At 40.4% G+C, this 144,179-nt stretch overlaps 7 protein-coding genes across 8 annotated transcripts; 5 read left to right on the top strand and 2 right to left on the bottom strand.

The window, feature by feature from the left end:
* Positions 1-18,192: 18,192 nt before the first annotated feature.
* LOC306960859 (uncharacterized protein) lies at positions 18,193-41,820 on the top strand. The gene is made up of 14 exons (XM_079553447.1): positions 18,193-18,339; positions 26,537-26,582; positions 28,120-28,267; positions 29,193-29,253; positions 29,483-29,564; positions 30,987-31,102; positions 31,450-31,618; positions 36,203-36,333; positions 36,541-36,615; positions 36,702-36,731; positions 37,325-37,393; positions 37,753-37,965; positions 39,661-39,771; positions 41,020-41,820. Exons 2-14 carry the CDS (start codon positions 26,537-26,539, stop codon positions 41,134-41,136), a joined length of 1,368 nt encoding a protein of 455 aa, XP_079409573.1. The 5' UTR covers positions 18,193-18,339; the 3' UTR covers positions 41,137-41,820.
* Positions 41,821-46,863: 5,043 nt separating this feature from the next.
* LOC306961533 (uncharacterized protein) lies at positions 46,864-50,766 on the bottom strand. Its single transcript, XM_079554299.1, has 3 exons — positions 50,424-50,766; positions 49,981-50,083; positions 46,864-48,166 (listed from the first exon to the last, which is right to left on the bottom strand). The coding sequence occupies exons 1-3, from the start codon at positions 50,649-50,651 to the stop codon at positions 47,799-47,801; spliced, it is 699 nt and encodes a 232-aa protein (XP_079410425.1). The 5' UTR covers positions 50,652-50,766; the 3' UTR covers positions 46,864-47,798.
* Positions 50,767-55,444: 4,678 nt separating this feature from the next.
* Positions 55,445-69,830, top strand: LOC306960829 (uncharacterized protein). Of its 2 annotated transcripts, XR_013792715.1 has the most exons (9): positions 55,445-55,924; positions 58,076-58,167; positions 58,261-58,360; positions 60,179-60,336; positions 63,418-63,508; positions 63,821-63,927; positions 68,121-68,382; positions 68,801-69,384; positions 69,415-69,830. XR_013792715.1 is itself a non-coding variant. In XM_079553407.1 (8 exons), exons 1-8 carry the CDS (start codon positions 55,624-55,626, stop codon positions 69,328-69,330), a joined length of 1,641 nt encoding a protein of 546 aa, XP_079409533.1. In that variant the 5' UTR covers positions 55,445-55,623; the 3' UTR covers positions 69,331-69,830. The 2 variants fall into 2 exon arrangements, 1 of the variants encoding a protein (XP_079409533.1); XM_079553407.1 differs by having other exon boundaries at positions 68,801-69,830.
* Positions 69,831-73,878: 4,048 nt separating this feature from the next.
* LOC306960792 (scavenger receptor cysteine-rich type 1 protein M130-like) lies at positions 73,879-85,782 on the top strand. Its single transcript, XM_079553345.1, has 9 exons — positions 73,879-74,153; positions 74,640-74,981; positions 76,426-76,707; positions 76,895-77,182; positions 77,885-78,172; positions 80,513-80,827; positions 82,928-83,221; positions 83,635-83,952; positions 85,333-85,782. Exons 1-9 carry the CDS (start codon positions 74,069-74,071, stop codon positions 85,665-85,667), a joined length of 2,547 nt encoding a protein of 848 aa, XP_079409471.1. The 5' UTR covers positions 73,879-74,068; the 3' UTR covers positions 85,668-85,782.
* A 5,059-nt stretch (positions 85,783-90,841) lies between these two features.
* On the top strand, positions 90,842-102,989 carry LOC306961088 (scavenger receptor cysteine-rich type 1 protein M160-like; the record flags this gene model as incomplete). The annotated part of the gene is made up of 8 exons (XM_079553699.1): positions 90,842-91,031; positions 92,382-92,678; positions 92,879-93,163; positions 94,902-95,189; positions 98,184-98,498; positions 99,126-99,419; positions 99,863-100,180; positions 102,655-102,989. 8 exons carry the CDS (start codon positions 90,842-90,844, stop codon positions 102,987-102,989), a joined length of 2,322 nt encoding a protein of 773 aa, XP_079409825.1.
* A 9,080-nt stretch (positions 102,990-112,069) lies between these two features.
* LOC306961089 (CD5 antigen-like) lies at positions 112,070-115,646 on the top strand (the record flags this gene model as incomplete). Its single annotated transcript, XM_079553700.1, has 5 exons — positions 112,070-112,164; positions 112,909-113,129; positions 114,028-114,321; positions 114,565-114,885; positions 115,296-115,646. 5 exons carry the CDS (start codon positions 112,070-112,072, stop codon positions 115,619-115,621), a joined length of 1,257 nt encoding a protein of 418 aa, XP_079409826.1. The 3' UTR covers positions 115,622-115,646.
* Positions 115,647-117,190: 1,544 nt separating this feature from the next.
* patl1 (PAT1 homolog 1, processing body mRNA decay factor) lies at positions 117,191-130,754 on the bottom strand. Its single transcript, XM_079553812.1, has 20 exons — positions 130,640-130,754; positions 129,464-129,569; positions 128,201-128,404; positions 127,608-127,835; positions 127,441-127,529; positions 127,288-127,365; positions 126,852-127,046; positions 126,379-126,480; positions 125,845-125,922; positions 124,436-124,650; positions 123,441-123,585; positions 122,620-122,737; positions 122,316-122,413; positions 121,626-121,685; positions 121,388-121,533; positions 120,985-121,144; positions 120,740-120,865; positions 120,497-120,588; positions 120,200-120,349; positions 117,191-117,577 (listed from the first exon to the last, which is right to left on the bottom strand). Exons 1-20 carry the CDS (start codon positions 130,652-130,654, stop codon positions 117,556-117,558), a joined length of 2,427 nt encoding a protein of 808 aa, XP_079409938.1. The 5' UTR covers positions 130,655-130,754; the 3' UTR covers positions 117,191-117,555.
* Between the last annotated feature and the right edge of the window lie 13,425 nt (positions 130,755-144,179).

Here is a 144,179-nt window from a genome sequence, read left to right on the forward strand (position 1 = left end):
TGCTACACTTTTATAGTAGAAACAGCTGAATCTGTAGCAATGACTGTCGTTTTGTTCATCATTTCCCCTCTAAATGCAATGTTTATTATTAATTTGAGGGGGGAAATAAAGTAATTTACATGATGTATAAGAAATCGAAGTCTTATTTAGGTCAAGGCTTGGAACCCTATGGCCCTGACAGCATCTGTTGAGAACCACTGGTCTATTGTACATGTTTCAGCTTTATGTACAGCTGTTTTGTTGACAAAATACACCAACACTGAAATAATTGACCTGTTTAATTTGGTTTTGATTTAATCTTGTTTGTAGTCTCTTCTTCTGTCTCATCTGTTTAAGCCCTTAACTCCCACCTGCACCAAGCACATTTTCTGCAGTTTGGCTTTACCCCAATCCAAAAGCTTCTGGAAAAAAGGTGAGAAAACAATGACAGAAATGAGACGAAAACAATGATGAAGATGTGACAAAAAAGTGAGGAAACTTAGACAAAAAATGGACAAAAAATGGACAAAAAATTGACAAAAAAAATGATGAAAAAGTGGCAAAAATGTCACAAAAATGTACTAAAAAATGACAAAAATGTGACAAGAAATTAACAAATCAATTGACAAAAAATGACAGAAAGTGACAAAAAAATTACGAAAAATGTACAAAAAAATGATGAAAAAATGATTTTAAAAAAGTGGCAAAAATGTGATAAAAATTTAACCAAAAAAAAGTGACAAAAAATGTACAAACAATTTGACAAAAAAATTACAAAAAAGTTACAAAAATGAGTTGAAAACCCCCCAAAAAATGATGGGGAAAAATCTGATGACATGAGGAAAAAAGATCCATTCAGATGAGTTTTGTAGATCTTTGCTTTCAAATGAGGCGCTACACTGGCCTACAGGATTTGGGTAAAGCTGAACTGGAGAAAATGCTCTCGGTTCAGGCGGGAGTTAAGAGGTTAACACTGCTCCTCTTATCTCTAAATTAAATGATCAAAGCTTGGAGCATTAACCCATCTACCGCCCACATAGGTGAGTGATAAGCTTCCCTCCACATTCATCATCAGTCTCTTGTTTTTCACCTTTTCAGCCCTCAATTCTGTTTGGATGCAGGCGAGTTTAGCAATATGTGTTTCACTGCCTTACCACTGGTGACTACAATATCATTATTTTTGATGTGAGGGGTATTTCGAAGTGAACACGTGTCTGGTCACTGTCAGAAAACAAGGGTATGACAGTGGTCCAAATTTGCACTCAGAGATACACACATTTATATATAAAAAAAAGGAAACCCCCCTAAGGTTGTAATGTTTTAGGTCATTGAGGAACAAATGTAAATCATAAATGTACTAAATTACCAAAAGGTACGGTCATATATCCCCAAGAGGTGAAGAAACGATACAAACAGACAAGCCAGATTGTGACTGTGTGATCAGACTGTGATACATGTAACCCATTCCATTGTTGTTCCATTCAACTCATTACATCATGCAGATCATAAATGAATGAATATCTTTTTTTTTACTTGTTAAATTGTTTCCTGTCACAGTTCAAAGTAATATTTTTGCAGACTAAAACTAAATTAAAAGTTTTTTTTATGAGACTTAAGCTATGAATAAAACGTCCAGATATTTTCGTCGACTAAAATAAAACTATATAAAAATGAAAAGAAGAGACTAAAATCATCTTCTGAAGAGCCTGATATCATTTAAGTCCACGGCCAAAGGAGCAGCTCTGAGCTTTGTTCATGTGGGAGAAGCTCCATGAAGCAGAGGAACAAGATTAAATATAATTGTAATGAAGATTATAAATGCAAAGTCGACTAAATCCGTCTCACATTTAGTCAACTAAATGTACACGCAATTTTTGTCGACTAAAACTAGGCTACAATTGAAGAGATTATTTTTTTCTAAATCCCGACTAAATTTTTGCATTTAATTAAACAAATTATCACTGGCCTTCATGCACCTCTCTATCCGCACTCTGTATTGCCTCGGATGTGCGCCCAACAGCACCCCCTATCTGCGGCTGTGAGCAAAGAGTCTGGCACATGCACAGATTAAATTCCTATTAAATGCACTTTAACCTCTTAACCTCCGCCACTTCTGCAAAAGATTCTTGAAGAGTCCAGATGGGTCTTTTTCTTTTTCTTTTTCATCCATTTTTAATCGTGTTTTTGTCGCTTGTTTATTGTGTTTTTGTTTAATCATTTAAATAATCACAATCACGTCATCACTTAGAACTCTGAGGTTTCCATGGGCACCGTAGTGTTTTGATGCGTTAATGATAAAAGGACTCGTGGTCCTAGATTCTCTCGGCGGGCGGTGGCCAAGCGGAGAGCGCGCTCCGACGCCACATTCACAACGTCCGCCCAAGTGGAGCCCTGCATACTTCAAGGACGCCGGCACTCCGGCTTCGTGTGCGCGCTCACACGAACCGGTGGTCCTTGGGGGAAAGAGGGTCTCTGCTTCGAATAGCCCAAGAGTGGCTAATGACTTTTAGGATTTTTTTAGGAAACACGCCGACTTCAAGGTCACGGGTTCGAGCCCGGCTGGGTCACAATAACACGAGACTGATTCAATAAAAATATTTGTAACATAGGTCAGGGCGAGGGGCAGGGCTGCACTGGCCATTGGGAGAATCGGGAGTTTTCCCGGTGGGCCGACGTAGGCTAATTTTTGGCCGGTTGGGCCAGTCAGATCGAGATAAGGCCCGTAATACTTTACACCGGCCCACAATTAGAGGGAAAAGCCATTAGAATCTCTATTATTACATGGATGCAATGACACAATTCCTCCAATAGAGGGATGTGAGGCATTTTATACCCTGCTGGTGGCTTCTTGAGTTATTGTTCCCAGATAATCTCCTATAATGAGCAATGGAATTTATGAAAATATGTCAAGGACTTGTATGTACGTCTTGTATGTCCTGTCTTTGTGTTTGTTTGTCTTGTCTTTGTCTTGTCTTAGTCTGGAAGCATCTGTCTGTGAAATGTATTGTGATTTTGGTATTGTTGTGTTATTTATGTTTTTGTTTTATTCAATGTATACTGTGACTGTGTCTATTTCTGAGGTGAATGAATGAATAAAAAAAATAAAAAAAATAAAAAAAAGCAATGGGCCTCTCGGACATCACGCTCATGCCCCTCCAGGACCCACAGAACCTTAGAGCCCTACATTTTACACAAATGTTTGCAAAGAAGTGCATGGGAGTTGTCGGGTGACTTCGTCTTGCCCCTCGTCGTCAGTGCGCGCAGTTTGGAAATCTTCTAGTTTCCATTGGCCTTTTTGGGACTTCTCTTTTCACTCCACACTTCTCTAACTCCGTGGTGAGTTTGACCATTTCATCTTCAAGTGGGATCATTTGGTTGGTTTGGAGTAGACATAGTATTTGTAACATAGGTCAGGGCGAGGGGCAGGGCTGTACTGGCCATTGGGAGAATCGGGAGTTTTCCGATGGGCCACCCTCTTGGACGCCATCTTGAAAATTAGACCTTTCCAGTGGTCAGGTTTTGGTAGACTTTTAGTATGTTAATAAGCACACCTGATACTACAGAAAACCAATGAAAAACCTTTTGTAGCAATTTTTTTGGGGTTAGGTGTTTTTTTTTTCTTCATATATGCAGCCGCCTAGTAACAAATGAGGAGATGAACAATTTTCTGACAGACTTAAAAACTGCAAGTTACCCTGGGGGCAGCATGTGGGAGACCATCTTCCCCTGGCATTATGGTGACTACACCCTTTCCATTGATGAAATAGACTTGTTGAGGCACAAGGTGGGCATTATTTGTCAAAATCTGATGCCAAGTGTGAGTGGTATCGCAGAACCACTCACAACTGAACCTGCCTGAGCTTTACAGTCGCTCAGTGCTGAGGAAGGCCACCCAGATCACGGAAGACCCCTCCCATCCACTCTACAGCTCCTTCACGTTGCTCCCATCAGGCAGGCGTTTTAAAGTCCCCCTGGCCCACAAGGACGTCTATAAAAAGTCATTGTTCCAAAGGCAATCTCCACTTTGAACGATCACAAACCATAGTCCTGCTGTTCATTGCTGTTATATGATTTTAAATGTGCCTGTGTTTTTATGGAAGTGTGTGTGTGCATGTTTGGAGCCTGTCAAAGACGAATTTCTGTCACTTTCGGGGACAGACAATAGAGTTCTTCTTATCTTATCTCGTCTTAACTATGTTCAACACAGGGGGATGAAGCTTGGTTTGCTGAGCGCAGACTTCGGGTAACTGCATCGATCGCCGAATCAGTACTAACAGCTTCGAGTAACAGTGTTAGAGCAAACCTGGTGAAAGCAAAGCTATGGGAACCACCAGTGAAAGCTGCCAGCCTGGAATATGGCCATGCAAATGAGGCTATAGCAAGAGGCTTTGAGGATAATTTCCCTAATTTTACTGTTGGAGAGAGTGGACTGTGGGTGAATTCTGAGTATCCCTACCTTGCAGCCTCTCCAGATGGTCTGTTGTATGATAAAGACTTGGACCGTCATGGGGTGTTAGAAATATAATGCCCCATGTTACTGATAACAATATATCCAAAAGACTTCTCCACAGCACTGACTAAGAGACAACTGGCAGCTTTCTGTTTGAAGGCAGATGGGGATAAGGTGACACTAAGTAAAAAACATGCCTACTATTACCAAGTGCAAATGCAAACGGACATTTTACAGAGAGCGTGGTGTTACTTTGTTGTCTGGAGCCCAAAAGGATTGATTACAATTTGCAAATGAAGTTTGTTTTCGACAAAGACTTCTTTGATGCTATGGTTCCCATCCTGAGAGACTTTCATTGTAATTACCTCTGCCCAGAATATGCTGAAATGAGACTTCCGAGACATCTCCCAATTTTGAGTTTGAAATAATAGATACAGGACTGCAGTAAAGTTGTGAAAAAATGTCTATTATTGGTCAAAGTTATTGTGATGTTAATCATTCTCTTGTCAGGACATGTTTGACTAAATTTAAATTCTTATTTCATTCTGTGGTTCTTTTATACATTGTTATTTTGAAAACCTAAATGCATAATGTGATACATTTCCACGATACCACAGTAAACATTATCAGTAATCTTATTAAATAACCAAAATTTGTATTTGAAATATGTTTTTATTTCGACATTTCATGACCGTTTTTTCAATGTTTCTTATATTCCATGAAAATATTCAAGATGCTTCTATTTAGGCAACAAGTGGTTCTTGGAAGTTAACTAAACAGCCTGCAATGAAAACCATTTGTGAAAATACTGGCTGCAGTAACTTTGCTCAGCAATCTGAATTTCTTTATTCTCTCAATGCATCTTTCAACGTGGATTCTCTTGCAATCTTTTTCGTGTAAATTTCTTCTTCTGGAGTAAGCCTTTTCCTCCCATTAAAAAATGGCGGGATGTTGAGGTTAACCCCCCTTTCTGACAGAATTTCCCTTATAGTGAAAACCCGGTCAGCAACAACAAGATCCCCCGTCTCCATTTCCACCGATGATATGATGTAGAGAGCAAATATAGGTGTCTTTGGTAACATTTTTTTTATTTTATTTTTTTTACAGTAAATCCATCTCGCTTGCAAGCTAGCACCTAACGTTGACATTTCTCAGGGGCAGACTGTCCATTTCCCACTTGCAAGTCACACAATGTGTTGTTTATATCCTGGTTTCTTATGTCAGTGCCCTCTGCTGGACACCTATGGAATTATTTCCTTTTATTCTTTCTTCTTATTAATCAGCACCCTAGTGGCTGGAGTGAGCATAAAGGTAATAAAAAAAAATCATAACTCCGCACAGGAATGGGCTAGAGCAGGGGTGTCCAAACTTTTTTCATGGGGGGCCGCATATTGAAGTGTACACGGGGTGAAGGGCCGTAGATCAGTAGTTAGTGCCGCAAAACCTTGGACTAGCAGAGGTTTAAATTGTGCCCCACCTCTATTTAAGCTTAAAACCTTCATGCCAGCTCTGTCTCACAATAAAATGTTAGTTGTTAGGTTAGAATTGTATAGAATTATTACATTTCAAATAAAAAGGTCCATCTCTGGTGATGTGTACCGATACAGCAAGAGGCCGAGGGCCACCATAAATTGGTCTGAGGGCCGCATTTGGCCCCCGGGCCGCACTTTGGACACCCCTGGGCTAGAGACTTACTTTTTTTTTTTTACATAGTTATGAATTTATGCTCTACAAGTTGTGGGCCGGACTGAATCCTCTTGCGGGCCGGATGTGGCCCGCGGGCCGTATTTTGCCCAGGTCTGCTGTATAAAATAGGCTAAACCTGCATTAAACAATGTATTTTGTAATGTATTCTGTTACTTTGTCCAATGAGAGTACTGGATTCTGAATACTTGTAATACTTTGATTTGCCTGATTTGCTTGAAGTATGTAGCCTAATGCGGCGTATAATTCATCGTGTTAATATGCCATAACATGTTCACTTAAAAGCATGAATTTGTCATATTCCTAACAATCAAAAATGAAACATTTTAAGTCTTTGGGATATTATTTTTAACTGGTAGCCCTTCTCTAAGAAGGTTGGAGACCCCTGGCCCTGACCTATGTTAGAAATATTTTTATTGAATCAGTCTCGTGTTATTGTGACCCTGCCGGGCTCGAACCCGTGACCTTGAAGTCGGCGTGTTTCCTAAAAAAAAAATCCTAAAAATCTTTAGCCACTAGGGCTATTCGAAGCGGAGACCCTCTTCCCCCCAAGGGAACACCGGTTCGTGTGAGCGCGCACCCGAAACCGGAGTGCCGGCTTCCCTTGAAGTATGCAGGGCTCCACCCGGGCGGACGGTTCGCATGTGGTGTCGGAGCGCGCTCTCCGCTTGGCCTCGCCCTGCCGAGAGAATCTAGGACCACGAGTCCTTTTATCATTAACGCATCAAAACACTACGGTGCCCATGGAAACCTCAGAGTTCTAAGTGATGACGTGTCATATCTTTCATTGCCACCTGTAGCTGTCACGAGCAGTGGACTCTTCTCCACATCTGAACGAGGTTTTGAGTGTAAAGATGGAGTCTATTGCAGTGGTTCAGGTGTGTCGGAACAGTGGGTTATGAGCCTTTACATGTCTTTCAATATGCTACACTTTTATAGTAGAAACAGCTGAATCTGTAGCAATGACTGTCGTTTTGTTCATCATTTCCCCTCTAAATGCAATGTTTATTATTAATTTGAGGGGGGAAATAAAGTAATTTACATGATATATAAGAAATCGAAGTCTTATTTAGGTCAAGGCTTGGAACCCTATGGCCCTGACAGCATCTGTTGAGAACCACTGGTCTATTGTACATGTTTCAGCTTTATGTACAGCTGTTTTGTTGACAAAATACACCAACACTGAAATAATTGACCTGTTTAATTTGGTTTTGATTTAATCTTGTTTGTAGTCTCTTCTTCTGTCTCATCTGTTTAACCCCTTAACTCCCACCTGCACCAAGCACATTTTCTGCAGTTTGGCTTTACCCCAATCCAAAAGCTTCTGGAAAAAAGGTGAGAAAACAATGACAGAAATGAGACGAAAACAATGATGAAGATGTGACAAAAAAGTGAGAAAACTTAGACAAAAAATGGACAAAAAATGGACAAAAAATTTACAAAAAAAATGATGAAAAAGTGGCAAAAATGTCACAAAAATGTACTAAAAAATGACAAAAATGTGACAAGAAATTAACAAATCAATTGACAAAAAATGACAGAAAGTGACAAAAAATGACGGAAAAATGTACAAAAAAATGATGAAAAAATGATTTTAAAAAAGTGGCAAAAATGTGATAAAAATTTAACCAAAAAAAAGTGACAAAAAATGTACAAACAATTTGACAAAAAAATTACAAAAAAGTTACAAAAATGAGTTGAAAACCCCCCCAAAAATGATGGGAAAAAATCTGATGACATGAGGAAAAAAGATCCATTCAGATGAGTTTTGTAGATCTTTGCTTTCAAATGAGGCGCTACACTGGCCTACAGGATTTGGGTAAAGCTGAACTGGAGAAAATGCTCTCGGTTCAGGCGGAAGTTAAGAGGTTAACACTGCTCCTCTTATCTCTAAATTAAATGATCAAAGCTTGGAGCATTAACCCATCTACCGCCCACATAGGTGAGTGATAAGCTTCCCTCCACATTCATCATCAGTCTCTTGTTTTTCACCTTTTCAGCCATCAACTCTGTTTGGATGCAGGCGAGTTTAGCAATATGTGTTTCACTGCCTTACCACTGGTGGCTACAATATCATTATTTTTGATGGGAGGGGTATTTCGAAGTGTCTGGTCACTGTCAGAAAACAAGGGTATGACAGTGGTCCAAATTTGCACTCAGAGGTACACACATTTATAAAAAAAAAAAAAAAGGAAACCCCCCAAAGGTTGTAATGTTTTAGGTCATTGAGGAACAAATGTAAATCATAAATGTACTAAATTACCAAAAGGTACGGTCATATATCCCCAAGAGGTGAAGAAACGATACAAACAGACAAGCCAGATTGTGACTGTGTGATCAGACTGTGATACATGTAACCCATTCCATTGTTGTTCCATTCAACTCATTACATCATGCAGATCATAAATGAATGAATATCTTTTTTTTTTACTTGTTAAATTGTTTCCTGTCTCAGTTCAAAGTAATATTTTTGCAGAAGTTTTTTATGAGACTTAAGCTATGACTAAAACGTCCAGATATTTTCGTCGACTAAAATAAAACTATATAAAAATGAAAAGAAGAGACTAAAATCATCTTCTGAAGAGCCTGATATCATTTAAGTCCACGGCCAAAGGAGCAGCTCTGAGCTTTGTTCATGTGGGAGAAGCTCCATGAAGCAGAGGAACAAGATTAAATATAATTGTAATGAAGATTATAAATGCAAAGTCGACTAAATCCGTCTCACATTTAGTCAACTAAATGTACACGCAATTTTAGTCGACTAAAACTAGGCTACAATTGAAGAGATTATTTTTTTCTAAATCCCGACTAAAATTTTGCATTTAATTAAACAAATTATCACTGGTCCTCATGCACCTCTCTATCCGCACTCTGTATTGCCTCGGATGTGCGCCCAACAGCACCCCCTATCTGCGGCTGTGAGCAAAGAGTCTGGCACATGCACAGATTAAATTCCTATTAAATGCACTTTAACCTCTTAACCTCCGCCACTTCTGCAAAAGATTCTTGAAGAGTCCAGATGGGTCTTTTTATTTTGCTTTTTCATCCATTTTTAATCGTGTTTTTGTCGCTTGTTTATTGTGTTTTTGTTTAATCATTTAAATAATCACAATCACGTCATCACTTAGAACTCTGAGGTCTCCATGGGCACCGTAGTGTTTTGATGCGTTAATGATAAATGGACTCGTGGTCCTAGATTCTCTCGGCGGGCGGTGGCCAAGCGGAGAGCGCGCTCCGACGCCACATTCACAACGTCCGCCCAAGTGGAGCCCTGCATACTTCAAGGACGCCGGCACTCCGGCTTCGTGTGCGCGCTCACACGAACCGGTGGTCCTTGGGGGAAAGAGGGTCTCTGCTTCGAATAGCCCAAGAGTGGCTAATGACTTTTAGGATTTTTTTAAGAAACACGCCGACTTCAAGGTCACGGGTTCGAGCCCGGCAGGGTCACAATAACACGAGACTGATTCAATAAAAATATTTGTAACATAGGTCAGGGCGAGGGGCAGGGCTGCACTGGCCATTGGGAGAATCGGGAGTTTTCCCGGTGGGCCGACGTAGGCTAATTTTTGGCCGGTTGGGCCAGTCAGATCGAGATAAGGCCCGTAATACTTTACACCGGCCCACAATTAGAGGGAAAAGCCATTAGAATCTCTATTATTACATGGATGCAATGACACAATTCCTCCAATAGAGGGATGTGAGGCATTTTATACCCTGCTGGTGGCTTCTTGAGTTATTGTTCCCAGATAATCTCCTATAATGAGCAATGGAATTTATGAAAATATGTCAAGGACTTGTATGTACGTCTTGTATGTCCTGTCTTTGTGTTTGTTTGTCTTGTCTTTGTCTTGTCTTAGTCTGGAAGCATCTGTCTGTGAAATGTATTGTGATTTTGGTATTGTTGTGTTATTTATGTTTTTGTTTTATTCAATGTATACTGTGACTGTGTCTATTTCTGAGGTGAATGAATGAATAAAAAAAATAAAAAAAATAAAAAAAAGCAATGGGCCTCTCGGACATCACGCTCATGCCCCTCCAGGACCCACAGAACCTTAGAGCCCTACATTTTACACAAATGTTTGCAAAGAAGTGCATGGGAGTTGTCGGGTGACTTCGTCTTGCCCCTCGTCGTCAGTGCGCGCAGTTTGGAAATCTTCTAGTTTCCATTGGCCTTTTTGGGACTTCTCTTTTCACTCCACACTTCTCTAACTCCGTGGTGAGTTTGACCATTTCATCTTCAATCTACAGTGGGATCATTTGGTTGGTTTGGAGTAGACATAGTATTTGTAACATAGGTCAGGGCGAGGGGCAGGGCTGTACTGGCCATTGGGAGAATCGGGAGTTTTCCGATGGGCCACCCTCTTGGACGCCATCTTGAAAATTAGACCTTTCCAGTGGTCAGGTTTTGGTAGACTTTTAGTATGTTAATAAGCACACCTGATACTACAGAAAACCAATGAAAAACCTTTTGTAGCAATTTTTTTGGGGTTAGGTGTTTTTTTTTTCTTCATATATGCAGCCGCCTAGTAACAAATGAGGAGATGAACAATTTTCTGACAGACTTAAAAACTGCAAGTTACCCTGGGGGCAGCATGTGGGAGACCATCTTCCCCTGGCATTATGGTGACTACACCCTTTCCATTGATGAAATAGACTTGTTGAGGCACAAGGTGGGCATTATTTGTCAAAATCTGATGCCAAGTGTGAGTGGTATCGCAGAACCACTCACAACTGAACCTGCCTGAGCTTTACAGTCGCTCAGTGCTGAGGAAGGCCACCCAGATCACGGAAGACCCCTCCCATCCACTCTACAGCTCCTTCACGTTGCTCCCATCAGGCAGGCGTTTTAAAGTCCCCCTGGCCCACAAGGACGTCTATAAAAAGTCATTGTTCCAAAGGCAATCTCCACTTTGAACGATCACAAACCATAGTCCTGCTGTTCATTACTGTTATATGATTTTAGATGTGCCTGTGTTTTTATGGAAGTGTGTGTGTGCATGTTTTGAGCCTGTCGAATTTCTGTCACTTTCGGGGACAGACAATAAAGTTCTTCTTATCTTATCTCGTCTTAACTATGTTCAACACAGGGGGATGAAGCTTGGTTTGCTGAGCGCAGACTTCGGGTAACTGCATCGATCGCCAAATCAGTACTAACAGCTTCGAGTAACAGTGTTAGAGCAAACCTGGTGAAGGCAAAGCTATGGGAACCACCAGTGAAAGCTGCCAGCCTGGAATATGGCCATGCAAATGAGGCTATAGCAAGACAAGGCTTTGAGGATAATTTCCCTAATTTTACTGTTGGAGAGAGTGGACTGTGGGTGAATTCTGAGTATCCCTACCTTGCAGCCTCTCCAGATGGTCTGTTGTATGATAAAGACTTGGACCGTCATGGGGTGTTAGAAATATAATGCCCCATGTTACTGATAACAATATATCCAAAAGACTTCTCCACAGCACTGACTAAGAGACAACTGGCAGCTTTCTGTTTGAAGGCAGATGAGGATAAGGTGACACTAAGTAAAAAACATGCCTACTATTACCAAGTGCAAATGCAAACGGACATTTTATAGAGAGCGTGGTGTTACTTTGTTGTCTGGAGCCCAAAAGGATTGATTACAATTTGCAAATGAAGTTTGTTTTCGACAAAGACTTCTTTGATGCTATGGTTCCCATTCTGAGAGACTCCATGAAAATATTCAAGATGCTTCTATTTAGGCAACAAGTGGTTCTTGGAAGTTAACTAAACAGCCTGCAATGAAAACCATTTGTGAAAATACTGGCTGCAGTGACAGGATTATAACTTTGCTTAGCAATCTGAATTTCTTTATTCTCTCAATGCATCTTTCAACGTGGATTCTCTTGCAATCTTTTTCGTGTAAATTTCTTCTTCTGGAGAAAGCCTTTTCCTCCCATTCAAAAATGGCGGGATGTTGAGGTTAACCCCCCTTTCTGACAGAATTTCCCTTATAGTGAAAACCCGGTCAGCAACAACAAGATCCCCCGTCTCCATTTCCACCGATGATATGATGTAGAGAGCAAATATAGGTGGTAACATTTGGTATGGTAACATTTTTTTAATTTATTTTTTTACTGTAAATCCATCTCGCTTGCAAGCTAGCACCTAACGTTGACATTTCTCAGGGGCAGACTGTCCATTTCCCACTTGCAAGTCACACAATGTGTTGTTTATATCCTGGTTTCTTATGTCAGTGCCCTCTGCTGGACACCTGTGGAATTATTTCCTTTTATTCTTTCTTCTTTTTAATCAGCACCCTAGTGGCTGGAGTGAGCATAAAGGTAATAAAAAAAAAATCATAACTCCGCACAGGAATGGGCTAGAGCAGGGGTGTCCAAACTTTTTTCATGGGGGGCCGCATATTGAAGTGTACACAGGGTGAAGGGCCGTAGATCAGTAGTTAGTGCCGCAAAACCTTGGACTAGCAGAGGTTTAAATTGTGCCCCACCTCTATTTAAGCTTAAAACCTTCATGCCAGCTCTGTCTCACAATAAAATGTTAGTTGTTAGGTTAGAATTGTATAGAATTATTACATTTCAAATAAAAAGGTCCATCTCTAGTGATGTGTACCGATACAGCAAGAGGCCGAGGGCCACCATAAATTGGTCTGAGGGCCGCATATGGCCCCCGGGCCGCACTTTGGACACCCCTGGGCTAGAGACTTACTTTTTTATGAATTTATGCTCTACAAGTTGTGGGCCGGACTGATTCCTCTTGCGGGCCGGATGTGGCCCGCGGGCCGTATTTTGCCCAGGTCTGCTGTATAAAATAGGCTAAACCTGCATTAAACAATGTATTTTGTAATGTATTCTGTTACTTTGTCCAATGAGAGTACTGGATTCTGAATACTTGTAATACTTTGATTTGCCTGATTTGCTTGAAGTATGTAGCCTAATGCGGCGTATAATTCATCGTGTTAATGTGCCATAACATGTTCACTTAAAAGCATGAATTTGTCATATTCCTAACAATCAAAAATGAAACATTTTAAGTCTTTGGGATATTATTTTTAACTGGTAGCCCTTTTGAAGTAGTCCTACTCTAAGAAGGTTGGAGACCCCTGGCCCTGACCTATGTTAGAAATATTTTAATTGAATCAGTCTCGTGTTATTGTGACCCTGCCGGGCTCGAACCCGCGACCTTGAAGTCGGCGTGTTTCCTAAAAAAAAATCCTAAAAATCTTTAGCCACTCTGGGGCTATTCGAAGCGGAGACCCTCTTCCCCCCAAGGGAACACCGGTTCGTGTGAGCGCGCACCCGAAACCGGAGTGCCGGCTTCCCTTGAAGTATGCAGGGCTCCACCCGGGCGGACGGTTCGCATATGGTGTCGGAGCGCGCTCTCCGCTTGGCCTCGCCCTGCCGAGAGAATCTAGGACCACAAGTCCTTTTATCATTAACGCATCAAAACACTACGGTGCCCATGGAAACCTCAGAGTTCTAAGTGATGACGTGATTGTGATTATTTAAATGATCACACAATATTCAACACATTATACTACCAACTTTTCACTGAAAATAATGAAGGATGATGTTTAGTCCAAGGTTTAAAAGTACTTATAGCCTAATGTGATTGCAATGTTTTGATTGTAGGTTAATAAATACAGTTGATTGAAGTGTAGTTCAAATTTTGTTTTGGCTCTCTTGTAAAGTTTGCACTTGAAGGCTGCCGTACAGCACTCAGATCTTTAGAGACATTATTTTGCAGCATGTACCATACGTGAGAGAAGTGCACTCATTCTGTGACTACCGTAGCCCATACAAAACACGCGCATTTCTTTGTGTGTGCCACTCCTCTCACACTGATCCTAGTCAGACAGGATCTGAGCTGTAAACAAATACAAATGCTCAACAATGGGCTCAAGACGCTTCAGTTTCTCTGTTTGGGCAACAAACTCACCACAGGCATCTGACATGAAATCACTGTAAAGACAGGAACATTTTAACCTCTTAACCCCCGCCTGAACCGAGCACATTTTCTCCATTTTGGCTCTACCCAACTCTTAAAGCTCCTTGAAAAAAAGCATCAAAATCGCGACAAAAACGAGGATGAAAAATAAGCAACAGAAATACAATAAACAAGTGACAAAAAACATGATTAAAACGTGATGAAAAAGCCACAAAAACGCAATAAAGAGTGACAAAGAAGCAACAACAACGTGCCGGAAAGCAACACAAGAAACAATGTGACTAAAAAGTGACAGAAAGCAAGGGAAATAAAGCGATGAAGAAAAACAAAAAGAACTACAAAAACATTACAAAAAAACACGAAATCCAGACTTAAAAGAGCTGCTAACATGACAAAAAACGCATCACTGAGACATGTGCTCAGTTAAGGCGGGGGATAAGAGGTTAAACAATATTAATTTATACAAAAACAGTGTCCCGTGCTTGGAGATGAGAGGAGATTTCAGGTTGGACCACAGTAATGAGCGGCTCACATGCTTCTACAGCCAGGAAATATGTCTATAATAGTCCAGTGCTTCGGTCTCTGCTCTGGACTCCTGCCTCAGAGAAGAGTTTCCCCTTGGTCATGCACCAAGATGTATCTTTGACATGCTAGAGCCATATGAACCACCCCTGCTGATCCCAGAGCCAGGACTAAACATGCAGAGGCTTTGGTTTCTTCATAAGTACCTGTGTGGGTAAATTTGTCTTGCAATTTCGAGAAAAGTCAAACATATAAACAAACAAAGAATAAATAAACATCAAGCAAATGTAAAGAATAAAAGATGGACTGATCTTATTTGCCGTCTTGTAAATGTATAAGGCTGTGTACAAATAGTGCTTTACAATTAATACTATTTCAGATGTTTATTGATTGACTGCGGAATTCTTCCGCAGTCAATTATTGGTTTTCATGTTCTTTATTATTATTCCTCTTCCATCTTTTTCCCGATTTTCTAGAGCTTTCAGCACCTTCATGCTTTGTGCAATTTATGCAAGTTATGCATCAAAATGTTCCGCATGTTGAGGAGAAGGGTGCTGTTACTTTTGGGACTTCTGCAACTTATGTTTTTTCCGCAATCGGCCAAAATGTCGGAGATTTTTCCCATTGACTTATAATGGGGCTGCCGCAAATCCATGCTTTTCTGCACTTTTTTCTGCATTTTATGCAATTTCTGCACTTTGTGCATGTTCAGCTTCTGCAACTTGTGGGTTTTGAGAAAAAATTGGTCTTCTGCAGATTTCCAGTTTTTTTATACGGGAGTTTGAAATTTTTGCATTAGTGTGTATGGGGGAATCCAGCCAATCGGGAGACTCCAGGACTTTCAGCCATTTGTGCAGCTTCTGCCAATCAAGCACTGAGGCCATTTCAACAGTTTGACCAGTTTATGGAATATAAAAAGTTTATGCAATATTAACAATTTATGCAAATTAACCACTTTATGGGATTTAACCACTTTATGCATTTTAAACCGTTTATGCAACTTAAGAGTTTATGCCATTTAGGATTTATGCATTTTAAAGAGTTTATGCAATTTGCATAATTTATGCAAATTAACCCATTCATGCATTTTACCACTTTATGCAGTTTATACAGTTTATGCAACATGACATTTTATGCATTTTACCAGTTTATGCAAATTTGATTATGCAATTTCTGCATTCGCTTCCCGCATTTCCGCAGTCAATCGCAATGGCGCAGCCATTGCATTTCTAGTTTCATTTTATTATTTGAAAGCTTTGAGGATGGAAAAGCAAAACAAATTTGTATAGACCAGCCTGAACATTTAGATTGGTGAACGAAAGGATTGCATTATACATTATAGTGTAGATTATGTTTGAATAGACACCAACCTGTTTTGGGTGGACTATTGTATGCCGAGTATGCAGAGTAATGATATTTATATGCCACCATGGGCGGACTGGCCATTGGTCCATTCTGGAAGTGCACAGAAGGGCCACTGGCTCTGTGGTCACCGGTCTGGCCTCTCAATTTTCTCCTTAACCTCTTGCCCCCCGCCTTAACCGAGCTTTACTCAAATCTAAAAGCTTAAGAAGAACAGAAAAACATCAAAATAGCCACGAAAACGAGGATGAAAATGGAATAAAAATGTGCCAGAAAAGCAACAAAAACACACACAAAAAACGTGGTCGAAGAGTGATGAAAATAGCTAAGAAAAAACAACAAAAACATGACAAAAAATTAACAAAAATGTGACAAAAACGCAATGAAAACAAAACGACAAAGCAATAAAAACAGCAATGAAAAAGCAACAAAAAAAAACATGACAAAAAGGCGGCAACAATGTCACAAAAAGTTACAGTCACCTTTGTAGATCTTAAATTTCAAATGAAGCGTTACACTGTTGCTTTCCAGTTTAGACGCTTTTAGATTTGGGTGAAGCCAAACTAGAGAAAATGCACTCGGTTAAGGCGAGTGGAAAAAGGTTAAAACATGTCTTTGTGGAAGCGTTGCATTTGTGCTAATTTGGGCCAGGCTGGTCACAGTCCAGGGCAGTGTTAATTTCGTCGACTAAAATATTTAGTCTTAATTTTAGTCAAAGTGATATTTTTGACGACTAAAATTGGACTAAAACTAAATTAAAAGTTTCTCATGAGACTAAAACTATGACTAAAATGTCCACATATTTTAGTCGACTAAAATAAGACGGAAAGGGAGAGACTAAAATCATCCAGACTTCTATTGACAGTCTGAAAGAGTTCAGTTCAGTTCAGTTCAGTTTATTCGGTCAAAATTATGACAAAAGATTTACATTCAGTTAAGTTCACTTCTTCATAACATAACATACAAAATGACCGAAAAGGTATAGGCTGAAGCTAATGCTTATTTTGCCAACCCTTGTTTTTTTAAACTTACAGCACATGTTTTTGTTAAACTTTCTAACATAATATCAGACATTCAAAAGGATTTTATTTTATTATTATTGTTTTTTTGTTGTTGTTGTTGTTTTTTTAAAGTAAGTTGACAGTCTTAAACAAACTAGTAAACAGAATTAAGGTATTTTTCATGTATAATGCTTTTATACATACTCTTTAGGTGGAAGAGAGAGGGACATAATTTGAGATCCTCTGTACAGTCATTCCAGAGATCGACCCCTTTAATGGAAATACAAAATCTCATGGTGTTTGTTTGAAATGTTTTCTTTACGAACATCTCCACTCCTCTGAGCTCATAAAAAAAAGAAAGAGCCTCAGATCATTTACAATCACTGCCAAAGGATCAGCTCTGAGCTTTGTTCATGTGGGAGCAGCTCCATGAAACAGAGGAACAAGATTAAACATCATTATAATGAATATTATAAATGCAAAGTCGACTAAATTAGTCTTAATTTTAGTCGACTAAAACTAGACTAAAATTGAAATGTTTTTTTTGGACTAAATCTCGACTAAAATTAAAGGGACTATAGGGAGTTTAAAAATGTTAAAATTATGTATTTTCCTCCCCCTACATGTTCCAGCCATGTCCTAATGTGTAGAATGAGCCCAGACCTGTTCACCACAACTGCCTCTAAAATCCTGGTCACTCAAAAATGTGTCACTTCGGCCCGAATTGCCGTCATGCACGAGCTTAATATAGAAGGTGCAGTTGCACATATGGCCTGAGGTGGCAGTAGTGAGTATAAAATGCCTAACTTGCATCCAGCCCCTTTAAATTACATTTTAGTCAAAAGACTAAGACTAAAACTAAAATAAAATATGTTGTCAAAATTAACTCTGGTCCAGGGCCGTCTTTTAGTCCCAGTCCGCCCCTGTAAATGCTACTTCAATAATCGGAGAACTTCAGAACCCGGATAATAATCTATCTGTGCGCGTGGTACCGTAGTCATTGTTTATGGTTGGACAACTGTTTGGAATGTGAATCACTATTGTTCCTCATGTTTTCCCCCCAAAAATCAAAAACCTAATCAAAAGCACGTGTCACTTTCATTGAGACACGCAGCAGGAACTTGCAGCTTGTAAAATCATGTAGCCTGTATTTCACAGCGCACTGTATTGCCTTTTAAATAAATTGTGTTGGATTGAGGGAATACTGATTGAGGGGGGAATTGAGGATTCTACAGTCTGAGCACTCGTTTATCCCATGCTTCCTGAACACACCCTTTGCTCCCTTCTCTCTCTACTCGGCCGCTGACTTCCATACATCTGAGTCCACTGCACGCGTTTTGGCATAGTAACCCATATCTCCTCTACTCTGTCAGGGAAAGACGGATCACTAACACCCAGAGGTAAGATGGCGGCTGTGTCTTGTTTTCAAACAATAATATTTGTTTCCCCCGCGTGCGAGACACATTCATCTCACTATTACTCGGTTATGAACGTGCCGTGGATGCTTTTCCAACACATCTAGTGCGGACACCTCGCAAAGCATGCATTTTGCTCAGTATGTCTAACAAAAGAGCCGTTTGCGTTATTGTTTATTGGATATATTTTACGTTTAACATTGTGCTTATGCATCTGTGTCTTGTTAAAGTGTCCATGGTGGTCGCAAAAAGAAACGCAAATGTTGTCCTCGTGCGGTGCGACTTGAACTCTGCCTGTAGCTTGATTTTTGTCTAAACATTGATTTTTTTTAAAAGTGAAAGATTGTAGTCAACATCTGCGTGCGTATCTAGTTTCCTTCATTGTATTTTAGATTTTTTTTTTTTTTTTTTTTGCAAATTCCCGCTTACAGCGCCTCTCAGTGGAAAACTTAATTACCGACCGACCATCTTTCATCAATACACACATACAGACGACCAAACATGACGGCCACACCCCTGCTTTGTTTAACCACGGAATATTTGCTACTCTTGCGCTAGAGGAATTGGTCCAGGGCATGCACATTCATTGTAAGGGTTCATTTTTCTTGGGAATGTCTGTGCGTGTGTTGGATGGATGTTCAATGTTTTTCTCGAATGCCATCACGCCCCACCGAAGCAACACTGCCCAAGAGCAATCTCGACCCTGTGGTGCGTTCAAGGGCCGTCAGGATTCAGAGCTGGGGTGCCCAAACTTTTTGTCTCCGGGGGCCAAAATGAAAAAGTGTGCCTGTGAGTCGCGGGCCAAACACATATTACTGCAATAATAAACGTTACTTTATTTTATTTTTCTGTATACATTTGTGTATACTGTATCTATGCAAAGAACATGCTACATTAAAAGAAATGGTAACTATGGCAAAAGCCCAGTTACAAAATCAACAATTGTAGCAATATAGTGCAAAAAGTCACCTTTACCTCATTCATTTGTTAACTCAAAGAAAATGCCACGTTAGATAATTTTGAAAGTTTCAGCTCAACATAACTTTCTTTCAGTCAATTTTTAACATGACCTTTGTTGATGTCAACGACCTTTGCAATAAAAGTTGGAAAACTGGGAAAGTTGATGCTACAACGCTCTGTGATTGATAAACACCAAAACACCACAACAGTGTTTCCTTTCCTTTTAAAGGGGGGGTATTATGCAAAATCGACTTTTTCAAGCTTTACATCATGTTATTATGTCATTCCCTCATTAAAAACATGCCTGAAGTGTTGCCTTGGCAACTCTGATGGCGGCCATTTTAGGGATAGGTTTCCCTGAGTCCTCCTAGGAACGCCCCCACCTCCCGGAGACGCCTCCGAGCTTTCGTCACCAGCCGAGTAACCAACCACTGCTCCTCAGCAGAACCCCCTCCCCACTGATGCCACAGACAGCGTGTGGAGGGGGCGTGTCGGAAAGGGTCAGAGGTTCTTAAAGAGACAGAGGCCTATTTCAAGACATTCACTACAGCCATTTTGAGAGAGCAATTTTATTACTGCATCTACAAACCAACAGAAGGTTTGGTCATCATTATAGTGTGCTATAGACTGGTGCTATGTGATTGAAAAAAGCATAATACCCCCTCTTTAAGAAAGGAGTGAAACAGCGCCCCCAATTTTACGCTAGTGGCCAAAAAGTGTACTGCATCCATATTTACCATTGAGAATGAACGGGAGAGAGTTACTATTAACCATAGCAGTGCAAAAAGTAGGTCGCCCTCTGGCGGGCCAACAGAATCGTTTCGGGCCTCACTCTGGGCACCCCTGATTTAGACAGCCAATCAGAGAGGAAAATATGAATACTTAACCTCTTACCCCCTGCCTTAACCAAGCACATTTTCTCCAGTTTGGCTGTGTCCAAATCTAAAAGCTTAAATGAAAAAAAAAAAAATAGAGCAATGACTAAGCAACATAAAAGCTACAAAAACGTGGCAGCACAAAAAACCTATTCAAAAAAGAACAAAACATAACAAAAAAAGCCAAACTGGAGAAAATGTGCTCGGTTCAGGTGGGGGTTAAGAGGTTTTTGTTTCTTCTTCTGCTGTATACATAGCAATAACTCTTGTACTAGCTCATAGTTGTCCAAGTTTTTAGCAGATAAATATAAAATAATAATAAATAAAATAAAATCAGTTCACAATATAGAATTCTATTTCAATTGTGTCAATACAAGTCTGCGGGAGAGAAACAGTTTTTGAAAGAAATGTCCAGAAAGGCCAAATGTTTTCCCTGATCATTATTTGGTAGTGATTGGTTTCACACTTTTTTATGGCTACAAGTCCTTTCTACTGGCCAACGTCACGCACTTGTTTTTGGACGCCTTTATTAGGGAATTATTTGTGTTCATAGTTCATATGTCCTGGAAGAGAGGACTTTGACCTTTGTGACATTTTTTGTTTCATGTGAATTGGCCCAGGAATTACAGAGAAACTACTAGAGATCTGTATTTTGACAGTTACCATAGTTACCGCCATGCAGTTTTCAGCTGCCGTCCACCTCAATACGTTTGGTAAGTGATGTCATTGCTCCACTTCCGGGTCTAGCGGAGTTTTAGCCCTATTCACTATAATTGTCATTTCAATCTGTTGCCCCCAGTCTGTGGAACGCCCTGCCCTCATCTGAAGATGGGTTTTATTTAACCCCTTAACTCCCGCCTGAACCAAGCACATTTTCTCCAACTTTACCCCAATCCAAAAGCTTCTGGAAAAAAGGTGTGAAAATAGCAACAAAACTGAGATGAAAACAAGGATGAAAATGTGAAAAAATTGAAGAAAAAGTGACAAAAAATTGACAAAAAATTTACCAAAAAATGACAAAAACGGGCAAAAATTTGACAAAAAAGTGAGAAAAATTTGACGAAAAATGGAGAAAAAATGGACGAAAAAGTGACAAAAAATGGACAAAAAAGTGATAAGAATTTGACAAAAAAATGCTAATAATTTGACGAAGAAGTGACACAAAAGTCGCGAAAATTTGACAAAAATGAGATGACTGCCCAACAAAAAAAGTGATGAAAAAAAATCTGATGATGTGAGGAAAAAGATCAATTTAGTTTTGTAGGTCTTAGCTTTCAAATGAGGTGTTACACTGGCCTACAGGATTTGGGTAAAGCTGAACTGGAGAAAATGCTCTCGGTTCAGGCGGGAGTTAAGAGGTTAATAAAGCTTTTGGTTGGTTTTCACTAGGGTCACTTTAATCTTGCGTGTGTATATACATTTTTATATTATTTGTTTTACCTATTCTCTGTACAGCACTGTGTGATTTTATCTGTGAAAAGCGCTTTATAAATAAACTTTACTTACTTACTATAATAGGATTTTGCTGATTTGAAACTGCATTTACTCTGGATTTTCTTTAGTAAGTCTTTTCTGACATTAAGGGGAGACACTACAGGCAAAACTCAATTTTTTCAGTTTTCAGGTTTTGGGCCAAATTAGTCTCTGAACATACAAGCTTTCACCCGGAAACCAAAAATATACCTAATCTTCACAATAACATGTTTAAATATTGCGCTGATTCAATGTTCCCCCATAGACTTATATGGGACAATGCAATTTCAAGGGCCTTTTTCTCAAAACACATTTTTCTGTCATTGTGGCGACACTACGTCCACGTCAGTCGGACCTAAAGACTTCAAATTTTCCAGCCTTGGACTGAACAATATTTGGAAGATTTTTTCAGAGGGATTTTTTATTATTTAATCCCTAGCCCCATTTATTGAGTTTTGAATGTCAAAAAATAAGGCGAAAATTAATTTTTACACATTTTCCACTAAAAAACAGCTTATTTTAAAACTAAATAAGAAATCCTAAATCCCCTCTGAAAAACTAATTTATCAATAAAATTAAACCATAAATTTGAATGTAGCTCTATCCATTATTCCGATTTCGTCGCCGAAAAGATGGGAAATTTGGGGCATTGTTAGGCATAAAACACCTTGTTCTTATCTGAAAAGATAAAATAACAGAAAGAGATTTTTTTCTCACATTTATGCCAGTGATCTACAGCAAAAGTTTCAAATTGATATCTGTAAATATAAATTTTTTCCCTATTTACCTGCAGTGTCTCGCCTTAATTGTCAAATATCTTTTTCCATGCACAATGACGGCTTATTTTAAATACAAAAACATCTTAATTTGGCTTGGAGAAATGGTGAGCTATATGGCCTTCTATCGGTTGTTATTTTCAGCAGGAGATTCCGATAAAGTTTTTTTGCTGTGCTTATATCTATGGAGCTCTCAACAGTTTGGACCCGGAAATGGCTAATTATTGTGTATTTCAAACTATTGGCTCTTTAGAATGTTGTGATGTCACGCGAACGCAACATATTTGGAGATATCAGAATGTATTGCTTGTCTGTTTTCACACTCGCCTCGTCTATTGGCTCACCTTTTCACCAATCACGATGAAGTGTGAACATTCAGAGGCAGCAGATGGCCCTTAAACGCCACATAAGTGAATGTTAATTGTGATAAAGCCATTACTGTGAGCGAGACTCGTAAGAAAATCTCTTTTAGGGGCATGTCCTATCATTGAAAGGTGATTTTTGCTCCAGATTATAAAAACAAACAACATGAACCGGTCTTTCCGTTCTGTGACTTCTATAACTAACAATTACGTGATTCTGTCAAGAGCATAAAAGCCTCTTTGTAGACGCAATTATCTGTATCTGTCAACAGAATTGTGCATTCAACCCACGCACTGCAAACTACCCACTTCCTATGAAGCCATATCAGGACAGTAGCAGGACAAGATCAATATGATTTAAATAAAACTTCCAGGAAATGCCAAACTCCCTGCCCTCAGCAATGTCACTCACTCAAAATATATTTTCAGAAGGATTTAATTTGCCTTTCCTGTTTTGTTTGCATCCAGGACCCACAGAAAAAGTCTGAAAGTCTAAACTGCATTTTGATTAGGGCTGAACCTTTTTGGAAAAATATCTAATGGACAAGTCTTGGGATTGGGATTAGATTTGCAATTTATGTCTTTTACATTTTCAGTTCAGTTTGCAAAACAATCATGCATTTTAAAGGTTTTGAAGAGGTCTAGGTTTAACATAATAAGCACCCTTGGAGAGAGAATATTTTGATGATTACAAACACTCCCTAAGAACTATGTAGACTTTGCAATTTGCACATTGCAACCATTCAGATTTGAATGAAATGATGATTGATTTATTTTAATGAGAAAGCAAACTACGTCTAAGATTAATCAATGGTCTCATTTAGAAAACTGCAAAGGCTTCATTTATTTAGAGTGTGTGATGCCCTTTGTCAGTGCAGAAAATCGTGTTCTTTTTAAAGGGACTATACAGAGTTTAAAATTTAGAAAAAAATAAGTATTTTCCTCCCCCTACATGTTCCATCAATGTCTTAATGTGTAGAATGAGCTCAGACCTGTTCACCACAACTGCCTCTAAAATCCTGTCACTCATAAAGTTGTTACTTCGGGTCCGAAGTGCCGTCATGCACAAGCTTAATATAGAAGCTGCAGTTACGCGTAAGACCTGAGGTGGCAGTAGTGAGTATATAAATGACTAACTTGCATCTAGTCCCTTTAAATGTAATTCAACCCTTCAGACCTCAGTCACATGCTCTGAAATGCATGTGATTCTTATGTTGGTGTAGGTTCTCAGTCATCCAGGAATTAGCCATTGCAGTAGAGTTTTTTCAAGTCGACTGGACAGGGTTGATTTAGTTGAGGACTTCAAGTCCCAGTGTCTTTACTAGTCTTACGCTCAGATATTTTTCTTTTTGACTTTCAGTTTCAACTAATGTTATCTTTTTGAATGACCAATTAACCGCGTAAACGTTTGACCTCTGCTCGTCAGGGCCAGGGATCAGGTCATGGATCAATAAACTACTGTGTGCAAACAAAGATAACACTCTAGAGCTGCCATAAGCCAAAGTGGTGCCTGCACTATATTGTCAGTAGTGTTTGAAGTATGTCAGTGTTCTTTTACCACTACTAAATATTTATTTTGCCTGATAACGAATATTCCCTCTTTCTGCTTTGATAGATAGTAGACTGTTACCATGAGGCCTCTGTTTCTGCATTGGACTGAATGATGTTTGGGGAAAAAAAGTGATTGCGATTATTCTGGCACATAGTGTGATTTACGATCAGATTTGTGAATCATGTTTTTAAATCAGCATTCAGCTCACAGTGCGCCTTTCACCTTTGTACCGTAGGTTCTCGTGGGTGCCGCCATGAATTGTTCCCGCCCTTTCACTCTTATTGGTTGACATAGGGCCACAGACGTCAAGAGAGAATCAGTTACTACACAGACCCAGAGAAACAGTGTAGACTTGTTGGTGAAAATGAACATTGATCAATGGCTGGGACGACGTGCACATCCAAAAATTTGGGCAAAGTCGAAAGTTGCAAATGAAAAAAATGGAGATGACTCTGCATAGCTTGAGCTCACAGTTATCTTCTTTCTTACGGCGCACGATGTGACATTTCGGCCGTGTTGGCCTTTCATCAGACATAACTGGGAGCTCAAGCTGTGCAGTCATCTCCATTTTTGAAAATGAACATCAGACATTTTATACTAGACCAATCTACTGTACATCATATTTAACGGCAAACATTTTCGTTCACCACTTTGTGAACAGACTTAAGTTAACTTAAGGTTAAAGGGATATTTCATTTCCTAGTTATCCAGAGTGTTGCTGTTACCTGTAGATATTTTTTTTGTAATTCAAACAGTTCTTATATTTGTAGAGTTTTGTGGAGTTAGGATAATGCAAGGCTAGTGCATTTCTATGGTATCAGCTAGCCTGCATTAAAAACAGTCTGACCCGCTCCACAGAGCACCTGAGGCAAATCACTTATAACGCCAGACTAACCATATAAATGTCTGTGTCGATAGAATAATTTTAACCATTTTGCATTTAAAATACCTTATATTTGAGCAGCATCTGCTTCGTGTTTGTATAAGCTACACAGCGGTGGAGTGATCTGCTAGAAAGTAGTCCCCCAAAATTAGATCATTCATGTGATGCAAGGTCAGTTATATTCCAAAAATGATTCTATCGACACAAACATTTATATAGTTAGTCTGGCAGAGCGGGTCAGACTGTTTTTAATGCAGGCTAGCTGATACCATAGAAATGCGCTAGCCTTGCACTAGCCTAGCGCCACGAAGCTCTTCAAATATAAGAACTGCATGAACTACAAAAAAAAAAATCTCCAGAAATCAGCTACACTCTGGATAACTAGGAAATGAGGCCCTATGTCAAAAATCCTGAAATATCCCTTTAAATTGAGTTCCCTGTAAGGAAATTCGTTCTCTGAGTTACCATACATACTGACAAAAAAAAATCCAAAAGAATTGCTGAATATGTATTTATTTCAACAAGACACAGCTAACTCTCCACGGGAATAAAACAGACCCTAGAAAGTTAGTTAGTTAGTTAGCATCATGTTGCTGAGGTTGTGATTTTACGACTGAATTTACATAATCCCTCATATCTGTTTAACAAGTGTCCATCAAACATTAAATGTGAAAGTCACCTCTTAAATGGAGTTCTTCAGTGTTCAGACCACAATGTACCATTAACCGTCCCCCACTTATTAAGTCGTGCGCTCTAGTCACTTAAAAACCACAGTTTCCTCTTGGTCTGCTGTCATGTAAGAGTGCCGGTAAATTAGCTGACAGACTAATGTTGCCACATCAGAAATGTCTGCACTGAGGAAATGGCTGTATGGTGAAAGGAAGACGAGAGATGTGGTGATGTTTGGATGATTGATAGTTGCTGACGGGTCTTCCAGGTTTGAATGGAATAGAAGAAGCTTATTTGTATATTTCACAAGACACAAGTCACCCTAGGCGCTTCACACAGCTGATTCAGCTCAAGCTATGTGCTAAAAATGTGCTCTGGTAACCCAGTCCTTGTTCTAAAATATGAATCATCAAGTTGCAATACTTGTGCAAAAAAAATAACAACTGCTTGGATATTGTCCTCACTCCTGTAGCCGATCTCTTTCCTGGATAAAATTAAATAAAAAACAAAATAATTACTTTAATGTAAATAATGCATGTATATATTTGAAAGTTGTTTATTCTTCCGTGGTGTGTTACATTTCTAAACAGTTTTCAGTAGCAATAACCAGTCCTCTCGGTCTTGTTTTTCAGATGTTGTGGGCAGTAGTGGGCCTCCTGGTGACTGCGCTCACTGCGGGTAAGTCAATCAATTACCTCATAGAAATGCTACCTCTACAAACTTGTATCTGTGGAATTAGGTTGCACAAAAATAATACCAAATTATCGTTATTACAATTTTAGAAGACATGAGAAGCCACCATACAGGTGAAACCTAACCTGGCTAACGCCATGCTGCTGTGTGCGCTCGAATTATTTCGAACTGCACAACAGCCTGGGGACCATGGCCCACATTTTCCGGTGGATTTGGGAACCAATTACAGAGCGAGGAGAGACGCAAGACGATGACGCGCTATTCGATATACGGAAGCTTGTAGTTTATTTACGGATAAAAAAAAAAAAAGTTTATTTACGGATCCAACATGACAGCAGCAGACACGATGGTATTTTTCGATCAAGCTTTAGACCTTGTTCTAAATAATTTAGCTCAAAAGTTTACAGCGGGTACGTCATACGTCATCTCATACGATGATACGATTGGCCATGGCTACGTGCAGACGCATGATAGACTTTTTTTTTTTTTCGTATCGCCCAATAAACGACTATGGACGATCATAAACCACACCTCTCCTACGAGAAAATGAATTGGTGGTCCCCAGACTAAATATCACTTGTGATTTTAGTCTGGTGTTAGCCAGGCTAGGTGAAACCTGGAAAATTGGAATATCATGCAAAAGTTCATTTAAAAGTTCAACTTAAAATGTGAAACTAATTTGTGCCCTTGTAGCCGCAAGGGCCTCGCATCTCAGTCAAATTATGGTGTTGTTTCGCAAATTTATGCATCGTCACACACTCATTTAAACCCTCTTGTTGTTTCGAGTAGAGTATCAGACTAGTAGTTCAGTGAAAAGGAGAGAAAAAAAGCCATTGTACTTGTTTCAAATGGGAGGTGAATCCACAACTGGAGTTACTTTCAGTAGAGTTACTTTCCGTTACGTTTAGTAACTCTAGTTCTCGGAATGTGCTTGTTCTAAAACTAATTACTGTCATGCTTATTCTCAGTGGTAAGATAAAAATATAACCGTCAGGTGTAGGTTTCAGTTAGTTTTATGTCAGTGGCTCCCAAACTGGGTCAGGAACCAGAGGTGAGAGGATGTGATCATTTACCATTTTAACAAATGGGGGGAAATTAGACTAGTGTCGTCCTAAACCCCAGTCTGACAGTGGCTCAGTGGTTAGTTGATCTCACACAGTGGGGCAGGCCGGGCCCAAATTGAGGTTATGTTCCACTTCTGCCCTACACTGTGCAGCAGTGCAGGGCAGCACTGTGTTTGACCGTAAATGGGTCAAAAATAGCCTTGGGATGCGAACCGGAGGGCCCCGGAGTGGATCTTTGCTCGGGGCCCCAGAAGGGCCAGCACCGGCTCTGTAATAATGTTTTTTTAATGACAGTTTTGGATTTAGCAGTTTTTGTCATATTGTGCATTAAACTATAGAAGTACAATTAAGATCAATTTGCTGATTCTATCCATCCACGTCATGAACCCAGAAAAATCACCGCTGCTCCGGTCTGTACAACACAAATTTAAGTAGACTTGTCATTTTTCTTTCCTCAGAATCCTACATCGTTCGGGACCAGCATGAACGCTTGCAGCATGGAAAACAATTGAAAATCTATTTGCCCAAAAGCACAGAGAAGCTTGAGTTTACCCCGGCGGACGACCCTCGGCAGACTCTGGTTTACTGGGACAAACACAGATCAAGGTAAATGTACTTTCATTCATACTGTATATTACTACGACGACTACTATAACTGCTGCTGCCACTGCTGTTGCTGCACTTAAACGCTGCAACATAGAAGTTTTGAAATTGTTGTAGTGCTGCCAATATCACAGACCCATGTGAAGATCATCATTTTCCCCTCAGGTTCTCTGGTCAGATAGAAGCTTCATCAAAGAGGACTATACCTGGAAAACAACACCAAAATGTGTGAAAGCATAAAACATATTTTAAATAGTTGCACACTGTCCTCAAAAAGAGAACTGTGCTCCTTGTTCTGTGTAGTTTACTCACAATACCTGATATTGTAAAATGCCTCATATCGGCTCGATATATCGGTCGGACCCTAGATACAATCGTACTGTCCCTCTGTCCAGCTAGCCTTTTGCTTAATGGCTGCTAAAGTTTACTGGCTATAGAAAGGATTCAACTGTAGATAGATTGATTGATATATTTCTATGATTGAAACCTTTACTAGTATAATACATGTTTAACTACAAACCATGAGAGATAAAAAAAGAAATATATTATTATTTATATCGGACCCAAAAATCCATATCGGTCGGGCCCTATCCAGATCCAGTCTGAATTGTATTATTTTGGCCCCTATGGCAGATTCCTTTACTCCACACTAATGCTTTGACATATATTAGGCACAGTAAGAAACAAATTGGTTTAGTCCTGCTTACACATCACAAAAAGGTATTGAGAAAAACTATGAGTAAAATTATCTTGAAACGAGAATAGTTGACCTGAAAAATCATCTGCCATAAGGCTATTTGCTTAAAAGATTGTCAAACATTTTTTAAATCTAGAAATGTCAGACGTTAACTGAGAGAATGTTAACAGAGCCTATCAGGGCATCACTTTTTGAGCTTAAACATGATATGTATTTGTTTCTTTATAGCAGTAGTATGCGGAGAGGTTCTGTGTCTGGTTCAGGCAGCGATCGGCGCTGGTACATCCAGCAGGTGAGTTCTCAAATTTCAATGCTCTACACTAGTTTTAAATGTGTGATACTAAACTGTAATTGCGAAAATGTCAAAGCTCTCGTTTGGTTAGATTAATTCAGAAGTAAACACCACTAGTGTCCTAGTTCTGGTTTAGTGTAGTTTCAGAGGTTACATTAAATAACTGAGAATTCTCCGTCATTTATTTGTAACATTAGTAACATTAGTTTGCTGTTTGTTTTCTGAACAGGTGACTTATGACGACCAGGGAACTTACACCCAGAAAGATTATTGGGACAAAGAAATGTCTACGGTCAAAGTGGCTGTGTCCGGTGAGTTTAAGGACAACAAAACTATTTCTTGTCGTGTTTTCTTGTGTGTTCAAACAGAAAATTTACCAATATCTTGGACAGTTATATGATATTTCTAAACAAATGGCATTTTTTAAGCTGCCTTCAGTAATGAGTCTGTAGTTTGATTTGCTTTCATGATGGGAAAGATTGCAATAATCGATGGCTGTCTTAAGTATTTTGAATTAGTCTGGACTGGCCCATGAAGGGGGTGTCAAATTGTGCTTTAATTGTTTAACTCAGTGGTTCCCAAAGTGGAGTCCGGGGCCCCCTGGGGGGCCTCAGAGGCGCTACAGGGGGGCCCCCAAAGCTTGTCTGCAAAACATGTACAATGAAAAAAGTTCATTTTGACTGTCTGACTACTGTCATTACTAGATGTTTTTTACGATAACGATATAATTGACAATGGACAAATTACTTCAAAATCCCAGCCTAACGCCTATTGGGAAGATTAATTCAGTGACATTTTATTCTTTTTTTTAAATTTTTTACAGAATACTATTTTTCTCACAAATCTACTTAAGCAGTTTACATCCTTTGTTTCATTTTACTTTTTGAGCACCTGTCCCCTTGTTCTACAGTCAGTGTTTCTGCTGCTCTGATGGAACTGAGTTTTTTTTTTTTATTGATAAACTTTATTGTCCTCAATGAGGAAATTTGTCTTGGGCTCATTGCACGCAGCTGTCAAACATACAGTACAACCATTCATATAAAACAATTCAGTTAGTCAGTGCAGCCAGTACATAACAATAAAGCAATTCAGTTCATCTTAGTTTTGACGCCTCTTTACCTGCTCTGCTTCACCTGAGTGTAAGAAAAAATATATGTATGTCCACAACGATATAAAAAACAATGTAAAAAAATCATGATAACGATATGCGATACGATATGGCCCACCCCTAGTTACGATTCATAAATAAAAATAATGACATAACATTAACAACATTCAACTTTTCCATCTCCAGAGTGTGTCCAAATAGAGGAATAATGAATACAAAATCTAAGAATAGTCTGGCCTGCCAGACTACATGCCAGACTACATACTACATACATGCCAGACTACATACATGCTTTTTCAGAGATATGTAGTCTGGGAGTGTGTGTTATCTTAGCGATTTCCTTGTCGGCGTGATTGACAGACGGGATCAACGTATTAGAAAAACGCTGGCTATAACGCAGGAACAAGCGGCCTTTTCTCGGGACGGCATTAGCGATTTTATATTTGCCAAATGATTTAAAACAGACGAAAAAGACAGACAACAGACTATCATTAGCCGCGCACGCCATCTTTAATGTTTTGTAAGAGTGTGGTGACAACTCCCTCTCGGTCCGTGAGTGGGAGTGATTGGGACGGGCAAATCATGCTGCATGATTGATAATCTTATGACAAAAACTCTTTTGCAGCAAAGTCCAACTACATCAAGCGCGTGCCGGGCGAGAGCCTGTCCATCTCGTTAGAAGGGATCAGAGAGGATGAAGCCTCGCTCACCTTCTCTGGGGAGAACGGCAACTTCACTCTGGTGAGAATCAGCACAAGAGGATATTATTCTTGTAAATGTCTCACTTACCTATTTCATGTACGCTGACCTTCCTCTTTATGTTAATATAATTCATAAATGTCTCGCCAATCAAACACAACACGAGAGATTTCTTATAATACTGTCTTGAAGTGTTGCTCATCAGTCGTCATTGTTGATTTGTATTTGTATGAAATATTAATAAACGATCTGTTTACAGTAACACCCATTAGTTTTACCCCAAGGATCAATTATTTGCCATTTTGAACATTTGAAATCCCTCTCGAGCACTCAGAAACTGAATAGCGCAATCTTCCACCATTTTAAAGGGATGTTTTCTCGTTTTTCAGGTTCGACAAGGCGCCCGCGTGTCCCAGGACCTGCCCGATTACTTCGACAGAGTTCGGACCCATTCCAAAAGCATTGAGATCCTCGGGGTGAACGTGAGCGATGTGGGACGTTACAGACTCACAGACAGAAAGGACCGGCTGGTGTCAGTGACCAGGATGGACCTCACTGGTGAGTGTGTCATTCGGCATTGAAGTGTGTAATATGAAGGTTAATATCACATTTTGATTATGTCCAGAAGCAGGATATTTGAGAGTAGACTGAAATATGAGCTGCTAAACTATTACCAGAACCATGTGCTTTTCAGAAGATTTTTAAAGCGGTATAATAAGCTTCAGAGAGACGCCATAGAGACGCTCTTCTGTTCTCTGGAGGGGACAAGATGACACAATGTAAGTGTCGGTCGAGTGACTTTTCGACAGAGGCGCTGCTTTCTGTGCGAGAGATTGAGCTGAACACTTTGGCCTTTATTGCCGCTTGTGGCTTTAGATTGTGATTTCGGTTTGATTGTTGTTCATTTTTCTGCTCGTGTGGGAAACCACTCAACTTGATGATGTACATCAAGTTGAGTGTTTTGCTACAGCTCTAGTGTTGCTCAAGCTGTGGAACGTGGACCACTTGGGCTTCTTCAGGTGATACTGGAGTTCATCTGCAATTGTCAACTTTATTTATTTTGATGAGAGATCGTTTAATTTATGGGTTATTACTGCATTAAGCTATGTATTTTTCTGGTTTAGACATGGTTCACACACAGTTTAGACATCATTTAGAGTATGTGAGTGGTCGAATATGCAAACTATTGAACCACAGCAGTTAAAAGGACGGGAAGTAGAGCAAGTGGACTCAATTTTGGACAATTCTTTCACATTTTCAAGAAAGCACTGCTAAAGCTTTTCCTGCTATATCAGCTGAGAGATTTTGAAGTCAGTGACCACATCTTACCAAGGGTTTATCAGTCCTTATTAGGGCTGTCACAATAATTACTATATCGACTTATCGTTCAATAAATAACAGCTAAACAATATATTTTGGGCTCGATGTTGATCGTTGATGCATTTATTAGCATTTCCCCCATGTTTTTTCTTTGTAAACCTTCTTTCCAACTGAAGCAAATCGAGATACATAATATTTCATGTTTATTGCAGCTTGTGTGGTATTTTCAGATATGATGATGCACTTTTAGAAAAAAAGGTTTACTGTCCTTCATACGCCTGAGAGTTGACAGTATCTCGTATTGTAATAATATCGTTTTATCGCAATACTTTCCTGCCTCAATATATCGAACTTCAAATTTGTTATTGTGACAGGCCTAGTCCTTATACCATGGTCTGGGTGAATACTCAATTCTGATTGGCAAACTGGCGTGCGTTAAAACTGTATAACACACAGCCCGATAACAGTGAAATTATGTTATATATCACTCCACTGCAGCTGTTTCCATAGTAACGACAAACATTTGAGTGGGAACTAGCTTCAGGTAAAACATCTTGTGAAAAAAGTAACTCCCGCACATTGTGATCTTGCAGAAAGTGAGGTTTATGGGCAACGTTTTGGCTCTAGGTCTCCTACAGGCAAATTGTAAAACATCTTAAAACATAAAAAAACCCTCCTGCCCCGGACTTAAAAAAAAAAAAGCCAATAGGCCTCAATGAGCAGTTTCAGTTTGTGTGACCATGGTATAGAGTTCGGGAAAGTCCATAGTTACCATAGAGATCCGCCATCTTTGCAGCTGTTAGCATACATTTCCATTGACTAACATTAGCTAAAAGCAGTATAAAAAGCGGAGAAAAACGCCGTGGAACAACTCCGTTACTGCTGGTAAATACATCTAACTCACTGTGGTGTCCAAGTATTTACAATAACTCCAGTATTTTAAGTTTTAAAATCTCCATTAGTTTACAATAGATACAGACGGCATCTCGTCATAGAAGGGGGCGTGGCCTCGCCGAGGGGGAAAATAGAATCTTTTGGGAAACACAGTTTTTCTCTCTTTTTAGCCATTTTCTGGTGGAATATGATCTTATTTATCACATACAAATAAAGTCAAGTGTAAATCGCGTCCATATGGATATTTTCTCACAGCGGATTGCTCTGTAGAAGTGAAAAAACGGCAGTTGTAGCTAGCACTAGCTAACTGTTAGCATTAGCCCGATGCTAACATATAGCATCATGTTAGCATTCTCCGTTTTTTTTTATGTATTTATGAACTGTTGAACCACTTTGCGCCTCTCCATGTCTTTGTATCTTCATTTAGTAGAAAACTATATTTATATTTCAGCGTTTGTTAAAGTAGTTTTTGAATAATTAGAGAAAGTTTAGATTTTTTCAAAGTTGTTTTCCCCCTTAACTGTTTTCAAACATGACCATATATGGCTGATTCCAGAGATGCCGTCTGTATCTATTGCTGCTAATCCCATAATGCTTAGCGATATGACATCACATTCCCGAACTCTATAAGCACATTAAACAACTGGGAGCCGTGCATTATACAGTTTTAATGCCTCCACGTTGTGCATTAAAACCGTATAATGCACACCTCCTCGCTGTTTAATCCTTACTTAATCGAGAGTGTACCGATATTTAACACAGTCTATCGCTTTGGCCACTTAACTGTCAGAAACAAAGCTAAACTTGGCAGAGTTTTAAACAAGCTAGTTTGTATCAGCATCACAGTAAAGCAATGTATCGTCTCAGATGACAGATAGCCATCCACTGTCGCACTACTTTGGGCTCCTTTATACCATACCTCCTTTATACTTTATGATGTGGTACTTTCTTTGTATCATTGTTCTTTAATGAAACGTTATACTGCGTGGAGCATTGACAGTGGCGTGGAGTCATTTCCAACGCATGAAACATGACTGTTTTCTCTGGGGGAAACGTGTTGATTGGCAGGTGACATGTGCTTGACCTTGATAGAGCTTCACAGTTATTTTTAAACCCCAGATCCTCTGACCCCATTTCTTCTCACACATATGCTCAATTCCGCTGCGAGAGAGTGTATGACACGCCAGCTCTAAAAGAAATCTCATGTTACCAAAGTTTGCAGAGTGGTGTATATTCATCTATTCAAATTCTTTCTCTATGAACCTTTTTTGAGTGTAAAAATGTAATTAAAGATAAAACAAACAATGATGATTGCTGAACCAAAAAACAGGACTAAAACAGAAGTTGTGTTTATATAAGTGTCAAATAGATCAAAACTACACACATTTAAAGGGGCTAGATGACTGAAAACCTACACCAACATAAGAATCACGTGCATTTCAGAGCATGTGATAGAGGTTTGAAGGGTTGAATTACATTTAAAAAGGGACTAGACTGCACCTTCTATATTAAGCTTGTGCATGACGGCACTTCGGACCCGAAGTAGCAACTTTTTGAGTGACAGTTCAGGATTTTAGAGGCAGTTGTGGTGAATAGGTCTGGGCTCATTCTACACATGGCTGGAACATGTAGGGCAGGGCTAGGCAACGTCAGGCCCGGGGGCCAAATCCGGCCCTCCTCACAGAACCTCTGGCCCCCCAAGATGATTTTGAGAAATATTTTTATGCAAATATGAGATCAAGTTCTAAAAATGCGAGAAATAGTGTCAGTATTTTAAAGATTTCCTGGCAGAGCTCCCCACTTACTCATATATAATGTAAAACATGATTCTCAACGTGTGGGTTGGGACCAGAAAGTGTATTGCGGAACCATTTTCTGTGGGGTGCGAGCCTATTGGAAATGTTGTAAATTTGTTAAGTTGTAAACTACATGGAATCAGTTAAAATTAATGTTACTGGGCTATTTTTTTAGACAATATGGCAATTTACAGTTTTATTTGGGTTGCAGCTCATCACCCTTGGGTAATGGTGGGTCCCAAAGCCATGACACTTGAGAATCACTAATGTAAAACATTGGCATTTGCAGAAAAAAGTTCTTTACTTTAGGATAAAATGGTGAGGTTTGGCCCTTGATGTTTTGGCAATGATTAAAGTTGCCCCTCCACAACGCAAACATGCCTATCCCTGATGTAGGGGGAGAAAAAGTATCATCTTATCTTATCTTTTCTGAAAATGCATAATTTTACATTAATAGTATAGTCCCTTTTTAATGGTCACAAATCCCAAAGACTGCAATTATTTAATGTCTCTGTAAGAATTTATCATGAAATCTACCCTTTTACCCAAGATACATTTGTTTAGCAGTTCATATTTCTGTCTTCTCTCAAATGTTAATGCCCCTGGACTTAATTAAAATGAGCATCTTTATATTAAGACAGAAACTGCAGATCGAATCGCAATATTTGAGAAATTATTTTTTTTATTCTGAAAAATCTAAGCTAATGGACCAAGGTTAGATCCAGATCAGGTTTTTGTGAAGAAAAGTCCTAAAGCCAGTGAGATTTCTCAATTCTTTGGTTCCACTTCAAATTGAGCTGCTTTTTATTCTTGAAAGGAGGAACAAGATTTGAAGCTAAACTACGATGTGCTCAGTTTTGTTGCATTAAACCTGGTCTAAACACTGTATAAAGCAGAAATAGAGAGTAAAAACTAGCTCTCGATTTTTACTGTTCCCCTCGTATCTTGCTGTTGGTCTGTTGTGCATGTTTCTGATTGATATGGGGGGTTTATTTTTATAGTTTTTGGAATTAACTAATTGCAACTGCCCAAAGAAAGAAAGAAAGAATTCAAACTCCTGCTTCTGAGATTAGATTAGATTAGATTAGAGAGCTACAGTATCTACCTCACAGTTCACTTTCATTGTGTGCAGACCATCATGACTCTGTGGATGGGAACCCGCTGCTGGCCCTGCTGCTGCTCCTGGGGATACCGGCCGGGATCTGCTGCTGCTGCCGCAAGAAGATCTTCAAGAGCAAAGCCTCCACCGCACAAACGATACAGGTTCCAACAAATATATGATTACAGTGCAAGGAGATTCTAGACAGTATTAAGTGCAGACAAGTAACAACACGTTATATAGACACATACTCCGTTCATTTAGAGTGGTATTAAGGGAGGGCTAAACCAGCGCAGAGCCAAGCCAAGATTGAAGTTGGAGGTCTAGGAGTCTAATTCTAAGCCATGTCTTTTGTTCGCTTTTTGATTTAGACCACTCCAGGTACAGTAGTGATTGCTGGACCGACCGGACCCTGCCCTCCCTACAACCAGCCTCAACCCGGAGGAGTAAGCATCATTAAACTATTCATTTACAGCCAAAGCATTTAAGATATGTCCCTATTTTTTATACCGTTGTGTTATTATTTTAACAGGGATATTACCCACAACAGGGAACCGACTTGGTAAGAGTAATTTTGCAAACTTCTTTTGCTTTGATTCACTGTCAGTTATTTCTCTCAAGACTTAGGTATTTTAAGCCCTGTATGTTGATAAAAGCAATTGTTTGAATTTCAAAATAATTGTAGGAGTGCGTGTTCCTAAAATGTTCTAGTCTGTTCAATAACATGCAAATGAAAGGGGCTACTTTCTTCTAGAGCAGTGGTTCAGGACCTGCGGGGACAACAGAGATTGCAGGAGAACTTTTTTTTTATTTCATTTGAACAAATTCAAGTACAAAATCACAAAGATGATTGAAAAAGAAGCACAAGTACAGAAAACACACACATTTCACATCACGTTTATTTCAATTAGGTAAATAACTTTTGGGAATCGTTTTTTATGCATATGTGGGGGCTGTAGCTTTGGACTGTCTCCAGCACGATCAAGGGGCTTAAAGGAAAAAAGGTTCTAGAGCCACAGTTGCCTTAAGCCTTAACTTTACATTAACCATCCTACATACTAGAAGGAAATTTAATGTTTTGAGGCTCTGTGGGTCAAGTCTGGGAAATATTAACACATAGTCACACTTGGCCTGTTTTTTTGTTTTTTTTTGCAGGGACCTGCCATCCACCCTCCTCCTGCCGCCCCTGGCCCAGGACACTGGAACGGCCCTCCTCCTTCTCCGGTCAGTGTCCAAATACTATGATACAACATACTTTGAGCATTGAACAATTGCGCTAATATTTGCAAATGCCTTAGATCGGCTTTCGTCCTGTGTTTAGACTTTCTTCAGAACTAGTAAGGTTCATGTGTACTTTTATAATCTACTTATGGTTTAGTCCTGGTTTAGCCCTGATAAAGCCATACCTTTTCTTCAGTGATACTAGGGTTAAAGCAACTAAAAAAATACTTCAACAATCACTTATTTCGGACTAAAATAAGGCTAAAATAGAACAAAATTTGGAAATTATGAAAGGTCTAGCTGGTGCTTATGCAAAAATATTGTACTGTAATGACTCTCCCCTCTTTCCTTTCACTTCGCAGGGCTTTAACCCGGCCTATCCTGCTCCAAACCCGGCCTATCCAGCCCCAAACCCGGCTTATCCTGCTCCAAACCCAGCCTATCCTGCTTCAAACCCAGCCTATCCTCCTTCAAACCCGGTCTACCCGCCTGCAGGAGCGCCACAATGGAATGGCCCACCCCCGGCAGCGGGACCTTACCCTGGCGCATACCCCCCTGGACCTACAGCCCCGATGGTATGGCCTTACCAAAGGAATGTTGGACCATTTTAACACAGGCACTAATGACCTTTCGGGACGAACTTAGCTTTACAACCAGCGACAGGAGGACGGGGGACAATGCTGGGACGAGGCTGGTTACTTGGGTTAGAGAGAAAACATTTCCTACAAAGTGTTATTAGTTGAACAAAATAAAATATGTACAGTATTAAATAAAATCACTACCACTGAAACTTCAAGACATTACAAATAAACACTGCTCCTGATAATGCTCTGCAAGTGTTAATCTGGTCCGGACCACATTGAGAATCACCAACAGGAGGCGCTGTGGGGCTATGATCATGCCTAGTTAATGTAAAGTGAGAACTACTGGGGGCAAAATGAAGCCCCATGAACCAATGGGGCTTCACAGCTTTCTAAGTGGGAAAATAGTTCACAACTGAAGCCTCGCTCTATACTGCCATCTGCTGATGATTTGAATGTATTACATTTAATTAAGCTTTTTTGCTAAATACCGTATGTGCAAGAGATTCGATGTTTTTAAGTTTTAGGCCCATAATCCATATTTTCCCTAAATGGAGGCTTCGGTCACATGATCACCTAGTTCATGAAACACAAAGGTTCACCAAGTTTTTTGTATTAATTTCACCTTTCTGTCCCACTGTACTTAACTCACAATGCAATGCAATGGATTTAACTAGTGCTAGATGCTTTCCAAATGCTTTCCAAGATGCATCGTTTTATTCTCTAAACGAGTGCCAACAGCTGATTTTAACAAGCTAGCTTTGCTTTGCTAAATATTGTTGCTCAACATTAAGTAACCAGCATCCAACGCTGATCGCCAAAACAGGTAAGCGCTTGGTTAAATATGACCAGTGTATGTGTATTTATGCTTTTAGACTTTAGACTATTTCCTAGAGTGTGCATTCTCCCTTATCTAGTCTTGGCGTAGCTCCTCTTACCTCTCACACTGGTCCAAAAGCAAAGCACCCCAGACCCCAAGGCAAAAGGAGGCAACTAAACTAAACGGTTCAATTCTGGCTGTGGAAACACGTCAAAACACTCTGGCCTGTCCTTTTCTGCCCCTATTGGGTGTCGATATGTCCTTTTTAAAGCCACACTGCCTAACATTTCACCTAATAAATGCAATACACAGTAACACTAGCATTTTTGGGTACTCTTCGGACAAAGCTGTTAAATTCAGCTGTTTCTTCTTCTATGCTGTCAGCGCCTCGATTTTGAGACATTCTGTGCTTGAAATGTGTTAATCACCCTCTGCTGGAGATGCTAACCACGCCGTACGTCCAACCGTGAAGTCAGTTTTTAAGAAAATTATTCCTATAGCTGCCAGCAGGAGGAGCCCCAGCCAAGATTTTCTCCAGCTCTTTCGCCTGCATTTCATTATTATTAACATTTCATTCTTACAGAGAGATATTGAAAACCTGGTTAAGTAATAGTTCACTTTGTAATTTGACCTTCTTTGTCGGGACTAGCTTAGCCTTAGCTTGGCAGACATGGTTTTATTTTTCAGGGTTTTACGACAGTTTACATTCTATACCCTGAAAAGATCCTAAGTATGGCTTTGTGCTTTTACCCCTTACATGCTGGTACTTTTAGTCTAGTACGACAGTGAACTACTACAACCCTATGCTACAAGGACATATTAAGTATGAATGAACTTTTCAAGCCATAGTAATTTGTTTTGGTTTCCAGGGTTACACTCCAGCTCCGGCGATGTACAGTGAACCACCTCCAAAAGAAGAAATCAAAATGGAGAACATGGCCTCTGGTCCCACTGACCCCCTGCTGACCCAACCCCCACAGGTCTGAATGCGTTACCTTCATAGATGTGTGCAGGCTCATTTTTGTTTAGAGATACAGACGGCATCTCTGGGAATCAGAATCACCCATAGTGACATTTGATGCTGCCAGAAGGGGGAAAAGAAAGGAAATGGACTACTCTTTCAGTTAACGTACATAATTACTTTAATAAATGCTGTATTATGGATGTATTTCCTACCAAATGAAGATATTGAAACATAACATGATATAATTAACGGATAATACAACACACGGTCATAGACATAGAAAGGGGAAGCAGCGTTTGATCCTAACGCATGCGAACAGTTAAAAAGTAGGCTAGTTCAGGAAACTTTTCAGCGTCCGCGCTAGCCTGTTCAATGTATTTTACCTATAGCCGTTAGCATTTAGCCATCAGAGATTACAAATTATGAAAGATCGAGATGTTTTCAGCTGTTGTCAACCCATCGACCACATTTAAGAGAAGTCAAAGCCAAGTTAAAATCATTAATGAGTGCACAGACCTTTTTTTACTTAAAGGGATATTTCAAGAATTTTGACATGGGGCCTCAGCAATTTTCGAAATATAACTGACCTTGCATCACATGAATTACCGCATTTTTAGGGACTATTTTCTAGCAGATCACTCCGCCGCTGCGTAGCTTGCAACACCGAAGCTGATGCTGCTCAAATATAAGTTGTTGTTTTATGGTGTTATAAGTGATTTGCCTCAGGTGCACTGTGGAGCGTGTCAGACTGTTTTTAATGCAGGCTTGCTGTTACCGTAGAAATGCGCTAGCCTAGCACTGGCCTAGTGCCACTAAACTCTTCAAATATAAGGACTTCATGAATTTAAAAAAAATATATATATATACTGTATATGTATATATATATATCTCCAGAAATCAACAACACTCTGGATAACTAGGAAATGAGGCCTATGTCAAAAATCCTGAAATATCCCTTTAAGCTACAAATTAGACCTTTGAGCTAAATGCAAATTTCTGCTGGGGTCGGAAAAGCATCCTATGGCTAAGCTTCATCTTATAATATGTTAATGATGGAGCAACTACAGAAATTATATAAATGCCATACATCGCCAGACTGTAATAAAGGGACTGCCTTCAACATTCATTTGTATGGGGAGTGAACGATCATTAAAAAAGTACATACAGAAGTACGCATTTGCAGGAACAGTCTCAAATAGATGAAGGCGTTTCTATTATTTCTATGTCTTATTAACTACTCTTTTTTTTTTTTTTTCTCGTTTAGACGTCTCCAGATGCATCGTCAGGTCCTCCCGTCCCTCCCGCCAACAAAGACACGCTCAACTCGGCTGACGGTGCGGCTACATTCAGTATCGACAAAAACTCCACCAACTTCCTGTAAAATCCTCTCCGTTCTTCTGTTGCCGACCGGAGTTTGGGCCTTTTCATCCTGGAGCCATCTGTCCTGGAGCCATCTGTCCAAGTTTTGCTTTTAATTCTTATTTTTTTTATTTGAGGAAGGTATTAAGAAGCTCCACAATCACCATTCATTTGGTTCTGGACATGAATTTCGTTTTCCCAAAGACTCAAAAAGCTGTGCATTCGGAGCTAAATTTTTGTAGCATCTGTTTAATTGGAGACCGCACTTTTTTTTCACTCAAAATGTACTAAAAGCGTTTATTTGAAATGAACCGAAAAAGGAACACAAGGGTCAAACCAAAGTTATTTTTCTGGTGTTCATTTTACATTTTTCCCTTTCCAGATAGTCGATAAATAGACCATGTTAATGTTTATTTGCAATTCATATCAGTTCAGATATTACTCACTTTGCATTATTCACCTATTTTTTTACTTTACGTGCATGAAACCACTGTTTTAGGAAATGTTACATAAACTTTAGTTTCTTTAGCTTAGAAACAGAGCTGTTGCTGATAGTATTGTTTTTATCTTAAACTCCACACATATGTTGCCTTTTCAGACAAAGAAAAAACAAATATATCTATTTTTTATGTTTTTATTGTATGAGTTAATATATTGAAAGGGTCACTACAGGCCAAGCTGTTTTGTTCAAAATAATCTAAGTGGATGTTTTGGACATAGAATGAGAGAATGCCCTGTATATGGTCACAATGAGGGAAAATATAAAGTCACTAAAATACAGTGTGTCAGATTTGAATGTTTGAGGATGAAATTAACACAAAAAGTGAAGTGAGTAGAGGGCAGCATAGATGATTATACTATGTTTTATCAACCATTTATAGATTTTAATAAGTTATAATCAAAAACATATCAGGAGTACTTTCGTTTAATCCACTCATGTTTCACTCCCATCTTCTGCAGCCAAAACGCCAGCCCACGCTCCGGTGTAGTTCACTTCTATGACGCTCCTCTTTCACCAAACTTGCCCCGATCTTTTTCCGTGCTTGAACTCTCCTCACGGCGCTAAGTAGCCTAACCTACATATCATTCTTGTAGCTTTAGTTTTTGCACTGCTGCCCCATCACCGCTGTAGTAAAAGGGGGAAGTCCGCTCTCTGTTGCCGTTTATGTATCATCAAACAAATCTTACAATGACTAAGGGATATACATTAGCTGTAAAAGCCTGGATACAGCACAGGACCTTTTTAAACAATCCGATGAGGCTTCGCATGCATCCGTCATCAAAAATCTGCAAAATTATTGGTGCATTGACTATGAAAAAATGCTCAATTTAGTGTCAATGCTTTTTAACGTGTAGCTTTGTATTTGTCTAACTCTAGTCAAAAATATTTCTTTACTAACAGCTTGGATGCACTCATTATTAAGTGTAGTACATGCATACATTAACCACTCTAACACAAAATGATCTAAATATGAATGATTTTATGTTTTCTCCTTGTTAAAAGCGTGTTGTTACTTTGTCCGTCCATGTCCTTTTGAACAATGTAAAAACTTGAATTGTCCAAGTGTTTTTTTTTTTCCCCAGAGGCTTTTTTTTCCCAGGTTACATTATGCAATATATCAAACCAGGTCCACAATTTGACTAATTTTGTGCCTTTTTAGTCTCTTTTTTTCTTTTAATACTGACAAATAAAATGTATTTGGAGTCATAATATGCTGCAACAGACCGTGATACTGGATATTTTACAATGTATTTTGTTTCATTTTCGTGGTATTTTTATTTTCCCGCTAACTGCTACGTTGTACATGTAACTGGACACATGAAGATCGTTGGTGAAAGTACTATTGCCTTGTGAATAGACACGTGTAGTAGTTGTAAAAGTTTAAGTATTCAGGTTGTAATGGGAGTTGTTGACACCAAAATGAATCTGTGTTTGTGAATGTATGTGCTACACGCTATATAAAGATGATGATGTACACTGCCCGGGCAAAAGAATAAAGTCGCCACCTGGATTTTAACTAAGCAAATAGGTATGAACCACCTTTTTTTAATAATTACTGCATTTTTACTGAACAAACTACCACTTCGAGTGAAACATCTAGTAGTCGTGGAAAAGAGGTTAGCAGAAAACATCTTAGGAGAAGGCAACAATCATCATTCGAGATCTCGGTGGAAAAACGAATGCAACACTGGACGGAAATTAATCTTGTGACATTGCAGAAGCCTATATATCGATACAGTGCAGTGTCTGTAATTTAAGCTAAAGGCGTCCCAGCGAAATATTAGACATATTATTGGTGGCGACTTCAGTTTTTGGCCTGGCAGTGGCGGAACCGGATATAAGCTCCTACCTCTCATTTTATACAACGCATAAAATAAATCTTGAAATCCTTTTGGTTATTAAAGCTTGATGCGTTCACACTGGGGAGAAACAAAAGCTTAAACAAATCAAAAAAAAATTCCCCCCACACTTGTAGCAGTTTCCTAGCTTTTTCTTACTGGAATTCGTGATGTAAAGCCTTTACTGCCAAATGAGGTTTGAGAATATTTGACTTAATCTTCTATGCAGAGCTGGAGCAACAGTCCAGACACCCCTCTCCAGATCTTGTGCCAAGGTCTTGATTAAGGATTTGTGGAAAAGGCCAATCTAAGGACTTCTGACCAACGATCCTTAGCTCAAGATCTGGGGCAGGGGCACTGGATAAAATACAGAATAGTCATCAATACTTGTTACTTTTTTATACCAGTGTGGATGCATCTTTGTCAAAAATCACTATATCCTGTAAACAGCCTTTCTGGAAACAACTGCCTCAAACCTGACGGTCTGACCTTTTATAGACTTTTACAATTGCAGTAAACACAATGATGTTCAACGCCAGAAGTGTCTGTCATTGTTGATGTCGATGGAGGTGAATTTATGCTTTTGCCAGCCTGGTTACAAAATAGAAACAAGCCCGTGTTTTATTTTAGCCAGTTGCAAGATGAATGGGGAAAGTGCCTTGAGGAAAGTAGATATGGTTAAATAAACTTGCATGGGGTGATGGCCAAGTGGGTTGCATTCCTACTTCATAGCAAGTAGGACCTCGTGTTCAGTTCCTGGACTGGGACATGTCCTCCCTCTATCTGTGTGGGTTTTTCTCCGGGTGCTTCAGTTTCAATGTTTTTAATGCAATTTGAATACCTAAATACTGTGTTTTTAATGCCACAAACAAAACAAATCCTTGCATTTACTCTTTCTAAAGTTTTGCAAGCACAAACTTGAACAGAAATGACGGAGAATGTTGATGTTTTAAATGAATACAGACACAAGGAGCAACCTCGGAGCAAAAAAACTGCAAACCCTGCAAGCACGTGTCCTTCTCAGTCCACTCCCCACGTTTATACCATTTGGGGTTTGGTTAAATTCAGAATTAGACTTTGTTTTGTCTTGGATTAGTTACATTGTTTCTCAAACTTTTCACACCAGGTAGCGCCTCAACAATGTATTTGACCTATGGAGTACTACCAGAAATCAAAACAAGACTGAACCGGATCAAAAAATGTCAGAAATAGGGTTCTGACTAAATTATGTCTAAACTAGGGCTGTCACGATTTCTATATCGATTTATCGTTCAATAAATAACAGATATACGATACATTTTGGGCTCGATATTTATCGTCTGTACATTTATTAGTATTTACCCCTTATTTTATCTTGTAAAACTTAGATTTCTAACTGAAGCAAATTGAGTTACATTATATTTAATGTTTATTGCAGCTTGTGTGGTATTTTAGGATATGATTATGCATTTTTAGAACAAAGGTTTACTGTGATTTATATGCCTATGAGTTGACAGTATCTAGTATCGTTAGAATCAATATCGTTTATCGCGATACTTTACTGCTTCAATATATCGGACTTCAAATTTGTTATCGTGACAGGCCTGGTCTATACTGGGTGTAAAAGAATATACTCTATATTTGCAGATGAGTATTCTTGGGCTTCAGGGTACTTGACTCTTGACCAAAATCCCAAAATGAAGCGTCACTTAACTTCCACGGAAGCAGCTCACTTTTAATAAAGACAGATCGAGTAAAAACATGTTCTTATTCATAGACAATCCACAATCTCATGAAGTGGGTGAGGCTCAACGCAAAGGTACCGTAGGGTTAGGAACATGCGTGTGCTCGAATGACCTTTTTGTTGCACAATACAGTAAATATCACCCACGCAAGTCACTTCAGGGCACTGCTGAGACTTATTTCGGAATATTGTTTTGCTGTTTTGATAAGCTCCCGAGGCTAATGTGGGTATGGCTTCCTTCCTGCTGGTGCATTACTTGAGTGAATCGATGCTTACTCGATTGCTCACAGCAGTGAAAGTGACTGCAAATGTAATGAGAAGAGATGGCAGAAAAGGAAAGAGGATCTCAAACTTTTTTAACACCTATTTGACCTCACAAGCACCACAAGGCTCAACTTTACACATAGTCACAGGTTAAGAAAGCCTTTTATTTTTATTATTTAAAACACACCCAGATACAGTTTGTGCACGTCTTTGGGTTTTGTGACATTCTGTTAATATCTTAAGAAAGAGCTGCTTGGAAAAAATGCATAGAAAAATGGTCATAATAGACAAAATATTTCACACACCGCAAGATCGAAGTAAAGTGCAGAAAATGAACAGGACTCGATGGACGGAAAGACAAGAAAACATTAAAATGTCATGCTAAAAAAAGATTTCAAGTTTATAAAGAGAACTTTGTCAGCAAGATTAAGGCGACACAGTTGTTCCAGCATTTCGGAGATTTGTTGGCGTTTATCCAACACATGAATCACAAAGAAACAGTGACGCTAGATTTCGAAAGGCATTACAGGTCCTGAGGTGTTTGGAGAGGAGTGCATGTAATTCTGTGGAAATTGTAATGAAGTGTTGCAAGTCGGCCGGTGTTCTCCTCAGTCGTCACACTTGGACCATTAGGGAGATGTGAATTAGACCTTTTTTATTATCTAGGTTTAGTTCTGAGGATTGTAGAAAGAAGAAGTGTATTATATAACATTGGAGATGGAAGCAGGAGTCAGTATCCCTGTATATTTGTATATTAAAATCAGGTGGCAGCAAGTCCAATTGAATTCTTTTTAACCTTCTAACCAAGTGCGTCTTCTCCAGTTCAGGTTTACCCAAATCTAAACGCTTACAGCCTATTCACCTTATTCCGGAGGCTCGCGTGGGCGCCGCCATTAACTGTGCCCGCCCCTTTTCTCCTATCTGTTAACATGGGACTGGAGAAGTCCAAAAAAAAATCAGTTACTACACGAAAACAAAGCCGTTTTTCGGCCGTGCTGAGAAACGGTGCAGTGTCGACAGGTTGGTGCAAATGAAGAACATTGGACATTTTACACAAATCAATCGACTAAACATCAGATTCGAGCGGAGAATATTTTCCCTCGTTCTCCGTTTAAATGAACAGGCTTTGCGCTCGACCGGAAGTGTCTGTACAACGGAAGTGCCGAGACAAAGCAAAAAGTGGCAAAAGTGGGCGGGGCGGAATAAGGTGAATAGGCCAGTGTAACGCCTCATTTGAAGCTAAGACCTAAAAAACTCACCTAATCGAATAATTTTCCTTGGGTTGTTGTCACTATTTTGACATTTATTTCCATTGCTTTTTTGTGCTTTCGACACACATTTTTGTCAGTTTTTGTTGCATTTTTATAGTCGTTGGAGTAAGTGTGCTCGGTTCAGGTTGGGGTTAAGAGGTTAATGCCACAAATGCAAAACATTGTGGCATATTTTATTTTGTAAGATTTGTTAACATTCCATCACACAAAAGAATGAGGGGAAATTTTGATATCAAAAACCAAATTGGACACAACGGGAAACTTTTGAGCAAAAGATTTTGTGAAATTTAGATTTAGTGCCAGTTTGAATCCAACTCAATGCTTTTTAATGACTTTCACGGCCTTCTTTAAAAACAATCAAATATCTAACAAGAGCTCGGGAAGTGTTTATCATATAATTGCTCCGTGATTGAAAATGAGCCTCCAGAAACTTATGAAAGAAAAGAAGGCTGGTTTTGTGATAAATTAGCAGCTAGCACTCAACGTTTAAAGGTTTTACATTAACTTGCGCTTTCAAATAGAGGCCAGTTTAGAAAATAGAGAGATTTCTTTTTCTTTCATATGCAACTAATGGTACAAGATGCAAAAAGTAATGTAAAAGTCAATGTTTCCTCTTATTTTTAAACTATGGAGCAGAAAATCAGAGAAGCTGAAGGAACCACAGTAAACCTCTATTCATGGGAAACTTGAATGAATTGAATTTTAGTAAAATTGTCACTAAATCTATGGTCAGTCTCCGTTACCAGCGACGGGTCCACAGCCTCCTGTATCATTGTTTGGTGTTGAGTTTGGTCTTTGATAAATATCTACACTGCCTGATCAAAATAAAAAAAAAAACACTGAAATTAACAAACTGTTATGGTCTAGGTCTTGGTTCAGCAACATAGTTCATTTGTGGTTTAAGATGGGATTTATTTTGAAAGATCAATCTCATCTTTAGTTTCTTTTCCATTGTAGTTTCTAAATTTAAATTGAATATAAAGGTCAATCATTTTGCTTCTTGCCCATCACGTTTTCCTTTCATGCACTTTAAGACTTTTCACCACGCAATAGATTATGGGTTGATGAATTCTGAATTGTTTGCACCTAGTCCGTCCTCGTCCACCTCTCCATTTCCTGCAGCCGCCTTTGCAGAATCCTAACCTGCTCCTCCAGATGGGCCGCTTTATCCTCGGCGCCGGACCCCCCGGAGGAGCCCACGCCCAGGAGCACGCAAACCAGCACCAGCACAGTCATCCGGATGGCCATGGTCTCCGTGCCCACACCGTAGTCCCGCAAAATGAGCACGAAGAAGAACAGGGCGATGGAGATTTTGAGCAGCCAGAATGCACGCCTCAGAGTGGAGGAGATGAGCTGGTAGGTGAGACAGATGATCCAGTACGTGAGGACCGCAACGAGGATCCACTGCACCACGAAAACCACTCCGGATGGGGTCACACGTGTGGGTAACGTCACTGTGATGATAATAACAGCATAGTCATGAGAATAAGGATAAAGATGATGATTTAATGAACCGATTAGACACAGCAACTTTCATTAATAAAGAAAAATCAAACTAAAGCAGAGGTACACAAACTGCACTGCCTGTCGCCACCTGGATCTAACAAAATGTTCTGATCTGGGGTTGAGGCAGTTGATCAGGTCTAGGTTCATCAACACTATGGGCCCAAAGAATGAGATCAGCTGATGACCTGAACATGAACATGACCTTCTTCCCCAATGGCACGGGCATATTCCAAAATGTCTTCACACCATTTGGATTTTTGGGATGTGCTGGAGAACAAGGCTCATCAATAGAGGAGCTGTAGAGGAGCTGAGCAGCTCTTTCAGTTGCAGACTGACGCACCCTCAGTGCAAGAAGGAGTGCCACCGCAAGTCCTTCATCCCCACTGCTGTCAGACTGTACAACAAGACTGTAAAGTAACATGTGCAACAACCCCTTTGCAAAACTACGTGACATAGTCTCTATATTTACATCAAATATCTGCATCACTTTATCAACCACTTGCACTATGACTGTAAACCTGCACCGCTAATACCGACATTTTTTTTGTTATAGTCCGTTTATTCTATTATCTACTACAGTTTACACTTTTTGTTCACACAAAATCCCAGCTCCTGCAGTTGCATTCATTATTCATTCATTATATTCATTATAATCATATTCAATCTTGTTCCTCTGTTTCATGGAGCTGCTCCCACATGAACAAAGCTCAGCTCTGTTCCTTTGGCAGTGATTGTAAATGATCTGAGGCTCTTTCTCTTTTTATGAGCTCAGAAAATTTCAAACAAACACCATGAGATTTTGTATTTCCATTAAAGGGGTCGATCTCTGGAATGACTGTACAGAGGATCTCAAATTATGTCCCTCTCTCTTCCACCTAAAGAGAATGTATAAAAGTATTATACTTGAAAAATACCTTAATTCTGTTTACTAGTTTGTTTAAGACTGTCAACTTACTTTTTAAAAAAACACAAAAACAAAAAAAACAATAATAATAATAAAATAAAATCCTTTTGAATGTCTGATATTATGTTAGACTAAAAACACATGCTGTAAGTTTAAAAAAACAAGGGTAGGCAAAATAAGCATTAGCTTCAGCCTATACCTTTTCGGTCATTTTGTATGTTATGTTATGAAGAAGTATACTTAACTGAATGTAAATCTTTTGTCATAATTTTGACCGAATAAACTGAACTGAACTGAACTCTTTCAGACTGTCAATAGAAGTCTGGATGATTTTAGTCTCTCCTTTTCATTTTTAGTCTTATTTTAGTCGACTAAAATATCTGGACATTTTTGTCATGGTTTAAGTCTCATGAACTTTGAATTTAGTTTTAGTCCAATGTTTGTCATCAAAAATATCACTTTGACTAAAATGAAGACTAAATATTATAGTTGACGAAATTAACCCTTGAGACTATTGATAGTGAACTCAAAGCACAAATCAATAACCGTAAATATAAGAAAACATATTGAGAGCTAAATCAAAACCCTTGGGAGACCAATTTTGCGCGGTTTAAACAGTCGCATCACAATGGGAAGAATGACAGCTCATGTTCACTGTTTTGAAGATAACGTTTCCAGATTGATATAGTTTGGAAATGTAGGCAACAGTGAAAATGTGGGTATAAAACTGCTGAAGTTGGAGAAGGAGACTCATGTGTGGTTGTAGTGAAAGAGAGAGGAATTCAAAGTGTCACACAACTGTAAACATTGGGCAATAGGAACAAGAATAACAAAGGGCTCGACACAAAAACAACTCACCATTGATTCCTGCACTTTCAAACAAGTGCGAAACGTACTGAAGAATCACACTGACTCCACTGGCCACATTTTCAGCCATCACTTTAAAAACATTGGAGAAAGCCTGCAAAAAGAAGGATGATTCTTACACCAATTGATTGTAAAGTTTAACTCTTAAGGGAGCAAAACAGGCCAAGTAATGTTTGCACTTCAAATTCAAACAAGTGAAACCAGGAAGTGGAGATGCCCCTGTGGTTTTACACGAGCATGAGGAGGCACAAGTTAGATGTTGAGTAAGATTAGTAAATTACTGCCTTGAAACAAAAGACTATTGAGGCTTACTTTCATTTTGCAAACCTTGAACGCCATTAATCTTGAAACATAATCTTGTACAATATAAAAATGTCAAAATCAGTGTGGTTTTCTGATGCATCCATGTGTAGCTTGTACTGCATGTGATGTACCTTTTGAACCGACAGCACCGTCTGTTCCCCTGCCAGCCTGCCCAGGTAGGACCTCCCCTCCCCGGCTAGGTCTCCCAGAGCGGCCCGCAAGTCCTGGAACAACCCAAAGCCTGAGGAGGAGGAGGGGGAGGACTGTGTCTCTCCCGAAACGCAGAGCAGCGTGGAGCACAGTCCGATCAAGATCACAACTCCTCCGAAAGAGCGCCGGTGTTTGGCAATTAAAGTCATCGTGGCTGAATAAAGCGTCAATAACACGCGTAAAAGTTCAGTTTAATTGGAGGGATTGAGCGCGCAGGTAGCGAGTCAAAAAAGGGGGAGGGTGCACGGCCAACTTTTTCCAACACCACCCTCCTCACAGGATGTGGAAAAACTGAGCGGAATGAATGAAAAACAAGACGCCTGCCATCTAGAGGACGAAAGATCGTTCAAGTTCAGTTACATTTTATATCGGACCACCGAAGGAAATAAGGTGACCAACTCGAATAGCAGAGAAAGTGGGGCATGCAAGGGCGTAGGGTTGGTGTTACTATTGGTGGGGACACTTTACCCCCCCTCAAAAAAATAAAATAAATAAACCAATAAATAAAAAAAATAAAAAAGCTTTTTTTTCACTAAGATAATGCCTCTAGACTTGTCAAACATCGTCACATAGGCATATTAATATGACTCTCTGTTGTAGTTTTGTTTTTATTAGTGAAAATCAGTCTCTAAACTCCCCGTGTTGTTGCCACTTGTGTGAAGTTAGCCCATCCATAGTGTCAGATTTGCTTCAAAATAGTGTCATTCGTTTGTGCCCGTTTGTGCACATAAAATTAGCGTTTGTGCGCACTTCGTTTTTGAGGTATTGATCATTGATTGGTAATTGATCAGCCCCCCCATAGTGTCCGATTCACTCCAAATTAGTGTCATTGTTTAGCATTTCGTTTGTGCACGTCTTGGTCTGGTCTTGGTTCGGTCTGGTCTTGGTCTGGTCTTTGCTCGGGTCTTAGTCCTGATCTGATCTTTGTTCAGGTCTTGGTCTGGTCTTGGTCTTGTTCTTAGTCTTGGTCTTGTCTTGGTTTGGGTCTTGGTTTGGTCTTGGTTTGGTCTTGGTTTGGGTCTTGGCCTGGTCTTGTCTTGGTCTGGTCTTGGTCTGGTTCTTAGTCTTGGTCTTGTCTTGGTTTGGGTCTTGGTTTGGTCTTGGTTTGGTCTTGGTTTGGGTCTTGGCCTGGTCTTGTCTTGGTCAGGTCTTGGTCTGGTCTTGTCTTGGTCAGGTCTGGTCTTTGTTCGGGTCTTGGCTCGGGTCTTTGTCTGGTCAAAAACGAAGTGCGCACAAATGCTAATTTTATGTGCACAAACGCAGCACAAACGAATGACACTATTTTGAAGCAAATCTGACACTATGGGGGGGCTAACTTCACACAAGTCGTGTTGCCCCTCCCCTCACTGCTGCGCTCAGAGAACATGGCACAGACTCCTCTCCCACTCAACTTGTTAATAACATAAGTTATGGAACGGGCATACCGACCATTTTCTGATCGTTGTTGAGTGAAACATCCGACATAAATAAACTAGAAACATTGCGTGTTTCCGTCGGACACGTAAATGCGTCTCACGTAAGGCTTCATAAAGAGACAGAAGCTCCGTTGCGACCCGAAAATATGCATTTCTCCGCGAATATTTGACCAATCAACGCGGAACAAAAAGTGTTGTGATGGCGATCGTCCTCTCCCAAGACTAAAGTGCCACATCTGAGTCAAGTCTTTGTGAAAGATCACACAATGTGAAAGAAGTTGGTGGGGACAACTTGGCCATCCTGAAATATTGATGGGGACATGTCCACACCAGTCCTTCAGGAAGTTACGCCCTTGGGGACATGGAGGGACAGACAAGAGAAATTCAAAGTTAGATTACACGAAGATCAACATTGAAGCGTTTCCTTTGTTATTTTATTGGCTAATCATATATGGTGACTTTATAATCGTTATACATGTTTTGTGTGTGTGAAACTTTACTGTAATAGGTTAACCTGGCTAACACCAGGCTGCTGTGTGCGCTCGAATTATTTCGAACTGCACAACAGCCTGGGGACCATGGCCGAATTTTTCCGGTGGATTTGGGAACCAATCACAGAGCGAGGAGGGACGCAAGATGATGACGCGCTATTCGATATACGGAAGCTTGTAGTTTATTTACGGATTAAAAAAAAAAGTTTATTTACGGATCCAACATGACAGCAGCAGACACGATGGTATTTTTCGATCAAGCTTTAGACCTTGTTCTAAATAATTTGGCTCAAAAGTTTACTGCGGGTAGCCTACGTCATACGTCATCTCATACGATGATACGATTGGCCATGGCTACGTGCAGACGCATGATAGACTTTTTTTTTTTTCCGTATAGCCCAATAAACGACTATGGACGATCGTAAACCACACCTCTCCTACGAGAAAATGAATTGGTGATCCCCAGACTAAATATCACCTGTGATTTTAGTCTGGTGTTAGCCAGGCTAGTAATAGGTTGTGACCGGGGCTCAACTAGCCAATGTCTCTGATTTTATTAATAACATGTTTTCCCCAATAAATACAAATAACTAAAAGCATTTATTTTACCAAACCCCGAAAGTGTGCAAACAAAATGAGTAACAACTTGGATTAGGTTTGTGTATTCAAGTAGTAGGCCTAGCAAAATGTGTTAAAGCAGTACTAAGTAACGTGTTTACCTTAATAAATCCTTTCCGTAGTCCCTGTGGGGGTAATACAAGTGTTAATGGGATGATTGGAGGGTCTTTCATCTCCCCCTGGTGTCTCTGGACAGAAAACCATGTTTACAACTTGACTGCCACCGGTCCGGAGAAAGCAATACACACTAATGGAATCACGAAGAAGAAGCTAACATGCTAACAGGCAAAGCTAACTGCGGGCTAACGTCACTTTAAAGTTTGAGCGGAAAAAAATATTTCCATTGTGTAATTTGATGCACAGTAACCCTCTCTCCCTTCGCCTTTCCTGTCAGCGTCGTATTTACTCTCCAAGACAATTGATAAGTTAAAAAATCGTAACTTGCTACGACACCTGCAGTTGCGCTTATGGCCTCTAGGGGGAAGAGTTACTTAGTACTGCTTTAAGTTTATTTCATTGTCATGATTCTCTCGTTCCCAAATGCTGTGATAAAGAGGTTGCGAATATAAAGTCAGAATTAATTTCTTCCGCGGACGGCTATGTGCACCTTTAGGGACAGAGTGGAGCTCCGAGTAGAGCTGCTCCTCCATGTCTCTGAGTTGAATGAGCTGAGGTGATTCTTCCTGGGGATGTGTTTGCACCAGCACTCCTCTGGAGGCGCTGGAGTAAGTGTGAGTGGAAAAGAATGGCATCTCTGCAAAGGCTGCACTTCTAATAGCCACATTTGGGCATCACTGACTTAGAGGGTGCAAATAGACAGGAAAAATATAAAGCTGAATGATTCAAAGACCAAGGAGTTAGTGGTGGATTTTAGGAGGGAGAGGACACCCCTCAACCCAGTGAACACCAAGGGTACGGACGTGGACACTGTGGACTCGTACAAATATCTGAGAGTCCACATAAACCATAAACTGGATTGGTCCAAAAACATGAACGCGCTGTTCAATAAAGGGCAGAGCAGACTGTCTGTTAAGGCGACTCAATGCTACTGATCTTTTACCATTCCATAGTTGCAAGTGCTTTTTTGGAGTGGTTATTGAGTCAGTGGGTTTATTTGCACCCCCTGAGTCAGTGATGCCCATAAATGTGGTCCTCAGATGTGGCTTTAAGGTTCCAAGCCTATAAATAAAGCTGTGGGAACATTTTCAACCGCTCTTAAATGCGTCCCAGTTGTATGTTCGACTGCACTGACCACCGATCTGTGACCCTCCAAAACATATTACTGGGTTTCAGGTGACATCACAGCATTCTAAAGGCCTATAATATAATATAGAGGTTAAAAAAATAATAAAAAAATTTGAGGACATTTTTGGTCTTGTACATAGATCATGGGCAAGTGACGGATATTAATGATCATTTTTGTAATTCATACAATTTATTTTTAGATACGACTTGTGAAAGTGTAATGCAGGACAAACTGGCTCCTGCCCTAAAACTGGGTACTATGACATCATCACAATCTAGAACCTTTAAACAACCAATGCACTTCAATGTGCGGCCCCAATGTGTATATAATTCTATGGCGGCCCCCGAGGAAAAACGTTTGGACACCCCTGCTCAGTGTTTCTTAAGAGCTGATGAAGTGAATGTCTCCATTGTGAGATCAATAAAGTCCTTATCATATCAACACTGTGAGTTTGTATAGATCTATGAGTTGGTTTGTCTAAAAATACAAATAATCCTAATCCTAACCCTAATCCTTAAAGTTAACCCCTTAACTCCCACCTGAACCGAGCACATTTTCTCCAGTTTGACTTTACCCCAGTCCAAAAGCTTCTGGAAAAAAGCTGTGAAAATAGCAATAAAACAATGATGGAAATGTGACAAAAAAGTGAGAAAACATTGACAAAAAAGTGACGAAAAATGTATGAAAAAGTGGCAAAAATGTCACAAGAAATTGACAAAAAATGGATAAAAAATTGACAAAAAAATGTCAAAAATGTGACAAAAAATTGATTAAAAATTGACAAAAAAATTACAAAAATGTGATAAAAAATGACAAAAAAAGTGATAAAAATGTGACAAAAAATTGATTAAAAATTGACGAAAAAATTGATGAAAAAAGTGACAAAAATGTGATAAAAAATTACAAAAAAGTTACAAAAATGAGTTGAATACCCAACAAAAAAATGTTGGAAAAAAAATCTGATGACGTGAGGAAAAAGATCCTCTCGGTTCATGCGGGAGTTAAGAGGTTAACAATTTCTCTGGCCCTAACCTTAATTTGTGTCACCATATCTCACGTTTTCACAGCAGACTGTCCCTCCGGAGCATACGATCTAGCACTAACCTTTATCAAATTTCTGGTCAAGAATCGACCTTGAAGCCACGCCCCTTTCCGTGACAGGAAGTGACGTTTATCCAGCCGTTGGGCCATGGGAGCAGGAGCTAACGATTGTGTGGCTCGCTTGTGTTTACACTAGAAACACGCCGCAAACAGGAATATTTGGCCGTCACGCATCCAATGTTTGCCTTAAATCGGACTTCTTGAACGTGTTGGTTTTCTACGGACGTGGGGAAGGAGCGCAGGAAGAGCCATGTCGAGCCGCTTGGCCTTCCAGACCCAGCTCGCGTCCATCATGGAGGTCTTGGCGAACGCAGCGGTGGCCGAGATCTGCAAACTGGTCGACGATGACTACGCCGTGGTGAGCCTGCAGATGTCCCAGTGCCAGAGGGAGAACAAGGCCCTGAAGAGAAAGCTGCACCTGCTGGAGCTCAAGATGGCCCGGGGAACAGCCGAGAGGAGGCTGCGGGAGAGCGCCTTCAACAGCGGCCGCCTGAGAGTGCAGATCGGCGGCGGCAGCAGCGACAGGTTCCGAGACACGTCCCCGTCCGCAGGTAAATAAAGGAACCTCCAGCTAATCTGTCTCCATGTAGGTTTGTTATGTGTAACCTTGTTTACAGACTTCTGCTAAGGTGTTTTAATGCACTCATTCTTTTGTTTGTTTGTTGGTAATTTAGTTTTAATTTGTTCTGAAGGAATTGCCCCATGTGGGATAAATAAAGTTGGCTGAATCTGAATAATCTTTTAGTTTTGCGCTCAAAATGCTTCTGGACGTGTTTTAAATGTGCATTGCTCAATTTTACTCAATTTTGGTGGATAGTAGTCAGTTACATTTACTCAAGTACTCAAGTCACTTTGGAAGTAATTGGGCTTTTTTTGGGAAAGTTTTTACTTCTACTTGAGTAATATTAAAATGTAATATCTGGACTCTTACTTGAGTAAAAAAAGATACTCAAGTGAGAGGGTTTTTTACCTTGAGTGACAAAACTTGACTTAAAAAAAAGCTGTTGAGTTCGGGAAAATCCACAGTGACCATGGAGATCCGCCATCTTTGCAGCTGTTAGCATACATTTCCATTCGCTAGCATTTGCTAAAAACAGTGTAAAAAGGGGAAGAAAAAAGCCGGGGAACAACTCCATTAGCTAACTGTGGTGTCCAAGTGTGTGAACAATAACTCCAGTATTTTAACGTTTACAATCTCCATTAGTTTACAATTGCTGCCAATCCCATAATGCTTAGCGATATGACTTCACATTCCCGAGCTCTATTATTCGCATTTGTATTTTCTCAAAGTACCTTTTCTTACTTAAGGGATTATTTGAGCCACCACGTTTTACTTCTACTTGAGTAAATTTGTTTCAAAGTGACGTTACTCTTACTTATATGGTAAATGGTCTCAACTTATATAGCGCTTTTCCACCTACATTAGGCACTCAAAGCGCTTTGCAGCGAGGATCCACTCATCCATTCATACTCTCATTCATACACCAATGTACGCAGACACTGGGTATGTGGGTGAAGTGTCTTGCCCAAGGACACAACGACAGCGTGCACCTTCTGGAGGTGGGATTCGAACCACGGACCTTTCGATCATGAGACGACCCACTCTACCATCTGCGCCACTGTCGCCCCCAAATATGTTGGCTCTACCCACCTCTGCTTAAAACCTTTGTCTAATACTTCATAAAATTGCTATTGGTTTATCCATCTCATAATTGTGCAACACTGATTAATTTTATATTGGCCTTATTTGCATTTTGCTGCTGACTGTTCACTAGGAAATTGCATTGATTATTACGGCTGAAACGACTAATCGATTAATCGACGACTAATCGATTATTGAAATAGTCGACAACTATTTTGGTAATCGATTAATCGTTTTCTGGTTCACACAGACTAAAATGGAGCAAAAATGACATAAAAAATGTAGTATTTTTGATGAAAACCTACTTTGATTTTATATTTAGGGTCTGTCGTGTTTTGTACATTGTAAATTTCATTAATAGAGCCTTCAAAAAACATTTCCCTTTAGTTCACTCCATCAACACATCCTCAAACAGCGCCACTTAAGCTATAATGTGATAAAAAAAATAGAACAAATAAAATGTTCCTACACCATTCACAGCCAAGCGATTAATCGTAAAAATAATCGATAGATTAACAAAATAATCGTTAGTTGCAGCCCTATTGATTATAGTCTTTTCTCTTTTAGATGTACAGTATGTCAGAACCAGAATAGACTTTATTGACAGTGAAAGGATTGACATTAGAAATCTTTATTGCAACATAAACTAGTAATGGTGATATCTGATAGGACTATAAAGCTATAAGGGCATGCAATAAAAATGAATTAATATGAAAAATAGAACAAGATGTAGTAAAATGATTTGCAATATGATAAATATACATACTGGCAAAACAAGCGTGGATTTACAAATGTGCCTGACTTTAGACGTCACCCCATCTGTCCCATTTACCTTTTGGTGGGAAAATTCTGATGATGTTGTATTGATTGTCACTTTAGTCCTTGATTTTGCTTTGATTTGTCCTGGTGAACGCTTGGTTTGTGCCAGATGAGATTCTGGTTCCGTCCTAGTTTTGATCTTTTCTAGTAGACATTGAGTTCACGCATTCAGCTTAAAAAAGCAGTTTGTATGTTGTAGGTTATTGGCAAATATTTTAAAATGTTGACTCTGCTTTTTTAGATGGCGCATTTGAGCAGCAGGCGGTGTCTTTGTGGCCGAACAGAGCCCTCACCGCCAGCATCACAGAGCAGTCTGAACATCCTCAGAGTAAAGTAAGTTGTTTTGATTTATGGTTAAAAGACAGCTGAGCCTTTTTTTAAACGCATTATTATAATAAATATTCATATTTGTTTGTTTGGATAAAGTCTCCAGATGTGCAGTTTGTGGAGCCTGAGCTGGTGATTGTGAAGGAGGAAACAAAAACGGAAACAAAAGAAGAAGAGATCCATGTTATTGAAGATAATGGTGAGTTCAAACGTGCAGTTCACTGTTCGAAAATTGCAATTTCAATGGGACAGTTGTTATCTTTCTCTTCACAAATATAAACCAGGCTCTATCATTTCTTGTTCACAGAAAAATATCTATACACATCGACTAAATGCCTCATTTTGATGTAAAAACAAGAAATAAAAATACTTCCCATATTGCACTGTAGTACAGCGGTTAGCGCTCGTGCTTCACAGCTAGAAGGTCTGGGTTCGATTCCCACCAGGGCCTTTCTTTGTGGAGTTTGCATCTTCTCCCCGTGTCTGCATAGGTTTCCTCCGGGTACTCCGGTTTCCCCTACCCCTAAAAATATGTACAATAGGCCAGGATGTTTGAGAGTGCGCATGGGGGACGACGGATGGAAATTAGCCCAAGGCTACAATCCGGTGGGGCTTGTTCATTAACATGCTGTGTCCCTACCAAATAAACCAATGAACAAATTCACCCTGCTCTTTCACGTAATGTATTTTCTCAAAAGCTAAGGACAATACGCACACAAAACAACGCCTAAATGCCTGGATATTACCAACTGTTATGATCCGGGGTTGCTGCAGTTGGTCGGGTGTAGGTTCAGCAACACTATGTGCCCAAAGAATGAGATCAATGGACCTCTTCTTCTCTGATGACACCGGCATATTCCAAGATTATGCCAGGAATCATCGGAATCTTATTGAAACAATGCCGCAGCGAATGCAGGCTGTAATCAAAGCTAAGGGCGGTCCAACCAAAGAGAACTAGCTGTAACTAGCCTCCGCTAGTCTCCACATTTGATGTTCTGAGAGTATGAGTTATTACAAAAAACAAAATCCACCCTCTAACCCATCACTCACTACATAGATCCGCACTAGAGACCAGTGGTTCCCAACTTTTTTCCTTGAAGCCCCCCCTGCACATGCTGTTGTCTCTGAGCCTCTGCAATCCCAGGCGCCCCCCAGGTTAGGAACCACTGTAATGGACTATATAGTCAAGTGCAAAGTTGCCTACTCGCTGCGGCGTGCAGAAAGGAGTGAGCCCGTTGTCCAGAACGCCAGCAGAATGAGCGACTACATCTACAATATGTTGGCTAAACTCAGGGAATAAAATTCGAGAGACGGTGGAATATTTATGGATAAATATTAGAGGTTCAGCTCTAACGGTTCTTTTCACGGTGCTGGACCTGCGGTTTGGTGCATCACGGTGCAAGTATTCTTAGGCTACAATATAAAAAATAATAAGTTGGTTTTGATATTTAAACAATTTAAATGTTCATCATTAGAGAGTGTTTATAATCTCAGAATAACATTGTCAGTGCTTTGAAAGCTGCTTTATAATGTACCTATGGGCTCACATACAATACAAAATAGAAAACAAATTGTAGCACTCTACACTTTTAAGGCGGATTATGGCCAGGATTGGATCTTACGTATTTGTCTGCACCTCTGACATTACGCGCAGGATCTATAGACTAAGTTACCACAGCCTAGACATCCACACCTGTGTGCCTTCAGTTTAGTGGTAAGTGATGACACACATCGCCCTGTTTGGATGCGCATGGCAACCAGATCAGTTTTATTTCACATGTATTTAACATGAATGGATTATTGCCTTTTTTGCCTTAGAGAGGAGGTTATTGATCGTTTAACAATAAATAACAGCTTAAGCCAAGCATCTAACGTTGGACCTCCTTTTTCGCACGGAAGACCTGGATGTTTCTGTCAAGTTGTGTATTTTGTACCTATAGATAGAAATATAGATAGATTTACATCCTCTACAATAATGTAACTAAAAATTTACCATTGACTGTGTAATTTGTTGCAGGCGACATGGAGTGCTCCCCCCATGTGGCTGAACGACTCAAACACCACCTCGAAATCCCTCCTTCGACCTCCAGCCAAGTCCAGACCTGCACAAAGACCCCGGCCCTGACCACAGCGAGAACCCAGCGACGAAACAGCGCCACCAACAGGAGAGTGGAGGTCAGTGACTCCTCTCCTCAAACTTCTACTACTAAAAAAACTCTGAATAACAGTGACTTACCGTTCGATTTAATGAGCAACAACAAAAGCCCTATGGCGCTAGTTGAGGACCTGTTGAATAAGACTTCGGCCGTCGATGCGGAAAAGCCGACTTGTTCGTACTCGTTGGCCGCGGCCGATTTTTCACCAACTTCTTCAAATCTCATTCTCAATGGACCTTCCCCCTACATCCTGGAATACCCGCTGGCGCCGAATTTGCCCGATAGCGGAAAACCGTGGACACAGCCGCTGCCAAAGCAGAGACTGTTTGTGTGCAGCTTCTGCGGTAAGACGTTCAATCGTCCGAAGAAAGTGGAGATTCACCAGCGGATCCACACGGGAGAAAAGCCGTTCAAGTGCCCGACGTGTGGCAAGAGTTTTTCAGAGGCGGGGAACTTAAAGAAACACCAGAGGGTCCACACGGGCGAGAAACCATACAACTGCGATATCTGCGGGGCGACATTTGCCTGGATCCGAAATGTCAAAAACCACAAGCTCAAGTGTCATCCCGACGTCTACCAGGAAGAGCAAGAGACTTAGAGAATTTGTGTCGAGCATTAACTAGAGGTTAAAAGAGTTTCCACTACAGTCATTTTAAGATGCTACATGTTTTTTTTAATTTTTTACAGCTTTTAACCACGTTATAATGCTTTTCCCTAATCAAGAACAGAGTTGTGTTTAGGATTTTGTTTGCTCTATAACGTTCACACTCCCATTCGTGCTTAAAATGCTGTCACTACTTGTCAGGAGTCTAGGAACTATCAGTAGCTCTCCAGCCCTTTACAAGGTTGTTCTTTTCCTATTAGAAATGTCTTGGACTTGATTGAAGAATCATATTTCTCCTAAAGATCACGTCATGAACAGCGAGTTGCTGGTAGATGATCACTTACTGCATGTTAAGAGCTTGATGTAGGTTGTAAATATTTCACCGGAGGAGGGTCGGCAAGATTGTCTTGAAGCTAAAGGCTCGCATTAATTGGATCAGTTCTAAAAATTTAAAATGTCCTGCAATGGTCCTGAATAGGGCTGGGTACCATTTCAATACTGGTACCTTGACAATACTCACAATAATGATACCTTTAGTTATTTATTTTGATGTAACCATCGATTGCATGTACCTTCAGCTTCAAGACAAACTTGCCGACCTTTCTAAATGCAGACGTCTCCTATGCTGAAGTGTTGACATCGTACATTATGATTTTAGCGCATAGGAAGCGATCATCTACGTAATCTTTAGGAAATCTGATTATTCGAACAGTTCAAAGATAATTTCCATAAGAAATGAATAGGACGTGAAGTACTGGCGCTCAGAATGTCAGGTTTGTGGAACTAACACAGCCGTATATCACAACTCTGAATAAATAACGTAGCCTCTTATTTCCATCTTAGTGGAAAAAAATATGCATCAAATGATTGAGTGAAATGATCAACATTTTGGTAAGTATAGTAGTGTAGTAAGTATAGTCTCAACTGCTGCGGGATCATTTTCAGGATGTTTGGCCAAAGATTACTGTTTGAGTTTTTCATGTTCAACCTTAGGATCAATGCTTCAATGCTTGAATCAACTGAACTCTGCAAAGAAATGCTTTATTTTGATGTTGAATTCCCAAACAAGGCTCAGCTGTACTCCGTTTTTATCACAAGTTGAAGACGGTGTTTTTATTTGCAGCTGGTCACGACACTCCATAGCTACACCAACTGAGAACCACTAGTCTTGGACGTGCACTTGCTAAAACCTCAAGTGTTAATGCCTAAACATAGTTCACAGGGTAAAAAATAGGATGGAGACACAGGATTTTGTTGCATGAAATGAGACGCCCTAAACCTGTACTGTAAACTAAAGTGTTCATGACAGGTTCTTATTTTAGTACTGCTGTTAGTTTTCCCATCAAAAATCTATCTGCATCGAGTGGAAACACAAGTTGAAAATGTATAATTCTCTGTTCATTAGAGGATAAATGTAAAGCAATGTGTGTTTTTAAATGTGTGTAAAAGGGGTTTATTATACGAACAAGACTAAAACTTTTTCTTTAACACATTCCTGAACTCATTATCTATTTTTTCTACTTTGTGACGATCTCAAACTGATAGAAATAAATAAATTGAAGTTGAATGAAGTTTGAATGTTTTGTTGTTCAAGTGTTTTTATGAAAATGAATAAAGCATGATGATCAAATACTTTGGGCTTGTTGTTTTCTTGATGTTAGACTTGGTTTAGAACAGATGATACTTCCAAAACCAAATGTTGATATGCTGCTTTATAAATGTGATTTGTATCCCATATAATTACCAAAGGTAGCACTTGTGAGGTTTCGTTGACGTATCAGCTTAAGTAAATACTAGTGCTTGGGTTAGTGTCATGAATCACAATACAATATAGGTAATTCATCGACAAACTGCAAAACTTTAACCTGAATGAATTTAAAAATAAAGCACAAGTTGAGATGGTAGAGCGGGTGGTCTCATGATCGGAAGGTCGAGGGTTCGAATCCTGGCTGAGAGTGTGAATGGTGAGTGGTTCCTTGCTGTATGGCACTTTGAGCTATACAAGTTGAAACCATTTCCCATTAAATATAGGTCCGTCTCTGACACTTGAGTAAAATATTTTGACTTGATCAACACCAAAGCTATCTTTAAAATACCAATTTAAACTCAAATACATATTTTTTTTCTTGGAGTGAGTTCGGTATCAAAGCATCGTGATACATGCCTTCCGATACGACACGTGTATCACAACAAAGACGTATTGCGATATTTTGCTAAATGATATTTTGTCCCAGACCTAGTAAATACAACGGTAGCACTGATCAGTTGAGTTGTTACTAACGGGACAATGCCATATGAATTACACTTGTACTTGTGTCAAACACAGCGCAACAAAGCAGGCAAAGTTTCGTTGTAGCTATCTTGGCTTTTATTCCAGCCAGAGCGCAGCTACAAACATTACCTTTCAATCAATAATCGTTTCAGATTAATTGCTATAAATGTACAAAATATGCATCCAAAAGTCATATTCTTTTTTGTTTGTGTTTCTGTCGTCAGGAGGAAGAACCCGATGTGGTGTTGGTGAAAGTGGAGGAGCCAGAGGAACTGAAGCCGAAACCCAACACGCCCAGTCTCAGCATCCAAGAAGGTCCACACTCTCTAACTATATTTCACTTTTGCCGTTCTGTTTCATTACTATCATTGCTTATTCCCTGCTTTATGCAGCACATGCTCAATTTTGAGGATCTAAGACTGGTGTTTGTGCTGAAGGCAAACCAGTTCTGCCTTTAGCACAAGTTGTTATTATTATTATTATTATCATTATCATTATTTATTGAAACAGGGACAATGTACGGAACCATTAGTCGAGTGAAGGCAGATGTGTACTCCCTAGTGCTACATGATGTGCGAACTTGAAGGAATTTATCTAAATAAACCTTTCTATATTTTTTATTTGTAGGTCTCGTTGAGTCCAGCACAGATGACATCAAAGCCGTGCTCCCGTTCATCGAAGCCTCACAGATTTCAGCCAATCAGCTTCAAGAATCCACTCAGGGCATATCAGAGGTCAGCTTTGGCTCTGCGTCACTTTGGACTCAAAATCATTTAAATAATTTCCCCGACGACCCAAACCTCCCCGGCCCTTCGTCACTTTACAACAGCCCAACAAATCTCCCGTCCTTCTCTTTACAAACCCCTGGGCACATTTTAACGGGCCACCTCCCGCCCGAGTTCCTAGAGCCACTGTCAGGAGGTAGTTTCAAGAAGAGAAGGGCAAAAACGGTGCGTAAAAAGAACTGCGCGTGTGATTTTTGCGATAAAAAGTTCAGCTCGCCGGCGAATCTGGAGTCCCACCTCCGGACGCACACGGGAGAAAAGCCGTTTGCGTGTAACATTTGTGGGAAGTTGTTTTCACAGTTTTGGAACATGAAGATCCACAAGCACATTCACACGGGAGAGCGGCCGTACCAGTGCTCTGTCTGCAAAGAGAAGTTCTCAGACCCGAGCAACCTCAAGAAACACGAAAAAAGACACTTTGCTCCGACCAATAACACATAGCTAACCTTACAGTACTGGGTAGTTGTAAAGTACCTCGTTACTCCTCTGGAAAAGTTAGTCGTTATATAACTGTGCTACTTTTTGATGCAAGTAATGCATTAAAGCAGTGGTTCCCAACCTTTTTTCCTTGAAGCCCCCCCCCCCCCCCCCCCAGCATCTGCTGTAGTCGTGCTGCACCCCACCAGTCCAAAACTGGCCCCACAAATGTATCAAAACAACAAAATAACTTTTTTTTTTCAAACAATTGAACGGAAATTGGAGTGTTTAATGCACCTGTCGTCTTTTCTCAGTCATATAATCAGTCAAATAATATCATTTATGACCTGACCCTTTGACCAGGCAAAACTCTGGGCCCCGCTGCAATCCCTGGGGAGACCCGTCCCCCATGTTGGGAACCCCTGCATTAGAGTTCATGCGTTACCAATACTAAACATATTTATATACACTGCCTGACCGAAACAAAAAGTCATGCTCTCTAATACTTCGTTGGACTGCCTTTAGTTTCGATCACAGCGCACATTCACTGTGGCATTTTCCCAGTAAGCTTCTGAAATATCAAAAGAGCTAGTCTTGCAGTAATTTTTCACCAAGATCTTGTGTTGATAATGGGAGAGTGTGACCACTGTTCAAAGCCTTCTCCAGCACAGATTCTTAACGGGGTTAAGATCTGGCCTCTCTGGTGGCCAATCCAAGTTTGAAAACAATGTCTCATGCTCCGTGAACCGCCCAACTGCATGCAGCAACCCCAGATCATAGCAGTTAGTTAAATCCAGACGGCAACTTTGTTTTGGTCATGCAGTATACAGAGCCTTTATTTGCCGATTATATTTTGAAAGCTCCATTTTACAAACAAAGCCCCTGCACAGTAAATATATAAATAATAGTATGAAAAAAAAATGAAATATGAAATGAATATGAAATTTGTATGGATTTATACTGACAAACTACAGCGACAGTCTGAAGTAAGTGATCAGTGTGTAGCATTAAAAAGCAATGACACAGTAGCTCGCGGTAGATGAACACATTGTCTTTGGAGAGAGTTTGTCTGAGTAGCTCCTATGAAGAAAAAATATAAACTAGACCAGTGGTTCTCAAGTGGTTTGGTTTCAGGACCCACCATTACCCTAGGATGACAAGCCGCAACTTAAATAAAAATGTAATTTGTCATTTATCGTATAAATATTGTATTTGCCAAACATGTTTTTATTGAGCAAGCAGTACATATGCCTTTAATGGCTGGTGTACTTGTCTTATAAGATTTTTAGATGTCACATTGCAAGACTTAGGGATTGTAAAATCGTGAGTCTGCACTCGTCTCCACTGAGCAAAAGAGAGAATCGTGTTTATTTAGGTGTAAGGAAAGTCCTGTAAAATGTGGAGTCGGACCCGCCTCTGTTACTTGTGACTCTGGCGGCGTGCGGTGTTGACCGGACACTGACAGAGATCCTCTCTGCAGCGAGAGGAGGCTCACTCTCTGACTATCGTTCCAAAATATTAGACACTGCCTGATGTCGGTCGCAGCTCGTCTTTGGTTGTACGACGGTTCTATTTTAAATCTTTGTCCTTGTCTCCCTGTAAGATTTTCCCCACGACGAGTGATCGTCTTCTCAACTGGTGATCAGGGACCCAAAAGTGGGTTGTGGTTTTAAGTAGGTCTTCAGCTCTTCTTAGGGCACTTTCCTTTCAGTATTCATCTACAGAAAATGTACGAAAACACTACATGTTCAAATGACTGATGCCGAGTGTTTTTGATCATTGTTTCAGCTTTAAAGGTTTATTCAATGCTTAAAATAACAGTAATCCTTTATTTGTCATCTAAGGGTGATGGTGAGTCTCAATACTATACTGGAAGAGAATCACTGATGTAAAGCACACAGATTACAAGCAAAAATAAGGAATACCTTACTTTTACAACGTAAACTTGCTCAGCCAAACCTCTGACGCTGTAAAGTTGAACAACAGCTTCTCATTGCTCTGCGGCCGCTCTGGGAGCAGGAAAATGCTGCGGCTCAGCGGACATGACCTAAAGTAACCCGGGACTTTGTTAAAAAGTTCTGGATTACTTGAGCACACAAAACTATTGCGTTACTCATTATCTTGTACAAAAGCAATCTGAGTACTCCACAACGTGCTGCTTGTTAACACCAGCATTGGAAGTACCGTAGATGATTATGTTTAAATGTACAGATGATTTCTTGTAGTTTAATTATATGAATTCACACTAAACTGTTAAACTATTTGATTTCAGAAAAGACGGAGTTCTGTGTTTGATGAGGCCGCTTGATTGAACAGAGCAATATTTACAAATACCGCTTGTCTTTACATTCCCTGTTCGTCGGGTCCTATTTTATATTTTTAAGGTTTGGTCTTAGTATAATATTTTTTACTGTGGATGTTTTTTTTTTTTTTACTTAATACACTGTGTGGATGTTAAAAATAATGCAATGTTTTTGGACTGTAGGACTTGTAGGACTGTTCTGGATTGTGTCACAGTTTTGTACATTTTGAACTGCATTTTCATAATTAAAAGTTAAAAATCAAACGTGTCTGTGCATTGTTTTGCTGTCAGTTCTGTTTTATAGGTGCTTCTCTCAGAGCAGTAACGGGTCAAAAATGTGACACAATTGCAGATGTCCTACACAATGAATGTGAACACAAACACTGCAACAGAAGCTACATCTGATCTCAGATGATGAGTTTACAATTCGCATAAGTAGAAAACTTTCAGACAAGTGTATAAAATATCTAAACTGTAAGAAGCATTATCAGACTATGGAAACCAATTGGTGAAACTGGTGGGTCTGGACCCAAAAGTGGGGCACGGCACCGTTTTCCGTGGGTCGTGGGCCTTTCCCAGAAAACATTTCTTTTAATTTCTATGTACAGAAAACGTATAGAATCATGACTTGCCTCTGTTAAAATGACTGACTGTTATTGGATTGTTTTTTACCATATTTGTTTTCTTATTTTATGCTTATTCATTTTTTGAGGAAGAGACAAAATTTAACATTATATTTAAAAGCATCCAAAGGGGATTGTGGGTCCCGACACCATACCAGTTGAGAACCACTGCTCTAGGATCAATTGCTTTAGGGTTTCTGGTTTCCTGGAAGGAATGTATGCATCAGCAATGAAAATCTACCAGAAACCCTAAAAATAATTGGTCCTGGAGCGTACTGAAGGCCGTTGTGATGGAAAATAAAGGCGCCATGCTAAGAACCCAAAATGCTACTGAGTCACTGAAAGGTCAAATATGCAAATGCATATTTTTTCCCCACATAAAATGTTCCATGATGCATCTTTAATGCAGACACAGACAAATGCTGTCTACTTTCGTCTGTCATGCTCTGAGTGAGTGACAGTGACTGTATAACCAATCACAGTGGAAACATGAAAGAGCAGCCTAAGCAATGAGTTCCCAAACATTTCGGGCCTTGACCCCCAAAATCACCACACCAATAATTCGAGACACCACACTGTAAAATATAATTAGTATTTATACACAACATTTAAAATATAGTTTATTAATGTTTGTTTGATAGTAAAATATACTGCTTTCAATGGGTAACTTAATAGGTCAGGTTGCCCCAGGTGACCACTATAGGTTGTCCCAGTGGCATTGAGGGTCATTGGTTCAAAGCAGGGTACACAATTCCTGATGACAATAAACTAACCTATTTTGAACTTCTTCTCTTCCACAGTTGGAGTCCAGTGATGTTCGGTTGAAGATTCCTGTCCCCACACAGTCTGCAGCTGGATCTGATTTTCCTTTGTTTGAGTTTGAGCCGTTTTTCACTCGCTGGGACCCAGACAGGGACTCTACAGCTCCCCCTGGTTCTCCGTCCAGTGCAAATGCTTCAGCTGAGAGTGGAAAGAATAATGTTCTTGTTGTGGACAACAACAAAGACAGGTTTATGAGTGTGACTGGAGACCACACACACCTACAACCCAGTATTTCCCAAGGTAAAGATCTGTCTGAAATGGGGTGGTTTGAACAGGTTCTTTGTGAGGCGGCTGCAGTTGTGGTATGAGATTACAGAAAAGTAGATTGAAAAATTCAGATGATGGGTAAAGGGAGATTAGATGGAATGCCCTTAGCACTCCCCAAATTACCCTTTGGGGAGTCTCTCACCTTAAACCAATAAACTCTTGCAGTTAAACATGTGTCCTATTTAGGGTGGAAAAGGATCAAGGCAAGGCAAGGCAAGACATGTTTATTTATACCGCGAATTACATACACAAGGTAACTCAATGCACCATTTTCTTAGAAGTTAATTATATTATATTTCAAACATTACCTGCTTACAGTTCCTAAGAGCTTTCAGTATGAAGCAAAATCTAAGCACTATTGTTTGCTCAGAACTCTCTTCTCTTTCCACAGTTCTGCCTTCAGTGTCACCATTGTCCTCAATACAGATACAGTCGGTTCACTCCCAATGGGCTCCTGCTCTGTTACAAAAACCACACTTGCTGCATAATGTTCAATCTCAACAAACGACGAAACCCAATATTGCCAATTCCCTTCAATTCCCTTCAACCATAAATGCCTCCTCTTCAGCCGCACCATCTTCCAGAGCCAACCCACTGCACCACAGAAATCAGAAGCACACTTCCCAGAAGACGGGCAGCAAGTTCATTTGCAAAACGTGCGGCAAAGCGTTTCCCGCCTGGTCAAACTTCGAGGTTCACCAAAGAGTGCACACGGGGGAGAGACCGTTCAAATGTGACACGTGCGAGAAACGTTTCTCTGAGGCGGGAAACCTGAAGAAACACCAGCGGGTCCACACCGGGGAGAAGCCGTACAGCTGCGACAAATGCGGCAAGAAATTCGCTTGGATCTGCAATCTCAAGACGCACCAGCAGACGGCCACGGGCTGCGTGCAACACCATGCCTGGAGAGCCATGGAGTGAGAGCGCAAGGATGTGAAAGTTTAGGTTGTTAAAGCAACGCTGTGGAACATTTTAGTTTATGCTGTCAGAGCTGTGAACAGGGAGGGTCACTATTCTTAACTCATTGACTGCCAATGACGTCTATAGACGTCAATTAGGTTTTCCAGTAGGAGTGGGTGCAGTAAAGCGTAATGCAGCTTTCATGTAAAGATCTTACTTGTAGACATTATTGAGGCAGCAGGTGGCAGCAGTGGTCTGATTCGATCACAGGCAGAAGTAGTAACCGCAGCTACTTGTTTTGATATACTCTACCGTGATCTCAGACGAGGGAAGGACTATGGCAACGAGAGTAGGAGATCCAGTGAAAAAGGGAAAATACAGCCAACTTACACTTGAACAGGTTTTGGTTAGCGGTGGTTCTCGTAGTAAGGGTGTTGGATCAAGTTGGAGGAGGAGGATCAAGTAAGCAGAAAGACCTAAAAAGCCGCTGACAAGCATTCTAAAAATGCTAACCCTGAGCCCGCATCTGGACATAGTGTCCGGCGGTGCCTTTCATCACAGCGCACACGAGAGAGAAGCACTTTAATTTGCTGAGTGTGCTTGTGTTTTATAGAAGGAAACCACTGTTCAGATGGTTGAGGTGTCACTAAAGCAAAACATATTAGCGTCAAAGGAAATGTTCTGTTTGATTACAAAAAGAAAACAGCATTTTGGGTGATTTCACCAATTTTCTATGGACGATTACTAAAGAATGGAAAGAGGTACAAACACATTTTTTTTAAAATGAAAGTAGAGAGTCTAATCTTTATTTTGGTTGATTTGGTGTTGACAGTCAAAATCATGAAAAACCTCTGGCAGTGGGGAGCTCTCTGATTTCAAAATGGCTGGCAGTCAATGAGTTAAGGGTTGACATACTAACATGTGTATCACAGTAGAGAAAGTTTTTTCATCAAAACTTGTGTACATGCACATTTTATCCAGTTTGGCATTACCCAAATCTAAAAGCTTACAAAAAAGCATCAAAATAGTGACAAAGTGAAAATGTGACTCAAAAGCGCGGCGATGTGCCAAAAATGAAACACAAAAAGTAACGAAAAATGCTGCAAAAAGCGACAAAAAAGTGACAAAAACACGACAGAAACGCAATGGGAAAAAAAAGCAATGGAAAAGCAACAAAAACGACAAAACACGATAACAAAGCTACAAAATAGAGACAAAAACATGACAAAAACGCTTTAAAAATGACACAAATGCGGCAACACGCAATAAAAAAGTTAGAAATCAGTTTTGTAGGACTTAGCTTTCAAATGAGGCATTGCACTGTTGTTATCCAGTCAAACTTTTAGACCTGGGTAATGCCGAACTGGGGAAAATGCGCTCGGTTAAGGCTTGGGACATCCATGTTTTTTGTGTGACTGAAAATGGTGATAAATGAAAGTTCTTCGTGTGAAAACAGCCGACTCACAGTTGACAACCAAACGTTTAAAAAGTTGGTGTGTTGAGTTTTTTTTATCTGGTTTTACTCACCTGTCAGGCAGCTGTTTTCTTCTGCATCCATCAAGAGTTAGTGACATCACACTCTATGACCACGACCTCCCAGTTTTTGGTTTCTCTTATTAGCTCTAAAACGCTGCTAGACCCATCCCTCCCCATGACCCAACGCACCCCGCCCTCCACTACTTGATGAAGAGTGACGCTGTTTTACGATTACGTTTTACTGAAGTAGAAGTAAATATTTGTGACCCAAAAAGCTTAAGAGTGTGAAAATATTGAAAGTGGTTGAGTGATAGTATAGACAAAACATAAAACAATATAAAAAATTCCAATATATACAAAGAAAAAAATGGATTTATGAAACTATTCTTAAGATAATACCAGAGATGGTTAGTAACAAAGTAAATTTACTTAAGTACTTAACATACGTTTTTGAGGATCTGTACTTACACGAGTGGTGTTTTTGTTGGGAACTTTTGATTTTTACTCCACTAATATGTGATAAGTACAAAACTTTCTACTCCACTACATTTCAGTAAAGACTCCAAAGTAAAAAAGTGCCTATGTATGAAGAGCCTAATGTTGCACTCTCTATGAACAGTAGGTGGTGCTTATTCAAACTGATTTGTACTTTCTACTTTTGAATGAAGTATTTTCTACAATCTACCACAAATGTCTCAGTACTTTCAATGAGCAAGTGTTACTTATGTTGGAGTAACAGTCGACCAGGACTTTTACTAAAGAAATAATAATATAGTAGACAATTGACTCTGTGCATAACTTAAAATCATAATAACGCCGCCCAAGAAGTGACTTCCTGTTTTAATCCAGCACACCAAAATAAAAGCACACAGCTCGTCTTATTGATTAGTTCAGCAGGTACTTGCACCATCACAAGTATATAATTAAATACACACATTTTAAGTGTTTTGTCTGTTAATAGTTAGGCAGAAAGAAAGTTGAACTAGTGAACTGCTGAACTAATGAATAAGATGGTGCTTTTATTTTGGTGTGCTGTATCGGAACAGGAAGTCACTTCTTGGGTGGCGTTGTTATGACTTGAAGCTATGCACAGAGTCAATTGATTACACTTTGATCATGAAGCTTTTGTCACATTCAGATTTACTCAAAATGGAAAAGTGTGAGTGTTCAAAATGATATTATTCAGGTAAAAGTAAAAAGCACAGTGTGATCATCAAATTACTCAAGAAGTACGAGTAGTCTAGTAAATGTAACCGAGTATTACCTGTCTCTGAATACTGTATATCACTCTGTCACAAGAGTTAAACTGTTGTAAAACGCCGACGATACCGAACATGCTCCTAAGTTAATTCCTCAAACTTCTAAATATATTTTGTATTAGGTATTACATTCCTAAAGCATTTCTTTTTGTTCTTATAGTAATGCGTTTTAAATTCCAAATAATTGTGTGAGGACTTTACACTGTTTCTTAAATATTACTCAGAGCTAAATGTTGTTTATTATTTAACACAAATGCTTAAATATCAAGTCCACAAACTGTTATTACTACAATTACTGTCTAGATCTAATTTTCATAACGACACAGACAACCCTTAATATTAATTCACTTCAAGGTTTAAAATTGTATTTATTTACCTATTTATTTTTTCACATGTATCAGGCGACTCTGTGGTTTCAGAGCATCTACAGTTTCTACAGTTTTCTATTTTTCTATAGTTTTATACAACATTTGGAAATAAAGAGTTTGCCGTGACCGTGTGAGTTTGCATTATTTATTTGAGTTTTACAGAATAAAGCAGAGCAAATATAATAGATTTAAAAAAAATATATATATATGTATAACTGAATATATATAAAATAAATGAAATTCCATTAATAGAAAGCTGTGATGAAGGCTGTTTTTTTTTTTACTTTATTAAAATAAATAAAATACACAGTTAACATTTTATTGAATTTGCTAACTTTAACCTCGACCTCGACCCAGTTGTTTGTATATTTTTTGTATGTGGCCCTCAGTGAAAAAAGTTTGGACACCCCTGCCATACAATATCAAATCAAGCCACAAGCGGCGATACAGGCCCTCGTCCCGGCACAACACTCACAAATCACACTGGCATTCAGAGACCAGAAAGTTTCTCTGGCTGCACCCACATAATTCCAAATATGATACACTCTAGTTGTTACATATTTTTTGTCTGGTGTTTAGGGGGGAATGTGTGTGTCAAAATACATGCATTTCATAGAAAAAAAGAAGCCATTTCGGGCAGGCAAGGTAGGGGGCACTTGCAAGCGGTGCACATTTACTGAGCTCTATCCATTTAGGTTTTTGGTTTGTTTATGTGAGTCAGATGTGAATGAGATTGGGCCTAAGATGTTGTTTGATTGTAACACCAGCAAAGGCCTAATCTGGCCAGAGAGAGAGAGTGATAACTATGACAGTGAAAATATTGTTGAACTCACAAATAAAAAAAACTTCACTACTTGCATCCAGGTCCACCTTAAAGGGACTATACGGAGTTTAAAAATGTTAAAACTAAGTATTTTCCTCCACCTACATGTTCCAGCCATGTCCTAATGTGTAGAATGAGCTAAGACTTGTTCACCACAACTGCCTCTAAAATCCTGCACTGTCACTCAAAAAGTTGTTGATTCGGTCCGAAGTGCCGTCATGCACAAGCTTGATATAGAAGCTACAGTTACGCATTAGACCTGAGGTGGCAGTAGTGAGCATAAAATGACCAACTTGCATCTAGTCTCTTTAATGTAACCATAGGCTGCGGGGCTTGAACAGAGTTGTGGGCACCTCCCTCAGCGCAAACATTAACCCTAACCTTAACTCTAACCTATAACCCCAACCCTGCTACTCCTACATGGATCCCTCTGGGCCAGGTAGGGCGGGCCTACTCCAGGTACACACTTAGTCACACATTATTTTTTTCCTTAATTCTGATAGGCCCTTAACTATAGTAGGCCCCTGGGCTCCAGCCCCTATAGCCCATTGGATAAGGTGTTACATCCCTCATTTATTGAAAACCAAGAAAAAAACAGAAACAAAAAAAACAGAAAGAAAATAACTCCCATGTGTGACCCTCCCCCATTGTTTTGCCAAAGTCAAAATCCCATGAGTCAGTCGAAGCAGGTCAGAACCAGAACAAGTAACTTACTGGACCAGGTTGCAAAAACACAACTGGATTCATCTTACGAGCTATATCCTTTGTTACTGTAGGTTTGCCCTTTGCCTTTTCCTTAAGTTGTGCGTGTTTTTCTTCATGAGCAGAGCTCAATGGAGCGACATCTGTTGTTAATCTGGAGTTTGTTGTTGATGTCCAGAGCAAACGTGACGGAGCCACAGACAACTTCATCAAGCGGTGGGTGTTTTGTTGCACTCCAATCTTTTGTGGTTTTGTATAAAACAAATCGTTTTATACCAAGGGTTTTAATACTCAATACTTGTAGCTAGTACTTTTGAATCTGATTGAATGTGCCATGTGGTCTTCTGAATAGATGGTCTGTGTTTTCCCCATAATGATGACTGAAAAGACTGTATTAAAGACATGTAAATGTGGCACAAAACCTTTTGCCACATTATTTAACTTAAATATTTCTGATACTGATGCCTCTTTGGTTAAAATACTCTACACAATTTCCTTAATGTGGAACAAATTAAGTGGATCTTAATGGTACTGTAAATATTGTGTGTGTAATATGGTACTGTAAATATTGTAGTGTGAGGGCGCTGCCCTCACACTACAAAAGTAATATGATCTTAGCAGTCCACAATATTAGACCTTTGACATCACAATTCCGAAATATCTTTCATCCCCATAATGTAAGTCGTCTACTTCTGTTTATAGGTGGTGTTGATGCCCGTCTTGTAAATGGAGACCGCCTCTGCTCAGGACATTTGGAGATGAAGCACCAGGGGCAGTGGAGGACCCTGAAGTTAAGTCGCAGTGTTTGGTCTTCTGGAGCAGGTTTTGCTAAGATCGCGTGTCAACAGATGGGCTGTGGGTCTTTGGTTTCCTTTAAACTCCACATTAACACAACGGCGCCAAAACCTGCCTGGGAGGTGAACTTCCGCTGCCGTGGTACTGAGCAAACCATCGGAGAGTGCATACTGCCGAAATCACCAAGATCGCTCAAGAAGGTGGAGGACCTTGAGTCAACAGTGTCAAGCACATTTGTGGAGTGTTCAGGTCGGCCCTTTATGCCTTTTTGTCCTCAATACCCTTTGAGTATTTTATCATTCTCTCCCAAGGTGATATCTTATAGAAATTGGGCAACTAAAACATCTGTGTAATAGTAGACTTAAAGTATAATGACAAATCTCAGTACACTGTTTGACCCCATTGAGAGTCTTTGGGATGTGCTGGTGAAGGCTTTGTGCAGAGGTCAAAGCTAAAGCCGGTAAAACAAACTATTGGTGCGTGTAACCTTTTTTTTTTTGGTCAGGCAGTTTTATATTTCTCTTGATGATGTAAATGTTCAGAATCAAAAGATGACATGGTTTAAGTAAACAAACAGATAGCTTATGAGCTAATGACATTTGAGACCTTCACATTTCTGAAACACTGAAGAGGCACCAAGAGCCCCCGACACCTGCAGCACAGTGGAGGCGTCATAAGACGCACCACAGGAAACAAAAAAGAGACAAAGGAGGAGAAGATGGTGAAAGACTGTTGTGGAGCGGAGGAAGCTGCAAGAGGAAGGAGGCGGTAGAGGAACTGACCAGTGCAGGACAACATGCTCTGAAACAGGGACAAACCCAAGAGGCGGTGCACCGTTTCAGAGGATCAGAGGAGCACTGAAGGCCGCCAACCAGGTTTCCTCCAGGTGCTACAGTTTCTCTGACCTCCAAAAATATGCTGGTCAGGTGGACCCACAGTGACGGCGCGGCTCAGTCGCAGTGGCTCAGGACTAACACCTGAACACAATTTCGTTGTACGGTTGTACAATGACAAATAAAGCACTTACTTACTTATGATCATAACAAGACTGCTAATTCTCTTATACAATAGTATAATTCATTTCCAAGTACCCCCTGCTTAGCGCTCGTGATAGGAATGTTTATGTTTATCCGGTCAACTACGTAATGAGTTAAGAGGCCTTTGCTCGGTTATTACAAGGTTTACAACACCTGTGGGTGAATCCTCCAGCCGAGAGATACTGCTGTGGCTCCAAATCTGGAGATGGGTCTCTGGGCGCTGCACCCTTACGGGTCTCCCCCGTGGCATCGAAGGATGGGTCCAGCTCAATGAAAGCAAATTAAAACAGCTGCTTTATACACAGTATGCTCACACAGTGTGTCACAGGCCTACGGGTTAATAGAAAATTAAAAACACGCACTGGAGAGTTGAGGTTCTATGATTTTAGACTTTATTTTGAATAAGACATTTCATTGTGTGATTTCATTTAGATATTTTGAACCCGATTCAGACATAGTTTTCACCAATGTTAAACATATTTAATCCAGTTTCAGTCTATTTTTGTCCTGGTTAAGTCCTGATTTGATCTTGATCTTGGCCTGGTACTTGCAATGTAAAATATTTTGTCAGGTGGTACTTGAGGTAAAAATAATTACTGCCCTATGCTAATGTACGGAACATAAACATAAAAGATTTGGATTTGTCCTTTTTGCAGAATCTCTGAGAACTCCATCCTCCAGTGATTGCTCAGGGGTAGTTATGGTGAAGTCTGGCCAAAATTGGGTCCATGTTTGTGAATCGGAGGGGGACGCATTGGCGGTGAAAATGATGTGTGCGGAGCTTGGCTGTGGACACTTTAGGAATGTCGAACATAGCTCTGTTGCAACGGCCGTCGAATCCAGGATTATCCAGTGTCATGGCAACGAGACGCGGGTTGACCAATGTCCCTCTTCAGCTCACAGCGGCTGCAAAAGCGTCCTCAACATCGTCTGTGAAGGTAAGCTTTATTCAAGTTTTGTTGCAATAGTCAGTGGCAAGGGTTCACAAGCTTCAATTGATACTTTGCTTGGTGGCATCATGCAAACGTAAAACATAAAAATGAAGAATTAGCTCATGTAGCACAATATTGTATGTTTAATTTACACGTTTTCATGCATATTTTGTGATATTTTCCCCCCTCCTAGTTCCGTGCAGTGTGCGGCTGGTTGGAGAGCGCCGCTGCAGGGGAGTTCTTGAGGGAAAGAATAACATGGAGTGGAGGCCGTTAACTTGCCCTTGGTCTAGTCGCACTAGAGAAAACCAGTTAGTGGACCTGTGCAAAGACGCGGGCTGCGGGACTATTATTTCATCCACAAACCTGCATCGCGATCAAAGGGCGCCGACTTGGGAGACGGACTTCAAAGAGGGGGCCTCCAAGTGTGGAGCATGGATAGACCGTGACACACAGAGTATGGAGAAAGTGGTCTGCTCAGGTAAAAGCCACACCGGGGTAATAAGGGTGAATCTCAGCTCCCGCAAAATGCACAAGACACTTCAAGACAAGGCATGACACTTCACCCTGCTTCCAGCCTCCAGTGTCTGCGTACATTGGTGAATGAATGAGAGTGTGAATGGGTGACTGATTCTTTACTGTGAAGCGCTTTGGGCCTGGCAGAAAAGCAAGTCTAAATACAATGTAGCATTTATTGTCGCTTGTCAACATTTCCATTCAGTGTGTGTGTGTGTGTGTGTGTGTGCGTGTACTTGTAAAGACTTGCAAAGTGAGGACATCAACGAGTTTTAGACCAACAGACTGAGGACATTGTGGGTGGTCCTCACTTCTTCTGAAGGATTGTTTGAGGGTCAAGATGTGGTTTTAGGGTTAGGGTTAGAATTGGGTTAAGATTAAGGTTAGGGACTTAGGGTTCATGGTTAGGGTCTGGGTAATACATTATGTCTATGACTGTCCTCACTCAGATAGAGTTACAAGATTGTGTGTGTGTGTGTGTGTGTGTGTGTACGTACATCCGTATCCATACATATGACGTTTATAAACCTTTCAGATTAAGTATATACATACATACATACATGCATACATACACTCAGTCACTCAGTCACTCAACATTTATTAATTGTCAGCCCATTGTGTGTCCATGATTAGTTTTGTGTATTTCTAACATGTTTCTGTGATACAGAGGATGTGAGGTTGGCGAATGGTCCTAACAAATGCTCTGGCCAAGTGGAGGTGAAGCATGAAGGCACCTGGCATGGTTTGTGCCGCGAAAGCTTCACTCTTCGACACGCTTTCGTCGGCTGCAGAGACTTGGGCTGTGGTTTTCCCCATGAAGCCCCATCAGACACCAGATCCTACAAAGTGCTCGACACTCTGAGCCTGAACTGTAGCGGTCATGAAGAGCACCTTACAGACTGTCCAGCAGAGGGCGCCGATGTTAGATGCAATATTGCTTTTCTTAATTGTAAAAGTAAGTATAGTTTTAATTTGTAAAATGAATTATCTACTCTCACTTTTTGAGTAATGAGACTGGAGACAATGTAATTTATTTGCTCCCTCCTTCATTGTTTGTAAACAAAACAAAAATCAGTTACAGGGCCTTTAAATGTATATGCACAGATCACTCATTTTGCATTTTGTCATGTTGATGTCAAAGCAGAATTAAGTAACTCATGCCCCTAGAGGCCATAAGCGCCGCTGCAGGTGTCGTAGCATGTTGTGTTTTTTGACTCAGTAATTATCCGTGACAGTAAATACTACGCTGACAGAAAAGACAAAGGAAGAGAGGGACATTGTGCATCCAATTACACAATGGAGATCATTTTTTTCACTCAAACTTGGCTGTAAATACTGTTTAAGTGGCACTAGCCATACCCGTCGCTATGGGCGGGCCATAGGGGGCCGTGCCCGTCCCCCAAGATGCTTGTGCCCCCCCAGACACAGATGTGGTGATACGCAGGTATACGCCGTATAACCACGAGAAGCCACTACAAATTGGGCAAAGATAGGCTACGTATCACTCATTTGCGCAGTGTTACTTTTGCGCTTTCTGTCCGATTAGACCAGCCCAAACTCCATAACAAGTAACTATTTCCTCCCCTGACACCGAGAGAGGGAACCGGCGGCATTTCATCCCTCTCTCTCTTCCTCTAAGCTGCGCTCTGCTCCCGTGTTGTCTGGGCACAAAATAAAATATAGCTGATATGATAGAGGCGTATTAACGATCATCCTCCACTCTGAGAGTCCACGATGTCGGCCTCTTTATGCTCATTTCCTCGTCCCGGCTCGTGAGAGGCAAAGGCAGTGACAGGTGCTCGTGTGTATTTTACTACAAAGCGCTGAAGTCCACCGAAAAGACCCCGCGTTCCAAGTGTGCGTTTTACACTCAGACACTGGAGCTTTCAGTGAAGGCTTGAGAGAGACTGAAAAGTGGACGCGGCCACAGCACTGACCGAGCCATATTCATGGTCCAAAAACGGTGGCGGGAGTGTGGGGGTGTGTGTGGGGGAAAGTGTGGGGGTGCAGGCGCTCGTTCTACAGCCCCAGAGTCCGGTCGTTTTCCACACTCAGAAACGTGTTTTCGTTGCATCGGCGCAATATTCTGCACAGACGCAAGGCCCAGCTCATTCAGCTGCTTTTGAAAAGATAGTTCAGAAAGTTACAGCTGTAGTTGGTCTGATCATATTTGTTGTTGATTATGTTTAATGTAATGATCAGTGTGCGCCAGGGCTACGTGAATAGCATATGAAAAATATGTATTTAATAGTAAATGTGCCCCCCCGGGGATTTCATATGCCCCCCTTAAGACTGACGTCTGGCGACGGGACTGGCGCTAGCCCACAGTTAGCTTTGCCCGTTAGCCTGTTAGCTTCCTTTTTGTAATTCCATTAGTGTGTATTGGTGACACCGACCCGGTGGCAGTGAAGTTGCAATTGTAGTTTTCTGGTCAGAGACACCAGGGGGAGATGAAAGACCCCCCAATCATCCCATCAACACTTGAATTACCCCCAGAGGGACTACGGAAAGGATTTATTAATGTAAACAAGTTACTTAGTACTGCTTTAAGCTAAAATGTCTCCAAACAAGACTCTCTTTTCATTCTATCGCTTGCTTGTGTTGGTTTTGTTGTGGACATGGAGGGAGCAGCTGCAGCACTTGCAGAATATTTAAAATTGACCCACCTGGGTCGAAATTTCAGTATTTCCGTAATGACCGGCCCATCCATAGAATCAACTACCCATTTCACTAGAATTTAGCTACATAGTGATATTTCAAATTTTGATAAACTTTAATGCTTTCTTTTTTTTTCATTTACCTCCTCATGGGGCACAGGATATGACATAAGAAGAGGTATTCCATTAAAGTTGTCAGATGCTGTTTATAAGGGCCATGAGCAAGAGAATGTTCTATCTTAAACACATTGAAAAATTAAACTTTATCTTTTACGTCTCATGAAATTGACATTCAAGAAATTGAAACACGGACCAGTCAGATGCACTTGAAGACTCTCATCCGCCTATAAAATTTTTATTGGTTGAAAATTACACAGTGTAGCTTTGACTATACACACTACTGTCTACTGACTAACATAAACATCTTCTCTATGAGCACCTTGTTGTAAAGTAGTGACAATATTTAAAAACGCGTGCTTCATATCAGCCAAAAGATGAACATGGCAGGTTTAGAGACTGAATCATCACAAATAACAACGCTTTTCCATTTGGAGTTTTCATTCAAAAAACGTCCCCCCAGCCTGACGTTGCCTTTGCTCTACAAGGTCTGAAATTGTTTATTTTTCTTCTTTCTGCAGTGGCTCCTGTTGCGCCGGAAATCAGCATGTTTTCCAGGCTGGCGCGGGTTGAACCAACAGTGATAGCTGCATATGTTGGCCATCGCGTCCTCTTCACCTGCAGCATTGACTCTCCCTCTCAAGTCAAGTCCTTTTTCCTGAAGTTTCCTGCTCCTGGGAATGAGCGGTTGATCCAGTCTGCTGTGGACAATGCTGCTCAGTTTGTGATAGATCTCACTGAACTGAACCAGAAAGGGAATTATTTCTGCAGCTACGACTACGAGATTGACCCTGAAATGTTCTCTGAACGAGCAAACTTTTATCTTGATCTTAAAGGTAAAATAATATGGACATAGTTGTATACAGTGCCTCTCGTGAGTATTCATACACCTTGAACTTTTGCACATTTTGTCATGTTTACAAGCCTAAACATAAAGATTTTATTTTGATTTTTTTACTGAATGTTCACACACAAGTAACCGACAACTGTGAAGTGAAAGCAAAATGATACATGATTCTGTTATTTTTCAAAAAATAGAAAAGTGAAAAGTGGGGCTTGCATAAGTATTCATACAGCATGAATGAATACTTTGTGGTACCCCCTTTTACTGCAATAACAGCACAATTCTTTTGGGGTTTGACTCTACAAGATTTGCACATGTAGAGACTGACATTTTAGCCCATTCCTCTTTACAAAACAACTCAAGCTCTGTCACATTAGAAGGAGAGCATTTGTGAACAGCAGTTTTCACATTATTCCACAGATTTTCAATAGGATTTCGGTCAGGACTTTGACTGGGCCATTCTAACACATTAATATGTTTTTATTGAACCATTCCATTGTAGATTTATCTTTGTGTTTAGCGTCATTGTCCTGCTGAAGGTGAATCTCCGCCCCAGCCTCAGTTCTCTTTCTGACTCCAGCAGGTTTTCCTCTAAAATGTCTCTGTATTTGGCTCCATCCATCATCACAACTATTCTTACAATCTCCTCAGTCCCCGCTGAGGAAAAGCAGCCCCACATCATGATGCCCCCCCGTATATCTGACACTGGGGATGGTGCACTCAGGACGATGAGCAGTGTCAGATTTGCTCCATACATAACGTTTTGCATTTGGGCCAAAAAGTTCAATTTTTGTCTCATCTGACCAAACCTTCTTCCACATGGAGCTGTGTCCTCCATATGACTTCTAGCAAACTTCAAACAGGATTTCTTATGGCCTCCTTTCAATAATGGCTTTCTTCTTCCACTAGTCCATGAAGGCCAGATTTGTGTAGAGTAAGACTTATAGTTGTCCCATGTACAGATTCCCCCAGCTCAGCGGCAGGACTTCACAGTTCCTCCAGAGTTATCTTGGGGCACTTGGTTGCATTTCTCACCAGTGCTCTCCTTGTTCGGTCTGTTAGTTTACGTGAAAGGCCGTGTCTTGGTAAGTCTGCAGTGGTGCTTTACTCTTTCCATTTCTGAATGATGGATTGAACAGTTGCTCCGGGAGATGTTTAAATCTTGGGAAATCTTTGTATAACTTAATGCTGCTTTAAACTTCTCCACAACTTTATCCCTGACCTCTCTGGTGCTCCTTGACCTTCATGATATTGTTTAGTGACCAATACACTCCGACCACAGCTCTGAGGCCCTCACAGAACAGCTGTAATTAAACTGAGAGTAGATTACACACAGGTGGCCTCTATTTAACCGTTAGGCCAAGAAGTGAACATTCTGGAGTCATTAGAAATGTTTTAAAGGTAATTTAATGCACTCAGAAAATGCTGTATGAATACTTATGCAAGCCCCACTTTTCACTTTTCTGTTTTTTGAAAAATAACGGAATCATGTATCATTTTGCTTTCACTTCAAAGTTGTCGGTTACTTGTGTGGGAACGTTCAGTAAAAAAATCAACATAAAATCTTTATGTTTAGGGTTGTAAACATGACAAAATGTGCAAAAGTTCAAGGTGTATGAATACTTTCGAGAGGCACTGTATTGTGTTGCATTTATTGTGAGGTACCATTCAGTGGGTTTAATACATTTTCAGACCCTTTTTAAATATTTCATTTTCATTCTGTTTGTCATGCATTATTTCATGCCTTAATGATAATTTTACTGTACTTTTACCACTAAATGCTCGAGTATTCATCATTATGATTATTATTATGATCAAGATCTGGCCATTGAACCAAAGCGCACTGTGTGCACACTGTCATTGTGCCCCTGGGCAAGACACAGAGTCCAATGGAAGTGGAAAAGGGGAAATTTTGTTGTGCATTGCTAATATTCATGCTGTTAGATGCAGATGCTGTGCAGACATGTGTTTCTTACTCCTGGGTTTAAATTTACTGCCACTACACTTTTAATATTCAGAATTTACAAATTCACTTGTTAAAAGGGTTGAAATTGCTCTGGCAAAACGAACATGTGTGTCTGGTTCATTTCAGAGGCCTCATATGTGCGTCTGGAGGGAGGAGAGAGCCGCTGCCTGGGCAGCCTGGAGCTGAAGCATGAGGAGGAGTGGAGGGCCGTGAACCAGCAGCTCTGGGGGCTGAAGGAGGCAGCTGTGATCTGTAGACAACTGGGCTGTGGTTCTGTGATCAGCACGGACACACAGAACAGAGAGCTGCAGACTGTGTGGAGGTTCTTCTCTGACTGTGATGGCTCTGAGAGGGCTCTGCTGGACTGTGGCAGCGTCAGGGAGTGGCTGTCCTCCACCACTGTGCGTGTGCTCTGCTCAGGTAATGACACATAAGTTAATCTTCTAATCAGGTCACAGGATCAAAGATATACATTCATGGCTTTACAGCAGTGGTTCTCAACTGGTGGATCAGGACCAAAGAGTAGGTTACGAGCCTTTCCTGGGAAACAACTTTTTCAATATCTATTTGCTGAAAAATCTCAAAAGGTGAGGTGTACCCGATACAGGAGATATGTGACATTGTCTTGCCAAAGGTCACAACAAAAGTATGCATTGTTAGATGTGGGAATTTAAGGCTGCACTTCATGAAATAAAAGATACATTGATTATACTGTATATTAATCAGCTCTAGTGGTAATTAAACCTTCTGATTGATTCCCCACATGGCTTCATTGATTGAGCTAAATGTCCTAAAATCACTGCTACCTTTACATTTACCTCATGTTTTCACAGACCTTGTGGCTCCACCGAACATCATCATTGTGGCCAACAGACGTTACCCTGAAAACACGAAGTATGTCGTTGTCCACGAAGGCCACAGTTTCTTCGTGAACTGTTCAGTGGAGCCTCGATTTCCTGGCGGCCGCTTTTCTCTCGTTTTCTCCGGCTCCAAAAAACTCACCCTGAGCAAAGAGGCGAACTACTCGGCCATTTTCGAACTCAAAAAAGTTGACAAAGGCGACAGTGGGAACTACACCTGCTTCTACTACAATACGGTTTCTCAACATGACTTCACTTTTGAGAGCATGACAGTCACCGTTACAGTAAAAGGTAATTGTAGCGGCCTCTTCACGGTTTCCTTTATATTTTCTGTGTACTTACTACTAAGTGCTGTTGTGCAACCCCACGGAAAAGAAACTACTAAAAGTATGTGCACAAAAAAGAGAAAAATCCGAGGCACTTCGATACCTGGTGAAATGTCCTTCATTAGATGGCCATGCCATGCTTAGGTCCCGTTCGACCTTCTACAGAGCCTACAATTTAAAAATGGAGATAATTTTTTTCACTCAAACTTGGCTGTAAATATTGTTTAAGTGGCGCTAGCCCACTGTCAGCTTTGCCCGTTAGCCTGTTAGCTTCTTCTTTTTCGTGATTCTATACGTTTGTGAAGTGGTGACGTCACAGCTCTACTTCCGGGTCCGCAGATGTGCGACAAACTGCAAAAAAAACTCATTAATACCACAATCAATATTTCTGAAATTCAACAGAGTTACTGAACATACTTATTTATCAGGCCCATTAGCCAAAAATGCTGTAGGCTACCTACTGCTATAAGAGTAATATTTACCATGATGGGTACTTCCGGTTTACTGGAGAAAAATGCTAACGGCGCAGAAGCTCCACTAGCCCCGGAAGTAGTGACTTTAGTAAATAATGCTTTTTTAGCACTAGGTGCAGCATTTTTGGCTAATGATTCAGAGAAATAAGTAGGTTCAGTAGCTCTCCATTGAGTTTCAGAAATGTTGATGGTTGACTTTTTTAGGTTTTGGCCAGTCTGCTAATACCCGGAAGTGGAAGCCGTGACGTCACACTTAACAAACGTATTAGTGTGCATTGGTGGCAGTGAAGTTGCAAGTGTGGTTTTCTGGCCAGAGACACCAGGGGGAGATGAAAGACCCCCAATCATTCCATTAACACTTATATTTTCAGACGGCTCATAGTTCCACTTCGATCAGTGGGCTCCATCACACGAGGAGCTGCTAATGGAAATGTGAAAGTACCCGTTAGGAAAAAGACCTTTGGACAGTCGGCTTTTACCGTCCAGGGTGCTAAACTTTGGAACTCTTTGCCTCCTGAGCTGAAACAGGACTTAGATCTGGGGGCTTTTAAAAATGAACTAAAACATATTTTAAAAAGAGATCAAGTATGCAATAATTTTTAGTCTGCACTCAATGCACTTCCTTTGTGTAATGTCAGAATTAATTAATTAATGTTACTGTAAATGTATTTTTTGTACTTTCTGTGTGAATTTGAAAAGCCCTTCTAGGGACGGACATTGCAAATTAGCCTTGGCTATAAATGTTGTAGTGTGCTACATGTTTATTGTTCACACATGTCCCTATCAAATAAATAAATAAATAAATATTACCCCCAGAGGAACACAAAAAGGATTTATTGCTTGCAAATGAAATGATTTTCTTTGCTTACCAGAGTCTGGTGTTATGATGCTGGACGACGGACTACAGCGAGACGACGGCAGCAAAGCCTGCTCCGGGACACTGCTCATGACAAACGGGATGTCCCAATCGAAGACGGTCACGGTAGAGACCTCAGGCTGGGACATGAGACACGCCTCTATCGTGTGCAAACAACTGAGCTGTGGCGATGCCGTTTCTACCTCTAAGATCGAGCTCAGAACCTTCAAGTCCATGTGGCGTTTCTTCTCAGACTGTGACGGGTCCGAGGCGGCGCTGCTCGACTGTGGACACATCGATGAGTGGTTTTCTTCCACGGCCATTCAGGTGGTCTGTGCCGGACGCAGCTGAAGCCAGATACAGACAGGATATGCACATACACATTGGAACTTCTTACCCCCACCTGAATCGAGCACATTTTCTCCTGTTTGGCTTTACCCAAATCTAAAAGCTTCTTGCAAAGAAACAGCATCAAAACAACGATAAAAACGATGCAAAAATGTGAGGCAAACCCAACAAACAACGCAACAATAACTTGACATAACTGCGATGGAAAGGTGACAAAAGAGCAACAAAAACATGACAAGAAAGCAACAAAAATTGTACAAAAAAGTGATAAAAAAAAATCTATTTGGTCAGTTTGTAGCTTTCAAATGAGACTTTACACTAGCATATAGGTTGTAAGCTTGTGAAAATGTGCTCGGTTAAGACGGGGGTTAAGAGGTTAAATAAACTTGTAGGTCAATTATTTTTTGTTTGGTTATACTTTATTTTACATTTATTTTTTATTGTGATACATTGTACCTACCAAATTCAGTAGAATATTATTGGGCTTTGCATCAATCTTTAATTACTTGTACTTTGTGTTACGATGGAACAATGTGTATTAGTAGTTTTGTGGTAAGGCATAAAATTATGTTACAACAACTAAAATAACTTATTAAACCCCATTTTAAATTTTTTTTAACCTCGATGTGAGTTCAAATGCTAATACTGTGGAGCAGTGATATGCACACATTTGTGCAATTGTTGCTCGGGCAACAGCCCTAAAAAAATCAGAATAATATATTAAATAAAAGTAAAAATAACTCATTTTAACTTCTTTGCTTGGATTCCACGCCCCTCATGTCCACGAGAAGATGAGCAGGTGCAGACGACAAACTATAAGGGAGAGGAGAGCGATTCATTTGCATCTATTATCAAATCCTCATTAATAAAGGAATAGGCCACCGTTTTTACATACTGAGATATGTTCTTATCTTAGCTTTGACAAGTTCTTTAGGACCTGTCTGGTCTTCACCCGTGCCTTCAATCACGTAAACACAGCACAGACGGCGTTAGCATTTAGCCTCTCCCCCTCTCCTCTATAGCTCCAAAACTGGTCAAGATAGAAGCTACCAAGCTCTTCCACGTTTTCCCTATTTAAATATGGTTACGTGAAGTGTTACACTACAAAGTATAATTACACAAAATTAAACAATGTGGATTTTCTAAGCCGATAAAAGGGGGAACTATATTGTAAGGCGTAATAATACCAGGAGTAGTTTGGCATCCGCACAGTAAAGTGAAGATTACTGTGCAGTAAAGTGAAGATTACTGCGCTGATTTCGAACTACTCCTGGTATTATTACGCCTTACATTATAGTTCCCCCTTTTATCCGCTTAGAAAATCCACATTGTTTAATTTTGTGTATTATACTTTGTAGTGTAACACTTCATGTAACCATATTTAAATAGGGAAAACGTGGAAGAGCTTGGTAGCTTCTATCTTGACCTGTTTTGGAGCTATAGAGGAGAGGGGGAGAGGCTAAATGCTAACGCCGTCTGCGCTGTGTTTACGTGATTGAAGGCACGGGGGAAGATCAGACAGGTCCTATAGAACTTGTCAAAGCTATGGTAAGAACATATCTCAGTATGTAAAAACGGTGGCCTATTCCTTTAATAGCCAATACAAAGCAAAACTGTAACCTATTATTAATTGATATTTGAAAAAGGGCTAAAAATGAATAAACGTAGACGTGTCACATGTTTCGGTTGGGAATCGACGATGTGGAAGGCGGCATTTTAGTCGCTGCGTTATGAACAAGTGCCCTTCACACCAACTGAGCAATAGCCGTGACAAACACCTGTCACTGCTGTGGGGTCCCCAGTCAATCTCTCTCTCTTTGGTAGTTGTGACCTGAAAACTGGCCTTAAATCAATGAGACCTTTTCCATACAAATATATTCCTTTCTCCCTTTTCAGTCCTAGTTTGAATCTTGTTTTATGTTTTGCTGTTCACCAAAAGTGGGAGAATTACTGAGACCTCTGATTGTTTACACGTGTCAACATGAACTTTGTATCTGCTGATGACAGTAGGCTGCTGTGGTCCGTCTAGTAAACAAAATACTGCTAATTCTGCTAAATTCAGGTCAGAAAAATCAAAGGACTAGATTTCCTTTGGGGATGTTGTTATGCTGCTTCATTCTGCGGACAAAAGCTGCACCGAGCTCTTTTAGTGGTGAGTAACAAGTCTCTCAAATTAATTCTCATATTATTGACTTTGTGGGATTCCAAAAATCATTAAGTAGACTAGTGATGTGTAAACTAATATGAGTCAGCCGGGCACAATTCATTGTGGCCCCCGCGTGAACTTCTGGAATAAGGTGAATAGGGATTAAAGAAAGACCCATGTATGATCTTATATTTAAACCCCATGAAACAATAAGTGATGCTGAAGACAATATCTACTGTTAGTTTTCTTGTAGCCCCCCAGGTGTATTTGAGAGAATAAAGAAACTTCAAAAAGACACAAAAAGATAAATTTTTCGTTATTCATTTTCATTTTATTATGTCTCTAGGTGCCACAGACATTTATATATTAAGATAAAGTTAATTGTTTAAAATGTAAATGTATATATATATTTGTCTATGTAAGATCTTTTTTTCATCCAGGTAACTAAATGCTTCAAAATTAAATATTGATATTGATTTGAAATGTTTCAACAGTCATCCAACTTCAGTCATCATCATATATATTCACTGTTGTCTATTGCTGTAGCCAAGTCTTCCACTAGAGCCATGATTGCAGTTTTGTTCACTTAACAAAATTGTCTTGCCAAATTTTAAAATCTTGGGGAATTGCGGCAGAAGCGAGAAAGGTTTATAGTTGTCAAATATATGTTTATTTCAATTTTTATGAATTGGAACTACTTTTGCAGTTTTCATTTCTCTTGGGAAGGTGCCTGTGAGAAAGGACTGATTGCAAATGAATGTAAATGTTTTTTCCACAAAATTAATCATTTCTTTTACTATCATTATATCAGTGTTAAAACCATCAGTTGACCTTTTATTCTCAATTTCATTTTCCTCAATCTGTTTTATGAAAAGTGATTTTGTGTTGAACTGTTACAACTGAATCTGTGTGTGTCTTTAGGTTCTAAAATGTTGTTATAGCTAAATGCAGGTCCAACATTAGTGAAGAAAATATTTAGTGCATTTGCAATTTCCTTCTCATTTTATATGATTTGATTGTGTTTTTTGTATCTAGTTCTAATCTTGGGACCACATGCACAGTCAAGAGGTTAGGCAATAGGTGAGTACATATGGACTCCAGCAAATGTATACCAGATTAGAGAGTCAACAGGACCTTTGTAATCAAACTTTGCAAACGCTGAGGCTTTGGAGACCAGTTCTGAACAGCACACTTGCAACACTGTCTTTCTTTACAGATCGAATCGTTGTTTTGGAGAAATTATGTTGCATACTTTTGCTGACAAATGAGGTTCAGTGCCAGTGAGGTTCAAGTTAATCTACGTCCAGAAACCCTGAAGTAACGACGCCAACGGGTAAGTGACATTACTGACAATGTAACTAAAACAATGGGGACAAGCTACAAATGAACTGAAGCAGCTTATTGAACAGTTTTGCAGGAAACTGTTCGGCCGCATTTTGTAATAACTGTTCAAAATGTAATACAATTTTAAATTCATCATGTAATTAAACCGCATTTTGTAATAAACTCGATCAACTCATTTTGTAATAAAACTGATCACTGCACACAATCAAACAGTTAGTAATGCATTGATGCATTGTTGAATACGTTTATATATATATATATTTTTTTTTTTTTAGGTAATGACTTTGCTTTGTGCTTTAGTATATTCTAAATTCAAACATTTGTGAGAAAAAACACTGTGTCTCTAATTATAAAGCATAAACACTTTTATGAACTTGAAGGCTCGTTTTCTCACATTTCTGTGAAAGTGACCCTGAAAAGTGTCACGGTGCAAACTTGTCTTGAAGAATTTTGATGCTATAAATCATCATTTTAAATTTGTGGCTTTCATTGTTTGTGATTATATGTATGGGTCCTTTAAGGTTAGGGACAGGTCAGAATAGTCAAGTCTAGGAAAACTGTTTGGGAATGTTTGATGTTGCATATAATTGAGTTTAAACTTATTCATCACAATTTAGCTCCTTATAAATGTGTAACAACTGACAAGGAAAGCTTTGTGAATGTTCTAGAAATGAATAAATTAGTATTTACAAACACTTGAGACACTGATAGTGCACAGTCGTCATAAAGTGTTAGCACACTTTCCCCCGCTGCGGCACGGTAGCGGTATGTGGAGTGCATGTTCTCCCTGTGTCTGCGTAGGTTTCCTCCGGGTACTCCGGTTTCACCTACTACTAAAAACATGTACAATAGGCCATGATGGATGAGAGTGTGTTTGAGAGTGAAACTGGAACAGCGAATGCATAATAGCCTCAGGTCACAATCCGGTGTGCTGTGTGTATTAACATGCACTGTCCCTATAAAATAAACCATTAAATATAATAAATATTGCATTATATAATTGGTTAATGTAAAATTTTGAAATAATTACAAAATGCAGTTTTATTACACAAAGAAATGAAAGTTGTTTAACATTTCATAATCCCTTTATTGTCATTGTACAATGCACAATAAATAATCATATAACAAATTCATCATTCATCCACTTATCATAGTGTGGCCCAGGTTGCAAATCCACATTCACCCTCATCTTTGCCCTTTGCTTTTCCTTAAGTTGTGCGTGTTTTTCTTCTTGAGCAGAGCTCAATGGAGCGACATCTGTTGTTAATCTGGAGTTTGTTGTTGATGTCCAGAGCAAACGCGACGGAGCCACAGACAACTTCATCAAGCGGTGGGTGTTTTGTAGCACTCCAATCTTTTGTGGTTTAGCCAACAGCCTTAACATTCTGAAATTGTATTACCCAGGGTTTTAATACTCAATACTTGTAGCTAGTACTTTTGCATCTGATTGAATGTATCATGTGGTCTTCTGAATAGATGGTCTGTGTTATTCCGAAATATCCTTCATCACCAAAATGTAAGTCGTCTACTTCTGTTTTTAGGTAGTGTTGATGCCCGTCTTGTAAATGGAGACCGCCTCTGCTCAGGACATTTGGAGATGAAGCACCAGGGGCAGTGGAGGACCCTGAAGTTAAGTCGCTACATTCGGTCTTCTGGAGCAGGTTTTGCTAAGATCGCGTGTCAACAGATGGGCTGTGGGTCTTTGGTCTCCTTTAAACTCCACGCCAACACAACGGTGCCAAAACCTGCCTGGGAGGTGAACTTCCACTGCCGTGGTACTGAGCAAACCATCCGAGAGTGCAAACTAGAAGCGTCATCGCGCAAGAAGGTGGAGGACGTTGAGTCAACAGTGACAAGCACATTTGTGGAGTGTTCAGGTTGGTCCCCTTTTTGTCCTGAATACCCCTAAAGTATTTTCTCTCCCAGTTACCCCTTGACTCGAGTGTTTGGTGATATATATATATTTTTTCATAATTTTCACACATGGATTGGCCATCACAGAGTCCAGATCTTCACCCCATTGAGAGTCTTTGGGATGTGCTGGAGAAGGCTTTGCACAGAGGTCACTCTCTGCCATCATTAAAACAAGATATTGTTAAAAAATGAATGTGTACCGTGATCAAAGCTAAAGCCGGTTAAGGCGTTAAGGCAAGTTTATTTGTAGAGCACAATTCTTACACAAGGCAATTCAAAGTGATTCCCAGTTTCATAAAATAACAATCAATACAGCATCAACATAAAAATTGCTGTTAAAATACTTTGTTATCATATGCACGAGTAAAAACTTTGTCAGTTGAGGCCTGTCTCACATCCTCATGAAGATATATTAAACAAAATATTGGTGCGTGCAACTTTTGTTTTGTTTTGTCAGGCAGTTTTATACTTATCTTAACCCCTTAAAGCAGGGGTGCCCAAACTTTTTGTCTCCGAGGGCCAAAATTAAAAAGTGCCTGTGAGTCGCAGACCAAACACGGCGATGTCATGCATGAAAAACACATAACTGCAAATTATAAAGTTACTTTTTTCATTTCCTTTTTTTTAGATAGCCTACATCTGCATTTGATTGTATCTATACAAATAACATGCTATATTAAAACACATGGTAACTATGGCAAAAGCCTAATTTTAGTAAAACAAAATCAACAATTGTAGCAATTTAATGCAAAAAAACAACAACACCTGCATCTACAGCACCTACAGTAACTTTACCTCATTCCTCATTCGTTAACTCAAAGAAAAGGCCACATTAGATTATTTTGAAAGTGTCAGTTCAGCATCAATTCTTTTATAACTCAATTTAACATGTACTGTTGTTGATGTCAACAGCCTTTGCAATAAAAGTTGGAAAACTGTGAAAGTTGTTGCCACAACGCTCTGTTATAGATAAATACACCACAACAGTGTTTCCTTAACTTTGCGAAAGGAGGGAAACAGCGCCCCCAATTTGACCCTGGTGGTCAAAAGGTGTACTGCATCCATATTTACCATTGAGAATGAATGGAAGAGTTTTAACTACACTCAGCGCAAAAGTAGGTCACTCTGGCGGGCCAACAGAATTGTTTCGCGGGCCAAATTTGGGCCGCGGGCCCCACTTTGGGCACCCCTGCCTTACAGCTTGTTTACCCTTTATTAATCAGGTGGTGCTTGGAGTAAAAAGAATGACTGCCCTATGCTAATGTGCAAAACATAAACCAGATTTTGATTTGTATGATTTGGTCTTTTTTCAGAATCTCTGAAATTGCCATCCTTGAGCCCTTGCTCAGGGACAGTTATGGTAAAATCTGGCCAAAATTGGGTCCATGTTTGCAAATCAGAGGGAGACAAAAATAAAGAACTGATGGTGAAAATGATGTGCGCGGAGCTCGGCTGTGGACGCTTTAATGACGCTGTACGCAGAGGAAGCTTGGTTGAAACGGCCGTCGAGTCCAGGATTATCCAGTGTCATGGCAACGAGACGCAGATTGACCAGTGTCCCTCTTCAGCTCACAGTGGCTGCAAAAGTGTCCACAACTTCGTCTGTGAAGGTAAAGTTTATTCAAGTTTTGTTGTAATCGTCAGTGGCAAGGGTTCACAAACTTCAATTGACAATTGTAACTTTTCTTCGGTGGCATCATGCAAACATGGAACATAGATTAACAATAATAAAGCATCAGCTCATTTAGCACAATATTGTCCTTTTAATTGACACGTGTTCATGCATATTTTGTGATATTTTTATTCCTAGTTCCGTGCAGTGTGCGGCTGGTTGGAGAGAGCCGCTGCAGGGGAGTTCTTGAGGGAAACAATAACATGGAGTGGAGGCCGTTAGTTTTCCCTTGGTATCATAAAAGAGAAAACCAGTTAATGGACCTGTGCAAAGACGCGGGCTGCGGGACTATAATTTCATTCAAACACATGTATCTCAACGAAGAGCAGCCGATTTGGAGGATGGATTCAGAAGAGAGGATCTCCAAGTGTAGAGAATGGAGAGACCGTGACGCACAGAGTATAGTGAATATGATCTGCACAGGTAAAAGCCACACCGGGGAAACAAGGGTGGACCATTGTGTGTGTGATTGAGGGAAATCACCATTTTCCCCTGGTCTATGAAGGCTTAGTTCTCATAATCTCAAATGAATTGGGCTTCAAAAGTGCATTCCCTAAAGTGGTAACTCCCCCGCATGGTCACACTGTCCAGACCTTTATTATATTGTTAGTTATCTATTCATTTCAGTTCATGTGTGACTATTAGATCATTAGTGTCTAGAAGTCTTTTATATAACATTATTTTTCTTGTTTTTGACTCATATTTTAACCCAAAGATGTTTCTTTTATTTGAACATCTGGATTACAGTGACAGAACAGAAGTGACAGAACTTTACGTTACAAAAAACAAATTGCAAGACCTTTTTTTTAGTCATATATATCTTAAGTTGTTTATCACTTGTAATCTTTAGATAACCATAAAGAATAGGCGGATTTGTTATTTTCAAGATTTTCAACCATCTTAACCCCCACCTACACAAGCATATTTTCTCCCGTTATTATCAAAGGTGTCCAGGCTTTACCGGAATCTAAAAGCTTCTAAAAATCTAAAAGAGCAAAAAAAAAAAACGTGACAAAAAAGTGATGACAGGGCGGGAACAACGAATGGAAGCACGATGAAAAATCTTAGATCAGTTTTGTTGGTCTTAGCTTTCAAATGAGGCATTACACTGGCCTGCAGACTGTAAGACGTTTTTAGATTTCGGTAAAGCCGAAATGGAGAAAATGGGCTCGATTAGGGATGGGCGATATGGACCAAAAGTCACATCCCGATATATTTTGGTTGAATATCGATATACGATATATATCCCAATATTTTTTCCACAGAGTGAGAGCTGTGAAATGAAATGTTCAGTCAAATTCAAAGCCAAATACGAGTAGTTTTATTGAAAACTCACTATAAAATGTAGCATATACTGTATAATAAAGCTCTGTAAGGTGCACATATAAATAAAAAAAGTATCTTAAATAAAAATAGCCTTGAAAATAAAATAGGCAGTGTTTATATATAAAGAGATAACAAAATAAAGTGCTCATTTTAAGATAAACTTTTTGAAATTACCTGTTTCTTTTTGGTAACTTAATTTGAATTTGAAATATCCAGATATACACGATATGGTCTTATTCCATGTCTCATTTAACAATATATCGATACATCTCAAATATCGATATATCGCCCAGCCCTAGGCTTGATTAAAGCGGGGGTTAAGAGGTTGAAGGAGCTATACCTGATTTTACTTATAGAAATAGAATGAAATTTATTTTACCCTCCTTTAGTATATTAATAACTCATACATTTGTGGCGAAAACACTGTGCATGAGATTATATTTGTATCAATTTTATAAACTTTCAGGCTACTTTTCTAGCATTTTTGTGAACGTGACCCTGCAAGTTGTGAAATGTGCCGATAAACTTGGATGCTACAAATATATATGGCTTCCCCTTTCATTGTTTGCAATAAAAAAAAAAAATCAGGTACAGGCCCTTAAAGTATCTACAAACAAGGAACAAAGTATTTACAAACACAAGTTAGTTATGAACTTGTAACGAATGGGCTTATGATAAACCAAAGCTTTACAGATATGCCCGTTCATAAAAGTTTACAAATGACTTACAATTTGAAACATATATTAGTCACTTCTTGCTTAACATTTATTAATTGTCAGCCCATTGTGTGTCCATGATTAGTTTTGTGTATTTCTAACATGTTTCTTTGATACAGAGGATGTGAGGTTGGCGCATGGTCCTACCAGATGCTCTGGCCAAGTGGAGGTGAAGCATGAAGGCACCTGGCACCGTTTGTGCCGCGAAAACTTCACTCTTCGAAACGCTTTTGTCGGCTGCAGAGACTTGGGCTGTGGTTTTCCCCATGAAGCCCCATCAGTCACCAGATCCTACAAAGTACTCGACACTCTGAGCCTGAACTGTAGCGGTCATGAAGAGCACCTTGCAGACTGTCCAGCAGAGGGCGCCGATGTTAGATGCAACAATGCTGCTCTCAATTGTAAAAGTGAGTATAGTTTTTATTTGTAAAATGACTGATCTATTCTCACTTGTTGCAAATGATCCAGCGTTTCATCAATTTGGGCCCCATTTCCGCATGATCTCTAAAGTACAGCTACAGCAAGCGCCCGACAACGACTAGAGGTCTTATTGTGACAAATGTACGTGGCATAAAAGTCTTCTGCTCTTAAAAACTTTTAAAGAATCAGACTCCCTACTTATCCAAATCAGTCAACATATCAAATTGGACACTTAAAGGCCCTTATGCATTTTTATATTATTGAAACCAAATTCATATTTTCCTCCTTCAGGATACATGCGTTTCCAATGACATCATGCATACTTCTGGCGGCCGGTTTGAATACAGAAGTAGAATTATGCAGTACTACAACACGTATCAATATCTCTACTCAGGATGAAAATGAAAGACAACTAATTGACAGTGGCGTTTTATGTATGTTGTGGCGCATTTTAAACGTTGGAAGAACGCGTGCTGGCTATGTGCAGGTGATTAAGTTTGGGTAATTTGATTAACACACAGCACACGCACGGTCAAAACCATTGGCCTCCATTACACCACACCTGGTGCTGGATTGGCGCACCCTTTAACCTTTTTGGGGTTAGAGCCTCCCAGAGCGCCCTCTACCTGAATTGGCTCCACCAATGTACTTGTGGCAACTGAGGGGTTAACAGACTACAATTTAATGATAGTCTTAAAACAGTATAGATTTTCCAACAACGCCACCCCAGACTTCCTGGGGAAAAGAGAGTACTACAGCTTAGAGGCTCGCAAGTAAGTGTATTGAAGCAAAGGCACTGGTTCCATTTAGTTTACAGACTTTATTTTGCATTAATAGAAAACATTCAATTTCATTTCAGTTGTGTTCAATGTATTTACAATCTCGTAATAAAATACCCTTTGTTTAAAAGGAGCTCACATTTTTCAAATAAAAAGAGATTCAGGCATTTAAAACCTCCTGCCTACCTGGCAAACAGAACCCAGGGCATAGGCAGTGGACGCACTTTAGCGGTCTGGAGTGCGGTGCCAACCTCCAGGCACACCAGAGACCTCCGCAGGACGTGTCCACTTTACCAGTGCGTAATGCGCGAACAAGCGCACAACGGAGCAGAACAAATCAAAAACAAAACACAGAAAAGAAACAGCAAAGAAACAGCGGAGGCAACGTGCCAGTGCCACTGCAGACCACTGAGGACACCTACAAAAAATGAATTTGGATTACTAAACTAAACCTAAGTGGAAACAGGAGCTACAAAAACAACTAAAGGAAAAACATACCGCTGAGGATGCGTGGATGCGCACGGACCACGGCTGGTGGACGTGGAGAGCAGCGTGCCAAGCCGTCGGCTGGGCCTCCAGCGTGGCTATGACCAAAGCGCTGGTTAGTAGTGACTTAAGACTGTTTGAAGTCCGCATGGACGAGTGAACGGGCAGAGGTGATAGTTACCTGCACGAAGGCGTCACGCTGCGCGCACAGAAACGGTGCCAAGCGATAGAGCGCAGCTCACGGCCAACAGCGGCACTACAGCTACAGCAGGATTTACTAAAGATCTGCTTCACTCCTCAGACTACATAAGCTCATCAAAGAGGAAACAGAAAACCTTTCTCTGTGATTTTTTACAGTGTGTCATGTCAACAGAGTCTCAGTCTGAGTCGGTGTTTAAGCTGTTCAAGACGTTAGCATGCTAGTGGTTAGCAACTGTCATCAATCAACTGTCAATGGCTTCAACACGATAAACACATGTGTGGCTCACATCAATGAACACTGAGGAAATACTACAGTAACAGCTCAGCTCTGACCTCTGTCACATGTTGTATCCAAGGTTTGGAGTGTGGTTCAGGGCTGGTCAGAGGTCAGAGCTGAGCTGTTGAAGCTAAATGCTAACTGGTAGCATGCTAGCATCTTAAACACTGACTCACTGGTTTCTTCACATAAACATGAGTCTCTGGGGCCGTGTTTTTACTGTTTTCTTCTTGAGCAATGATTACGAGTATCTTAAAAGGTCACTGTCAATCAGTTGTCTTTCTTTTATATCCTGAGTAAAGATTGTTACATGTTGTACTACTGCATAATTTTACTCTATTCAAAATGGCCACCATAACAACAAAAGTTACATGCATGTATGCGTAAACTCATACATTTGCAGAAAAAGTAGTTATTTATAAGGCATTTATATCCATTTTATTGAACTTGCAGGTTTGTTTGTTAGAACATTTCTGTAACAGAGACCCTGAAAAGTGACCCTGCAAGTGAGGAAAAGTGCTTATAAAGTCATCTGAGACTCCAAACAAGTTTCATTATCCTTGTGTGGAATGACAAATAAAGCATTCTATTCTATTCTATTCTATTCTATTCTATTCTATTCTATCCCTAGGAAGAAGTTAAGAAGGTGTTAGGAATTAGATTGGAGACAACTAACAATGTAACTTACAGTATTCGCTCCCTCCTTCATTGTTTGTAAACAAAACAAAAATCCGGTACAGGGCCTTTAAATGTATATGCACAGATCACACAATCTGCACCTTGTCATGTTAAAATGTCTCCAACAAAGATAAGATAAGATAGCCTTTATTGATTAATGAAGTGAGAAATTCACTTGTTACATTCAGCTGTCAGAAACACTCAGGGTGTGCAGAATAGACACAGTTAAAAAGTAAATGGAGGTATCTTATATACAATGACTACCAAAAGCTTAAAGGGGGCAAAAAGCATAAATAGTAAAAAATAAAATATTTATTCAGTGAAACATTACACATTGTGGCTTTGGCTATACTATCTACTGACTAACAAAAACATCTTCTATGAGCACCAGTCCAATTATTTTGTTGTAAAGATGTCCAAAAGTGGTGACAATATTTCAAAATGTGTGCTTCATATCGACGCTTTTCCATTTGGAGTTTTCCTTCAAAAACTGTCCCCCCAGCCTGACGTTGCCTCTGCGCTACACGGTCTGAAATTGTTTCTTTTTCTTCTTTCTGCAGTGGCTCCTGCTGCGCCTGAAATGAGCATGTTTTCGAGGCTGGCGCGGGTTGAACCAACAGTGATAGCTGCATATGTTGGCCATCGCGTCCTCTTCACCTGCAGCATTGACTCTCCCTCTCGAGTCAAGTCCTTTTTCCTGAAGTTTCCTGCTCCTGGGAATGAGCTGAGGAACCAGTCTGCTTTGGACAATGCTGCTCAGTTTGTGATAGAAGTCACTGAACTGAACCAGAAAGGGAATTATTTCTGCAGCTACGTCTTCGAGTTTCTCCCTGATGTCTTTTCTGAACGAGCAATGCTTCATCTTGATCTCAAAGGTAAAAAAAAAAAAAGATGTGAGGTTACCATACAGTGGACTGAATACATTTTCAGACCCTATTAATTAATTATCATTTTAGTTATAGTGAAATTACAAGTTTTCAGACCTTTTGGCAATTACGGAGGTCTGAAAACTAATTGAACATCTCTACCAATCACCAGGTGTAGTGAAAATCAGGCAAGAGGTTGAATTTGATCTCAAATTAGTTAATAGTGAAGAGAAACAGATCATTATTTTATTTCCATCATTAGCAAAGTGCATTCATTTTACTGTACTTTTACCACTAAAGGGTAGAGTATTCATCATTATGATCAAGATGTGGCCATTGAACCAAAGCGCGCTGTGTGCACACTGTCATTGTGCCCCTGGGCAAGACACTTGCCTCAGTGTCTATGTACACTGGTGATGAGTGTGAAAGGCTGAGAGGTGCTTTTAGATTCTAGTGGAAGTGTGCATTGCTGATTTTCATGCTGTTAGATACAGATGCTGTGCAGACATGTGTTTCTTACTCCTGGGTTTAAATTTACTGCCACTACACTTTTAATATTCAGAATTTACAAATTCACTTGTTAAAAGGGTTGAAATTGCTCTGGCAAAACGAACATGTGTGTCTGGTTCATTTCAGAGGCCTCATATGTGCGTCTGGAGGGAGGAGAGAGCCGCTGCCTGGGCAGCCTGGAGCTGAAGCATGAGGAGGAGTGGAGGGCCGTGAACCAGCAGCTCTGGGGGCTGAAGGAGGCAGCTGTGATCTGTAGACAACTGGGCTGTGGTTCTGTGATCAGCACGGACACACAGAACAGAGAGCTGCAGACTGTGTGGAGGTTCTTCTCTGACTGTGATGGCTCTGAGAGGGCTCTGCTGGACTGTGGCAGCGTCAGGGAGTGGCTGTCCTCCACCACTGTGCGTGTGCTCTGCTCAGGTAATGACACATAAGTTAATCTTCTGATCAGGTCACAGGATCAAATCCCAATGGAGATATACATTCATTTGCTTTACAGCAGTGGTTCTCAACTGGTGGATCGGGACCCAAGAGTAGGTTATGAGCCTTTCCCTGGTTTCCCCTACCACTGAAAACATGTATAATAGGCCCCGATGAATGAGAGTGTGTTTGCGAATGTGCATGAGGGACGACGGATGGAAATAAGCCCGTGGCTACAATCCGGTGTGGCGTGTATCAAAACAAAAGTATGCATTGTCAGTTAAGGCTGCACTTCATGAAATAAAAGATACATTGATTATACTGTATATTAATCAGCTCTAGTGGTAATTAAACCTTCTGATTGATTCCCCACATGGCTTCATTGATTAAGCTAAATGTCCTAAAATCACTGCTACCTTTACATTTACCTCATGTTTTCACAGACCTTGTGGCTCCACCGAACATCATCATTGTGGCCAACAGACGTTACCCTGAAAACACGAAGTATGTCGTTGTCCACGAAGGCCACAGTTTCTTCGTGAACTGTTCAGTGGAGCCTCGATTTCCTGGCGGCCGCTTTTCTCTCGTTTTCTCCGGCTCCAAAAAACTCACCCTGAGCAAAGAGGCGAACTACTCGGCCATTTTCGAACTCAAAAAAGTTGACAAAGGTGACAGTGGGAACTACACCTGCTTCTACTACAACACGGTTTCTCAACGTGACTTCACTTTTGAGAGCATGACAGTCACCGTTACAGTAAAAGGTAATTGTAGCGGCCTCTTACTTTTACTATGTCTTAACACTTTAAGTGCTGTTGTGCAACACAATGGAAAAAACTACCAAAAGTGTGTGTTGTTCTTTTAATGACACACCCTTCAGTCTCTAACAGTCTACAACTAATGATTGCTTATCGTATTTTGTGATGTTTCTAAACTGCTGACAATACTGACTGCAGGTGGAAATTAGCACAAGTGCTATAACCTGGTACAATGCATCTCTCCCTTTGAGGTTAATGTATATTGTACACTGTCCCTGTTCAAATAAATAAATAAACTAAACTAAAACTAAACTACTAACTGCTCATCTATCCTGCCTTATTCACTCCTTTTGACTGTCACAGAAGAGCAACAGGAATTACTACACTTACTGCACAAAATACAGCGACATCTGAAAGATTAAAAATAGTCATATTACGATATTGTTTTGCCTGCGAATGATTAGCAACTGTGTTTGAAACATTCAGTGTGTATTTGGTATTGTAATTTCAAACTGTTAGAGATATTGATCCATCTCTGTGCATTTTGTGTGTGTTTGTCATCCCCTGGCACGGTGCTGCTGACTGTCCTGCGTTGCCATGGAGATCAGCTGTGATAGGTCAGTTTTCTAAAACCGATTATGATCATTATTTTCAGGAGTTTATAAAATATCTCTCCGAACAGAAACAGCAAACATAAAGCCCTGTAACTTTTAGTAAAGGTAACTTTATATGTTAAATTATTTTTGCTAAATACAAGAACATATCTGGTATTCCAAACCTCCCTTGTACCCTTGAAACTTACTTTTCTTTTTTCTCAATTTTTTTTTACCTTGCCTTTATTGCTCTCCATAGGAAAGTTGATATAGATATAGATATATTAACATAATTTAACCATTTCTGTGGTATTTTCAAAGGAAAAGAGAAAAGAAAGACATGGCAATATGTTCATTTTCACACTATCGCCTCCTTCCCATATAAAAAAAGGCAAATTTGACCACCTTTCAAAATCTTATTTTAATGTTGTGAACAGCTTTGGCAATAATGTTTATAGTGATACCCAAGTATTTGATCCCAATGGCTTCCATATAATTTATGTGTTTTTTTTTAATATTTTTATATTAGAATAGATTCAGAGGGACTGCCTCACTTTTAGACCAGTTAATATTGTACCCAGAGAGGTTTGCAACATCACTAATGAGTTAAGTAGGTGAGGGATTAATTCAAATAGATGAGGGATTGAAACCTTAATATAAAGCACTTTTATGAACTTGCAGGCTAATGGTTTTTAACATTGCTGTGACAGAAAGTATTCCTTAGCTGCATTCCATAGTATTCCTTAGAGAATTGGGAGACATAAACTCATCCCTGTGGAGAACTGTAAAATGCGTTAGGAAAGCTATACGTTTTTATCACTCATTACCAAACGTTATATGCTCATTCTCACTTTGTTTGTAAATCAGGTATAGATATACAGACAGCATCTCTGGAATCATGGTCATGTTTGAAAACAGTTAAGGGGGAAAACAATTTGGAGAAAAATCAAAACTTTCATTAATTATTCAGAAACTACTTTAACAAATGCTATGAATATAGTTTTCTACTAAATAAAGATGAGAGGAGCAAACTGATTCAACAGCCCATAAATACACAAATAACGGAGAATGCTAACATGATGCTTCAAGTTTGAATCGTGCTAATGCTAACGCTAGCAAGCACTAGCTACGACTGCCGTTTTTTCACTTCTACTGAACAATCTGCTGCGGTCAAACATCCATATGGACCCGATTTAGACTTGACTTGATTTGTATGTGATAAATAAGTTTGTATTTCACCAAATGGCTAAAAAAGAGTGGAAAATTGTGTTTCAAAGAAGATTCTATTTTCCCCCTCGGCGAAGCCACACCCCTTCTTTAACCTTCTATCCCCCGCCTTAGCCAAGATCATTTTCTTCAGTTCAGCTTTATCCAAATCTAAAAGCCTCTCAACTGGAGCTTACGCTTTATAGGCCACTGTCATTTGAAAGCTAAGACCTACAAAACTGATTTTTCCTTGTGTTGTTGTTGCTTTTTCATAATGTTCATAAGGTGTTTTTGGTGCTGATTTGTCGCGTTTTTGTGGCTTTTTTGTCAACTGTTTTTTGTTTATTTTTCATCACTTTTTTGTTGCCTGTTTTGCTGCATTTTCGTTGAATTTTTCTGTGCTTTTTGCAGCGTTTTCATCCTCATTTACGTCTCGCTTTGTCACTGTTTTGACGCTTTTCTAAAGAAGCTTTTAGATTTGGTTAGTCAAACTGGAGATGCAATTTAATTCATAAAAACCTATAGAAAAATAAAAAGGTTGTCTGTAAGAGCAGTATAGATAATTTGAGGCTGTACTTAATGTCAGATTTACTGAGTAAGACGTATTTAAAAGTATTTTTTGTGAAATTTTGCTACCTACTGTTGTTTGCAAATGAATTGATTGTCTTTGCTTCTTGCCAGAGTCTGGTGTTATGATACTGGACGACGGACTACAGCGAGACGACGGCAGCAAAGCCTGCTCCGGGACACTGCTCATGACAAACGGGGCGTCCCAATCGAAGATGGTCACGGCAGAGACCTCAGGCTGGGACATGAGACACGCCTCTATCGTGTGCAAACAACTGAGCTGTGGCGATGCCGTTTCTACCTCTAAGATCGAGCTCACAACCTTCAAGTCCATGTGGCGTTTCTTCTCAGACTGTGACGGGTCCGAGGCGGCGCTGCTCGACTGTGGACACATCGATGAGTGGTTTTCTTCCACGGCCATTCAGGTGGTCTGTGCCGGACGCAGCTGAAGGACATGCACATATACATTTTCAATAAACTTTAAGGTCAATTACCGGTATTTTTGTTTGGTCACACTTTATTTTACATTTATTTTTGGATTTTTTTTGATACATTGTACCTACCAAATTCAATACAATATTAATTTGCTTTGTTGCAATCTGTTGTGATGGTAGCTATGAGTTGCAATGGAACAATGTGCATTAGTAGCTTTGAGGTACATAATGTAATAAGGCATGAAATAATGTTAACAACTAAAATAAGAGTTCTTAAACCCCATTTTGGTAAATGGTCTCAACTTATATAATGCTTTTCCACCTACATTAGGCACTCAAAGCACTTTACAGCAAGGAAACCACTCACCCATTCACACTCTTATTCAGTGTACACAGACACTAGAGGCAAGGACTGTGAAGTGTCTTGCCCAAGGAGCACTTTCAGGAGGCGGGATTCAAACCCCATACCTTCCGATCATGAGACGACCCGCTCTGCCAACTGCGCCACTGCACAAATGTTTTTACCCTTGATATGAGTTCAAATGCTAATACTAATATGCTAATATCAAAAATCGCAATTAAAAAATAAATAATTGATTTTAACTTTGTCGTTGTTGTTGTAGATGAGCAGGTGCAGACGACAAACTGAAGACAACATGTGCGTGGGAGGAGGAGAGGCGAGCGATTCATTTGGATCTATTATCAAATCAAATAAAAAAAGGTCTAAAAATGAATAAACGTAGACATGTCACATCCTCCAGTCCGGAATCAAAATCCTACCGATGGACGATGTGGAAGGTATGCTATGCTCAGCTGTATAAAACGCCTGTGCCCGAGACCTGAAAAGTTTGGTAACCCCAGACCCTTTAGTCAATGAAACCTTTTCCATACAAATAAAGTCATGTCTTCCTTTTCAGTCCTAGTTTGAATCTTATTTTATGTTTTGCCGTTCACCAAAAGTGGGAGAATTACTGAGAGCTCTGATTGTTTACACGTGTCAACATGAACTTTGTATCTGCTGATGACAGTAGGTTTCTGTGGTCCGTCTAGTAAACAAAATGCTGCTAATTCTGCTAAATTCAGGTCAGAAAAATCAAAGGACTAGATTTCCTTTGGCGATGTTATTATGCTGCTTCATTCTGCGGACCAAAGCTGCACCGAGCTCTTTTAGTGGTGAGTAACAAGTCTCTCAAATTAATTCAAATAAAGTCCTTCCTAATTCTCATATTATTTGTTTTGTGGGATTCCAACAATCCTTAAGTAGATTAGTGATTTATTATTCTGCATTAAGAATCTTTGATTAAAGAAATATAGAAATGGGATCGAGTTGGAGGAGAAAGGATAAGATAAACATGAAGTACTGTCCAGTAAAGCAAGAATATTAGTTTTACTTTGTTAATATCCACATTTATATTATCATATTATTTTATTTATTTAGATTGATTAATCCAGTCACTCCTTTGATTACCTTTTCCCTAAAGCAATCTAATTACTATTTACTTTTAAAAGATGAAACCAGGCTGTTCAACTCTGCTCGTCTTAGTTTTTAGCAGTTAAGAACGTCTTGTTTCCACAAAACACAACAATAGACCACAAATTTCTTCTCGACACAATGTCTGTGTTTCCTGCCAGACTTTGGAGTCTCCAGTTGTTTTTTTCATATTTCTGACATTTTCTGGGTAATAAGTAGGGCCAGGACTTTGTTCTATTAATTACAATTAACTAATTACATAAGGTTTAATGTGATTAAATTAATCACACTTTACTTTAGCGCCACAGACGCTTTTCCAGCAACATGGCACTTAGGGACAAAGCCAAAAACAATTTCACTGTCAAACTTGTTCATACAAAATAAATCAAACTGCCATTGACTTTGAAGTAGTTGCAGTGATCCCACAGGCTTCACATCTCACAACTTAGAATAAGTTAAAATGTAGGAAAACACAAAGAAGCATCTATAATATGCCTCTGAAAAATAAATGCAACCCCATTTTCATCGAGTCCCACCACGAGGTATAAGATGTTTTCAGCTGTCAAAATATTACAGGAAGTTATTAATAATTACTTGATTACTCATTACATTACACTGCATACATGGCTGTACATGATACGTTCAGATTAATCAATATCAATCATGTGTACTGTAGTAGAGGAGTCAAAAATACTACTCAAATGATATTCTCTCCCCCCAATTGATGTAAAGATAAACATAGAGTACACTAAACCTTCCTGTCCCTTTAGGGGGGCCACCAGCGCCCCCCGTCTCTCCATCTTCTTCCCGGGGACTATGCTGTGTATAATTGCCAGTGTTTTAAGGTCATCTGTTTGTGGTTGAGTTTATCATAGCACCTCATTGATTGGAAGTGATCAATGCTTTTGGGTTTTATGGGTTCCTTGGTCTCAAAAGTTTGACAACCCCCGAGTATAAGGTCCATCATTATGTCAATTGGACCCAACACAGATGCAAAGGCAGCGATGGAGAGGTCTTATTTACATGATCGTTCTGTTTGCCTTTCTTTTGTTGTTGACAAAGTTGAGCTAATATTGCTTCATCTTCTGTTGTTGCAGACATCCTTCCCCAGCCCACAGTCAGTCTTGTTGCCGCAAACCAATTTCGACAAGAGGATCCCGTGGTCGTCTACAGCTCACACAGTTTCTATATAAACTGCTCCGTGCTGCCCCAGTTTCCCGGAGGTCATTTTAGCCTGGTCTTACCCGAAGTCAAACACTCGCTCACCCTGAACCAAACTGCTGCGAATCACTCAGCCGTTTTCGCCTTTGACTCGGCTGAAAAGGCCCACTCCGGGAAATACAGCTGCATCTACCACAACACTGTGTCTGGCCTCATCTTTTCGTCTCAAAGCGAGGAGATTGCTATTGCTGTAGAAGGTAAAGCAGACAGCACTCCTTACAATTGGATTTGGGACCTGAACAAAAGCAAGAATCATTACTGTATAAAAAATAATAAGAGGAGCACATTTTGCACACAGAGTAATTCAAAGTGCTTTATAGAACAAGAGTAGCCTATAAAAAATACATATAAAAGTCAATCTGATATGAATAATCAATGAATAATTCAAAAAGTGAAAAGCACACAGGTAAAATACCTTCGCTTGTCATATGCAGAGCTTAATGACAGTAGGCCTCCTTTAGATCCTTGTGGCTGTATATGCCCTCCACAATCACAAGGGAGTGAATGCCTTTTGTCACTGTGTTTTGGCTTTAAAGGAATAGGCCACCGTTTTTACATACTGTGATATGCTCTTACCTCACTTTAGTCGTGTTAATATATCCCCGTCTGGTCTTTGTCCGTGCGCTCTGCCAGGCAAACGGAGCACATACGCAGCCTCTCCCAGTTGTCACATAGCTCCAAAAAAGCTCACGATAGAAGCTACCAAGCTCTTCCACGTGTTCCCTATTTAAATAAAGTTACGTGAAGTGTTTTCATGCGAAGTATATTTACACAGAAATGTAACGTGTCGATTTTATAAGCAAATAAAAAGGGGGACTATATTGTGAGGCGTAATGATACGAGGAGTAAAACGTCCGCGCAGTAACTCCTAAAGGTTATTGACGGAAGTGAGCGGGGGAAGTCTTTAGGAGTTACTGCGCGGACGTTTTACTCCTCGTATCATTACGCCTCACAATATAGTCCCCCTTTTTATTTGCTTATAAAATCGACATGCTACATTTCTGGGTAAATATACTTCGCATGAAAACACTTCACGTAACTTTATTTAAATAGGGAACACGTGGAAGAGCTTGGTAGCTTCTATCGTGAGCTTTTTTGGAGCTATGTGACATGTGGGAGAGGCTGCGTATGTGCTCCGTTTGCCTGGCAGAGCGCACGGACAAAGACCAGACGGGGATATATTAACACGACTAAAGTGAGGTAAGAGCATATCACAGTATGTAAAAACGGTGGCCTATTCCTTTAATAGATTTATAGATATTTTAGTCATGGGGCCAGTTAGGCAGCATCAAACCCACTGTGTGAAGTCCTTTCTTTTTTCTTGTGGTAGAGACACTGTCCGAGGTGAAGGAGTGCGTCTTCTCTGACCACCCACAGCATCGCAGGGCAGGGTCACAGAGAACAGCCAATCATCCGCGAGGAGAGGGGCGGGACAACAGCACAGTGCGCTGCAGCAGCGCTACTGCCTGCTTCATGCTGTGGGAGCAAAGACCTGGAGGAGAGATGCTCCTGCTCAAGCAAGGTGAGAGCAACCAGCAGTCTCCGATGATTATGCATCATTAAAGTGATAGTCTGTAAGATTGCAAAATGAGGAGAGAGATCCTCCCCCTCTCTGCTCTTGAACGGCCGGATCACACCAAAGCTCGTCTCATTGGTCAAAGTGATTATTTGAAATCTATCAAATTTATAAAACATCACTATCACTTAAATATGGTAGAGCACACAGGCCGAGTAGAACTGTCACCAGATGGCGGTCCACTGTGTGTTCACTACTGTCTGTCCACTCCTCTCTCCTCTCTGTGTGCCCAGGATGTTGGGTGTCCCAGAATGCCTCTGACTGCCTCTCAGACCACTGCCTGGCCGCTGCTCCTCCGGCTCACAAGAAGAAGAAAGACAGCTACAGGTTCTGCTGCTGCAGCCGTGACCTGTGTAACGCTCACTTTAAATAGGCTCCGCCCACCACACCCACCCGACCTGAACACAGACTACCGGGTGAGGCGGGGTCTGTCACGGACTGCTCCCTTTAGTGTGGACATGTGCAGCTGTGGTTTTCTTCCAAAGCCATTGAAGTGGTCTGTAAAGGCTAACGAATGGATGTCATCTTTAATTCTCAAATCATGCTGCAAAAGGGTTTATGAGAGTAAAAGAATATGTAAATAAAATGTAAAATCTACTGGCCGAACCCCCCAAAAAAGTTGTCCCCGGGCTCTGGAGTTGTTCAGCAGCCAAACAATGAGGCCAGTGGTTAACCAGAGTTTCCTGAAAGTGCACTGACATAAGTTAGGAGAAACGTTATTGTCATTATACAACTGTACACCAAAATTGCATAGATCAGATGTTGAGTTAGTCCTGGGCCGCTGCGACCAACATGTGGGCCAACCTGACCCGCATGTTTTTGGAGGTAGGGGAAACCAGAGTACCTATTATTGAACCCGGGACCTTCTAGCTCTAAGGCAAGAGCGCTAACCACTCAGCCACATGCTTCCAGTTTAATTTATCCACATAACCCCCCGCCCACTTCTTGCCTCTTTTTGCACTTTGGCACATCCGTTGTATTGATTCTCCCTGTAGAGCGCGAAGTCCGTTCACTAAGTGGAGAAAGAGGGGAAATGTTTGCCACTAAAATATGATGCAAAGTAGATTTATTTGTGTACAATGTCCAATGTTCATTCGCACCAACAAGTCAACACTGCACTGTTTCTGTGGGTGGCCTGAAAACCGCTATGTGTCCGTGTAGTTACTGATTTTCCCATGACATCTGCAGTTCGATGTAAACTAATACAAGTGAAGGGGCGGGCACGGTTCATGGTGGCCTTCATGGGAACTTCCGAAATAAAGTGAATAGGGATTAAAGAAATGTTCATATTTAAACCCCATAAAACAAGTGATGATCTTAAAGACAATATGCAGAGAATCTACTGAGAAGAAGAGATTATCTTTTATTTGTTAGTTTTATTTGTAGCCCCCCAGGTGTTTTTGAGAGAATAAAGAAACGTCAAAAGCACTCAAAAAGATTTTTCTCAAATTAATTAAATGATTGTTTGAAATGTATATATTTTTTGGAGAACATATTTTCAACAATCTGTCTAATGAAATATTAAAATTACATTTGTTTACAGCATTCTCTTCTGCTGTTTACTGGGGTGCCAATAGTTCAATATGTGCCCAAACTTTTCAGACCGTGACCCCCAGAATTACCTTGCAAACAATCTCAATAAAAAGAAACGAATAATATAGATAAAATCAAGCAAACAATTAAAATCTGGTCTTGTAGTATGTATCTTCATTGTTTGCTTTGTTGCTTGACTTCATTTCACAATTCTTTGCTGTTTTCTATTCAGATTGATGCTAAATACATTCAGTTTTTGTCTCTTGCTATAATCTTGGGACCACATGCTCAGTCCTCACGTCACCTGGAATGTGGACACATGAGTAAAGAGGTTAGGCTAGAGGTGAGTACATCTGTACGGACTCTTCAGCAAATGTATGCCAGACTAGAGAGTCAACAGGACCTTTGTAATCAAACTTTGCAAACGCTGAGGCTTTGGAGACCAGTTCTGAGCAGCACACTTGCAACAATGTCTTTCCTCCCAGATCGGATTGTTGTTTTGGGGATATTATGTTGCATATTTTTGCTGACAAAGGAGGTTCAGTGCAAGCGACGTTCATCTTCATCTTTTTCTACTTCCAGAAATACTGTAACTACGTCAACGGGTAAGAGACATTACTGACAATGTAATTTAAACAATGGGGACAAGCTACAAATGAACTGAAGCAGCTTATTGAACAGCTTTGCAGGAAACTGTTAAGCCGCATATTGTAATAACATCGCATTACGTAATAACTGCTCAAAATGTAATACAATTCATTGTGTAATAAAACCGGGAAAACTCAACTCATTTTGTAACACTGCACAGTTAGTAATGCATTGTTGAATACTGCATTCATCCTTTATAACACATTTACACACTTTACTAACCATTGTTAACATGAATAAGCTTCTGAACAGATCGAGACAGAGACAATGTGCTTCATCCGTGAGTCTGGTTCAGGTTAGGGACAGGTCAGAAATGGTAAAGTTCAGGAGAACAGTTTGGGCATGTTGTATAATTGAGTGTAAAGTGGTTTGATGACTATATCTCAGTCATCAAACCAGTCATGCATTAAAAGGGTGCTAAAAATCCTCAACATGAAACTCTTTTCTTTCCCCCACTGTTTGTTTATTTGTTTATTTACTTAGATCCCCATTAGCTACTAAATTAAGCAAAACACAACACATGCTGAACATTAGGGCTGCAACTAATTGAGTCGATATTGATATGTTGATATTTACACAACTAATCGATTGGCTGTGAATAGTGTATTGAAATGGTGAATGTTTTCTTTCCCTTTTTTTCTCCTTTTTCCACCTTTTTTTTTCTTTCTTTTTCCCTTTAATGAAACATATATATATAAATAAATAAATAATTAAAAAACCTGCAATCCTACAAAATCTCTCTCCCCAAAGAAGAAAGTTCCCTAAGGAGAAAAATTCCAAGAATCCTTGATAAATACAATCTACAAAGTGTTATCTTCTTGCTTTACAAAGTTTTACATGGTTCGGCCCCTCCAGCAATGAAAGTGAGTTCATCGAGCAGAAATCTGACAGTGGCTCTGCTTATGTGACTCGAGCCACGGTCAGAGGAGATTGTAAACTCCCACTCAAACGAACAGCCTTCTTATCTCGCAAAACGTCCGGCCAGTTCAGGGCGCAAAGATCTGGAACAGAATAACCCTGTCAGTGAGGGAATGCACTCTCAAGCCTCCCCCACATTTAGGAATCAGTTAAAAGGGCAATACATGCACACGAACCACGTACGTTCCATCAGTGCAAAAGTGATCAGTGCAATAGGGATCAGTGCAATAGGGATGGGTGCAATAGGGATCAGTGCAATAGGGATCAGTGCAGTAGGGATGGGTGCAATAGGGATCAGTGCAATAGGGATGGGTGCAATTGGGATCAGTGCAGTAGGGATGGGTGCAATAGGGATCAGTGCAATAGGAATGGGTGCAATAGGGATCAGTGCAGTAGGGATGGGTGCAATAGGGATCAGTGCAGTAGGGATGGGTGCAGTAGGGATCAGTGCAATAGGGATGGGTGCAATAGGGATCAGTGCAATAGGGATGGGTGCAATAGGGATCAGTGCAAAAGTTCTAAGACTAAAAGTGGGACTCTGTGCAATAGGAGGTTGTGCAATACATTGTCTCAATCTATTCCGACCCACATGTTTATCGTCTGTGTTCAGCTGTCTGTGTATATAGTCTGTGTTTTTGTATATTCACTGTTTCTATGTTGTCTGTAAACATCAACCTGCCAGAGTGTTTGCAGATGGAAATTAGCCCAAAGCATATTTACATTTGTTAAATGTTCATTAATATATATTGAGCCCCCTTTATCCTAAAATATTGAATAAATAATAAGGTAATCACGATTTAGCTCCTTATAAATGAGTAACAAATGACAAGGAACGCTTTGTGAATATTTAGAAATGATAAAATGATAAATTAGTTAAATTAATATATAAATTATAGATTAACATTACATCATATATTAGTTACTGCAAAATGAGGAAATGATTACAAAATGCTGCTTTATTGCACAAAGAAATGAATGTTGTATTACATTTTGAACTGTTTTTACACAATGCAGTGTTATTACAAAATGCGTCTCTACCAAAGTACTGGATTTAAACTGAATTGTGCTTGTTTTTCCCCTTGTTCCAGAGACAGTGCGGCTGGTGGAGGATAACAAACATTGCAGAGGTCTTTTACAAGTCAAATCCGGCGACTCCTGGCATTATGTTTGTTCGAGGAGTTTCACTGCACAGAACGCTTTAGTCACTTGTAGAGACTTTGAGTGTGAAATTCCCATTACATTTTATGGTCATCGAGATCCTGTATATCCAAATCTACGTTATTCAAATGCTGGTAATCAAGATGTTTCCTGGAGTGCCGTATTTAACTGTAGTGGCCAGGAACAGCACCTGGTGGACTGCCCCAACGCAACTCTGGAATCAGACCCTGAATGCAGAGCCTCTTTTCTGGATTGTTCTGGTGAGTCCGGTTTCTTTGATCATCGGTAGAGCTTTTTTCCATGGGTCCAAATTATGCTGGTTGGACCACATTTTGATAATAATAATAATAATAATAATAATAAATGTATTTTGTAACGCACTTTTCATTCAGAGAATCTCAGAGTGCAACAAGACAACACACACATTAAAAACATCAACAATTATAAGCTTTCTTAAAAAGGAAAGTTTTCAATTTAGCTTTAAAAAAGTCCAGGTTTTTTGTTTCCCTCAACTCCACGGGGAGGCTGTTCCAAAGCCTTGGTGCAGCAGAACAAAAGGCTCTGTCCCCCATGGTTCGGCGTTTAGTTGAAGGAACATGGAGGTGGAGGCAACTGGATGACCTGAGGGTGCGGGTGGAGGGTTTCCGTGATATGAGTTCTTGCAGGTATTGTGGAGCGTGACCAGTGATACATTTATGGGTGAATAGCAGGATTTTGTAGTCGATCCGGGCAGAAACTGGGAGCCAGTGCAGTGAAAACAGAACGGGTGTGATGTGCTCGTACTTCCTGGCTCGCACAAGTATTCTCGCTGCACTGTTCTGTATAAACTGGAGTCTCTGGATGTCTTTGGCAGGGAGCCCAATAAAAAGTCCGTTACAGTAGTCCAGCCTTGAGGAAACAAAGGCATGGATTTTAGATCTCATTCACCCCATGGTTTGATCTTGTTGAAATGACAGCATTGCAAAGTGATTTCCATTGAGAAACCTGAAATATCCTGGTTATTATCCACCCACTGCACGGGACTGTAGAAGAGCTCAGCAGCTCTCTCAGTGGCAGACTGAGACACCCTCAGTGCAGGACAGAGCGCTACCGCAAAGCCTTCATCCCCACTGCTGTCAGACTGTACAATAAGACTGTGAAGTAACGCCGACTGTAACAAGTGAATTTCTCCTTTGTGAGATCAATAAAGGTTTATCTTATCTTATATTCATTAAGGGTTTTCTCTTTTTCTTAAATAAATTTGGGTGGAGGGGATGGAAATTTGACACACAAAAAACAAAAATCTAATCGAAAAATATGTTTTCTTCCACAGATGAGCCAAAATCCCCAGACATCAATGTATATTCCACGCAAAGATCTGACGAGGTTTACGATGTGTATGCAGGCCATTCCTATGTGATCATCTGCAGAACCAATTCGCCGTTTAAAGTTCACTCCTTTGTCCTTGAGGTTCCTTTGAGTAATAACATCTCGAAGTGGACCCAACCTGCTGTGGACAATGAAGCGCGCTTCTTCACCCCAATCCGGCCTCCCATCAAGCACAATGGATTCTCTTACTCATGCCAATACAACTTTGAATTTAAGCCAGAGACTTTCTCCAAAAAGGGATTGAACGTCCTCACTTTCATCGGTAAATATGTTCAGCCCAAGGTTTGTACGGGAAAAACAAAACAAGCAAATAACTGTAGGCTGCACAATCTACAAAAATAGTTAAAATACTAAAGTAGCACATTCATGTCACAACTTGGCTCATGGCCAGGGTGACCAGATTTTCCAACTAAAAAACTGGGACAATATTCGGGAATGGGCCGCAGGGGTTCCAAATCTATACCGTCTTTACCCACGATGAATGGTAAAACTGTCAGGGACTTATGACATGCACCAACCCGCATCCTGAATTGAGATTATGAATTGGTTTACAATTGCCAAGTCCCATGGGCCAAAGACTTTTAAAAAAAAAAGTGAAATAGCCTATGCTATTTCGGGGACTACATTGGCCAAAACCGGGACAACTGGGACAGATTATGAATAAAACTGGGACAAATCAATGTTTTTGTCTATTGGGACGTGGGACAAAGGACTCAAACTGGGACTGTCCTGGGTGAACTGGGACATCTGGTCACCTTACTCATGGCACTTACTGAAAACATTTGCACTGCAAATATAGCCAAAAACAATATAGTGAGTTTCAAGAGCTCAATGGGGAAACAGGTGAAATATACTTAAATAAACACGTGTGGGGCATTTCTGTGTGGAGTTTGGATGATCTTTTCTCAGGGTGCTCTCATTTTCCCATCAACCTAATACAATGAAGCTAAAGCTCCAGCTCAGCATCCCTGGTGCTGTACTGTGGTCGCACATTGGGTACAAGTGAAATGAAATGATGGTTCAAATTTACTTAGACAAAAACGTTCCTTAAACATTATAACCACCTGTGACCATATAAAGCCATACTGGTTTGTGAATGTCATAAAAGAATTTTCGCTCCAATGAATTCATTATTTATCAGCCATGTCTGTATCTTTCAGAGCCGTCCTACGCGCGGTTGGTGGGAGGAGAAAGTCGTTGCATGGGCAGCCTGGAGCTGGAGCATGAGGGAGAGTGGAGAGCCGTGAGCCAGAAGCTTTGGGGACAAACTGAGGCAGCTGTGGTGTGCAGACAGCTGGACTGTGGCCCTGTGATCAGCACTGACACACAGCGCAGCGAGCTGCAGCCCGTGTGGAGGTTCTTCTCAGACTGTGATGGCTCTGAGACAGCTCTGTTGAGCTGTGGCAGCGTCAGGAAGGGGAAGTCTGCATCTAATGTCCATGTCCTCTGCTCAGGTGGGGACAACAGCAGGTGATGCACGACACAGACTGTATAATGTTACTGTTTTCATCAAAGCCATGACTAGGGCACATTTTGGAACGTGGCATAACAGAAAAGTTTGATGACTGAATGAGAGGATTCGATATCTGTAATCCATAGTGGCGTCATGCACATGTCTAAAGAAATTCTTACTGACCACTAACCACACAATTTCTTTCCCTATATCACAACTGCCTGTGATGCATGTTTCTTGACAGATTTACTGCATCCAGCCAACATCAGTGTTGCAGCGGAGAAAACATCCACAGGAGTGAATCCCACAGTCGTCTACAGCCCGTACAGTTTCTATATAATCTGCTCTGTGCTGCCCCAGTTTTCTGGAGGTCATTTTAGTCTGGTCTTCACTGGAGTCAAAAACTCAGGCACCCTGAAGCAAATTGCTGCAAATCACTCAGCGGTTTTCACCTTTACTTCGGCTGAAAAGAGCCACTCTGGGAACTACAGCTGCATCTACCACAACTCTGTGCATGGACACAGCTTCTCGTCTCACAGCAAAGAGATCTCTATTGCTGTAGAAGGTACAGTTATAATAATAAGAATTGTCTTTTGAGCTGTGCCATCATGAACCAGTTTTTAAATTGGACGCTGAAGCAGTGTGGGGGAGGTGTGTTACCCTTAAGTAAATAACACTGACACTCAAATTTGCATTGCATTTTTGCATGTTATTCATTCACACCATTCTTGTGATGGAAAGCTACCTTTACCCACATCTGTCATAATTTAATCCAATCTAGCTCTATTTTAGTAGCCTGGCATAAAACCAGACTGACTTTATTTATGTATTTATAATACACTTACTTAATACTTAATACTTAAAGTGGACCAAATGTGAACACGGTCTTTTACAAACTGTCGCACTGTGAAAGTCATCATCCTTGCTCTTATACTTTTAAAGTGAAATGCATTTTCTGATCCTATTTGTTGTTAGATGCTGAGGATGTGCTGCTGGATGATGGAGTAGCCCGAGATTCCGACAGCACTGTTTGCTCCGGGACGCTGCTCGTGAAGGACCAGTCCCAAACGATGATGGTGACCGCGCAGAAAAAGAACTGGGACATGAGTCGCGCCGCTGTCGTGTGCAGGCAACTGGGCTGTGGCTCTGCCGTCTCCACCTCCATCGTCCAAATCCCCACAGTCAGGCCTATGTGGAGGTTTTTCTCTGACTGCGACGGGTCCGAGGCTGCGCTGCTCCAGTGTGGACACGTGCAGAAGTGGTTTGCTTCCGATGTCATTAAAGTGGTCTGTGAGGGCTAACATGAACACAACAACATCACGCTCTCAACTCTCAATGTGTGAAATAAAAAGTGAGTAAGTAAGTGCTGCATTTGTCATTGTACAATCAGATGTTGGGCTAGTCCAGAGTCACTGCCACTGGTGGGCCAACCTGGAGGTAGGGGAAACCGGAGTACTACCTTCAGTGCTCCTCTGAAACAGTGCAGTACGTCCTGGGTTTGTCCCTGTTTCAGAGCGTGGTGTCCCGCACTGATCTGCTCCTCTTCGGCTTCCTCTTTCTCCTGCACAGCTCCCTCTGCTCGGCCTCCTCTCGCTCCTTCTCATCTTCTTCTTTGTTCTCCTCCCCTGGCTCTGACGCCATTTGTCACCTGAGGGTCTCCTGTGGAACTCCGGCTTACAGTTAAGCCAGGACTCAGTGAATATAAAAACACAACAGTCTTTCAGCATCTTCTGGGAAGAGCGTAGCAGACGAATAAAATCCGGTTTATTCTCCAGGGAACGTACACCAGCCAGAAGAGCAGGGAGAGAGGACTTGACTTATTTTTTAAAACCTTCATTTAACCAGAAAGACCAAAGAAAACTTCTACAAAGTCACAAGATGAACGAGGAATTGACCTGCGGTGTCGATAACATGAATGCTCGATTTCATTTATTGTTTTATTGTCATGTTTTTGTCCATTTTTCATCTCATTTTTGGCACTTTATTTCTATTTCTATTTCATTTCTTCTTACGTTCTTTTGTGGCTTTCTTGTTGCTTTTTCATCACTCTTTAGTCGTGTGTTTTTGTAGCTTTTTTTTATTGCGTTATTGTTGCTTTTCCAGCATGTTTATGGCTCTCTTTTGCCACCTTTTTGCTTTCAGATTTGGGTAAAGCCAAACTGGAGAAAATGTGCTCGGTTTATGTGAGGGTTAAGAGGTTAATTTATGGTAGTTAATGTTGGGCGCAGTTATGTTTCTGATGCTCCAAAGTTATTTTTCATAACCCTCATTTGAAGCCAGTAACTTGTTTACCTTAAATCCTTTTCATAGTCCCTAGTACAAGTTATAATGGTGTCTTTGGCCAGAAAACCACAATTGCAACTTTGCTGCCACCGGGTCAGAGTCAGCAATACACACTAATGGAATCACAAAGAAGAAGCTAACAGGCTAACGGGCAAAGCTAACTGTGGGCGAGCGCCACTTTCACAGTATTTACAGCCAAGTTTGAGTGAAAAAAAAATCTCTATGTAATTGGATGTACAATATCCATCTCTCCCTTTGTCTTTTCTGTCAGTGTAGTATTTACTTTCACGGACAATAAAGTAAAAAATAAACAGAAAAACGCAACATGCTACAACATCTGCTTAGAGGCGTTAAATGGCCTCTTGGGGCACAAGTTACTTAGTTAAAACTAATCAATACTTTCTACTTCAAATACTTGAATACGTCCACTTGATTTGACTGGGCAACTTTCAAGTCCAAGTCCTAGTATAAGTCATGCCTTATACTGGAGGAACTTTGAGCAGTGAAAAATAATGCAAACAATATTACACATGGTTGAAAAGGGACCATGACAAGATAAAAAAAAAAAAAATCACCTTTAAGCCGTGTAGCCTGTATTTGTTTTAAAAAGCTTTATTGGTGCTAGCAGTGTGAAATCGAAACAACTTATGTACACATTCAAAATAAAGAAACAGTACATTTTATATAATAGAAATACTTTTTTTTAATTTGAAGGTCATCACAGGCATGATCGTAAACAAGATATTTTTTTAAAATGCAGATTTCATTTCATTGTCATTCACACGGTCCTTCGCTCAATTAACATGTTCGTCACACATTCAAAACACCGACCAAACACAAAGTACATGTCCATAGGTTCTGCGGATTTAAAATGACAGACACAGTCGCCAATCGCTCAAAAAAAACAAAAACATCTGCATTTGGGGGAAGGTGACCACGACTGCAGTAACTTCTACCTGGACAGAGCCGATATCCTGCAAATACCAGAAACGGAACAATTAATATTGATTATGTTTTAATGAAGGCTCAAGAAAATCTGATTAAAGCCACTCAAATTGCTGAACTTGGGAATACATACGTTGATTTGAGTTTTGTACACTTCTGGCAAATGAGCTCACCTCAAGAACATTTTTATTCATTTCTATATTACTTATGCACTGAAAAGGGTTCCCTTATTAAACATTTCACTTTATGTGTCGTTAATAATGAATAAAGTGAGATATTATGGATCAGTGAACAATTACCATCTACATGCGACAATGTGTAAAAAGTAGAGGTGGGCATAGATTAATTTTTTTAATCTAGATTAATCTAGATTAATTTTGAAATTAATCTTGATTAATATAGATTAAAATGGCTCGCTTGAATTCTGCCGAAGCCATTCAGAATATGTGTGCAACCCAATAAAGACTTAAAGTAAGTCTTTGAGAACGAGTTTCTCAAGTCAGGTGGTGCGTTAGACCAGGGGCTCATCTCCTGTTTCCAAAATGCATCACAAACTGCATGAGAACTTTCTACTATGATAATTGGTGATGAAAATAATTCATGTTCAATAAAATGCACTCGTGTTTACTAACTGTTTATTCAGTTAAACATGAATTTTGAGCTGTAGGCCGACATTAGAGGTCCTGATGAACTGTTTACAGTCACTCAGGCTGACCAGCTTGTCCACATTTTCTGGTGACAAACTAGATCTCCTCTACTGCACAATATGACCTGCTAAAGAAAAAAGTCTCTCACAAGGGACAGTTGTGGCAGGAGTCCCCAAGTATTTATTTACGGGCAGATCATTATTTATATTTTTTTTATTAACCAGATCAGAAAATAGGCCTCTGTTTGTGAGTGTGGGAGACATGTGCGCGTCTCCTGATTGGTCAACACTGTCAACAGTGTCACGTGATCACAACACAACAACGCAGCTCATGCTGCTGCAGCTAATGCTACTACTTGGCGATAGTTCTGTCAAAATGGAGATAAACGGCGACAACACGAAGATGCGGGACGTATTTCTTTGGATTTAATAAGAAAAGGAAACGGACATGAGGCGGAGGAGACACCGGGGAGCGGAAAAAGAGAAGCTAACGGAGAAAAGTAGCTGGAAAGTCCGTCTCCAAACTCCGTAAGTGCTGCGGTTAAACTCTGCTCGCGGTTGAAATGTAGCTGGAAAAGGCTCTCGTGAACTTTTGGTGATAAAGTTGCGCTGTTTCGTGTGGGGCTGTGGCCATGAAATGAGTTGTTTATGTCGCTGTTTTGAAAGAGAAGTGAACACGGAGGCGCTGCGGTGTTTTTCTGTCTATTTTCACTCTGTCTTTGGCCGCTGCTTCTGTGTGTCGCTTTGGAGACGCTATATTCACTCACGTTTCTCCTGTGCGTCCAAATTTGGGCATAAAAGTTGTGTAATGTGTGCTGACCTTAAAATATCACAGTGAAAGTCATCATAGCTTGCAGAGTATAGACCCAGCTCCCAACCCAGCTTTGAGAATAGATTAACGGCGATATTTTGTTTATCGCCCAATAAGAGTCTTGCGTTAACGCAGCACGTTAACGCCGTTAACGCAGCACGTTAACGCCGTTAACGGCCCACCACTAGTAAAAAGATTTTATGAATTGTAGGTTTTGGAGAGAGATGAGGCTACTTTTAGACCTATAAGTATGAAAATTAATATTTTTAAATTTTATTTATTTTTATGTATCCAGAATAAAAACTCACTTTGATTAAAAATGTCTTTTTCAAGAGTGTCCTGGCCAAGATGCAGGGGACACTGGATATTTTTTTGCTTGTTTTAAATGCTTTCCCCTCAATGGTTTATCAGCTTAAAACTACCGTAAATCCCGGACTATTGAGCACACCTGAATATAAGCTGAGCTAAATTCAAAAAGATGAAGTAGGCTTACAAATAAAGGCTGCACTTGTCTATAAGCTGCAGGTGTCTGTTGTAACATGAGAGCACACACACTCGGCACCAGGGCCGAGAGATGAGCGCGGTTTCGTTCTCATCACCTTTCACTTCGCTGCATTTTCCATATTTTTACCAACTAAATGGACACCAAACTCCTTTTTTTAGCCCACTGTGAGTTGCAGCTGTTCTGGGATAAAAAGCATAAAGCGATGGTCTGGGTGTAGTGCTGGTATAAAATCGCTGGCCTCTCCATACTTTAGAAACATGACCAATACACTCAGCATGTGTACTCTCCCTTCAGCACCCCCTCCCCGCCCCCTCCTACCAGACTGGTAGCGGTTGTAGGAAAAGGGGCTGAACTACGGGACAACGCCTCCATGATATCTCGGCCCGAAATTCTGGTTGGGCTTGGGCATAAGATCTAAACACTACGCTATTTGTGTGTAAAAATGTGCATCGTTGTACAGGCCGCATGGTTCAGAGCATGTGAAAAAGGTAGTTAAAATGCCTTTATTTCTATGGCATGTCTATAAGCCCCAACGTGTTTCAGCCCAAATGGCCTTGAAACATCTCAATTAAATTAACTTGAGAATAATCTAATGCATTTCCAAGTATATATCATGTAATAAGGCTTCACGGTTTCACATTCTTCTACTGAAATCTCACACTTAAACAGCACTAGAACAATGAACTTACTGTAGCTTGTCTTGTAACAACTCCAGTCTTTGCCGGTCGACGTAGCGGGAGAAAAGCGAGAGCAGGTTTGGGGGCGTGAACAGCGGCGCAGACAGAGACGAGGAGGGGACGGACAGCAGCTCCCGCGTCACAGAGAACACCAGCTCAGTCCTGGAGCAGAGGAACAACAGCAAATAAGTTAGGTTTTAGTTGAACTTCAAAAGACCGGGAGAAATAAGCTACAGTTTCCCCCCCCCAAATAATACATGCCTATAGTTTGTAAGCCAATGAAAACCCATGAAAAGCCAAAAGCCTCACCATCGATTGTCATCCATGAGCTGACAGTTGGGGTCAGAGCTCTGCATCCGCTCTCCCTCACTCAGGATCAAGTACAGCAGCGTCACTCCGAACTACACAGGTGCAAACAGATGGATAAGTGAAGTAGACCAGACCAATCACGATGGGGACTTTTAAGGACCAAGCTCAAGGTCAGAGGAGGACTGGGCAACAGAGACCACCAAACTGAAGACGTAGAATGGTTTAATGTGACGTGTTGTGTACCTTGTTGTGCAGGACTGAAGCCAGCTGCCCCTCATTGCTCTGAAGCTCCTGCAGTAGATCTGTGAGCGCAGAGCTGGACAAGGACTGGACCAGAGCAGAGACGGGCTCCACCAGCCAACACAAAACCTACAGGGAATAAAAACAGAAATCGGTATTAACGAAAACTTGAGAGAATGTTTTGCTGAGGAAAAGGCTATGACGCTGTTTGCCGTCTGAAGTTTCTAAATAAACGGAGCCGTCCTCACCTGGTCCTGTTTGTCTTTCTTGGCCAGCGCGGGCAGGTTGCGGGCGATCGCCATGAGAACGGCGGTTGACTGGACAGCCGGCAGGAAGGGGAGGAGCCTGGAGATGAGCCGCTTCCCCTTCCTCACTGACATGATCATCACCAGCTGCTCATCACTCACCCTGGAGGACGGGAGGAGAAATGTCAGGCAAAAATATGAAAGCCTGGTCACCAACTGCAAAAATCATCATAATAATTGCTCATTTTATAACTCATACATTTAGAAAAGCTTTCCAGCAATTATTTCACATTGTTACTTCAAATTATATCTGAACTTTGAAGGCCATGCAGTGACATTTGGAACGCTTTAATGCTATTCTGAACTTAATAGGTTGACCTTTTGAATGTGAAAACACAGCCCTTACTTGTCCTCCCACTCCTTCTCACTGAGCGAGTTGCAAAGCTGGACCGTGTTAGTTTTGTGTTGTTCGAGCAGAGCCTCTCTCTCTTCCTCCGGAGTCAGGACGAACCTCTTCTCGAAGTCCTGCACCTCCAGCAGCAAACTGTACATCTGCAAGGTATAAAAAACAACAACATTTTATCTGTGTTTAGGACCAAAGTGCTAATGTCGTGGTGTTTTCAGTTCAGTGTGTCCCTCCTCACCTTCTCCACTGTGTAGAGGATCTGACGCCTCTTATTCCACACCTGCTTCTCTCGCTTTTCCTGCAAATAAAAACAAAATATGAAGCAACTGATGAAGGAATTTTGTTGGAGAGCATTATAGATTCCTAGATGTAATGTACAGATTTAAACAGGGATGTATCAGTATTGTGATTTGGCCATATCTCATTCTAATATCCTGGAATGTCAAAAAGCAGGTTGAATGTGTCCTTTTGTTGCATCAGCTAAAACAAGCAGTGGGACCTACATTCAGTGCAGCCGACGTGAACAAACTCCTGCTTTTAATCATTTAACAGACTATCACTATTTTGAAATTACTTTACCACTGACCCACATTTGCACATACAACTTGTTTTGCACGTGGACAAACGTTTGGTCAATGACCCCGTAGTATCTTTGTAATGCCTGTGTTTCCTGAAGATTCACACCGTGAAAGCTTAAATCACCCTGTCACTCACTCAGATCAGCAAAAGCAGGTATATTACAATAAATACTGTATCACAATGTGAAATTAACTTGAAATAGCAGCTATAACTGAATCTGCAAGCCTCAACATGAAAGTTATTCCCTACAGCAGACGGCGCGTGGTACATCCCTCTTTGTTTGTATTGCATCATTCACGGAGCCTTTGAACGTGGCTTTGTTCTTGTTTGTCTAGATTTTGAGACACACCTCGTCGTCAGAGCGAGTCGTCACCACGGCGTCGATCATCTTTCGAGGATTGTTGACGCTGGAGACGGTCAGTTTACCCAGAGACCCCGCGAACTGCACTGTGGACAGAAGCAGCAGAGGAAATGTAAACACAAGCTCTGTGTTCGTATTGACAGTAAACAGCTGGACATAGACTTCAAAAGAGACAAGAATTACTATATCTAAGTCTCAGTATCAATGAGTTTTTTGCTTGAGTTTGAATGATTTTTGTCTCTACTTTTGGTGATGGGTTGTCAGCTTGTAAACTGAACAGGTGTGTCCTCACCTGGTCTGTAGGTGTGTTCCACCTTGGCCACCTGTGGAGTGATGAGTTTGGTGGTGTGCTCCTTTTTGCTGCTGTCCCGCTCCTTTTCTTGACGCTTCTCCATCTTCTCATAGTAGTTCTGAGAGAATGAGCAGACGGACAATCATAATATGAACAAGTCTGAAACCAATGTTCGCTTTAAATACAGAGAGAGAAAAAAGATTCCTGAAGAATCCTGATGATCTAATAATTATTTTACAATTTTTAAATGCTAATGTAGCCAACATGTCTGTCCAATTCATTATATCAGGTTCTAGTTTCTAGAGGTCGACTGATATGGGTTTTTCTAAAGCTGATGCTTGTGGATTTTTAATGGCCGAGTTTTGCCTGATTTTTCCAAATGTTTCATCTTTAATCCTGTGTATGATGCTCCTAAACTGTAAAATGTGTCAGTGCTGAGCTGTGACAGCAGGGGGCGCTTAATTAGGAGCAGAGGGCTGATTTATTCAAGACATTCCTGTTTAGTAGGTACTTCAAAGAGAGCTCAGTTTAAAGATAAAAAAAACAGCAAATTCCCAAACAAAAAAGTAGGTCTCCATCTCTTATGGTTCCAAAATGATAAGCAAAAGTCTGCAACATAAAACATATAAAATACAATCAAACCCTCCAACGTGAGGGGTGGGGCTCAATTTAAAGCTCTGAGCTCTTTCTCATAAAAACGGCAAGTCTTCATCCAGGGATAAATGCCTTTTATTGGGATTATATTGGCCGATATTTTAAAAGACATTGGGGTCGACCCCTGGTAGTTTCATTAGGTAACTTGTGCAATACCATGAACCGACCTGGTAATAGTAGTCGTCCAGATAGGGGTCAGTGCTCTGTAGCTGCATCATCTGGATCTTAGTGACCCACTCCTTCTCCTTCTGCGTCATCAAGTTACTGTAGGGGTCTCTGCTGCGCCGGTCCATGCCAGGTCTGCACCGGTCCCTACAACAAGGTCAAACAGTTAACTACTAGCTCGCCGTCTTGCTTTGGGCCTCCCCCTTGTGGGATGTGCCAGTACAGCTCCCCAGGGAGACGGGAGACCTCCAGTGGCATCTGACAGAGATGCCAGAGGAACAGACAAACACGGAGGGAGTGCAGCATTTGTAAGAAGAAAGGGAGAGCAGAGGAGAGGCAGAACAGACACAAAGATACAAAGACAGAGACAAATGACAACAAAACATCCATTTGTAAATCTTGTTTATCTCTTTGATTTATACAGACTGAATAACACTATTCTACGGGGATGTATGCAGACTTTTAACCAAAATGCCTTGGATCTGTTGCTCCGATTTCTTTTTTAGTCAATAAGGTGAATATATCATTTACAAGATAATGTCAAAATTGGCATCCGGAAGACATGCAAATTTACAATATCAAGTGCATCTATCATGGCAAGAAATGTGGAAAAAAGTTTGAATTTTTGTCAATATCGCCCTGCCCTAGTTAGAGGGCCGTCACATTTTCATTTCTCTTTCTTCATCCTGAGCGATAAGGCTGTATAATGGATGATGTGTGGAAGTAGGGAGAGTTGTGCTATAGTTGCTTTTATCATTGCATTGTTCTATTTATTCGTTGTCTTTCACGTTTTGCTAAGTGACTTCTGTAATATGTTGCTTTGATGAGAGACTAATGTGAGCAGCGGACAAACAGAATTTCCTTCAGGTTGAATGAGAATGACCAAATCATATTGAAGAGCACATTTAATCCAGCCACTCATTCCCACTTTTAAACCTCAATGTTAGCTTCATAATACGATACCACCACGCTTGAGTTAGTGAAGATCTGCTCTTACCCTCCGCGGCTCTGCATGCGCTGGGTGAGCATCCTGCGGTGCTGTGGGTGCAGGTGGGTGGTGTTATGGCGGATGGGCGGCGTATGGTTGTGGTGTAGATGGGGCGGGGGTGGGCCCATCCTGTGCCCGTGCGGAGGAGGGGGACCACCGAAGAACGGCCTGAACCCGCCGCCGGGCATCATGGGAGGAGGGCCACCGCGAGGGAATCCTGCCACCTGTGCAGACGACAGAGGAAAGGGCTGAAACTTACACAAAATTAAAAAGATGTAGGTTTTTATGCTTTAATTCATTGAGAATGTATTTGCAATTCATTAAAAATCGAGCAACAGTTACGTAAACTTTAATTATAGTTAAAGTTATAGTCATTTTAAACAGAGCCAGGAAATGCAAAGCGCTAAAATATTAGACTCACCACATGCATTTCAGAACATGTTTGGGTCTAAACTACAGAGTGAGCAGGTTTTGTTCACAATAAGACATCATGGAGGCAGGTCATTTAGTTCTCTACGAAGGAAATTACTTGAATAAATGCAGCTTTTCTGATTTCAACTCAGCCGTTCAATGAGGACAGCTCTTTTCAAGGAGTTTTATAAAAGGCATACACTGCAAAAAGTATTTAACTAGATCAGTAAAAACATCTCAATTTGAGCATAATAATCCAAATTTTAGTTGTTTTGACTAGTTAAGAAGTTCTTGGGCATTTGTCCTAGATTATTTCACTTGTTCTGAGCTGTTTCTGACTCGTTTCGATACATTTCGTCCTTATTTCAGGTCATTTTCTTTGCCAATGGGGTAAGAAAATTGGTCTTATCTCATTGGCAATTTTACTTTCTTATTTCAAGCGAGATTTACCCTAGAACTGGTCTGAAATGTCCTCAAACAAGCAAAGTAAACTCGGTCCGATCAGGAAAAGTGTCTAAATGAGTGAAAACCGCTCAAAACAAGATACATTTCCTCAATTCAAGTCATTTAAGCCAAAGCTTGATATTTACTTTTTGTAGTGTATTACTTCGGCGTCCAGTCCTGGAGCTTTATCAGCTCAAAGATAAAATGGACAATGCCAGGAAATGCCGCATTGCTAGCCAGTCTGTGAGATAAATTCATAGTGAATCTGTACAAAAAGAGTGGGTACGTGCAGATCTGTGATGCCAAAAAGAGGAACTACATCCTTTTTCCCAAGAAGAATCCAGTTGTTGGATAAACTAACAGCTGCACTACACATCTGGACGTGGCACCGGATCATGTAGACGCCTGAACTAAGATTGACCCTTGTTTAGCCACTTATGCTTCTGTGTTTATACTTGCAACACCTGTATGTTGCCTTGTCTGTTTAGTTGTGGGTGAATTTACTTGCAATTCCATTTCAAACTACTCATCTTGCACCAGAAATATACATGTTGAAGTCTGACCTGTGAGTTGAGCAGCTGCGCCCTCTGGATCTGAGACAGGACTCCAGGAGGAAACGGGCCTCGACACAAAGGAGAGTTCTGCACAAAAAGTGAAATGAGTATATATTTGAGTTGTTGCTTTATATTATAGTTTTAAGAGTCCTGAAGCTACACCAGACGAGAACCACCGCGTTAATCTTAGTATCTGTTCTATAATAACAGTGAACAGTGGTGAAGATATCTGTACATTGATTAAATATGCAAACTCTATACAAGAAAATCGAATGCAGATGCAATGCAAAGTAATCAAAATTTGCAGCTCATGCAAACCTACACATAAAGGCCACACATTCATCTACTCCATGGGCCAGAGTGTAAAAACAGTAAATCTATACAACACTATACATCTTCACAGACAATATGGAGGATTATGGTAAATTTCAAGCCTTGTCAAAGCCATGTCATGTGTAAACGGATGTCTACAGTGCAAAGCTAAAGGCTTGAACAAGGTCTGTAGAAGAACAATAGGAAGAGGAGGAGGAGGAGGTGACTCACTGCTATGTTGAGGAGGGTGTTTGGAGACAGGCGCTCTGGGAAAGGAGGGGGGTATCTGTGGGGCACTGGAGCGCGGACGTGAACCGCAGTGGGGTGATGGATCTATACACAGAGACAATACAAACACAAGGGAGAGGGAGGCAACTACAGTTAGACCTGCAGAGGTTAGAGGAATGACAACCACTCTTTCACACGAGCAGATTTCTACGCACCATTGCATTTAATCTATTTACTCTTCCACAAGCAGCTCCCAGCTTGTGCCAGGCCTCACACAGTGCAAAGGTTTAGATACAAATCTTTCCAAACAAGCATTACTTTTCGACAAATAAAAACAAGAGAAGTATTAAATCCCCTTTTGCAGAGTGGGATCTTTACCATTGAATTTGTGCAGATAATAGTTTTCTTTTCATTGGCTCAAAGTGTAAAATGATTTGGTGCGACGGATTATAGTTAAATACATTCATTGCACTTACCTGATGGTTAAGGTGGCTCATTGGCTGTTTGGGCGGGGTCCCGATAGGCACCGCCCTAACAGGAGGAGAGCCAATCACAGGCGAGGAAGACCGAGGGGGCGGGACTCTCTCGGACAAATCTCTGCCGTCGTCGCTGCGGTTCTGAGGCCTTTTGGGTAAACCTACCTCTTTGATAATGGACATGAGTGGACTGTCCTGAAGACACATCGGGTCAAGAGAGAAAAGTGGAAGATTTACTTGATTGTAGTTTTTCTCAAGCATCAAATTCATGACTTTCTCGAAGTACCAGTTTAGTAAATGAAAATCAAGTGGACTAAAAACTACACTCGTCAACCATATGGGGTAAATCTTAAGTGTCTAATTTATGAGGCAACATGCTAAAGATCTGGGTGATTCTTTTATGACTGGTTACCGTCCATTGTAAAGTGCTTCTCACCTCCATGTGCGTGGACAGCCCGGGTGTGAGACTGACTGGTCCAAACATACTGTTTTCCCAGATGTTGTGAGAGTTCATCTAGAAAAGAATAAAGGTATCGTTTACGATCGTGAGTCACTAGATGCAAATGACAATATTCCACACAATACTGACCTGCCCCATTGGAGATGTTCCTCTCCGCATTAAGTGCTGCTGCTGCTGTTGTTGATAGCCGAGCATCGATGACGGACCAGGATGTAGGCCTTGCACACAAAGAAACGCGTCACTAGTTAAAGCGGGATTCATTTGAAGCAGTGCCACATGGGTTGCATTTGTCTCACCAGCTGTGGAGGGTCCCGGGGGCATCTGTGGGTGTGGAGGGAGCTGGTTTGGGATGGGCGAGGGCTGAGGCAGGACTCTGGACCGGTCGAGGCCCTGAAGACTGGACAGAATAGGGTTTGGTCTCTCCGCCGCCCCGACACCGGCGATGGCAGGATCGGCATCCAGGATGAACCGGGCCAACGACTCTGCCAGGTCATCCCTTCCTCCTCGCTCTTCTGCGTCTGAAACTGAGGATTTAGGCAGAATATATGAAATCTTTAACATTTAATTATGCTTTATTCAGACATCCTAGGGTTGGCATTGTTGCAGTACAATAATTATACAACTATGATATAAAAACAACTCTTATAAGCAAAAAGAAAAGCAGCATCCCTGAAAAGAGGAGCTATATGGACTAAAAATGCAGGAATAATGAAACAAGCATGAATTAACTAAAACATCAATCCAAGTACAGAATGTTTTTTGTGAGAAAATGACATTAAATCATGGTTAAACAAAAAAAAAAATCAATTGAGTCCAAATACTACATTATTCTGTCATATACTTTGGAGCTTCAAAAAAGGCAGATTGGTCAAATTGCCCTGACACTGACCTGGAGGAGGGAAGCCAGAGGAAGACGTAAAGTTTAGTGAAGGAAGAGCGGATGCCGGAGGACAGAGGCCTGGGGGGACCTCTGCTCCCCCGAGGGCCCCGAGTCCTGGGCCAGACCCAGAACCAGGTCCTGAGGCAAGACCCAGTTCATCCCGTTCGTCCAGCCCCGCGAGACGCTTGTGCTCCTCCTGCCAGCCGTCATCCTCTGAACAGGGGAGAAAATGAGAAGTTATTGATTTTTTGTCAGCGCTTTACATCACAGCAGTGGAAGTGTATGAGCAAATGCCTGTGATCTCCTTTGCCCAACTTTAATCATCCCCAAAGGCCATTATTGTGTTATAAATGACAAAGAAAACAGGGCAATAATGTGTGGAAGATCATCAAATTTACAATATCAGGTTAATCTCTATTATGTGTGAAAAATAGGGAATAATTAGGGGGGTAAATTGGGGAAAATTGGGAGAAATTGTTGCAAAAATAAGGGGAAAAAAGGAGGATAAAATGTGGCAAAAATTGGAAAATTGGAGGAAAAATGGGGGACATGGGGCAAGCAAAATTTAAAAAAAAAATAATAATAATTGGGCAAAAATGGAAGGCAAAAATAATAATTCATTTGAGCTGAAACAACCAAGTCATTTCCCATTTTTCCAGTTCCTGCTTTCGATACTTTCATTTTTTCGATACCGGTCGTATCTTAATTTTATTTGGTACAATACTGGTACCTTTTTTAGCGGTACCCAGCTCTGTGTCCCAAGACCAGATTAATTTGATGTAAATATCACAGCATATGAGGTTTTCCTGAAGAAACATCACTCGCAACCAGCACGAAAATACAGGAATGATGTAATCTAAAATAGATTTAAACGCACTACCACTGATTTTTTTCAAGTAAGGGAACCAAATGTTTCCGGTCCTCCTTTAATATATTGCAAACTCAGACATTTGTGGGAAAAAAAACACTGCACATCTAATTCTAAATAGATGTACACAGTGTAATATATCACCTATCAATGTGATGAACTTGCAGGCTAGTTTTCCAGCATTTCTTTGACAGTGACTCTTATAAACCCGTCCCTGTGAAGAACTGGGACGCGGCAAATAATAAAGTCAGGAATTAGTTTGAACCACAACTGACAACTTAATTTAGCAGCTTCATCTTTCATTGTGGTGTTAAAAAAATCAGCTGTAGGGCTTTTAAGCAAAAAACAAACAAACAAGAAAGTGCATTATCCAAAATAAATGTCCAGCAGTTAGTGTCACTGACCAATGGCGCCAGCTCCGAAAGTGTCATCGTTGAACTGATCGATATCATCTTCCCCCTCTATCAACCCGTCATCCTCCTCCTCCAGCGTACAGTCATCGTCCAGGGACTGAAGAACAGGCAGCAGCAACAACACACATTAGGTTTGATTTTAACTGATGAGTTGAAAAAGTTAACCTGTCAAAATGTCACCAACACTTCCAGGGCAAAGACACGACACATACACAGATTTATGGAGAAGACATATCAATACTCGCTGCATTAGAAAAGCCATTTTGAATGCCCTAACTTTCTAGGTTGGTGTTTTGGGGGTAACACAGCAAATTGACTGGTTCTGTGCTGATCTTTAGGCAAATATTTTTCAAGTCCGTCCAGGTTTTGAGGTGGAATTGGTCAGGTGAGAGCACAGTCTGGGTGAATACTTCAGAAAATCTTTGCTGGGACTGGGAGCTTGCACATGCTTACTTAGATCATCCAACTGAGACAACAACTATCATCTTAACCTCAAAGCATGACTAAGTAGGGGAGGAAAAAGTCAAGAGCAGAAACATAATTGAGTAAACCATTCATATGCTCTATTTTACCCACAGTGGAGGGTAACTAGAGTGATGTTTAACTCTAGATGTGTGATTACATGCAGTTGGAAGCATAGATTTGTTTACAGACAGTAGCACATCACGTTCACGGTCATCCATCACTGTAGTTTATGTTTATGATGTCGAAGCAACGCTAAAGAGCATCTCTGGAGCCTCTATGTACAGATGTATCACCACTGCATGCTTGATATACCTGCAGATGTCTGGCAGCATGTAAGTAGCACTCGTTAGCTTCGTGCTAACGTTGTTACATCATGCAAGACACGCATCCATTGTAAAAAATTCAACAGATCTGGTATTCAAAACATATTTCTGCCAAATAATGAAGGATGTTTCTAATGCTAGCTGCTTTATGGACCGGTGTGATGACTGTGTCCGCGCCCTGGACATCTGCCCTCTCCTCTGGCTCATGTCATCAGGAAAACTGGCTGCTCCTTAGGCCAACACCGCATTGACTTTAGCACGTCGCATAAACAAAGAGCAGCGGGTTTCTCCTCCGCGGCCCCGCAGGCAGTTTAGTCTAAATATGAACGAAATAAAACCCGCTTTCATCGGACAAACGCCACACGGGTTTGGTGCTCACCTGAAATCGAAACATCTATCTTTAGGTTTGGGGGAAAAGACGTGCATCGGGAGCAAGGCGCCGCGCGAATGACGCAGCGGCTACGTTCACTTCTACGCACCATGCGGGCACGAGCACGTAAACCACACACATCGTGCACGCGCAGACAGTGTGTGGGTAAAACCATGGATCTATTATAATAAACAAACAGGAAATAAACAAAATGAATGAATGAATAAATAAATAAATGAATAAAAATGCCCCCTCTAGCGCAATATTTAAGCCTCATTTGACGGAAGCTAGTCCAGTAAAAAAGCAACAAATGAAAATAGGATAAGACAATATTTTGTTGATCTCACAATGGAGAAATTCAGTTCAGCTCTCAAGAAACACTCAGGGTGTGCAAAATAGACAGGAAATGTGCAAACAATTAAATAGTAAGCAGAGGTATTTTATATACAATGAGTGATAAAACTTGAAAGCACTTTAAAAGTGTAAAGAATACAAAATAAAATCAGAACAGATTATAAATGTAGAATAACAAAATGTCAGCATTGGCAGCCTAGAGTGACGCTGATACAGAGTTTTGCAAAGAGGTCATTGCACGTGAGTTACTTTACAGTCTTGTTGTCAGCAGTGGAGATGAAGGCCCTTTGGTAGCGCTCCTTCTTGCACACTGAGGGTGTCTCAGTCTTCCACTGAGAGAGCTGCTCAGCTCCTCTACAGTCCCGTGCAGTGGGTGGGAGGTGTTCTCCATGATGGAGGTGAGCTTGGCTAACACCCTCCTGTCCCTCACCTCCTCCCCAGAGTCCAGGGGGCAGCCCAGGACGGAGCTGGCCCTCCTGACCAGCTTGTTCAGTCCGTTCTTGTCCCGCTCTGTGCTGCCCGGGGCCCAGCACACGGCAGCGTAGTGGAGAGCAGAGGCGACCACAGAGTCATAAAAGGTCCTGAGCAGAGGGAGCAACTTGCTCTGTCCACCTCCTCAATGTCCTCCCCCTGGATGTTCAGCGCTGTGTGCAGTAAATATTGACAAATTATCCAATTATGTCATTTTTTTGTCTTTGGTCTTCCGATCACAACAAAACCATAGTTCACCTTCAAACTTTATAAACTTGCATTTGGAAATGGGCTCATGTCTCAGAAGCATATTCACTCCATATCTAAAGTGCAGCCCCAGGGGCCAAAAGCGGCGGTCCTTCAGAACTTTACTCAAGCTGTTTGCTGAATTGGCACACATCGGTGGTGCTTTTTACTGCAAGTTTAACAATTCTACACAATAACAAATGGAAAAGCTATTAATTAGCGTGAGTCAGAGCTTGCATTATGGCTAAAACCTTAAATAAAGGTGTGGGGATTGTTAAAACCTCTTTTAAAGGCACCTGGTTGAATGTTTGACTGCACTGACCACCGATCTGTGGCCCTGTATACACCAATGATATACACACAAGAAGAATAGCCTATTTACAATTTTATTCATAACAGTTATCCTTAAAGCCAGCTTGTGGAAACTAAACTACACCATACATTTTTTTCTTTCTGACCTTTGGCACTTTAAACAGGAACACAGTGGTTTTCTGCCAAAACAGCACAGGTCCATTAAGGAACAGAAATTTCAACAGAAAAGTAGAAAGGTTTCAGTCGTGTGACCAATCTGACGGCACATTCACTCAAAGGAACAGGCAGGATGTCGGTGGATGAATCAATTTATATGAATGCGGAGGAGCTGAATATCAACACAAAACATGGACAGGATGCTGGTAAGTAGATTAGACTCAAAGCAATCGGGGGATTATTTTATATTTATGAAAACGATGGTGACTTCTTTGTCTTTGTTCATGATTAAGATGGATAGAGTAGATTGCGTTCATGTGACATAACATCCTAGAGAGCCTATGATTTTATACTTTGGAGTCCAGGCTGGTTTCTATGGTAACTTTTGCCTATTACAGTGAAAATGCTGGTATTAAGACATGCATATTTCTGTAATTATTGGCTCAATTCACATGAAAAGCACAAATCTGTCATCTTTCAACAACAATGAACTATGGTGAAATGTCTTTGGTGGCATATTCAGTCACACAGTTATTGTTGTCAGTGTTAAGCCCCAAGACTATCTGATTTGTGGACCTATCACTGACAAAATACCGTGATGAAGATGAGGATTGTTGTTTAAGAAATTTTCCACAAAAATAGTGAATCACCCATAGAGGCCCCTGCACTCCACCTGACTTAAAATAAAAATAAAAAAAACATTGTAAACAGGGACAGGTGTAAAATGTTTCTTGTTGTGTCCTCCTGCAGATGGTGATACAAAAAGAGCAGAAGATGTGGTTTGTGCAGAAAAAAGACGCTTCAAAATGGCCATAGTGTTTCTGGGACTTCTCAGTTCCACTTTTCTCATCACCGCCATCGGAGTCGGAGCCAGGTGTAAGTAGCAATATGCAGTTATGTGTCAAGTGGGAACCTGAAAACAAGCCAGAGAATTGTTCAAAGTTATCACTGAAATCCAAATAGAGTTGAAATGTTAATCTTGGATTATAGTATATAACCCAAAGAAGAGGTTAAAGTTCTTGTCAGTGCTAATGGCAAACTTCAGTGGCATCTTTGGACAAGGTACTTGGTATAAATGTTAGTGATCTGTGATAGCACATTTGTCAGTTTGGTCCAGGGTTGCAATAGAACTCCCCACTGCCATAGTCCGTACACTGATGGTTTGCCAAATTATTATTAGAGACCTGTTTGAACCATCCATCCATCCATCCATCCATCCATCCATCCATCCATCCATCCATCCATCCATCCATCCATCCATCCATCCATCCATCCATCCATCCATCCATCCATCCATGGGGGCAGCTGTTGGAGTTGCTCAAATCACACTGCACCAGCCCCTTATGGCTCCTCCTGCAGGTGGTGGGTCCAAAGAAGGACGGCATCATGATTAAACGGGCCTGTTGGTCTCTCATATTGGGCTTCTGAACCGCTCTTTGTCTGACCCGTCACCTAGGACCTGTTTGCCATGGGAGACCCTACCAGAGGCTCAAAGCCCCCGACAACAGAGCTCCAGGATCATTCAGGTGCCCAAACCCCTCCACCACGTTAAGGTGGCGGTTCCAGGAGGGGACCTGTTTGAACAGTTTTACAAATTCATCAAAACATACAGTATAGAATGATAATGTATAAAAATAATTTGATTCAAGCAATTACAACCACATTAACATAATACTTAAAACAAGAGCATTCACATGTTGTATACTCCTTGAAAAGGGATTTAAACTGTTCAAGGGTCATAAGACTGTCCACACTCAAAGTCTTCAGTGCCTCAATCCAAACATATGGTGCAAAGCAGTGTTCTGAGACCTCAACTGGTAAGCATTGGACCTGACACTTATTAAATTGAACAAATACCGTCATTAGGCAGGACAACAAGAAGAACTTGACAATGCTGCTCCCCCCTTTGCTTTTAGAGATGGGCATGTCTCTGTCCATGTATCTATCATGAAAACCCTCTTTGGCCAATGTAATTGTGATAAAAATAGATGCAGGTTTTCCACAAATATGAAAGTATATATTGAAGTTTTTCTTGTTCTTCTTGTGTCAGACAGCACAGTGTATGCACAAATGATGGGACGTTTGTTTAACTTCACTTTGGAGACCGAGGCTCTGCAGATCCGTGTCCAGAACCTGACAGAGGAGAGAGACCAGATCAACACGAGCTATTACCACAACATAAAAGAGCTGGAAAAGGCCAAAGAGAACATGGGTGAGGCTTGTTTTGAATAATTTAAAAAAAGATACTAAATGCCGTTCACAGTGCCAAGCGACCAGCTGACTGAACTCATTTAGAGTTCCACATCTTTGAGCAGTTGGTGTGGACCACAGCTTGTGGATGCAGAAAAAACTGCACAATCTCCTCCATGAAGACTGTACACAAAAGAGGTTGTGTGATGGGGTTTTGGTTCGACAGGTGGAGTCCTGAATGATCGTCATAAATTATTTAGCATATACAGAAAAATCTACCAAAATAAAATCTTGGCTTTCAGCTAAATTAATCATGATTTAATTACCACCTGCATGCCTGAGAATTTACATTGTTTCTTTCAGTACAATATGAAAACCAACTTCATGATGGTACAGTTTGCAGAGTTTGCATGCTCTGTGTCTATGGTTTCCTCGTGATATTCCAAATCCCCCCCAGCAGCACTGAAGGAAATATTATCTTAGTGAATAATGTATAATTTTTTTTATCCTCCTCAGTGTCCTGTCCTAATGGTTGGAGTCGGTTCGGCTACCGATGTTATTATTTGTCCCGATCCACAAACACCTGGGATGTCAGCAGGAAGCAATGTCAAAGCAAAGGAGCAGACCTGGTTATTATCAACGATCAGAGGGAAATGGTGAGAGTAAATTAAAAATACTTAAAGAGGGGGTATTATGCTTTTTTCAGCCACATAGCACCAGTCTATAGCACACTACAATGATGACCAAACCTTCTGTTGGTCTGTAAATGCAGTAAATTAGAATAACTGCCTTGTATAAAATTGCTCTTTCAAAATGGCGGTAGCAAATGACTTGAAATAGGCCCCTGTCTCTTTAAGAACCTCTGACCCTTTCCGACACGCCCCCTCCACACGCTGTCTGTGGCATCACAACAACACTCCGCTTGTCTCAACAGTATTGAAACTACGATCGGTGCATTTTAATTTTTATTGTTGGAAAGGAGCTACTGTTTATCACTTTGTGAACAATGGCCACACAGGATATTATTTGGAGACGAACCTTCCACACCGGACGCTTGGAAGGGGCTCTTGCCTGAAAAATAACTGCTGTTTGGAGGCTATCTCTTTGCAACTGCCATGCCCTATGGATCTCTAACTATACCCCCATGGACGACACCAGGATCTGCAGGAGCCCATACGATTCAAAAGACGGACATTATCTGTGCAAGTGGACAATGGTTTTTCGAGGTTACCCCGTTAGCTTGTTATAATCGACTACAGCTCATTGTTGATGAAAAGTCTGCAATAAACCACAAATGTGTAAAGCCAGGCTCATTGTGTGATCATCGTAAAGGCTGCTTCAAGTAGTTGCTGCTTTAATGACGTTATTTGTGCATAATATGCTGCCTGTTTTCAATGAATGTTGTAAAGGTGAAGGTTGTTAGCTTGTCGCGGCTAATAGTGCCTTAGCTCCGGGAGAAAACCACTCGGCTACGACTCACTGTAGATGAAATGTGAGCAATAAACTACGAAATCAACAAGCCCGGCTCAGTGTGTGGTCATCATAAAGGCTGCTTCAAGCAGTTGCCTGTTTTAGTGACGTTTTCAATGCATAATATGCTGCTTGTATTCAGTGAATTTTCCCGTTAGCTTGTCGCGGCTAGCTTGTTAGCTCCGGGAGAAAGCCACTCGGCTACGACTCACTGTAGATGAAATGTGAGCAATAAACTTCCAAATCAACAAGCCAGGCTCCGTGTGTGATCATTGTTAAACGGTTCTTTATGTGTGTGGTGGTTTTATTGACTTTATGTGTGCATATTTCTCGTTTTCACGTGATGACTCGAGGTTTAGCTTAGCATTAGCTTTCTCCGGAGGCTCTGTGCATCATCAAGGCCCAGCGCAGAACCAGACACTGAAATAAGTGTTCTTGTCACCGGTTTTAATCCTGGGTGTTTCGGTAACAGAAACACTGATGTGTGTCTTTGTAAAAGTCTGCTGTAACTCCGGTTCACAACACATGAAGCTAATCCTCCATGATGACTGTTTACATCTTAGGGCTAGACACTGCGGGGAGGGGGTTCTGCTGAGGAGCAGTGGTTGGTTACTCGGCTGGTGACGAAAGGTCGGAGGCGTATCCTGGAGGTCGAGGGCGTTTCCTGAAGGAATCAGGCGTTTTATCCCTAAAATGGCCGCCATCAGAGTTTCTACAGATTACTCGAAAATACGTGAATGTGCTAAGGCAACACTTCAGGCATGTTTTTAATGAGGGAATGACTTAATAACATGATGTAAAGCTTGAAAAAGTCCATTTTGCATAATACCCCCCCTTTAAACATTTAAATTAAGCATAGGCTGAAATGAGCTAAACAAGTCTGGTGGAGCTGTGTGTACCTTAAAAACACAGAGGTGCAGCATCACTACATGACACCAGTATTGGGGTGAAAGTGTTTTGAGCTCATGTAAAGGAGACAGACTGATGCAGTTGACATGAAAGACGCAATTATCACTATATAATGCATGATTCTTTTGTGGGGTGGGCCATGTTTAATAATGTATCAAAACAGTAAATGCAGTGTAAAAATAGCTGTCCATTTGTTCACAGTCATTTTTGAATAAGCTTGGAGTCGCTCCCTTCTGGATTGGTTTGAGGATATCAAGTGATCAAGTCTGGCGGTGGAGTGATGGAAGCTCTGTCATTTCTTCGTATGTACCATAGCACTGACAATATTATGAATCTGAAAATGAGATGAGAATTCTCCACATTTTTTTTCTTTTTCCTTTAGATTTTGGCAACGTGGTCACCCAATACCCAAACCCATGAACCCATGGAACACAAACTGTGCAGCTTTCAACAGATATTCAGAAATATTATGGTATGGTATACAGTCATGGAGTAGTCACGACTGTCACAGATCTCTACAGAAGGTTTGTGAGAAAGAGGCTCATCTGCCAAGTTAGATATAGAGCAGTGTTTTTGTGGCGGTATTTCATATTTCTTATAGTACATAAAGGTGCAGGTGCCATATGATTAAAAACTGTATTGAAAATTATATTAAAAGTTTTTTTTAAATATGTCAGTGATTTGTAGAGTATTTTGTAAACTATACTGTAGGCAAAGGGCCCTACCTGATTTTTTGATTGCAAACAATGAAAGGGGAAGCCACTTAATTAAAATGTTACTTGTGGGTCAAACCCATTCGTAACTTTCCTAATATATTTGTAGCCTCCATATTCTTTACGGGGACAAGTTTATAGGCACATTTCCCAACTTGCAGGGTCACTTTTCTGGGTCACTTTCACAAAAATGCTAGAAAAGCAGCCTGAAAGTACATAAATGTATACAAATGTTTTATAATTTGATGCATGGTGTTTTGTCCACAAACATTTGAGTTTACAATATACTAAAGGAGGACAGAACAGGCACAATTCTGTTTCAGTCCCTATGGGTACATTAAGGTGGGCCTGCTACTTCGGCCCCGTGCCCCGTGCTGTGGTGGGTCAAATACAAAAGACTATAATGAAGTATCTGAGCCAGTTTCTCTTAAAGCTGTTGGTTGATACAGTCCAGCAGATGGCGATGTTGATTAAGCTCTGCTGTTGCACAAATAGGCCGAGGTGGCCCGAATATTTTTTAAGTCATTGTAAAAAAAAAAATACTCGCGTAGTGTTAGGACTTGAGTAGGTCAGCGTAAAAGTTTGATTCATGTTTCAGTAATGACAAATGATGAGAAGCAAAGCAAAATCAGGTGAAAATTGTAATACTGTCAAAGAAAAATATATAAACATAAATCATTATGAGGAATTAAGAAAACACACAAAATACATTCATTTTACACATCAAAAAGACGATTATTCATTCAAATATTTACTCAGTTACTTGGGGAAAATGTTCAGTGCAAGTTTTCTTTAAGCTGAATTTTACTTTTACTTTGGAAATTGATTCAGTGGAGAAAGAAAACGTTTTACTGGGTAGATTTGGTTCCAGCTTGGGCATGTTGAGACTGGCTTCAAAAGTCCTTTTATATAAAACGCTGCTGCTCCTTAGGGATGTAGGTAACTTACTGCGTGTCTTATCTTGTTTCAAGAGGAGGAGCCAAAAGTAGGGAACCATAAAATAAAGGCCTAGTAAATACTCAGGAGTCTTTACTCAGCTGTGTGTATGTCTGTTTGTGGTGTTGTTGCTGTAATGAAGTCCAACTAAATGATTAAAAGAAAATCTGAAAACACCTCTATCACAGTGTAAAAATACAAACACAACCATTACACTCACCACCATGGATCTGATTTTAAGTATTGAATGGTCAGTATTTCAGTCTTCAATGGTCATTTTGCAGGATGCTTTTCTTAAAACTAGCAGCAATTCTTCTAAAAATCTCAAATATTTTCCCATTGTCCATAACATTGTGCAGCCCTGATCTCTTCTGTCACAAGAGGAGCCACATATTGCGCTCAGGGGAATGTTGTAACTTGAACTGAAGTACACGTAAACACTCTTAGTAAACAAGTTTGTCTGGCAAATGAAGGTCAAATCAACCTCCCTCTTTGCATGTATTAGGTCTGTGACTCTGCAGGCTGTGGGAAATCATTTAGTCAGTTTATTCATTAGCACTAAACAAGCATCCACTAAGTCAATATTTTACTTGGTTAGATTAAACAGTCATGGATTAAAAGTTTAATTAGTACATAGTAAGAGCTAATAGGCAATTTTTGCTATGATTATGAGCCTAAAAAACTCAGCATGTGCTTGAACATTTCTCTCTATGTTTCAGTTCCATGAAAATAGAAAGTCAGTAGTTCTTAATCATATTTCCACAACTTTAGTTTCACAAGTGCCACATGTAGAATACAGTAACAAATATCCAAAACGATTCTGAAAAAGAAATCTGCTTTTTGCAAATGAAAAATACAGCCTATCATGTGAACATACCTCATTTGAAAGCTATGAACCTCCACAGCTCAGTCTAGCACTAATGATTGGTGCCTGGTGGGATTTTAGAAGTACATATATATATGATTTGAAACCGTTGACCTTATGTTTGCGGATAGGTGATGTTGTTTGTTGAATTATTTACTTACAAAATCTACCTTTAACACAAGTGACATCTGCACACACAGTAGCCACATACTGAAAAGAACTTGGAAACGTGAACAAAATAAAAAAAATATACACATGAATACTAATGACTGATGGTCACAGCTGCCCACGGAAATGTTTCTCCATGTTAGTTTCCTTTTTGGCTACACAAGAAGATGAAAAAGAGGATCATGAACTCCTGACAGTGCAACTAAGTGGAAGCCTAAGCGGGATCAAGAGCGTTGCCACATCAGCAGCTTTGGAACCGAAACCACAAAACAGAAACAAAAAACATCATAAGACTTTACAGCTGAGAAGTCCCTGAGGCAAAGCTAATATACATGAGATTAATGCCGTCATCCTCAACTACCACTACCCTAGGATGTAATTTGTTATGTATGATGCAAAATAGAGTATTTTCCCAACACATCATTATTGGTTAACTGTTTGATAAGCATTTAAAGCTGAAATTATCATCAGGACAACTCGATAACAGTCATTTTTAACAGAGTCCAGTAGCATTTGCTTTCAGTACCTACATTTTTGAGAAATGTTTCTGGGAAAGGTTTGTGACCCACTGAAAATGGTTCCACGAGTTGAGAACCACTGAGTTAATAAATGATGTATCTCAAGGCCAATAAATGTACAACATCAAAGTCAGCTCTTGCCTTACATCTACTATGCAAATCAGAACTTGATGAGTAATAACATATCTTCGACAGTAGAAAGGGAAAGTCTGCACACACCTACACTTTCCCACGTTTTGTTATGTTACAGAATTTACATTTTTTTCCTCATTAATGTGAAAAAGTTTATTACAATATTTTGCAAATGTATGACAAAATAAAACTGCAGCTCTCCACTAATCAGACCTTTAGGGTAGAGGTTGTCAAGTTGTAAGGTTCTTCTGTTTCCTCAGAATAACACTGGAGCTCTGTCAGAGTGACCATCAGGTTCATGGGTTCTCCTCCCACGACCAAGGCCCTTCTCCCCTGATCGCTTAGTTTGGACGGGTGTCCAGCTCTAGGAAGAGTCCTGGTGGTCACTTTGCTCTTCGGGATCTTTAATGCTGCAAAGGTTTTTCTGTACCTTACCAAGATCAGTGCATTGATACAATCCTGTCTTGGAAGTCTACAGGCAGGTCCTTTGACTTCAGGGTTTGGTTTCTGGTTTATTAAAAAAAATCCACAATACATGTATGAATAAATAACAAAAAGGTAAGGGGAAACTATATAAAAAAAACTATTAATCAGTTATTTTTTTTAAAATGTATTCCAATCCAAGCCTTTCAGGGCTGGCCTTTCAGTAACAGAGGGGAGGAGTCGCTCTATGAACTAGTAAAATGCAATGGAAATTTCAGCCGCACTATCGGGTGGGTTTGGTCGCTGATACCTGGAAACTCTATAAGGCACTTAAAGGTTCTTCTCAACTACTACCCACCAGAAATGTAGTCCACAGTCACAGTTTTTGAGGAAGCTTCAACAGCGCTACAATCACAGATGAGCTGAATGCAACAGCTAAATGAAGCTCCAGTGGTTCGTGTAAATAAGCACTTACAATCATCTGACCAACTGTGTTTATCTTGGTCCAGGCGATGGCGTCAGTCTAGTCTGGAAAGCCTGAATTGCGAATCTGTTTGAAATATTATATTGAAAGAAGGAAGTGGATCACTGGAAAGGATCCTGGAAATTGGGAAACACCCCTGACCGGACACAAGCTGAAGTTTAGGTGAATTCCTCTCCACAGTTTGAATAAGTGGGCGTCATCCTGTGCACTTGTATTTTATCGTATACTGTTGTCAGAGTCCCTGCAGTGCTTCGTGATGGATTCGAGGCATTCGAAGTCTGTAAAAAACAACAACAGAGAAAACATGTAAGGGACAGAGTTGTGGGACAAAACATTACAAACTACTGGACACGTCTTGCACTTCAGTTTTTTCTGTTCGGGACCGATATGACTTTAAACAGGCACAGGTCACATTACAGATTTGACCGAGCTTCCTCTTTCATTCATTTTCCTGCAAATCTTATCTATATTTTAAAAAAAGCTGAATCTGCAAGCATGTGTAAAAGTTTTAGAAGTTGAATTGCCAGCTATGAATACACGAACGAAAACAAAAAAATATTTCAGTTGAAGCAGCATCTTATTTTATTTAACGGAAAATGAAACTGTGTCTATATTGGTAATGGAAAAGACAGCAGGTTCTTGAGTCAATATTTGCAAGGGCGCATACGTGACAGGATGTGAACTTCCTGTTTTGCCCAGTGGCTGTTGATAGATAGATTGCTCTGGCCAGGTTTCTATGCAAAGCGTAACTTAAGCTCCGAATGGCCTCTGCAATATATGGGGAATGCTTTGCTAACCAGAACTTTGTTAAAGGGGGGGTATTATGCAAAATTGACTTTTTCAAGCTTTACATCATGTTATTATGTCATTCCCTCATTAAAAACATGCCTGAAGTGTTGCCTCGGCACATTCACGTATTTTTTAGTAATCTGTAAAAACTCGCAGCCATTTTAGGGATAGGTTTGCCTGAGTCCTCCTAGGAACGCCCCCACCTCCTGGAGACGCCTCTGAGCTTTCGTCACCAGCCGAGTAACCAACCACTGCAGAACCCCCTCCCCACTGATGCCACAGACAGCGTGTGGAGGGGGCGTGTCGGAAAGAGTTAGAGGTTCTTAAAGAGACAGAGGCCTATTTCAAGACATTTGCTACAGCCATTTTGAGAGAGCAATTTTATACAAGGCAGTTATTCTAATTTACTGCAGTTACAGAACAACAAAAGGTTTCGTCATCATTGTAGTGTGCTATAGACTGGTGCTATGTGATTGAAAAAAGCATAATACCCCATCTATAACACAATTATATACAGATGTGATATTGAAATGTCAAAAAAGTTGTCTGGGGTTTGCATTTTTTTGTGATGTTTATAATTTTCCAACATCATCAACTGGACCCGGGTGAGAGCTTGAATCTTTACAAGCTTCTGCAAGATCTTGTCGCTAACTCATAACAAAAGCACGGGGTCACATTACACTGACACTACAATCTTGTGTGAAAGCAGCATTCTCAGTGTGAGAATGATATGAGGATTAGGGTGGTCCTTAAATTCTGACTTTCAAAATTTCATCCTCCCACCCTCCCAATAGATTCTCCCTTAGTACAAACTAGTTGGTACCAAATATCTCCATGATTGGTCAATATTTAGGGTATGCTCAAAGCGACTCAAGTTTCAATAATAGGCGAAATTACAAACATTTTCATGTTTTCATGTTAAAATATATATTGCTGTTAAACACAAAAATGACAATTAAAGTGCTTGTTAAAGTCATCAGTAATTAGCCAATGCCGTTTATAGACGTCAATTGAAATCCGATCGCTGACTGCCAGTGACGTCTATAGACGTCAATTAGGTTTTTCAATGGGAACAGCTGCAGGAAAGCCTTGAGCATGTCTGGAGTTAAAATCTTAGTTGTGCTGCCTAATTCTGCCACCTAGTGACTCAATAAAAGAACTACAAGTTCTTTTATTGAGTCACTAGGTGGCAGCATTGCTCTTTCGTTTTCTCAGCTTTTTGGTCAGAAAACAGCATTTTGGGTGATTTCACCTATTTTCTACGGACGATTACTAAAGAATGGAAAGAAGAGAGTCTAATCTTTCTTTTGGTGGGTTTTGTGTTGACACAAAACGGTAGCACAGCGGTTAGTGCTTGTGCTTCACAGCTAGAAGGTCCGGGTTCGATTCCCACCTGGACGGGGCCTTTCTGTGTGGAGTTTGCATGTTCTGTTTCCTCCGGGTACTCCGGTTTCCCCTACCACTAAAAACATGTACAATAGGCCAGGATGTATGAGAGTGTGTTTGAGAGTGCGCATGGGGGACGACGGATGAAAATTAGCCTAAGGCTACAATCCGGTGTGGCTTGTTCATTAACTTGCACTAAAGAGCTATAGGCAGTGTTCTCAAGGATTGGCAATGTCATGTCAGTGATAGTTTGCTTGCGAGATGTTCATAGCTCCACCGCTCTATGTGTCGTTTGATGACGTGGAAGCAAGACCCTTGATCACTGTTGCCTTCATTGAATCGAGATCCAGTTTGTGGTGTTCTGTGACGACCTGTAGGACAAACTGTGTCTGTTTCTCATCTTTGTTCATCAAGGCATTGTACTCCTGCTTCAGTGCGACTCCTCATTCGGCAGTATCGTTGACAACGCGAAGTTCGCGGACCACTTCTTCAGATGGTCTGTGTTTGATTCCCAAATCTGGACTTGTTGCCAGCAAAGAGTTGGGGAGTAAAGAATCTCAAAGAAATTGCATGTGTTGCTGGTACCAAAATCCCTCAAGCCTTTTATCATGGATTGTGGACTGGTCGATTGCAATTCATTTTGCAGGGTCCTTTTGTGCACTGTGACGTAGTTGCTTAATCATAGCCCTTTTCTCAGCTGCATCGACTTCTGGATCAAAAAAGGCAAGGGCCACTAACTCTTCGCTTAGGTACCAGAGGTGCCCACAAAGTTTCTTGAAGGCACCCAATGACAATGATGAGCCTATTTCGATGAGGAGCTTCAACAGACGCAAGTCACCTGCGGGGAACCATGGGATAGGAACCATGACTTGACGTATGCTGATACTCCCAACACACAGAAGTTGCCAAGTTCTTGTCTTTCTCTGTTGGTCAGTTTGAAGCCAGCATATCTGAAGATAAACATTTTTAGTGTGTAAATCAGCCGTGCCATGAAAGAGCACGGTGTATGGCACCTGGCTTCATGAAC

This window comes from Gobius niger (genome assembly GCF_951799975.1).
Source record: "Gobius niger genome assembly, chromosome: 3".
NCBI classification, from domain to species: domain Eukaryota; kingdom Metazoa; phylum Chordata; class Actinopteri; order Gobiiformes; family Gobiidae; genus Gobius; species Gobius niger.

Bases quoted from the DNA above. Each gene is read 5' to 3' on its own strand.
- patl1 (XM_079553812.1), bottom strand. The intron at 128,405-129,463 runs GTCAGTGACACT...TCCCCTGTTCAG, and splicing joins TTTCGGAGCTGGCGCCATTG to AGGATGACGGCTGGCAGGAG. The intron at 120,350-120,496 runs GTGAGGCTTTTG...CCTCTGCTCCAG, and splicing joins CTCATGGATGACAATCGATG to GACTGAGCTGGTGTTCTCTG.
- LOC306960859 (XM_079553447.1), top strand. From the start codon at position 26,537: ATGTTGTGGGCAGTAGTGGGCCTCCTGGTGACTGCGCTCACTGCGG. The intron at 29,254-29,482 runs GTGAGTTCTCAA...TTTTCTGAACAG, and splicing joins GGCGCTGGTACATCCAGCAG to GTGACTTATGACGACCAGGG. The intron at 37,394-37,752 runs GTCAGTGTCCAA...TTCACTTCGCAG, and splicing joins ACGGCCCTCCTCCTTCTCCG to GGCTTTAACCCGGCCTATCC.
- LOC306960829 (XM_079553407.1), top strand. From the start codon at position 55,624: ATGTCGAGCCGCTTGGCCTTCCAGACCCAGCTCGCGTCCATCATGGAG. The intron at 63,509-63,820 runs GTCCACACTCTC...TTTTATTTGTAG, and splicing joins CAGTCTCAGCATCCAAGAAG to GTCTCGTTGAGTCCAGCACA. The intron at 63,928-68,120 runs GTCAGCTTTGGC...TCTCTTCCACAG, and splicing joins CCACTCAGGGCATATCAGAG to TTGGAGTCCAGTGATGTTCG.
- LOC306961533 (XM_079554299.1), bottom strand. From the start codon at position 50,651: ATGACTTTAATTGCCAAACACCGGCGCTCTTTCGGAGGAGTTGTGATC. The intron at 50,084-50,423 runs GTACATCACATG...TTCTTTTTGCAG, and splicing joins CGGTGCTGTCGGTTCAAAAG to GCTTTCTCCAATGTTTTTAA. The intron at 48,167-49,980 runs GTGAGTTGTTTT...TTATCATCACAG, and splicing joins TGAAAGTGCAGGAATCAATG to TGACGTTACCCACACGTGTG.
- LOC306960792 (XM_079553345.1), top strand. From the start codon at position 74,069: ATGGAGCGACATCTGTTGTTAATCTGGAGTTTGTTGTTGATGTCCAGA. The intron at 74,982-76,425 runs GTCGGCCCTTTA...TCCTTTTTGCAG, and splicing joins CACATTTGTGGAGTGTTCAG to AATCTCTGAGAACTCCATCC. The intron at 83,953-85,332 runs GTAATTGTAGCG...TTTGCTTACCAG, and splicing joins AGTCACCGTTACAGTAAAAG to AGTCTGGTGTTATGATGCTG.